Source organism: Phoxinus phoxinus (genome assembly GCF_949152265.1).
Source record: "Phoxinus phoxinus genome assembly, chromosome: 13".
Taxonomy (NCBI): Eukaryota; Metazoa; Chordata; class Actinopteri; order Cypriniformes; family Leuciscidae; genus Phoxinus; species Phoxinus phoxinus.
This window is the reverse complement of record NC_136888.1, coordinates 7,212,229-7,356,407: the sequence shown is the minus strand read 5'-3', so window position 1 is coordinate 7,356,407 and position 144,179 is coordinate 7,212,229. Positions and strand designations below refer to the sequence as shown.

Sequence of the window (144,179 nt, the reverse complement as noted above, 5' to 3'; positions counted from 1 at the left end):
AAAGCAAGCCCATCAGGGAGAACTTCACTGACAACGATACGGCTGTTTTTGAGGTTGTCTACATAGCCTGTAACAGCAAACCCTTGAGGAAAAGAAAAAAAAAAACTGTGAGAAACGGCATGCATCATGAAGTGCCATCAGTCCCAGATGAGCTTAAAAACAGCCACTTAAATTTCCCCTTTGCAATGACTTGCTTACCAAAGTCACCAGTTAGACTGGGTCTAGACATGTGCAGAGTGTAGACGCTCAGTTGGCAGACCTCCAGCTCATCATAAGACTAGGGTGACAAAGACGTCTCAGTAAGTGCACAAGTCACCAACTTTAACTTTTATAAGCCGAGACATTATCCATTGAACATGTTAAGCTTTGGCATTATCAATATCTTACCAAGTTCTGCAGAAGCTCAACAGCTGATGGTGTTGATACCTCCATTACGTCTCCTTCACACCTTCTCAGCCGTAAACAGTGCATGCTGGGGTCCAGGCCTATGAGCTACGAGAGGGAAATCTATCTTAAGATTCAGCCCTTTCCACATACAACAAATAAAAGGTATAGCATCAAGACTGTGTGCACCAATTTGTGTGAGCATGGCACTAGCAACTGGTCATGGGTTCAATTCCCATGGAAAGCAAGAACTGATAAGATGTGTATCTTGAATGCAATGTTTTGGGCATCTGCCAAATATGTAAACGTTAAGTAGAGGGCAACATTTTAAGTCAATAACAACTAAATCATGTGACTTCAGGATAGTTGGAATATGGTGCTGAAATGAAGGTCACTGTATGTTTTTGTTGTAAGATAAAGAGCAGTGTGAACTCTTCAAAACATCTACATTTCTGTTCCACAGAAGGTCATTTTAGAGTGGAATGAGATAAGGTTTAGTAAATGCTGACTATATTTATTTTGGGTGAATTATTTGTATATGTAAAATGTCATGATTCTGCCATCATGTCTTTGTTTTTCCTGGTCTTGTGGCAGGATCATGGCAGACCCATGTTTCATGTGCAAACACATGGCCTTTTGTTGGGCCATGTGCTTGTGTTGTCTCGTCCTCTAGCCCCGCCCTCCTTGTTATCCTCGTTTTGTCATTATTGCTTTACCTGTGTCACCTGTTTTGTTATCATTAGTCTCCCTATTTAATCCCCTTGTGTTTGCTGTCCTGTGTCGGTTCATTGTTAATCCATGTCAAGTTTGTGAGTAACCTTGTTGAGCTATTTCTAGTATCAGTTGTTTGTCTTCTAGTATTTTGTCAGTGTCTTTGTCTAGTTAGTCACCTTAGTCCTGTCCTGTTTTGCCCCCTCGTGGGCTTTGTTTTCCCTGTTTTTTGTATAATAAATCGTGTTGCCTTGACTACTGTCTGCGATTGGGTTCGTCCTTCCTCACCTTCGTAACAGAATGAACCGACCAAAGAGGAACCCAGCAGACAGCATGTCCTCCCGGCTACAACCGGAACAATGGTGGTTGTCGGCCCCCACCGACAGAGAGAGGGTCAACTGTCCGATCCCGTCCGAGGGTGAGTGGATCCTGAGGAACTATGCCCGACTCTGGGATCATTTCTCCCAGGAGGATCAACACACTACTTCCTTGGGATCTCCACCCTCTGCCCGTCTGCCTGTGATCCAGGAGAGTCGCATCTTAGGCGTTGTTACGCAGGAGGAACAGGGGTGCCCCACTTCGACTCCTAAAGCGTCATCCGGCCCTGTAAGTCTCCGCGGCAAGCGAGGGAGACGGATCTCGTGGGAGTCTGCTTCGGAGTCTTCAGCGACGGAGTCAACCCTGCCAGAGTCTGTCCTCCCAGCACCAGTTACGGTCCCTGCTGAGATTCCCCTACCGGTCACAAGCCTGGTTTTGGTCTCTGCTCCGCGGCCAAGGAGAAAGAAGAGGAAGAAGGGAGCTTTCTGTCCTCCATCTCTGTCTCCCCTTGAGTCCGCGATGGCTCTTCCAGTCAACGCTGTTCCAGAGCCCGCTTCAGTCAACGCTGTTCCAGAGCCCGCTTCAGTCAACGCTGTTCCAGAGCCCGCTTCAGTCAACGCTGTTCCAGAGCCCGCTTCAGTCAACGCTGTTCCAGAGCCCGCTTCAGTCAACGCTGTTCCAGAGCCCGCTTCAGTCAACGCTGTTCCAGAGCCCGCTTCAGTCAACGCTGTTCCAGAGCCCGCTTCAGTCAACGCTGTTCCAGAGCCCGCTTCAGTCAACGCTGTTCCAGAGCCCGCTTCAGTCAACGCTGTTCCAGAGCCCGCTTCAGTCAACGCTGTTCCAGAGCCCGCTTCAGTCAACGCTGTTCAAGTGCCCGCTTCAGTCAACGCTGTTCCAGTGCCGGCAGCAGAGAGGGTTGCTCATGAGTCTGCAGTCGTGAGAGCTGAAGAGAGAGCCGCGGCCGATTCTGCTGCTAAAGCAGTGTTACAGTCAGTTTCAGCTAGTCAGGAGATGCCTGTCGTCATTGCTGCCAAGACCCTGTCTGATTATTTGTCACGTCTCGTCCAAATCCTAGAAGTCCCTGTCAAGCCTGTCTTGTCCCCAGACCCCGTGCCTAGAGCTGCAGAGAACGCTGTTCCTGAGTCGGTTGCAGAGAACGCTGTTCCTGAGTCGGTTGCAGTGAATGCGAATCCTGAATCAGACATGAGAAGCGCGTCTTCCGAGTCTGATGTGAGGAGCGCTGGTTCTGATTCGTCTGCAGAGTTCTATGACCCGGTTCCAGCTCCGCAGCCTGCTGCTGCATTGCCTCTCTCCACTGCCCAGCCACCTACTACATCCCCTGTCTTGAGTCCTGCTTCATCTCCTACTGTTTCCCCCATCAAGATTCGTCCCGTATCGTCTCCCCCTGTTGTCCCTATCAAGTCGCCTTGTGTTTCCCCGGTCAGCCCTGTCTGCACTCAGCCCCGAATTGTTTCCCCCAAGACTGTTCCTCGTGTGTCTCCAACCAAGTCCCCCCGGATTCCCCGTCCTCAGCCCTCGTCCCAAGGACACAAGACCCCCAGTCCTCCCAGCCACCCTGGACTGCCCCCTAAGGACTTTGTGTTTCCCCCACCTCCTCTGCCTTGTTTATTGTTTTTGATTTTGCACCCCAACCCTGTAATTGTTTATTCATGTTTGCCGTTGTTGTTATTTGTCATGTTTTGTTGGTTCATGTCTATGTCAGTCTTGTCCCGTGTTTGATGTCTCCTTGTGGAGCGTCTGGTAGCCGCTCCTTAAGGTGGGGGTTCTGTCATGATTCTGCCATCATGTCTTTGTTTTTCCTGGTCTTGTGGCAGGATCATGGCAGACCCATGTTTCATGTGCAAACACATGGCCTTTTGTTGGGCCATGTGCTTGTGTTGTCTCGTCCTCTAGCCCCGCCCTCCTTGTTATCCTCGTTTTGTCATTATTGCTTTACCTGTGTCACCTGTTTTGTTATCATTAGTCTCCCTATTGAATCCCCTTGTGTTTGCTGTCCTGTGTCGGTTCATTGTTAATCCATGTCAAGTTTGTGAGTAACCTTGTTGAGCTATTTCTAGTATCAGTTGTTTGTCTTCTAGTATTTTGTCAGTGTCTTTGTCTAGTTAGTCACCTTAGTCCTGTCCTGTTTTGCCCCCTCGTGGGCTTTGTTTTCCCTGTTTTTTGTATAATAAATCGTGTTGCCTTGACTACTGTCTGCGATTGGGTTCGTCCTTCCTCACCTTCGTAACATAAAATTCTTTGACAACACAATATAAGCTACTGTACATCAATGTAGCTGAGATTTGCCATTCAAGACATTTTCAGGACTTTCTTTCTTTAGCACAAACTTGACAATGGTCAGTCACTGGCATATCAGTGAACGGGTAAACTACACTACCGTTCAGAAGTTTGATTTAAGTAAAGTAAGATTTAAAATAATAATAATACTTTTATTTTGTAAGGATGCATTCATTTGATCAAACGTACAGTAAAGTTACAAAAAAGACAAAAACGTGTCATGGATTCCACCAAAATATTGTGTAGTTTTTGAAAAAGTTTTCAATATTCATAAGAAATGTAATAAGACATTTTTCTTGAGCACCAAATCAGATATTAGAATGATTTCTGAAGGATCATGTGTCACTAAAGACTGGAGTAATGATACGGAAAATTAAGCTTTGCCATCACAGGAATAAATAAAAAAGCTATTTTAAAAGGTCACACTTTATATTAGGCGTCTTTAACTATTATGTACTTGCGTCAAAAAAAAAAGAGTTAAGTACAATGAACTTATTGTGTTGATGTTGTATTGAAAAACCTGTGCTGCTATTGAGGTGGATACGGGTAAGGTTAGGATAAGATGTAATTACAGAAATTCTTTTAAACTGAAACAATATTTCACAATATTACTGTTTCTGTATATTTGATCAAATAAGTCTTGAGGAGTATAAGATACTTTTTTTCAAAGAAAAGGTCAAAAATCTTACTGACACTTTTGAACGGTAGTGTATGGTAGTGAAGGTAGTGTATGGTAGTGTATGGTAGTGAAGGTAGTGTATGGTAGTGAAGGTAGTGTATGTGGTAGTGTATGGTAGTGAAGGTAGTGTATGGTAGTGAAGGTAGTGTATGGTAGTGAAGGTAGTGAAGGTAGTGTATGGTAATGAAGGTAGTGAAGGTAGTGTATGGTAGTGAAGGTAGTGTATGGTAGTGAAGGTAGTGAAGGTAGTGTATGGTAGTGAAGGTAGTGTATGGTAGTGAAGGTAGTGTATGGTAGTGAAGGTAGTGAAGGTAGTGTATGGTAGTGAAGGTAATGAAGGTAGTGTATGGTAGTGAAGGTAGTGGAAGACTGTGTGAAATTGATTTGTGTGGGAAAAGCCAGTAGCTGAAGCAATGTCAGCCTGCCGTCACAGATATCAGACTAAGACAGCTGTCATGCAGAAAGCATAATGTCATCTATTAATGAATTTCCCCAGATGCTGTCTTTTATAATGTCACCCATAGCCTCAGGTAAAGGGGTGATACAATAGTGTGTCTGTATACGCTGACTCAGACAAATCTAAATGTGTGTGTTGGTAAATCAGAGGTAATTAATCTGAACGCTATGTTGAACGCACTGATCTTACCCTGCAGGTCTCAGCCAAGACATCCATGACAGTGTGATGACTTTTCAGATAAACCGTAACCGTCTGGTAATCTGGCATATAGACGCATGTTGTGTTTTCCTGGCTGCAATCCCACTGGCTGCCTTCAGGTGGCATGACTGAGTAAACATTAGCCAAACTACCCAACCGCTGTGAAAGAGGATGAGGATGACAAAGATTAAACATTTTACAAAGACTTTTTGAATATTACTTTACTCCCTGGTTAGTTAGTTACCAATTAATAACACAGTTTATCATGCCTTCTTATTTATTATTTGTATTTAAGACAGAGTTACATGTACATTTAAAGATTTTTAGAAACGAAAGGATTTATAGGCAAGTATAAGCACTTCTAAATTAATCTAAAACTAAAGCATATGACACTGACTTGTTCCATGACTCATAGCATGGCGTTCAGTGGCATCGATCTATGCTTGTTTAAGGATGTGTCACTAAAAAACAAAATACACCATGGTTCTTTCATTGGGGATTACGTCTTTGGTGTCGGAAACAAACATTCACACACCAGAGAAAACACGTCTTGTCTCAGTTCCACAGGTACAGACTGTCCACACATCCCACTCAATGAAGTAATGGCCTTTTTTAGCCAGGGAAAGAGAGTTACCTAAGAGCAGCTGTATAACCCTCTGTTTGTCCAGTGAGTGGTGTGAATGAAGCCCTGACCAGCAGCAGAATGAGTGTGCATTCATTTAACACAGTAACGGTCAACTTTCCAAAAGAGCAGCCAAGGGCAACCGCCCAGTATACAGTCCTCAGTGTGTGTGTGTGTGTGTGTGTGTGTGTGTGTGTGTGTGTGTGTGGCACTCAGCACCAGAGCCTTCAGACTTTCCTCTGCAAAGTGGGAAAAATCATTCATGGAGGCTAACCTCCACCCGGAACAAACTAAAGATGGAATGATGATGAAGAAAAGACTTGCTGTCGAGAATAACTCTTAGGTCTCTCAGCAACATGGGTGTGTTGGTCACCGTGGATTACTGAAGTGGCGTCCAGTGAGGAACCATAGACAAGAAATCACAAATTATACACGTTTCTCATTCCATAGAACGTGTTTGTTTGAAACGAGACCGGAAACTATATAAATCTGATGTGTACAAAATCAGACACATTTTCTCCTCATGAGACACAAAAGTTCTCAGTTCTGGACAAGTGTCCTCATAACCAGCAACACAACAAAATACCCATCAAAATGTGACCATCTATCAGCTACAATAAAATGTTTGTGACATACTGTACGGTGAACAAAAAAACATTACTAATGTAAGTAAAGTAAATTATAACTGAAGACTTCAGAAGCAAAAAACATCTGTAATTAAGTGCCATCTGAAATTTTCTTCTAAAATGAGCATTTTTATCAAGCTTGTTATATTTAGGTTCAGTAATTTAAATTTAATGACAATTAATAGGTCATTTTCATTGCCATTAAAGTGAAACATAAACACTGAACATAAGCATACAAGCTTGATAAAAATGATCATTCTAGAAGAAAATTTCAGATGGCATTTAGAGGCTTTTGCTTCTGAAGTCTTCAACTGTAAAACAGAGCTTTTTCTAGTTGGCAGGACTTAAAAGTACACAGTAACGTACCTTAAAACTACAAGGAGGAATGGTGTTTGGATGTCCTCCAACATCACTGTCAAAGACCTAAAACAAGAAGGAAGAAAACGTATCACTGCATAGTCATTAAACTCTTAGTCATATTTGGTCAGACAGAACAGAGCCATGGTTACAAACACTGCAGCAGACAAACTATAATTTCGTTGCTAAAAAAAAAAACTCTGCAAGCAAATTTCCTGTAGTGAATCTATTTTGATCTTAAACAAAAGCTTGAAGGCTTCACTGGAAGTAAAGGGTATTAGAATGGTTAGTAGGACAGTAGGTTCAGGTCATTGTTTTATAGGCTTTTTTTAAATATTCACCATCATTGTTTCTTTGCATTGGAACAGTCCGCCAACCTCCATTAATCTAACATATACTATTGTGGACTCAAATATTGTAAGTGTTTATAATAGATCGCTTCTGATTTTCTTCATTTAAGTCGCTTTGGATAATAGCGTCCCTCCCTGACATGTGGTCAAAAACATTTTTGATATTTTCCCTGAGACCCATTTATAATGTTAGTTTTTACTGATATTTTTCCTCACTTTGAGCCTCAGAAACAGAGAGGGTGTTTTTTCGCTGATTTGCCTTGAAGAGCTGTAAATGACCTCTTTGCATGTGAAATGAGACATTTTTGAGGCTCTTTCACATCAGGAGTGATGCAAATGTAAAAATGTTGGAGCAAATTAATGTGTGAAGAGAAGAGAGGATAATCTGACATCTCACATGGGACCATAATCTTAAAATACCAAGGAAAATTGTATTACTCATGATATACACAACAGTTAAAAATGTAATGATGGGAAGTGGATAACTCGATTCTGAATAGCCCTAGAGTAGGGACTGACTCTAGCACAGGAATTGAGCCTCGTTCTTGACCCTGTTGCGGTTTCCGAAATTGCGAAATTCCCGAGAATTCAACACAAATGGTTTATTAAAAATAGCACGCAGGAGTAAACTACGTAGAAACACATCCGCAACAACATAAACGACACAGAACAAGCAACAGAAGGAACTATTGTCTTAAATATACAGGGATAATATCAAGCTAACATGGAACAGGTGTGCAACTTAATTAGCAAACATGGAAACAAACAAGCAGAATTCAGGCTAACAGAAAACAGGGAAAACTGAACTAAACAACATGATTGATCGTTACAAACGCACTGTCAGACAGCAAGGAGTGAACGAAGCGAAGCGAGGAATTTCGACACTGACATTAGACCGTGCATAAGAGCTGTCGCAGAAACAACTGTCATATATGCTGCTTTTATTTTTGTAGCTTACACCGTGTGTCGCAGAAACAACTGTTATTTTTGTAGCTTACTTAAAAAAATAAAATAAAAAGAGTCATGGTAACTTTACATTATAATTATACATACTTCTGTCTCAGCTTTGTAGTTTTACTGATGTTATATTAATGCATTTATTATTGTTTTTCCATGGTTTCCGGTAACCTAATTTGTTCATAATCATTAATCGTAAAAAAATCACATCAATAATTAAAAATAAACATTATTTGATTTACTTTTGTATTTTGAACTCTCCCACCCAGACAGCTTATTATGCCTAAAGCAAGAGATGATCGTGAGCATCTAGCACCATCACCCGACCATTATAATGGGATTAATCAAGGCATACATTGTATCGTGTTTATTTAATATTCAACCAAAAAATATTCAACAATGTTTACCTTTGTAAAATAGGTATTGGCAACAATGATGCTGATAGGCTACTCATAATTTCAAGGTAATCTTATGTCTAAATTGGAATAAAGGGAAAGATAATTTTATCAATTTATTCTGTAATAAAGACTGCAAATCTTGGGGAAATATTGGACAAAAATTCTATTGACTGAAAAACCTGGAAAAAACATCTCTAATGCTCACTAAAGGCTTATTATTTTATAAAAAATATAATAAGGACAGTTATATTGTGCTACAATACATAAAACAGTTACCGTAATTTAAAATGTATTATTTTAATACGTTTTTAAAAATGTAATTTATTCCTACGATCAAAACTGAATTTTAAGCATCATTCCTGCAGTCTTCAGTGTCACATGATCCTCCAGAAATCATTCTAAGATTCTGATTCGCTGCTCAGGAAACAATTCTTACTATCATCCATGTTGAAAACAGTTGTGCTGCTAATTTTTCCCAGGATTCAAAGAAAAGCCTTTATTTGAAATATAATTTTTTTTGTAAAATTGTCTTTATTGTTTTTTGATCAACTTAATCCATCATTGCTAAATGAAGGTATAATTTATTTCTTTTTCAAAAAAATAAATAAATAAACTTACTGACCAAACTTTTGACATTAGAGTATACATATAAATATATAATTGTCAAACCCAAGGCTAAACGGGATTAATGTCAAGGACGAGTAACTAATGATTAGCTAATTAGTGAAAACAAACATGGGCTAAAAGATTGATTGATGTTCTCAAAACTAAGTGGAAGACAAAGAGGGAGAAAGAGACACAAAAGACACTTTGACTTGATGGCTACCGCAGCATCCTTAGCAAAAGGTTGGCCTGTTTAATATTTAGCAACTATCATAGGGCTCTTATAGCAACCATCTGTGTCCCTGCGGGGTAGAGTATAGCAGGCTGCAATTTACCACATATGGCTTTTAATAATTCATACATTTCTCCCTCTGTCTGTCTCCACACCTCTGCCTTCTGTGGTGTGAAATGAAAATGGGGTTTGTTAGCCAAGCTGGCTGGATCTCCCATTACACGACGTGTCAGGGAGGGACAGGGACTTCATCTCAGTGATTGGATGCTTTTCGCTACTGGATGCTAGCAAGATGCTACCGGATTAATTTAGTGACAGAAATTAAGAATTTTACATTTCTTTATTAAGGGCAGAAATTTGGCCCCTGGAATTGGTTTTCAGAGGCATTTTATACTGTAAGTTCGAACATATAACAACATGTGTCGATTACTTCAGTGTAAAACATTTTTAAATGGTCACTGCAGTGTGTCAAACTAATGTGTCAGTATATAGGCATATAATAATATGTTCAAATTATTAATAAATCTGGCAGTTTGGAGTGGAAGATCTTTACTTCTGAAAACGTTTTAGTGGTATGCAATACAATCTGTGAATTAGATCAATCTGCATATAATCATTTGATGATTTTGATTTCTAGAGGTTGTAGCAATATTATCCCAGACAACCTTCCATTTATTATCTTTATGGACATTCCAGGTCATTACTCTATAAAAAGCAATTTAGACATTTATAAAGGTTTATATTATAATATTTTAGCATACTATTTGGAGATCTAGTCGATGCAAGAGCCAGTTTGGTTCACCAATGTACTCCTAATGCATTTTTATTCGATTATTTTCAATGGATATTTTTTTTGTATTGATTGTTGTTTTCGGATGAAAAAAAATCACCACTATTGCAATATATTCTGGAATTGCTTGATCTGAGAAGCATACAGTATAGGCGATTTTGCTTTAGAAGTTGGCCAAAATGAGGTGAAAAAAAGAAAGAAAGAAAAGCTCTAGAATCGCATCAATGACGCCTTAAAATGTTTTCTAGCTAGGTAGCAAGGACGCTCCAATCAGAAAATGTTGGTCCAATCACAGATTATGATCACTGGAAGCAGTATTGGCCGATATGATGATCACAATAATAAATAATACTATTCTTAAAAAATTAGTTAACTTTAAAAAAAAATTCTGATAATTTACTCACCCCCATGCCATCCAAGATATCCATGTCTTTCTTTCTTCAGTCGAAATTAAATTAAGGTTTTTGAGGAAAATATTCCAGGATTTTTCTCCATATAATGGACTTCAATGGCAGCCAACTATTCAAATGTTCAAAGAAGGTTCAAATGTCCGTCTCAATGCAGCTTCAAAGTCTCGACACGATCCCAGTTGAGAAATAAGGGTCTTATCTAGCGAAACAATCGGTCATTTTCACACAAAACATTTTTTATATACTTTTTAACCACAAATGCCCGTCGTGTACCATCTCTGAGATGCGCCACGCATTGCGTCATCACGTTGGAAAGGTCACGCGTCACGTCATCTGTTATGAGTACTTCGGTTCATCAAGTTATGTGTACTCCGGTTCAAAAAGGTAGGGAAGGGCGAAAAACTCATCTCATTTTCTCCTCCAACTTCAAAATCGTCCGACATCTTTGTTTGAATTTATTATTATTATTATTATTATTATTTTTTAAATTGTGACCTTCCCAACGTGATGACCGTAATATGTAGCGCATCGCATTTGAACATTTGAATAGTTGGTTGCCATTGAAGTCCATTAAATGGAGAAAAATCCATGGAATGTTTTCCTCAAAAACCTTAATTTATTTTCGACTGAAGAAAGAAAGACATGGACATCTTGGATGGCATGGCGGTGAGTAAATTATCAGGACATTTTTATTTGAAAGTGAACTAATCCTTTAACAACAATGTATTTTAAGTATAAAAATAAAAAAACGATGAGAAAGTATCATGAATTGCCAACTCTTTATTTATTGGCAAGCAACATGTGCAACATTCCCTCTCTTAGATGATTAGGAACAGCTTAGAGTTTAAAAAATATAGCATTGCTGTGAAATAAATAATATAAATTAAAAACAGAACAGTCTTTATCAACGGAAAGTGAGCAAATGTAAAAACACTGCGTAGTCTTCTCTAATATAAAATATAGATTATTCCCACTACATCTACTAAAGGCAATGAGTGTTTCCTGTTTGTCTTGTGTTGTTTGATTAACATTAATGACACAGACTGCAGCAGGACTGTTAGGCTTTAAGAGCTAATGTACGGATCCAAATATACTGTTATACATGCAACTTATTTCACAACTGTTAAAGCGAATACTCACCAAGTTGGGCATTTTGACATATTTCTGTGTGTATTTGACCGTTCACTTTGCTTGTCTGTCTCCAACTAAGTCTCGGAGCGCACGCACACAAAGCCACTCGAGATCACGGATTTCACGGATTAATGTAGTTTAAATAACTCTTTATTTTTATTTTTTAAATGGAGCACGTCCTGCAGTTTAGCAACAGTAGACTGTATTTCATGACAATCACTGATCTAGCTGATTTGGACATGTTTGGACATTTTTAATGGACTTCAATGGCAACCAGGAATGAAAGCGCACCGCTGTGAAGGAAAAACATGCACTTATATATCACAGCTCTAGTTTCTTGCTGTCATTGGTGTAGGGTTGCTGTTGTTGTAATGTCTCCAAAGACGTTGCAAATGTATTGTCCTTTCAAACACCTGGCAGAACTGCCAGACCGGTGAATGTTGTGAAGCAAGTTTAGCTGCGCATAGAGAAAATGTCTAGCGAGTCTTGCGTAATCTGGCTCTTCTGATCGGCCTTTATAGAGACCACTGATCAAAATACAGAAAGCTATTATCGGCCAATAACGACCGGCGCCTGATCAATCGGAGCACCCTTAGTAGGTAGCTCACTAGCTATTTTTTGCAGGTCAACAAGGGGTCAAACTTCAGAAGCATCTATAGTTCTACAAGGAGCCATGCTATACTAGCTGTGATCCAGCAAACCAGCATCCCTTACCTGAGGAAGACCACTGTAAGAACAGCAGCTCAAATCACTGAAATCCTTTTCACAGGGACAAAGCCAAAAGAAAACAATTAGGGATTCTCCATTTTGTATACAGACCAAGGTAGTTCACTGGGAGGCAAAGAAGTGCAACAGACTCAACAAAACAAGCATTAGTTACTTATTTAGCTGCCACTTTTTATTCTGAACAACACAGTGCTCTAATTGTAGAGACAGTCCCCCTGCACAACCTGCTATTAAATGCCTTGCTCAAGGGCACGGTCATGACAGGAAATCTATAAACTTCTGCGGCTCATGGGTCACCCCTCTCTGGGTTTAAACAAACGGCCCAGCGCAGATCCTTAACTGCCGATTTACCACCATTATTAGCACAGTGCAGAAACACCTCAACAGGGAGGACACATCATGAGCTCCATCAAAGTCGCAAGGCTTTACACTTGATAACCAGAAATGAAACCGTACATCCTAAAATAGCCCGTTTATTATCTTGGTGCATTTCTGAGAAAGGAGGTGGATATGGGAGAAAGAACAACATTTTTAATCCTGACAGCTCTGTAATTACTACCTTTAGACAGTCTTTATTTATCAAAGTCCTGTTATTTGCACCTGTGGAAGGAATTTCCCACCAGCATGACGCTGAGTTTTCAAAACATAAAAGGTAGGAAAATTGATATGCAAATGTGTTTTCCGAGCATTGGTGTAACGGCACACAGTCACGACTGTTTAAGTCAGACAGAGTGAGTGCAGTACCTGAGAGACAGAAGCCTTCTTTTCATGACCTCGCTTGGTAAGAGTATCCAGGCCCTTCAGGGATGAAAAGACCCCTTTCTTACTGCGACCTCGATGGGAGAGAGACAGAGAACGCTTTCGCATTGTGGCCTCGTCTCTGGAACAGATCTGTAGAGCAACAGAGAGAGATTGGTGTTGATGGTAACTAGGCAAGGATTTCAGTTTTGGAAATGAAAATGTTACAAATTAAATGGAGGATATGGCATCCGCTTGCAGTCATTTCAGGTGAAGAGAATTTCAGTAGAGCACAACAGTTTATTATCTCCATTAATTGTTGAATTTTTAACAATAATGGTCACAACTTAATAAAAATAAAAAATAAAAAGTGTATAATAGCTGAATTCCCTATGATAAACTAGAATACCCACAGTCCTGATCCATCAATCAGAGTAGTCACTGTCGCCATGGAAATGAGAATCATGCCAAAAAAGCTCAGCAGCAAATACGGACTCCCATGAAGCATTGCAAATTACGCGATTGAAGCAAAACAACTAAAATATTTTAGTGCAGGGCAATGATTAATCGTAATTTATCGCATCCAAAATAAAAGTTTGTCTTTACATAATATTACACAAAAACTCTATGTGTGTGTACTGTGTATAATTATTTTGTATATATATATACATTTAAGATTTTTTCTTTTATATATATATATATATATAAAAGAAAAAATAAATATATATATATAAATAAAATATTTATATATAATTTAAATGACGTATAATTATACAGTATATAAATGCAAATATTTCTATATACATGCATATGTGTGGATTTATATATATATACAAAATAATTATACACAGTACATACACATATATTATGTAAACACAAACTTATATTTTGGATGCGATTAATCGCGATTAATTCAGATTAATCGTTGCCCAGCACTGTTATATTGTACTGTTGGTTTGCTTCAATCGTGTAATTTACAATGCTTCATGGGATGAGTAGTTAAATGCTTAGTAGTTTATAACTTATGTACCTTTGCAAACTTTGTTTTAAAGCACTGTCATTGGAAGTGATTTTCTGTGATTTTTAGATCTTCATGGAGAAAATTAATTAGAAATAATATTTCCAGAACCACTAAAAAAAGTGGGCTGTAACTGTAGCGTTCAAGGATACTAACCAGTGCGTGGAAGGAGGAGACGGAGAAGATTCCCAGTCGGGCCAGTGCAGCTTTGGTTGGGCGGCTGGCCGTGGCCAGGAGGCTCTTGGGATTGGGTAACTCGCTGCCCTGCAGACTGGCCAGGTAGCAGCGCATGCGGAAAAGGTCCATGTTGAAGCGCTCAAGATTCTGTTCCCACTGTTGGATCTGTCCGCAAATTTAAAAAAAAAAAATGTTGGTGAGGAAGAGCATCGTATCCACCAGCTAACAAACTTCCTTTCACAAGAATCATCTGTGATCTATGGTGGCAGAAACAGTGAGTAATGGATCTCTGCGGCTGTAATTGCTCTCAGATGTGAGTGGGGCATAAAGGGAGTTTTTTCCTCCAATCTTCAATTGCCAAAATCTCACTGGGGAAACAATTGGATTGAATGCTTTGATTTTTTGACAAAACAGATGAAGGAAAAGGAACATGCCAGGGCCTTTAGTCACAGCTCTATGAACATTATCAGTTTTCAGATGAAAAACACTCATCTCACAAAGCTAGACATTCAACTAGACTTGTCAATATTGCAGACAAGAACCTCCCACTTAAACAGGAAGAGATTGTCTGTCTGACATGTAACATGACAAGTGTTTGTTTTGTTTTAATGTATCATAGGCCCTTTCTACACCATCTGAGGCCACAATTAATAAAAGTCTATCTACACCAATAACGTAATTGTATATTGTTCACTCATTATTTTTATGAAAAATAAATACAAAAATGTAATTTAGCAATAGATAAAAAATAAATCACACAGCTAATCAGGGCTTGACATGAACACATGAGTATTTCAGCAGCGGCGTGTCAAGCAGTCATTCATACTAGCCACTTTGGATTTTTTTTATTTGATAGAATATACATTTTTTAAATGTAGTCTTTTAAAGAGGCATCTGAAATGATAAAGTGCAATGTAGTGCTGTCAAAAAATAGATTTTTTATTACATATCAATGCTGAAATATCTGAAAGGGTCCAATACTCATTTTCAGCAGAATAGATTCAAAACACCAGCTGCGCTTTCTCGTTCTCTCATCTCACCGGCAGCAAGTGACACACAAACAAACCCCCTCTCCTCAGTCACTCCTTTCATTTGCTCCAGATGAATATTGTTGGTGTTACAGGGTTGTTGGTTGAATTTTGGCGTGGGATTGCATATAATGTTACTAACTCCCGCAGATGTTGTGCTCAAACCCACAGCACATAAAGCCGCCTCTCAATACTAAATTAAGTTCTTTTTGCTGCTTATTGTGTATAAATGGTCAAATAGACACAAAACAATGTCAAAATGCCAGTCAGTTATATTTTAAGTGAATGTAAACAGTTGAGAAAGAAAACGCATGTAATTAAAATGCTGAGTGGCTAGAAACTTTGGAAAACCACTAGCCACAGGGGGTCGAGCAAAAAAGTGTATGTCAAACACTGCAGATAATCAATTACGGCACTTTGGCATTGATGTTACTTTTGTGTGTAGCCTGTATGCTTTGATTTAGGCTTTCAGCATCATACCACTGGCAATGAGTCTAGAGACACTGTGCCATTACGGTTTCTTGACTTTTGGTTTTATAAATCCTACCAACTCAAACCCACACTGCTTGTTAAAACAAGTATAATGAGGCTGGATAGACACTGTGCTGTTAATCATGGGTCATGGGAATAAGTAACCATAAGTCATGGGAACTTACCCTAACACAGTAGTGCAGTTTTAGGAGTGTGACACTGGATACCAGCATCCTCCCATTACTACAAAAAGAGAGGCCTGTTCGCTGCAGCTCAGAGCCCATTAGGAACACACTAGCTTGCCTAAGTCTTGGAACCGGTTTGAGAAATTTGTTCTAATTGTGTCCCAGGGTATTTGATACAGCATTAACTGATAGATACCGGTGTTGATTAGGTGAAGATATAAAAGTTGAAAGTTCTCACACAGTCTGTTCATTGACTGTCTGATGCACATAGGCTTCATTTGCGGGTGGGACATGTCCCCACCACTTTTTGCCAGGGTCGATTCTGTCCCCACCACTTTTTTTTTAGCATCTCACGGCATGGATGTACCTAATGCAAAGGAAACATCTCCAGTTGTCTAGTGGAGTACTCATTTAGTTAGTTTGTGTTCAATAAGAGGCAATCTGGCGCTGAAATGTGTTGTTTTTGAAAAGTGTTGCCTCGCGGGTCAGCACAGTCTTCACATATAGACGAGCGCTTCAATCTAGCGCTGTTGCGGGGAGCAGAGTCTCTCTAATCGTTACGGTGAAATCACAAAACAAGATGCACACAAATGTGTCCATGCTCTTGATATGCAATCACTGATGAACATTTTTGGTTTAAGAACATTTACAAAAAGCTATACGAAGACAGATTAGTTGTTTAATGTTCAGATTAATGTTCCCACCAGGCCATTAGGACACACAAACATCAAATGTGTACATATACTCACTGACATAAAGTCAGTGAAAACTTCTGAGACTTGAAACAAAGTTGCAATTAAGAGTTACCAGGATGATAATGAGCTTATAATGAAGATTGATACTTTTTATGATTTTTTATATTGTCATTCAATGCTTCGTGTCACTGAGTTTCTGAAAGATGCTGAATTTGACACTTAATAAGTAAACTAGATTATGCATGAGTTTGGCCAAATTTCGTTTTGCCTTCTGATGTATATGTATTTGAAATAAATAAGCAATGCTTACTACTTCTGGATGGGAAACATTTCTGATTGTAGTTCTAAATGTGTAGTTCTACAGATTTCCCTTTCATTCGTTTATCTGACCTTTTCCCTGATTCATATACAAGGCATATGTTTAGTTAAGTTGCAGTGGATGCGAGACATGAGCAAGACTTGAGTTTGGGAGGAAGGGTGAGGGGAGGTCAGTGGACACTTTAAACTGCCCAGCTGGCACTGACGTGTGGAGTCAGACAAGACTTCAAAGTAGTCCAGTTTCTCAGGCCATACTATCCTCTTCCCCTTCTCCAAATCCCTCATCCAGCCTGGCACCCCTCTGACTCGCCCTTTGACCTTTGCATCAACTTCAGAGGTTCCCATGAAGCATTACCTTGATTGTTATCAGGCAGTGGGAGAAAAATACTAATACCATTGATCAACTAAAGCTATGTGGGTCATGCAACCTCTAAAGCGGTATATGGCAGTAAGATTAACATGCCTTCTGTTAACATGACTAAGCTCTCGATGATTAATCCCAATGTTTCAGACAAAACGGGGAACTTAGTAAATTCTTAACCTTGTCAACACACATCTCGCCACAAAGCCTCAAACATAATGACATGGTAAAAGCACTAAACTTCAAATCTTCACACTTTTCTGTCTTTCCTTGTGCCACATATCTCACTTATTAGCACGTATCAAGCAAAAGAACAATTCAATTATTTAATTTCTAATTAATTCAAACAACACAAAAGGACTACATAACGGTGTTACACCAAATTAACTTGATTGGTTTCTTACCTGGTTTTCAATAGCCTTTCTATTTTTGGGATCACCAACGATGGACAACTGCAGCTCTGCCATTTTCCTCATCTTGCCATCCATGTCGATCTTCTGGAGGAGACCGCGGATCTGCCCACGTAACAAACGCAGCGTGTCCTCCTTCCCGTAGCGTTTCGCAAACAGAGACGCACTAGCCGAATGAATGGCAGTTACCCAGTTCTCCAGGTCAGTTTGGGTGGAGGCCTAGAGTGGGACAAAAACATACAAGAAAAGAAATTTGACATTTTATACATAGAAATTACTCAGTATATGTTGAATAATAGTATCACAAATAAGGTTATTTTATTAGTGACCTAGAAATCTTTGCAGAATTTTGCATCACTTCATTTGATATAATAACAACATTCCTTTGTTTGACCTTTTTTCAAATTCCTAAAAATGTATGTATTTTCAAATCTATTATGAGGCCTAGATTGCCAGTGTCTCAGACTTTTGGACCCCACTTTGTATTTGTCTACAAAACAGATTTCAAGCATTTAAGTTTATTCTTGATATTATAAGGTCTTTAATACCACCAGAAACATTACTGACAGGTAATGTGTGTGCAATGTTTTTAATTACACACTGCACTAATCAGCATTTGGAAAAGCAAGAGATTGTCTGGCTGGCTAAGCCAGAAAATTTTGCATAATATAAAAATGCCAGAACTTACACAGAGAAAAAAGTCCTATCCATTAATTTTCATAAAAAATGATCAGTCATTCTTACAACAACAAGCAAGTGGCTGGTACTCAGCGACATAATGGCCTGACACTACACTGGAATCTACTCTCACTTCAGTTAGTAACATCAAAAAAACTAAAACACACTGATCCCAGTTGAGTTGCAAACACAAAGAGCATGCTAAAACAATTTAAAGTAAAAGTATTTTCATCATATTAATTGCAATACACAGCATGTCATATGGTTTAACATGTTCTGGCTATATGGGGTGAGTGTGTGGGAGAAAGGGACATATGCTGTGATTAGAGGACTGCACCTTCAGCTCCACTTGCACTCTAGAAACATTGCCAGTGTAAAACACAATTGCGGCACATTGCTTCCGCTCTGCAAACACACAGCTTCTGCACTGCTTCCAATCTGCTAACCCGTCCAGTGTGAAATGAACGTAGGTTTGTAAGCTCAGGTTTTTAACTGACCTGAAAAAGGTAGACATCACCATAGGTGTTACTGAGGCAGAACACATTCTCCTTCTTGGGGTGCTCAGGAACAGTCTGGACTACACCGTCCTCTGCTAACAAGGCATAGCATGGAGACTCTGGCTCTGAGGAGGCTTTTCCATAGGTCTCATAGAACAGCAATGTGCAACCTGCAGAAAAAAAAAAAACCTTGCCATGATCGATCAGTTCAAGCAGTTTCTTTACTGCACAAACGTGAGTGGCACTGTAAATCACAGTGGTCGTTACAGCAATCATGGCATACTTGCCTTTTAGAGTGACCCAGAATTGCTTCCATTTTCGACGGCCCACTAGCTCTAGTTTGTGGTCCTTGTGTACAGTGAGCAAGGGCTTGAAGGAGAGCCATCCGGCCCGCCTCACTACACCTTGTTCTTTCTCAAACAGCAAGTCCAGCTGCTCTAGAGACCCTAGGATTCCCTGACTACTGCTCTCTGTCTCCTCTGAGGAGCTCTCACACCAGTCTTCTGGAGGCCGACCAGTCTTCAACTCCCTCATGAAGTTCTTGTAGATGTTCTGCCGCAAAACATCAGTCCCCGAATGAAGGGCACCAGCAGAGCCGCTGCAGGTGTTCAGTGTCAGAGAGTGAGAGCGGGTTTGAGACATGCCGTTGGGGAGAGTCTTAAAGCTGGAGACCTGCGAGGGAGAGCTGGTGTCCGCAGTGAGGACATCCACACCGCTATCAAAGCAATCGACGGACTCGCTATATCTGGGCTCCTACAACAAACAGTACAGGGGAAATATTATGAGAATGAGGTTATATTTATGCTGAAATGTGAGGTGAAATCCTGTATACTTTATCGAATTATCAGCTTTTAAAACAATTAATGAACATAAACTTGTACATAGCACAAAATTCAACATCGATTTTGAAGTCTGGTCATTTCAGACCAATTTTTTTTCTTGTGTGGTTCAAATGTTTATGCAAATGTTTTGCCACAGCATTTTAATAGTGTTGCTATTCATTTCTTAATGTTCAGAGTGGTTTTTAAGCAGAAAACCATAGAAACACAAATTACATCAATTTGAGGTATCATTCAGGTAGGTGGCAACAATTATGAGAAACAATAAGATAAGATCACACTTTATATTAGGTGGCCTAACTACTATAGCTATGCACTCAACCATTTGATATAGTTTACTTACTATGTGCATAAATGTTGGTGCATTGTAATTCAATTTAAAGTACTTGCATTTAATTACCAATTTTAAGTTTAGCCCTAACCGTAACCCAAACTTTTACCCCAAAACCTAAAACTTTAAAACCTAATCCAACACTTACTCCTAAACTTAACCATACCTCAAACTCATTATGAATAAATGTGGGAATTGTGTAGTTACAGAGTAAATACATAATCTTGTAGTTAATTAATATTAGTATATAGTAGTTAAGGCTACTGAAAGTGTGACCCAAGGTACTTTAAAACAGCAATAGTAAAACTAAGCAACAACCACTAATAAAAAAACAAACCCAGAATAACAGAGAAGTCAGTTATGGCCCATGTATGAGAGTAAGCTCAAGCGCAGATTTTTATAATGTTACACAAATTTATGAAAAATAAAAGCCCATTCCTCCTTCACAGTATTGTTTAAAGGGGTGTCATTTGAAAATCCCACTAATAAGATCATCAGTTCCCTTCCCTTACGAGGAGCGCACTTCAAAAGAAATCTGGGCAGGATCCTTCTCGAGCATCCTTCAAATTCAACACATCTCCAGCAGCTGACACTGATTACACAAGGGTTCAGACGTGCCAACAGCACTGCGTAAAACTTTACACTACAGCGGAGCGCTGGCATTCATTCACGTGGGATTATGAATTTTTAAGGACAGACAAGTAATTTGGTGAGGTCAATTTGTAAAGAGACTACGCACCTGCGCACATATATATTCAAAAGCGCATACCTATAGACTAAACACGTAATGCGCATGTGCACGCTGCCTTTATTCGTCTTTATTATTATTTTATTTTATTCATCTTTATAACTTTATTCTAGAGCTGCTGTAAAACCAAAACAATCTCTGTTACTTTAATTTCCTATTATCACTGTAAAGCTACTTTGAAAGCTATATTGTTAAAATTGCTATATAAATGAAGGTGACTTGACGTGGAAATTTAAGAGCGAATGGAAACTTATTTTGAAAATATTGTTTAACATGGATTCCTAAAGTTAAATAAATGAACAAGCTGACATGACATACCACAGATTATGCATCTATAGCGATGATCTTACCAGGCAGTCTGGCAGATTTGAGTTCTGGCAAATGGTCTTTGACGCTGCCAAATTGTAAAACTGACTGAGAGTGTTTCTTGGCTGAAGTGTTTAGACTGGTTCATATTAATACAATTGCTTTACATAGTTACGGTTATGATTATCTCGATATCTGCAAACACATTTTTTTTACTAAAGTTGTCCAGAGCCAAGTCTTTATTCAGCACACATTCCAGGTCACACTATCTTCTATCCCCTATAATGTAATTTCATCAGTTTCTGATCTTAGTAATCTACATGAAAAAGCTGCATTATAATATATTACAAAGTTGGCATGAAATTTGACATTGACACTAGATCTTATTCATAGCAGCAGTTTGATTTTTAACAGGAATGAAAGTGAGGCTTGTGAGGGAGTCACACATCTCTTCAGTGGTTTGTACAGTTTTAGGATTGTTCTGCTGATGAAACACTGCAAAAATATATTTCCAAGGAATTTCAGTAGACAAAATCACCCAGACAATATGAGTAGTGGAAAATGAAAAGTGATCTAGGAGCTTTATACATTGGATGCCATTAAAAACACGATAAGTCCCTCAAAGACTCGCTCTCATACCTGTCATGGCGGCGCTCTGAATAAGGTCTTGACTACTCAGCAGCTAATCCATACTAAGTTGCTAAAATTACATTAAAACCAAGTTTCTTCGCTGTATATCTGTTTTAGTCAAGATTACTACGCTTAAAATGCCTTTAGTTAAAAAAATTATTCACTCAGTAAGTGAATGACTGATTAAAGAAAAACTAGACTGTATCATATCATATAACAAGTCTGAAGTGACTAATACCAAAGTAATGGCTGTTTGTAAAAAAAAAAAAAAAAAACTTCTACAGACACAGACTCCACAGAAAATATCAAAGAGCTTTTCTACTCTTACTCATCAAACGCAGCATAAAAGCCACAGAACAGGAATATCTCACTACTGACGGTAAAACCCCCCCAAACATATAAAATGATGGCTATGAGTATTACAGTATGGCAGAATGAAAAAGACATTGCAATTTACATACACATTCAGCCAATAAAATGCATATAAGATCTAATCAGAATTAATATAGACTATAAATTAGGCCTACATGTTACAAAGTAAATGTAAGACTTATTTTATGAAATTATGTACTCATGATTTTGGTCTCCAATTCAATCTACAATCCAATTCATAAACAGAAATTCTCCCTTACTTCGTTTTTGTACTCACCAAACGCCAAGCACTGCTTTTGCGATGAGTACCCATCATCTTCAGAACACTAAACCTAAACTTGGGTTCCCGGTCTTATTGAACTGGCATGTTGTAGCTTTCAATATTGTGCCCTACATACATGTGCTCCTGGCAAAGCAACAATGCCAGCAGTGGCACCTGGCACAAGTAACAGTCAAGACTTGGGAACAAAACTTAAAAACTGCTGATCTCATTATAATCAAGTGTCTGTCAGTTCACGTTAAAGGAATCGCCCGGATTCATTGCTAGACTTGGTTTCTTGCAACTGTACGATTGAGATATCCAATTTAGGCTTTTTTAAAGTATCAACTAATAGATATTAGCTTCGCTATTTTCAAATTTAACTCCACAAACCCGTAATTCATACCATTACAAGTTTTACAACCTTGCATTGTGGGCGGGGCTAACATAAACTGACAAATCATATTTAACGTTTCATTTTGACAAGTGTGCACCTATAGGGATGAAGGAAACCGCCTGAAATTGACCATTGACCTTAAAACTTGCATTTAATTATTATTTTACCAAAATAAAATAAAAGGTTTAAGCGTGATAAGACATTTATTACAATTATTATTGTTTATTAAATTATTTTATATATTTGGAAAATGACCAACTTTTGATTGGGTGGGTCACAATTTTAATGTGTCTTCGCCACTGCTTCATGTTCACTTGTGGTCTTGCTGATTTACAATTTTTAAGTTTGTGCTAATGTGAATGACGTGACATGAATGATTCCTGAAATTGTGTGGCTTGTTGAGGAGTTGTAGTACAAACAATCTTATTTGCGATTTTCACCTGGCCAACAACATTTTTTTAAGGGGAGACGCAACCCCTAACCCCGAGAGTGAGCAATAGTAATGGTTTGCATTAACAAGCACCACGAACAATATAGAACTGACTTTAACTCTGAAATGCAGACTGAGGCTGGCATTGGATTTAAATCGTATTACATCATTCACTTTACTAAATAAAACCAAGTACACAAAACAGTCCTACGAGGTAAAATTTTTCCATGTTTAAAAGTAAAGGATTGTTCTTACCTGAAACTTCTTTTTCCTGGTCAAACTTCCGGTCCAGTCACTGATGCGCCTAAATCTGTTCCTAATGGACACTTTCTTTCCATTATTGTCCAGAAAATCCTGAGGTTTACGACAAGGTAAGGTGAAGGAGGAATATTGCTCTTCCTCTGGGCCTCCTTCTGAACAGTGTTCCTCCATCACAGACACATAGGATGATCTGTGCTTTAAATGGCTGTCATTTGAAAACTGCAAATCCTTAACCGTAGAGAAGGTGGCAGCAATTCTGGGATCCCTGTAGAGGATGGTTGCAGCATTGGCAGCCAACGGCTCATCCAAAAAACCCACGTTTGATGAAATGATTTGTCTTTGGCTGTTAGGGGATGCACTGTCTGAATCGTTAAGTTCAACACTGGTCCCCCAGGGCAAGTCGTACAAGGAGCCATCTGAGCTTAGAGAGCTACCTTTACTGCTCTTGAAGCTGGAAACAGCCTGAGCAGCTCCAAGATGGCCTTCTAATGAGGGACATACACCAGATAAGCTAGAATTGGACTCTAAAGTAGGGGAAAACTTGAGGAGCTGAACTGGTCCAGCGCAATCATCCAAAGTAAGGGCACTGTTTGAACTGCTGTTAAATTCTACTCGTACACTACCATCTTTCTTGATAACAACCCTGGGGCTGCTCTGGTCCTCAATATCCTCAAACCTGGGACTTTTCTCAAGCATCTTCATTGTGTTAATAGCATAATTATTACAGGGTTTTCTCATCTCCTTGTGACCGCCATACAAGCAGCCATTTTCAGAAGGCAATGTCAAGCAGCCATCAGGCAACAAGTCCTCTGAAACCCCATTCCACTGACTATTTGCCCCACTCTTTAGTTTATGTGTGATGTAATCATAATGGCGGGACATAAAGGTGCGGCTGCTCTTCGACGGGGAGGAACCACGATCTACATTTCTGGACTTCAATGCAGAAAATCCTGAACCAGCACTCCAAAAGCCAAGAGGGGATAAAGCGTCTTCTTTGGCAGAGTGGACCTTGAATGAGTAGGGTTTGGGTCTGCCAGGGATGATGAAGCTATTGTTTCTAGAGCCCTGGATGCTATACTGGCTCTCAGAGTTTCCCATCCTGGATCTAGAAGAGCGAGAGAAAGATTCTGTCAGTGACATTCTTTACATTGTTTTCAAAAAGTCAAAGCTATGCTAAAGTCTGTTATGGGTTACGACTACTGTGTGTTTTGAGATTCTGATTTAGTGTTTTGTTTGTTTGTGAATTTTAAGTGATATAAAAGTCTGCAACAAGTTACTGAGATTTTCCAGTAAAGTAAGCAATCCACGGGGCACATGGCAGTGATATGCCGTAGTAGTATACAGACTTACCAGGGCAGTTAGGCCTCTTATGGCCTTGTCGCCTGCACAGTCACCATTCTGTCCGTGGTTATCTGTGGTACAAAAAAAAAAAAACATACGGGTCTTAGAATGCATTAGTTTAAAAAGGTGAAAAATGTTCACACTACAGCACAAATATCAATGGAGTGGTCCAACATTTCTACCTTCTCAGGGAAATGTAGTTGACATGTTAAGATTCAATATGTAACCCTGGAACACCTTTGATTAACAGGATAAGAGTAATTAGCTGGGATTTACATATCCTCTTTAAACTTTTCATCCTTGAGCTTTCCACATTACATCTTGCCCTGACAGTTGGTAACGGTTTTGGTTTTGAAGGGGGGGGGGAACACACAAGTTTTTTGACACACAAGTTCCAGCAACCTTTTTTTGTCTTCACTGCTAAAAAAAGCTTTGAGCTAGATACCAAATAAAGCTGTGGTCAGAACATGCTCTCAATAGGCCTACTATGCACAGGACCACAGGCTACACATCCCTGCACTCTTAAAAACACTGGGCTATTTTTCTACCCAAACGCTGGATTAATTTTTTTGGGTTCTCTTTTTTTCATGGTTGGGTTTGGTCGTTTTTATGTTACCGCTGGGTTAGCGGATGGGTCAATCTCACTAACAGTTGAAACAATACACGTCTGCCCAGCCCACCCTCCGATGCAACAACCCAGTGGCGGCCTTACTACAACAACCCAGCTGTTGAGTTACACAGAGCGTGGGCTTTTTGCATCCACATCAGGAAAAAACGGCACAGAATTGGTGTATTTCTTCGGTAAAATAAAGGTTTGTATACATTTTATTTGATCTATAGTCTTTACTGTGCTGTAAATCATTTTATTTTATGCAACGCAACATATAGGGATGAGATGTCAGTCAGCATCAGTCATTTTGTACGATGGAAATTTGGATGTTAAAATATGTCCACAGAACTCTCAACTGTTTGTTTATGTGCATGCTTATAGGTTATAAGGAGCATCCACAATGTCTTTCGGCTATGAAAAACACGGAACGGCGATCTGAGGTTTGTTTTCCCAGCAAACAGCAGCTCATCATCAACGCAGATTTTGCCAACACACACCACTGTGCTTACCGGTATACATAAAGTAATTTTAAATTACTACCGGTAATTGGATAAAATAAAACAGTTGGGTCAAACACCTAGTGCTGGGTTTGTCCATTTTTGACCCAGCGCTGGGTTGCCAAAATAACCCAAATAGTTTTTTTAGAGTGTATCCTTCAATCTGTAACGCCCCATCACACAGTACAAACGTTTGTGGAGTCTTGAACATTAAAGGTTGGGTAGGTAAGAATTGTCTAAATAGCTTTTTTTTCAAATTGGCTTAAACTGTCTTTATATACCAATACATAATTAAAATGTAAGTACTTTGAAAAAGAGAGTATGACTATAGTGTATTTAATCTTCAAAAAAAACAGCTCATTAATTCCTACCGGGACGAAACAAGTGATTGGCTTGCGCGACTGTCACTCTCCGTCGCCATGACTACCACGTGCGCGCAGTCGCGCACCCGTTTTTAGGTGGGAGTGAATGGAATTAATGAGCTGTGTTTATTGAAGATTAAATACACTAGAGTCACTCAGTTTTTTTATACTCTCTATTTCAGAGTACTTGCATTTTAATTATGTATTGGTATATAAAGACAGTTTAAACAAATGTGAATAAAAGTTTTTTTTAGACAATTCTGACCTACTCTACCTTTAAACTGATAGTTCACCCGGAAAATTCTGTCGTTTTCTAGTTGTTCCAAACTTGAATGGCTTTCACTCTTCTGCTGAACACAAAATAAGATATTCTGAAGAACGTCTGTAACCAGACAGTTGATGGACCCCATTGACTTTCATAGTAGGAAAAATTATTATGAAAGTCAATGTCAACAACAGCTGTCTGGTTACCGACATTCTTTTGTGTTCAGCAGAAGCAAGAAATTCACACAGGTTTGAAACAACTTCAGGGTGATTAAATTAGATAAAATATAAGAATAAAAATAGATTTTGAAGAATGCTGATGTAGCTAAACAATTATGGTGATCATTGACTTCTATTGTATAGACAAATCTGTATCTGAAAATATGTTCCACAGAAGAAGAAAAAAAGTCATACTAGTTTAAGACAACATAAGGGTGAGTAAATAACAGATTTTTCATTTTTGGGTTAACGATCCCTTTAAGAAAACAGTGTCCCACACATTTCTAAGAACACATCTATAAAAGCCAAGAGATGTCGTAACCGTTATTAAGAGAGGTTAAATCCTCATTAGCTTTAGCGGAAGGAGAGATTAGGAATCAAGTGAATTTCAGAGATCACTATAGCAAATTCCAGAGAGAGTTAGGTTTGTAGTAGTTAATTTCATTCAAACTATATAAGGACGCATTATACTGACCAAAGGTCACAGTTACAAAAAATTGTATTACAATTGAATTTTTGAACTTTATTTATCAAAGAATCCTGAAAAAAAAAAAAGATAATTTAGCAGGACAGCCGTTTTAAACTGTGATAAGAAAAAATGTTTCTTGATCACCAAATCATTTTCACAATATCCAAATGTTTTTACTGTATTTTTTATCAAATAAATGCAGTCTTGCAGGGCATAATTAAAAAATCGTACCGACCCCATGCTTTTGAACAGTAGTCTGTTTTCTGTTTGTTCAAAACTAACGATTGAACCTAAAAGTCATGCTATACTATAACATTCACTAATGAATATAACACACAGATGAATTCATGTAACTCAAGGCAATAATGCAGTGGTTGTAGAAAGTTGTGAAAGTATTTCAGTTTAACCTAGACATTGTGAAAATAATCCAATTAACTACAACAAAACTGTTTCATTTGTGAAGTTTTTCTCAGTTTTTTAGGTAGTCAACAAAACACATTTTGCAGTATATGGCAGGATTGCAAGAGGAAACCACTGCTCTCAAAGAAGAACGTTGCTGCCCGTCTAAACTAAAGTTTGCCAATGAACATGTGGATGGATGAGGCCGAAGACTGTAAGAAGAATGTCCTGTGGTCTCATGGGTCCAGATAACTTCTTGGTTTTAAATAAGAAGTGTTACATTTGGAGAAAACCACATACTGCGTACAATAATAGGAACCTGATCCCAACTGTAAAGCACAGTGGTGGCAGTAAAATTATTTGAACCAGAATTAAACTGAAAAAGTCTACAGGACAATATAAAGCTGTCAGTCTGGGAACTGACACATAAAACACTGACACTGCAGCAAGACAATGGCCCTAAACATATAAGGTCTACCATATTTAAAGCACCAAAAATGTTTTAGCGTGGCTAGACATGAGTGTAACCCAATAGAAGTGTTGTGGAAAGATCTAAAGATAACAGTTCACACACACACACACACACACACACACACACACACACACACACACACACACACACACGTTGGAAACACAACAAAAATCACTAAGTGGAAGAACTGTTATATGGAGAAATTGGCAAAAAAAACTCTCCAATGCACTTTCTAGACAGGACTGATCCCCCATTACCAGAAAAGGTTGGTGGTGTTGTTACTCAAGGGGGTAAAGACAATCACACTGTGGTATCATTTTGCACACAAGCTAAAATATACAATGTTTTTGGTATCATTTGGTTCTTTAAAACATCGAGCTGAAACAAAGCTCAAACGTCATAGGAACTTTGATTCAAAAACAGCCTGAGAAAGCAAAGCATGTGTTGTATTACGATTGCTGAGGCTTACTGGAAGAAAGCTATAGATGCAGATCGAAGGCCAGAATTATTTGAACATCTGTCTTTGCCTAAAACTCCCCTCTTTTACCTCCCAATTCACTGCTTAACATCAATGCCAATAAGAGTGTTTACTACAACACAGCGCAGGAAGGAATATGCTCAGTGCTTTTTCTTTTTAAATAAAAGAGGAAACCACTCAGTGGAAGAGTTCAGTGTTAACGCCCACTGTTATGATTGGCTAACGTCAGTGCCTATGCATCAATTATTAACGCCCCCAGCCAGAGGATTTGCGAATTCAGCGTATTTAAAAAGTAGTTTAAAGTTTTAAATACATTACTTACAGTTTGCGTCGTCGTTGTTGAGCCCAGAATAGTCGGCACGGACTTATCTTTGAGCAACAGTTTTCTGGTAAAGCCAGCATCATTTTGGGATTTGTTCTCAAAACAGTCATCCTTCAAATGTATAGAACAAACGTTTAAACTAACACTGCCGTGACTGGGACGTCTACAAAAAATAAAGTGCATCCATTTTTCCCTGACGTCTGGATCTTTCACAGCGTATTCAAAGATGTTGTTTGTCCACAGCCAGGAACAGCACATCTGCGGCATCGTAATTTCCCTGTACACAGACCCACTCGCTGTCCGTCGACTGAACACTTGTGAGGCGCGCGGCGTGCGGCTCGCAACGATACGAAATGAGCGTAGTTGTCTTGCGCTTTAAGCGTAGTTGTCTTTTGCCGGAGGCGGTCATATGCAAACGCTGGTACGTCACTTCGTACCGTGACATCACTTCTTACCATGGATCCAGAACGAGCTGTATTTAGAGCTTGATTAAATAAATGATTCGTTTATAATGGGGAGGACGTCTTAAGCTATGAAACTTGCAGGACGTTTTAATGGTACAAAGACCTCTTATATACCAAAAGATCAAGGCAAATTTGGTTTCTCATGTCATGACCCCTTTAAATGATTGCTTTTACAATTTGGTGGTTAAAGCTGACAGAAACTCAAGCAGACATGTAAATAACAGTATTTTAGTGGCAGAATGTGGCTTACAATCAATAATGAAAAATTTGAAAAAAAGTTAAGAAGGCATCTCAAGAACTTTACATGCCAAAAGGTTCTTGTGAGAGAAATCACACAACTTTGAACACACAGTTGATGGAACATTCTCTAATGTCAAGTTGACACCAAAAGCGCGGCCACGCAAAAGGCACATAAGTAGCATGCAGAACATAACAGAAGCAAAAGAGCCTCCAACACTTTCTCTGTCATAGCTAGTGTCCTGCCGTTACATAAGAGAACTCTTTATTATTAGACATGCAGCCCCCAGATCACTTTCTCCCTCATCATGTTACCATCCCGAGACTTGACAGCGGCAGCTGAGAACAGTGTTTAGATATAGGCATAGCATTTCACTTTTGTCCTTAGAGGGGAAAAACAGGGTTGGTTGGGAGTAGGGCTGCATGATGAATCGAAGTTAAACCGCACGCGATTTGGCAAAGGCTGCATTTAATGCTTGTCAGTGAAGCACGGCTCTGTGATCAGTAGGAAATGCTTCTCCATCCGAAAGCTAGAGGGCGCTCTTGCGCAGAAACCCCAAAAATAAACGATCGTCGTTCTAGGAAATCCCTATGGGCATCATACTATTGCTGTAGCTGAATAAACAGAAGATTGAAATGCTTTGATTGATTAAACATGACTAATAAACAAACAACTACAACAATATCTGTTCTATCCGAGTTCTTTAAGCCTTCTCGGGTATTTTCATAATAATAAAGTATAGTTCAATGTTAATCGACATAGCCTTTATCACTGTATAGAATACTATAAAATAATAATGTTGTGTGCATGCCTTATTCTGTGTAAGAAGTCACATCAGCTCATAAAAGGATGTTTTCAAACACCCAACTGACATTATGAAGTGAGTTTGGGGTAAAAACAAGTTATTAAATTCTTTTGTTAAATGCTTCTCATGTTTGGAAAGATGTTTGACACGTGTTGCTTTTTCAAATGCACATTATAAGTGACTCAAACTCGCAGTGCTTTACGTCACTGACAAGTTGCGCATAAAAAATACAGTTGTGGTCAGAATTATTGGCATCCCTGGTAAATATGATCAAAGATGGCTGTAAAAATAAATCTGCATTGTTTATCCTGTTGATCTGTCATTCAACATTTATTCTAAAATCTAACCTTTCATTGAAGTAAAATAATTGAAAGTGGGAGGTAAATCACATTATGAAATAAATGTTTTTCTCCAAAACATGTTGACCATAATTTTTGGCACCCTTTTATTAAATACTTTTTGCAACCTCCTTTTCCCAAGATCACAGCTCTGTGTCTTCTCCTATAATGCCTGATGAGTTTGGAGAACAACTGACAAGAGATCAGACACCATTCCTCCATACAGAGTCTCTCCAGATCCTTCAGATTCACAAGTTCATGTTGGTGCTTCTTCTCTTCAGTTCAGCAGCCCACTTATTTTCTATATGGTTCAGTTTAGGGAACTGGGACGGTCATGGCAGAAGCTTCATTTTGTGCTCAGTGACAAATTTTTTGTGTTGATTTTTTTGATGTTTGTTTTGGATCGTTGCCTTGATGAAATCATTATGAGATTTCTAGCAGAGGCAGTCAGATTTAAATTTTTTATCTGTTGGTATTTGCTCAAATCCATAATACCATGTATCTAAACAAGAAGTCCAGGACCTCCAGCAAAAAAATAAGCCCACAACATATAAGAACCAGCAGTATATTTAACCGTATGCATGGGGTACTTTTTATCCCTGTTTGCATCAAAATCATATAGTGCGTTTGCTGCCAAAAAGTTTTGTTTTGTTTTATTTTTTAGTTTCATCTGACCACAGAATCCGGTCCCTTTTGAAGATCCAGTCGTGTCTGACGACTGAAAAAGCTGGAGTTTATTTTTGGATGAGCAAGGAGGATTTTTCTTGAAACCCTCCCAAACAACATGTAGGGGTTGCTTGAATATTTTTTTAGGCTTTCTGACCCCAAGACTCAACTAATCTCTGCAATTCTCCAGCTTTGATCATATTTATACTCCTGTGAGTCATAGATAGACAATTTCATGTTCCTAGTCACCCTCGTGTGCTAATAAAATGTAAATATTAATGGGAATATACTTCAGAGATATTTTACTCATAAAAAAATGCGATTAATCGTGCAGCCCTAGTTGGGAGAAATATTCTGAAGTGGTTCTTAGTTTAAAGTTTTTTTTTTTTAATTAAGGAATGATTTGATCAAATTCACAATGAGACTGATTCAATTCGATTTGATTTTGATTAATGATTAAATTCTATTTAGTTTATTGCATTCATAGTATTATGTAAATGCTTCTTCTAATGTGTCTCAAACAAATGAGTCACGATTCAAATAATCCATGTTTCAAGATCGATGCATTTGCATTGGCAGAATTTGGGATCAATGCATGGAGAAAACCAGTGAATCGTTACACCCCTAGGACTAATAGATCATATAAGTTCACCACTCTACACGCTTTCAGAAAGATCAGAAGTTGTACGAAATGTGTATAGAAACAAACGCTTCCATCGTTATCACACAGTCACTTTGGTACAGCACTTGCATATCTGACTTTATTTGCTCATGTCAATTATCTGCAATAAATGGAAGACTGAAAGAAAGATAAATATTAAAAAGAAAATTAAAAAAGGGATTAAATTAAGACTAAATGTAACCTTCACCGAAACCTATATGAAGTGAAACATGAAAAGGAGTCACATGTTTTAGATCCAATGTTTTTAGCAGGTATAATACTGTTGAGCTTTATTTTACATTATGGCCAAAACAAGCGAGTGACGGATCAATCAGATTCTTCTGAATCAGTTTATCTTACTCTCAGTGTAGATTTAATGTCCTAGCAAAGTCTCAATGCACATTTTATGTCTCTGTACTCAAGACATTCCTGTCAAATATCAACTGATAGGATATTTCAACATCATAGCAGAAATATTGACAGTCTTTGTAAGTCTCAGTAAATCACAGACCTGTCCTGAGAAGGAGTCTTCAGTTTAAAAAGAACTGAAGGCAAATGAAGTTTCAATGAACAGTCAATGATTCAGACAGCAATAAGCTAAAGTCAACCAACAGCAACAGTCCGCCACTAAGCCTACACCTGCAGCCTGCTTTTAATCCAGTTAGAGGCAACAAAGGCAAGGATGAAAAACACAGACAAAAACACCTTTCCCTTACCTTTGGGAAAAAGCTTTAATCTACAATGCTTTGAAAAGGAAGATGAATCCAGTCTGTCTGATCTCAACATCAGCTCTCAAAGAAAAAGACACACACACTTAAGAGACAAAATGACTCACACAAAAGCACATGTGCACACGTGGAAACTCCCTCCCAGACGGAGAGTGACTCCTGCTCCGGACAGCACTGCTCCGGCGTGAGGGGAAAATCTGATGTCTGTCAAGCCAGTGCTTCTTGTTTCTCTGGTATAGCATAAAGTCCTTAAGAAATCCACCTGAAGTTACATCTCTGTTGTTCTTTACTCAAAGCTGAGGACAGAAGCTGAACCCCCGCAGTTTCCCATGGAGGGTTAACGCTAACCGAATGCTCCCGTGTCCACAGTGTTATCTGACCCTGCATAGCACCATCACCCCCACATTGAGAGGCGGGACGGCGGGGAGGGCAGCCAGAGAAATGGGGGAAATGGACGGGTAAAAGAGGAGGGGTTAAAGATGGATTCATTTTCAACTCTATGGGGAACCAAATCCCAAAATTTGATTACAGTGAGGTTGGATCAATGGCACTGACAAGTCTACATATTTTTATTTTCTAGGTATATCCTTATAAACAAGTAAAAGGAATGTTGTCTTTTCCTGGCAGCCCTCAACTCCACCATGCTCCCTAAAATCTCAGTTTCAATCAAACAAAAAGTTCATTCAAACTGGCTAATTCATAAAACAGGATCACAGCGTATTAGACAAGTTTGAACACAGGCAAATAAATAAATAAATTAGTGCTGTCAAATAGATAAATCGTGATTAATCGCATCTAACATAAAAGTTTATGAACATAATATGTGTGTGTGTCTGTGTGTGTGTATGTATATATATATATATTGTATCTGTGTGTATATACTGTATACACACACACACACACACACAAACACACACATAATATATAAAAAAATAACAATATATATATACACGCATATATTATGTAAACAAACTTTTATGTTAGATGCGATTAATCGATTTGACAGCTCTAAAATAAATACATGAATACACAAACAAAACATATCCCTAGCAAGTATTTGTATAAGTATAAGTAGCAAGTATAAGTGTTTAAATCTGGTTTCTTATGGCTGAAAGTATGAAGTAACGCTATTAGCAAAAGATTTGAATTTATTTGGGTCTATATTCCTCTTGGTTTAAAGACTTTATATGAATTGAGACATGGAATACTTTACATTAAAAAAATCATGTCACACTTTGCATGAAGACAAAAGGCTGATTTAAAACTGTGATAAGATGGTGACCAGTTCCAGAACCTAAGGACATATGCTTTCCCCTACATTAAAAATCCTTTTTAAAAGTACACTTATTTCAAACTTTTTTTGGGTTCAAAATAAACAACATTTTAAAAATCCAAAATACAACATCAGTTCTTCTTGCGGAATGGTTTTCATGGGGAAAATGCATACGTACGTCACTCGTCCGTGCATGACTGTCTCGTCATATCCGTAAATAGATTAAAGTTGCTCTGGCTACTTTGACGCGTGTGTATGGTGTGGGAGTGGCGTAGGTTAGTTGTCACAACAAGCGAGAAAGCTTGACATGGAGCAGCTAAGTCTTGAACCACTGGGAAATCACCCTTTTAAACAAATGACAAACAGAGGAGAGTCTGCTGGGAAAAGGAGAACGCGACAGAGCTTGCAATAAAACAAGAATCAACATTGGCTTGGCTTTTCGAAGATGGCAAGAACTGAGGGATTTGAAATGTTGTAAAAGCGACGCAGAGATGGCGTTTTCGTTTTTATTACTCAGCTGTAGTACGGTATTTTGGGTTTTATGAGTATGGTATTTTATTGAGCAGATACATTGTCATATGTAGCTCTCTAACAGAGTTCATTGTAAAGTATTATCCATTGTGAAGGGTCATACTCATCCACACAGTCACGCAGAACCAAAGCACAACCAAAACAATGTTCGTCCACAAAATGCATGCAGTTTTTTACAGTTACATAGTGTACCTTTAAGGTTTTCCTTGCAGAACTTAAGCAATCAGTCTCTCTTAGGTTTGTGTATGCTTGATTTTGAAGTTTGAGGTTTCAATGCGAGCAGAGCTACCCAGCACGATCCTGCAGAAAACAAATAACTGACAAAATGTACTGTCTCTAATCACTTGACACTATTATGGCTGGTGAACTAAAATGAATTTAGCTTTATAATGCCTGGTTACGACACAGTGTATACTTCATTATGAAAGTCAACCATATTTAGAGAGTGTGCAAACTCCTTCGACTTGTATTGCGATTCAAAATTATAGTGTAATGGCAAGCTCAGTAAGAATTTTTATTGAAAAGCATGCAGGACAGAAATGACTTTTCTCACTTCTATTGCAGATAAGATATAAACATCTACTTTTCTGTAGAGCCTCTACAATTGACTATTTATATAAAGATAAGCATTCAGTGGATGATCCCAATTAGAAGATGATGCTTTAAAGGATTTCATGCAGTGACTGGTGATTAGCTCAACAACAAAAGAGCAGAATGAGTAAAGAGGATCAGGGTGACAATGAGAGTCTCCATTATAAATTGTTTAAAGGAGCTGGTGCCTTTGAAATGGGAAATGTCTTTGTGGGGATTAGGGACACAAGGTCATACATATTCACTAATGCTAATTACACTCAGAACAATAGATTTTGGCCTTTACTGGGCTGCGCACAAAGCTCATTAACAGCATCTGTTGGCATAATCAAAAGTGCACTAGCCAATATTAAAGAGAGCAAGAACTCACAAGTAGTTTTCTGTAGTGCTGTATGTTTCAATGCCCATTTCACATTAGTTTGGCAAACACAAGCTTCATAGACCAATTAATCTTATCAGTATGTGTAACCTTAAATGCAACAAATGGTCTAGCCATCCTGACCGTCTTTAATGTTAATGGGTGAAACACTGTACATAAGCACACAGTCGGTGGTCTGTCAACAAACCAGAGTACAGAGTACAAAAACAAAAAGCTGTGTAAAATGAATGCATACGATTTAGGCTTCGGACTGTCTTTGACCGTTCCAATATGGCGGACAGCTTACGTATAGTGGCCCATAGAAGCAGCCGTCAATGAGGTATCTATGCATGTATACTGTAGCTATGAGCGCCATCTTCAGGTAAGACGAGATAATCAATTCAGCTTGACCCTCACAGTGCATTATGGGTATTCTCTAGCCGTTGAGCGTACATCAGTTGTACACTTGTTATCGCGGTGCATTATGGTATTGAAAGAGTGCACTCAATAATGTTCACTGTGGTTTCGGACACCACTACAAATGGCTCTCAAACAGTGCCCTATTTAAGGGTATAGAGGGCGATAATGAGGCAACTCAAGGAACAACAGGTGAAGAATATCATGCAGGAAGTTAAGTCATTTTTATAAAACATGCCCAAACGTCATATAAGGGCTTTCAGCACAACCTTTCCTTTACAGCAGACGCGCTCTCGCCAGATCCTCGAGCAATGCCAAGTGTGCCATTCTCAAAGCCAGTTCAAACACAAACACTTTTTATACAGACCTTATAAACTCTGATTAGCCAACTGTACATATGCCTATATCTGCTGCTTTATTCAGAGAAACCTGAAGCTATAAGGCAGATTTTTGAAATACTCTTTCATTGAAATACATTTAAGATTAAATGCAATTGTATTATTAAAGCTGCAGTCCGTCGTTTTTCCTCTTTGTCGCCATCTCTGTTCGAAATCTGCAATTGCAGTTATTCGCGGAATTATTAACTGTGCGTGGGTAGTAAATCGGCATGAAACAGCGCGAATGAACACAATGTATTGAGGCTGCCGCGTCGCTGTGGATACTGTACTGTCATCAGCAATCTCAGAGTATACTTTTTGAAAGTGTCAACATTATAATTTTCATCGGAAAATGTCATCTGAACAAGTAAGTAACATTCACTTTTGTTCTGACCAAATTCGGGGGGTGGGGGGAAGCATTGCTGTAGGCTATTTCATGCTGATTAAATCTAACGATTGCTTCACGTCAAAATGTGAAAAATATATTTTTTCTGTAGCCACTCTGAAGTCCGAAGTCTTTGGGTTTTACAACTGGTGAATCTCCAGTTGTCACTGGTGATTGTCGCTTTAAACTTTCGGGATCCGCCATACCAAGTGCTAAGCTAAATCTCCACCTCCATCATCCACACACGCTAGCCGGGGACTCCTTCTCTATGTGTACAGAAGTGACGTAATGACGCAAAGACATGCTCGAAATTCCCGCGGAAATCCACCAGTACCACGGGAATTCAATTTATTATTACAAGCTTACCGTTTTGAATCGAGGTAAGGCAAGCAGATCGTTTTGAACACTGGCTGGTTACGTTTTTTTTCCAAAATGTCTTTTTTGATATTTTTAAACCCAAAAAAGTGCCGGACTGCAGCTTTAATATTATTAATTTATAATATACAGTCGTGATAAGGTGAACTTTTTAACACGATTCTAAGGCTTTTTCCGTAGGTGTGGTTTCAGTTGTTCCAATTTTTTGTCAATTTAGAATACATTTTAGTATGAAAATTTTGGCAAATCATCATTTGTTCTTGAAAATGTTGTACACAGATTTCACACACAAATCTGTGCAAAGAAGCGCATGCTTAGAGAATAAGACCCACTGAAACTAAACAGAACCAAAGCATACAACTGAAAAATAACTAGAAGAATAACAAAGTGCAGTAAATAGCAAAACTATCTGTGCTACAAACCTGTGTGTTTATAATTACAAGAATACATTAATACAATACGGTAAGTATAAGTAATACCAGTTTGCATTATCAAGCAGCATAACAAGCTGTTTTTTGTACAGCTAAAAATAACTGGAAGCTGATGACACCAGAAGCCAGACATTTACAAATGGCTACGTTCACTCTTGCGTTAAAAGTGAAGTTTAATGCGTTGACGTAAGCAGTCTGTCAGAAAGCTGTCAGAAAGCTCTGTCGGAGTGGTTTACGGTAAGTTTTCTGCTGCTAGACGGACATCTGACTGCTGTCACTCAAGTAAAAAAAATAATGTAGTCAAATTGGACTAAATGAAACTAAAACGCCACCCCTCATCTAGTTGGATGAAGAAAACGGCTCAGCATTTGAAGGCCATTTCTGATGGTTAACATCACAGAGTTTACCGGTATGTTGGTACTGGTGTGTGAATGGTATCTTACCGGTCAAGAGACAGAACGCCGTTGCTTGTGTGACCAGCACATGTGTGGAACGGAAAAGTCGTTCCGGTTTTACAGTAATTTACCGGGATTGCTGTATGTGAAAGGGACTATTGATTCATCAACTGAGGTCGTGTAGATTACCATCATGTTCGTTTTGACCAATCCACTTGCACTTCTACTTTCCACTTGACCTATCCGCTAAAAGTGTATTCACTACTGTCACTGCATTTCCTTTTCCAAGTTCTTTGTTTCAATCAACTTGTGTTCTTGTCAGTCTGTATAGTTCATGAGAGCGGTCAAACACACACTGGAGATCAGCAGAGACAAATCACCCTCTTGACTAGACTCTGTAGCTGGAAGGAACTTGCTCTTTAAAAATCTTGTATAGAAGACCTAAATGTCAGCAGTGATCCCTAGAGCAATCATGTACTTCCAGTAAGTCACAGACAAAGGCAACATTGCCAAAATTGACAACAGTTGTAAACATCAGTGCACATCAGGCCATATCATTAAACCTCTGCTAAACCTCTTATGATTGTTGGTGACGGTTCATAAGGGACAAAGCAATACGAGTAAACTGGAATAAAATTGTGCATTTCTAATTAATCTCGCTGCCAGACATTCTGGTCTCTGGAGCCAAACAGAGTATGAGAAGCAACGAGTGCCACAAAGGCAAATCTGTTACAGATATGACCACTCAGATCACTTGAACCAAAAGATGAATCTGTGATGGTTCAGTGATAAAACCGAGTGCTGGAAGACCAAATGCTGACAAATGAAGAGGAAGAGACAAGAACACGCATGGATACTTATAAAGGGAACCATATTTTGATATTAAAGGGGTGTAAAAAACCTTGTGCCCATATCTATTAACCCTGTCCACACGGCCTACACCTGCTGCCATCTATCTCCACTGACATGCACGCTACACATGGAGGGAACCGAAATCGTATTACTTAAACCACTAAATTGAATAAGGTTGACCCGACTCGCTCGGTGTCCTTTGGCGAGCAATCTGTCATGTCAAGGTGCTGGAGTTCATTAAAATCAATGGTGAGTCTGATGTGGTCTGGGCGCTGGGAGATTTTGCCAGTGTCTCAGAAGATTTTTCATTCACTTTTCAAGCCTCATTTACACAGCCGGTGGGGAACCAGAGGGAGTCGCTGAGCAAGGAAATAGGAGACTTAACATCTGCGGCTTCTTCCTAATGGTTAAATTCAGTGGTATAGCAACCATTACAACTGGAGAGGACATGTCCTCCTTACTAAAAAATTACTTAATTTGCTATTTATGTGGTATTTGCGCTTTACGTGACAGGGAATCAGAGAAAAATAAAAGTCAGAGGCAATCATTTATTCTGCTCTGCCATTCTTAATGTGTGATAGACCACTGACTAAAGAGAACGAGAACCATCAACACAAGTTGGAAGTAGACGTGCTGATATTTGGTACAATGTATCCCAGTAATGAACATGCATAATGTTATCGTGGATTCTAGATAACCTCATTACGACTTGTTTTGATTTTTGAATGCTTCTTTATCATTAACCAGTTAAATCTAACAACACTGTGTGTATGCTGCGTAAAGGAGTCATGCACGCTCTGATGTAAACAACCCCAACATGGACGAGATGCACGACGGAAAGACTGAAGGAGAACGAATGAGAATACAAATGTCCTCTCTGACAGTAGGTAGCGCTTCGGGAAAGGCAGAAACAATGCAGTTACCCGTCAACAAAACGGTTCTGCAGCTTTCCGTATCTGACACCAGCTTGTCATGGAGAAAAAGTACATTTCCATGTTCTAAAAAAGTGTTTATATTTTCTTTATTCACTACGGTGAAAATAAAATGACACAGCTTTAATATTTATTTTACATTTTAATCTGGACTAAAACATGCCTTATTCTTTATTATTGTTCTTTATAGTTTAAAGGGGTAGTTCACTTCAGAATAAAAATGTCCTTATAATTTACTCACCCCGGCCCCACATCATCCAAGATGTTCATGTCTTTCTTTCTTCAGTCGAAAAGAAATTCATGTTTTGGAGGAAAACATAAAAAAAAAGGAAACCATTCCAGGATTTTTCTCCATGTAGTGGACTTCAATGGTAACCAACTCATTGTCCAAATTGCGGTTTCAATGCAGCTTCAAAGGGCTCTACACGATCCCACCGAAGAACAAGGGTCTTATCTAGCCAAACGATCGGTCATTTTCTAAAAACTGTTAAAATATATATACTTTTTAACCACAAATGCTCGTCTTGTACGTCCACGACTTCACGCATTAAGTAATCATCACGTTGGAAAGGTCAGTTGGAAAGGTAGGATGTAGGATAGGCCGAAAAACTCCATCTCATTTTCTCCTCCAAACTTTAAAATTGTCCGACATTGATATTGTTTGACCTTTTATGTATTCATTTGTTTTGTAAAGGGCGTTTGACTTAGTCTTTGCACTTTCGCTTTGTAAACACTAGGTCGGTACTTCCGCCTATGTCACACATGACCTTTCAACGTGATTACGTAATGTGTGGTGCATCACAGCTAGTGCAAGACGAGCATTTGTGATTAAAAAGTATATAAATGTTTTTTTGTTGTTGAAAAAATGACAGATCGTTTCACTAGATAAGACCTTTATTCCTCGACTGGGATCGTGTAGAGCCCTTTGAAGCCGCATTGACACTGCAATTTGGACTTTCAAACCATTGGTTACCATTGAAGTCACTATATGGAGAAAAATCCTGAATTGGTTTCCTTTTTTTAAAAATGTTTTCCTCCAAAACAATTTATTTTCGACTGAAGAAAGAAAGACATAGGGATGTCCTCTGTCACCACTTTTTTCTCTCCTGGTAATCGAACCACAATAACACACAGATGATGTTTTATAATTTCTTACAGAGCTGAGCCAATCTATTCCATCTTTACTCAATCTTATTCAAAGGTTCGGGAAAGGTTTTCTGGCCATAAGATAAATCAGTCTAAATCCTCTATTTTATTTCTTAATCAAGAGGAAAAGTCAAAATGATCATACTAAACTTACAGTCTTAACGTTACAGATTAATTTACATACTTAGGACTCCAGATTGTGGCATATAGAAAAAATAACCGCATTGAACTACAATGCCCTAACAAATTCAACGACTAAGTCTGTAGATAAATGGTCAGGTTTACAAATCTCATTAATTGGTCGCTTAATATATTAAAGATACACTACCCAAAGTAATTTATTATTTACAAAATATCCCTTTGCCCCCCACTACTTCATTTTCACCATCCTACGAAGAATTTTTATCCAGTTTATTTGAAATAATAAACACCCAAGAGTCCGGACCTCTTTGCTTTACCTGCAGTACCATACGATAGAGGAGGATTGAAACTCCCAGTCCCAAATTCAATCATACTATTGGGCATCCCAGTTAAGAGTGATAATATAAACATTTTTGGCAAGTGCTTCTCCTAAATGGCTAGAAATAGAAAATTCATTTGTGAAATCTAAGATTCCTTTTAACTTGTATCCTTATTCAGCCAAAACAAAAATGTAAAATTTTTGAGAGTTATCATATAATTTGAGTGGAATATAATTTTAATCAAATAGTACTGAACATAATACATGTCTGGGGGAAAGTATGAATTAATCTAAAGGAAAAATATTCTTTATCTGTATATAGCCCAATATGGAGGAATGATAATTTTATACCTGGTCGAAAGGATTTAGGCTTTCGACTCTGGGCTGAAAACGGTGTGTGGAAAGTTAAAGCTCTACAAAGATGGCGTCCTAATGTAATTTACTGATATTACTGACAAGTTCAAAATCCCCCCAAAAAACATTAATATAAATATTTGCAAATTAGGAATTTTATACATACTGCCCGGGGACAAGGACTTAAGGAGCTAACTAATCTGGAGAAATGTGAATCTAAACCAAGCCAGGGTAGAGGACACATATCTTGTTTATACAACATGTTATTGTTAGGTTCTCAGGAGTCATCTACATCCAGATTAGCCATGTGGGAACAAGACCTTGTATTGAAGATAGACAAGCAAAAATGTGTAAATGCCCAAACACACACAGTTAACAGCAGACTAAAACTGTACAATTGGCTTATGTTATGCATACTTACCGGTATATAACTCCGGTAAAACTAAACAAAATGTATAGCAACATACAGTACCAGATACTTGTTTTAAATGTAACAATGCAAAATGCACATTAATTCATTGTATGTGAGAATGTGATCAAATAAAAGAGTTTTGATAAGAAATGAATAATATTATATGGCATAGTCTCAGAGATTGCCACTGGATCTTGGGTTTTTTATTATTGGTATTCATCCAGATAACTGGAATATTAAAAAGGACACTCAAGTGTTGATAGACGTGTCTACATGCCAAACGGCTCATAGACATTTATTGGAAAAGACAGAAAGGCCTACTATAACTCGGTGGTTAAGAGAAATATCTTCATGCTTTGCAATGGAAAAGATAACCTAATATATTCTTAAGGGTAAATAAGACCAATTTAAGAGGATCTGGAGACCCTTTTAATAATTGATTGAACGTGGGGATATTAACAATATAATAGAGGAGGAACAAAATGCTTGATTATGTATTATATTCATATGAAAATATATTTTAATTTGCACTATATTAACCCTATTTTATTGCTTATATCTGTGGCTATTATTGATTGCAGTGTATTGTTAACTTTGACTACCAAAGTACATACTGTATTATCCAATGTTGGTTTGTGCTATTGCACTTTTCATGTAATATGAGCCCCGGTGTTTGTTTGTTTTTGTTTTTGTACACTATGTGTTGTAACAGACATGTGATGTACATTGTTGTGTAAGTGTTCAAGAAAATGCAATAAAAAAAAAGTATTACAAAAAAAAAGAAAGACAGGAAATTATCAGGAAATTTTCATTCTGAAGTGAACTAATCCTTTAACTTTAATCTGTTTGAAAAATTAGTTACTTTATACATTTTGTTTCTTGTTGTATTGCATTTAAATGTTCCCAGTATTTTTTTCTTTATGAAAAAATAGTTATTAAAACTTACTCAGAGGACAACATGTGATAATACCATTGACAATTTTCATGATATGAAAATGTGATACGGTCACATGCCTAGCAGGCACAAACCATTTGTTGTTGACTTCAGCCATCCTGACCGCTAGAAGCGTTAACGGGCGAAACATGCTGTACGTAAGCATATAGCCGGTGTTGTGTTAATCTGGCATGTGGGATGCTGCCTTTAGTCACCTATCAGAAATATTGACAAGAGGAGACTGGTCTACAACTGACAGGAGAGGTCAGACACAAAGCAGGACTCTCTCCTCCTCACAGATCACGATTCATTCTTAGCTGATACTGTCTAAAGTAATACAGATGGCTTTCAAGCTTATGGTGGCAGTGTGGCAGTTTATAGCTTTTAGAAACCAGCTGTTATTTCTTGATTGAATGTGTAGCCCTTTTCATTCAGAGATTCTTTCTGGAAAACGTTCTGAAGTTACGGTAATTGTTCTGGCATTGAGGGACTTTGTTCATTCTCAATGAACAAAACCAGGGTCTGATACTGGTCTGAATTTTCCAGCATTCCAACTGAGTGATTCATTGTCTTTTCTTTTTTCTTTTTTGAGAGCACAGGCACCCTAGAGTCTAAAAGATCAGGCTTTTTACCAAGTTCGAAATATCTTCTCTGCTGTCAAATTGTCCTTTTTACACAAGAGAGTCTTTGTGTAATTGTTTGGGGCGTTACAATATTTAATCCAGTTTATGTGCAGAGGCAACTGTAAGCTATTTGTTGGTATAAGAGTGTAACCAGTGTGATTTTAAACCTTGGAAAATGTTTGTTTGAGCGTTTCAACATGTTAACTTGTAGATCAACCGATGGTTTGGAGCAGAACTATCTGTTTTTCCAAACAATGGTGGAAGGGAGTGTAGCATGGAAACACTTACATTTGTGTTTCACATTGAACTCGCTTACAGCCAAATTGAGTTTGGGTTAATTACTGGGTCCACACGAACAAACACAAACACAAACACACACGCACAAAGAAGCAGTGATGAGAACAGCCAGTAACGTGACCTCATAGCCCAGAGCCAAAAAGGTTAGATGTTATACTAACACTGCAAGACAGACAACTGCATGGCTCATCTCTAAAGACTGCTGGATCTATTTGTAAAGAGCCTTTAGAGCTTTCTTCTTCCAGCTCGGCATACCTTTAAAACATCTCCTCACAGGCTGAATCCATCATTCAGTTCAGCACAGCCATAACACTTCACTAGAGGCCAGGCTAATACAAATAAAATCAACTGTCATGATACATTTTGAATTAGCTTCTTAAAGCCAGATCACATATTAATCTTGGACTGCAAAAGATTTCCCTCAAAGGATGAACATTCCTATATAAACAAATGTAGTTAAGTCAAATCCAGGTCCTAAAGTAGGCTATCTGAAAACTGCCTTCAGATGTTTATAGTGGCTTGTGACTTTATCTCTGTAAAGCTGCTTTGAAACAATCTACATTGTTAAAAGCGCTATATAAATGAAGATGACTTGACTTGACTTGTCTTTGTTCTTCCATCTTGTTAATGGAGATGAAATCTGAAGCAGTGGTGAAAAGGGATTTTTTTTAAATTGTTTTAGCCTGATCAATTACGGGGGGTGCAGTGTAAGATAGCGGAAGACAGACGACAATAACACCTCTCCTCTTCCGAGTTTAGCTCCAACCCCGATAAAAACTCACCTGCCGGTATCTTTCTAATCCTAAAGACATTGATTAGTTTACTCAGGTGTGGTTGATTAGGGTTGAAGCAAAACTCTGCATCCCTGCACTGGACAAATGTGGTTTATTTTTGTGGATGTTTTTCTAAGAATAAACAACTTTCTTGAATAACTGTTTGCTTGTGGTCTAAACACATGTGGTGATCATTTAAAGCTTAATATACAGCAGTTAGGCCTGTAAGCATGTTTGACAGGTTCAAGCTGTAATTCGGAGTCTAGTGGGATCAGATTTGACTATGTGAGAAATGAAACCTAAGCCAGCAGTACTGTAGATTTATTATCTTGTTTCAATCAAATTGGATTGGGGTTAATATAGGAGAAACCCAATGGTTTCTTTGTGACTGAGATCATTCATGGCTTTTCACACTTGACATAGTTAATCCTGGGTCATTCAAAACACTGGGTAAATTTAATCCTGGGTTATCTTGCTTCACGTTTCACACTGGTGATCATTTTCCTGGGCTAACAATTATTCATTACCTGGCGTTTCACACTGGGTTCACCCAATCAGTGTTGAGTTAAGATTTAAGTCAATCTTAAATGAACGCAAACAGTTGGGCGAAAACTGGACGCGTCATTATTTTCCGTCCGTGCATTCGGTCTTAAAGTGACAGAAGTCTAATATACCTGCTGCCATCTGTGACATTAATGTTTCTCAAACAACAAAAGACAAAGAGAAAATCACTCACTGTTCTTGACTGAATAACTTTTGTATCTTTAATAAGAATCAATTTAAATTTAATTCTTACAGAGATTTTTTATATTTCATTATTTAATTTCTGTAGTATTTCTTACATGTTAAAACCTACTGCACCTGAAAGTTTAATTTAAATCTTTGTTCTATTGTATTTATCCTATTGTTTGTATTATTTGCATCATTGTTCTTATTTAAAAATAAACAAAAATAAAACAAAAATAACTTCTGTATATCATTTTATATATTTATTATGGTGAAATTAAATTAATCATATTGTAAAATACGATTTTGTTCATAAAACTCACCCTACTAATTGCTAAAAATTAATATTGTACCAGTCTGAAACTTGACAAAGTTTGTAATGAGCCATTGCATACTGGTCTTTTGGGAACGGGGAGGACGTTTTGAACTCTGAAAGCTACAGTATGTTTTCATTGTGCATCAAAATCTTTGTTGCATCCACTCATGCTGACATGCACAGCAAAGACTGAGAGGGGTAACAACGCCAAAACAAGCACATTTAATTTACACAAAAGATAGCGCTGGACTTGGGCAGCAGTACAAAATATTATAAAATATTGAGAAATGATGAGTAAAATACTTACTTGTACTTGGAAAAGGCACGACTACATAGAGAGAACTGTTGCAAGGTTGTACAAATGAGTAGTGATTTTAACAGAATGTTTCATGCCTGATGTTCAACTTGATAATATACTCTGTTACAAGGGGAATGTAATGTATTGATCCCCAGGGTATCAGCCTCAAAAACTGAGCAGTAAAATGAGACCAATTTTGAATGCAAACACATCCAGACTGCTCTGAGTCAGTGAGTTATAAATGACTGCGGATCAGAGCCAAACTGCAGGAGCCGGGACAGGTTTCACACCAAAGAGACAGAGAGGGAGATTGTTGTGACAAATTGGGAACATACACAGAACAATATAACAGATATTTCTAAAAAAAAAAAAGAAAAGAAAAAAAGAAGAAGAAAAAAAGCACTACCTAGAGCTGCAACAATTATAGATAAATTGATAGTAACTTTTTTTTATTCACCAATAAGATTGCATGGGTGTTTAAATCAAGATCACAAGAATCTTTGAATGAGTAATCGTGCAGCTACGTATTAAGACTTCAACACAAAAGAAAAACACATTTCCGTGATATAAACACATGCCCTGTTCCAAAACCTTGCTGCCTTCAAAGGAACCTCACAAGGTGTCATTCGTAGACAGCGTGACACAAACATCTCTCCACAAAGACAGCACATGGCGCTACCAGACTGTAAAAAAAGATGTACGACGCACCTTCACTCTCTTCCATTGTAGAAAAAGTGAAGCCGCCAATGTCTCAATATTGCGTTGATTCGGGACCCGCTAACAGCGCAATACTACACAAACACTAGCATACAAAATAAATAACACACACAGATACTAGGTTAAACAGATACATTTTTATTTAAAACTTTTATAGATGCACCTACGATATCTACTGTTGGTGAGTTTTGTAAAATAGTTATGGAGTGCCTTCATTTCTCATGGCCATCTATCTTCCTCCAGCAGGACAGGACATCTGATGCTGTTCTCAGTTCTGGACGGGAACTGAGCAGACAAACAGATGACTGAGCGCTGAGAGGTTAGCACAGGTCAAACTGTTCTTTCACAGAGAAGACAAGAAAGTGTTTGCTCCATGTACCATTTGTTCACGCTTGAAGATGCCTTGACCAGAAGTCAACCTTGACTATTGTTACAATGCTGCATTTTCTTCTTGGTTTGGTTTGCTTTCTTTCTTATAGAATGAGAATCAAGGGAAGAAGCACTCTTAGGTTTTTAACTGCCATAACAAATGTGCACACCCACAGAGACAGACACTGCTACTTTTTAAAGTAATGCATTTCCCAATATGAATTATGATTATGAATTATTGATTCATTGCTCCATTGGGTAAGATTGCTTTCTAACCACAAACGAAATGCTCCAGAGTTCATTTTCGGGCTGAGGCAACCTCATACAGGCAATCTGTGACTGATTATGTTGGTGTGGATCTGAGCACGATTGCCATGTTCAAATATGCCCAAATGAACCAAGCTAAGGAAGAAAACACGGCAGGTTACGAAACAAATGCTACAAACGAGCCAGTTGTGAATATGCCTACGTGTGAATGAAGTAACAAGTCCTGTGGTGAACAGTCAAAAAAGACACTATTCATGAGCAAAGGGGATGGAAATGTCTTGTTAATGAAGACCACACCTGCTCACAGCCACTTTGACATAAATAAATAGTAAAAAATGCAGTCATCCAGCAGATTTTTAACAGAATCACAGAATAAATTATATGATTAGAAAACTTAAATTTAGCCAAGAAGTGCAAAGTTGAAAACAAGATGGCACAAACCAGTTCATGGCTATACATAAAGGCATCATTAGGAACCAGTGAATCAGTTTTAAACCAAAATAATAACAACTGAGCCCAAAGTTTCCAGACTGGCACAAGTCTCCAGTGCCATTAGACCACAGGGTTACAGCACTTTTTAACAGGACAAATAAATCTTTCACTAAATTACTAATTTTCCTGTCAGGAGCCATATGGGGGTTAACCCAAAATGTGAAGAACGGAGTTTGCTTCCAGTCAGATTATTCTTTACAATACAGGGTGTGTTTGGCTCAACACTGTTCTACTTAAAGGACGTGGTGCTGGGCTGACCCGAGTAACAATCATTGAGTCCTTTGAGAAGGCAGATCTATTAGTTGCAATCCTTTGCTAGAAAGCTCTAATGAAACCAATAATACTTATAAGCGGAGAAACAAGTGCACAGATATATGGCAGAAACAAATGGTGGCAGTATATGCAGTGAAACACCACAACCCCCTCACATTTTGGAGGGTCCATCTGGAGAGTGCAACAAAAGGCTTGTTGAGTCTGAGGCATGGTGGGATTGTGATGACCCTCAGAATCTAATCCCTCAGGGCAAATCACACACTCAAACCCAGTCCCGGACGCGAGGAATTACAATCACCGCTACTTAAGCAGCTAGAGGAGGGGCGAATCCTACTGAACACCCTATGGTTTGCCATCTCTCTCTGTAACCTGTGCATCTAAGGCTTTGTTCTCCTGGCACGTCTTAAGGCAATAGAGGCTGAGCTGACATGGATTAGGAGAAAGCTTCTCAAATGACAAATGAATGTCGGCCTCCCATAGCCACAAACATGCTCCCAAATCACAATCACAAGTAGTGTTGTGTCACGATACTAACATTTCAGTAGAGTACCAATAACATTTCATGGTTCTTCTCTGTACCAATTTCAGTACCATAGCAAAAACTTTTGGAACTACCATTTTATTGAACTATTTTACATTACAGTCCGTCTGAAGCTCAGTGGTCACCACCAAGTCCACAAGAGCTTGATCCACTGGCTGCCTCTGTTATTTTCAAACATAACAGAAGTTAAGTTGCTGAGGCCATTATTAAAGCTACCTGCCGAGAGTCGTGTCTGCAATGCATCGCATTAAATTGTCTGTTCTTCACTGCTGTGAGTCTCTTGGCACAGCATGGGTTACATGGGTTCATTCATTCAATGCTGCACTCAGTGCTCCTGCAAAATTGAAGAAGAATGTAATGAAATAAGAGGGGGTTGTCGCAATGAAATCTGAACACAAATGGTCATAGCAGGGGATGCATTTGAAATGAGTGTTAATACCAGGTAGTAACAGTAATGCACTTTGATTGACCACTGTGATCAGATCACTGAAAATGCATCTAATTACCAGCGGAAAATGGTTAAATAAGGTCTAACCTAGAAAGTCTTCATGCACACAGGCTCCCCTACCAAGACCAGACGTTTGCTCCATTCAAGGGAACTGTTTTGAAGGGGTTCTCAAGCTTGCAGTCAGTCAAGGCAATATAATCAGTTAATATAGTTTGATTTAGACAAAAGACAAGAAAAGGGATTTAAAGGGATGAACCTCTGGCTTGTGGCTTTACTTCACATATCCATCACTGAGAACAATAGAGGCTGTCCTAGAAATGCAGCACTTTATTTCAGAGCTTCCTGACCCAGCTGTGTTTACTCTTATGATTAGTGTTGAAAGAACGGCTGCAGAACCAAATGTCAGCTGGATGCACATTGAACAGATCAATCACTTTCTCATTCCCTGCCTCCTTCCCTCACACACACACACTACAAAATCTATGACCACAGCATTTTAACATAGTTACCAACCAAGCAAACAAATTCATTTAAGACAGCTTTCATTAAAAAAAAAGATCTAAAAAAACAAAACAACTCATCACCATACACAATAGGGTTGTTCACATTGAAATAGTTAACACTGGAGTTGAATCCGAAATCGCCCCCTAAAACCCCATTCAGTATTCCCTACATTAGTCCACTAGTACTGTTCACTTCACATGAAATAGTGAATGTAAAGGAGTGAGTGAATTCGGACAGCCGTTGAGCGTACATCGGTCGTACACTCATTATTGCAGTGCAATGTGGGAATGAATAAGTGCACTCAATAACGTCCACTAGGGTAACACCACTATAAATGGCTGTCCCTTCAAATAACGCCCTATTTAAGGGTATAGGGGGCGATTTCGGATTCAGCCATTTCTAAACCCTGGGTAAACAGAGTCCTGGGTTATCTTAATTCACATTACTGATTGTGTCACTGTGTAAAGCACATGACTATGAGGCACACGATTGGCTGTGTGTTACTAAGCATCTAGCATAACATTCTAACACTGTATCTCTGCCAAGTTTCTGGAGAGAAAAACATTTAAAGTGCGTGATTGAATTGGAAACTGCAGTGATTGACAGTGATAATGAATGGACGAGGGCAACATTTTTTAGTACCCAATTCAACAGTTTTTTGCTATAGCACTGAAATTGGTACTGAGAGCCGCAAAATTTTACCATGTTAATTGTACCGTGACAACCCGAACTACTTCCAATAGAGTTCCTTTTCTTATTGTTTAACATTAAAGGGATAGGCTAAGCTAATGTCGTCATCTTTTACCATTATGTTGTTTCCAAACTGTTTTACTTTGTTTCTTCTTTGAAAAAAAAGAAGATATTATGAGAAATATTTAGTGTTTGTTTGCTCAAACAATGGAAGCCAATTGGCACCAAAACTGTTTGGTTACCAACATTCTTCAAAATATATTTTCCTTTCTGTTTTCCTGAAGAAAGATGGCCATGCAGGTTTGGGACAAATTTTTTTGGTGAAGTATTCCTTTAACCCTCTGGGGTCGGCAATCGCGCCGGCGCAATTTGCACGGTTTTTTTCACATAGCAGCAAAATAGGCTTAAAATACTAATTTATGGTCATACAGGCTTAAGAAATATGAAAAAAGAATCCGTGAGATGTCTACTTTTGTATGTGTCCAGTCTGTCCTCTTAAAATCAAAACAAAACGTTGTGCTTTTGAAAACAAAACAGCTACTTCTGTTCTGCACACCTCACAATACCAACCAGTGTCCAGTGACATTAATAATCTCTAATAACTCATTTAAAGGCCAATACACACTGCACCAACAGAAATTGTTTTATAAATCATGCTGACAAACCCCTGAGATGTAACATGAAAAATGTATTTAGTTTGAATAGCCGTTAATATTCCTAAAACTTTCATTTAGTCCCCATTTACTATGTTGACCTAATGTTCAGCTAGGTTAGTCTCTCTCTGGTGAATCACAAAACAGAATTTATAAAGGGATTTGTTTCCTTCAAGATGATGTCAGGGGACAATCTGCTGAAGCAAAAAAAAGAAAATGTTTCTTGTCAGACAAACATGACTGTGATCTGGCAGTCTGTCCTCGGACAGCCTGGAAAGATGGTTAGGAGAAAACCGTTGACTGGACTCTAGACAGTGGCTCACTGGCAGTGGCTCCAGGACACATTCAACACCCGTCTTACCTCACCTGCTTTTTATAGCCAGCTCTAAACACACTGGCCACGTGCACAGAGGCTTCCCTTGTGCAAATACTTCTGAACCCAAAAATAATTTCCAGGAGACAGAAACACATCATCAAAATGACCAAGATTACCCGCTAATGACTCAAAACATAAAAGACTCAAGTTTCACTAAATAACCAAAGCCTTCTCATTTTAAACAGGCTTGTTAACAGGACTAAAAGCATTCGAAAAGAAATTCATAATGACTGTCCCGCAGAATCTACACACACCCACTGTACAATAGAGATTTTACAGCACACACCACCTTATATGGGGAAATGTGTAAAGGGTGGACATGATATATGGTTTTCCAAAGAGCGGTTTGCTTCACAGAATTAGGGCCAGGAACTTTGAGGGCGAGTTGTAAAAATAGGTTTGAAATGTTCCTTAGGGCAGTGAATTGAACTAGTGTTTTAAAACGGCAGCTCAAGATGTAACATTGAAGACTTCTATAAACTACACAATTTAAATAGGTATTGCATAGTCCAAATATCACACGAGAACTGTAACAACACAAGAAAAAAGGAGATCTTTCTTCAATTTGGTTCAGTGAGGTCCTAAATACCAGTAACCGCTAACACACTATTGAGGTTGTAAACTATTATTTTACAATCTCAAATTCATCACGACACCCTTCCACTAGACTAGATCTTCCCATTCCACCACAGGTGAACTTTAATGATGCTAGCATGCAAGACTGACTGTCCACCTTTCCTGCAATAAAAAAAGTCACATTTCTCACGTGGTAAAACAAGAAAGACTAGTAAATAAACTAACAAATAAGGTTGTGTATTGCAACCTAGATATGTAACCTAAAGAGAACACGAGCAACACACACCTGCCATCCAGTTATTTCACAGCCAAATACAAATTGCAGTTTGAATATTACAGTTTGCTAATCATTTGCTTCAGAACAGAAGTAGGTCACTATATCATTTAGTATACTACCATTTCTCTGTTTATCACTTTATTTGCATATGCAATAGGCATAACACATAATATACTACGACTATTCTCCATGTCATCATTATTTCCTTAAACAAGATTAATCCAGTATTTTATCCACAGAGCAGTGAAGACACACATAAGGGTTACTGGATGGTTTTAATAATTTTCAACAGCCAACCTATCAGAAAATATTAGACAACATGGTAACACTTTGCAATAAGGTTTATTAGTTAACATTAGTTAACCTTAGTTAACATGAACTAAGAGAATGAACAATACTTCTTCAGCATTTATTAATCTTAGTTACAAATAATTTCAACATTTACTAATACGCTATTAAAATCAAAGGTTGTAGGCTATTTGTTAACATTAATGCACTGTGAACTAACATGAACAAACAATGAACAGCAGTATTTTTAATAACAAATATTAATAAATAGCCTACTGTAACAAATGTATTGCTCATTGTTAGTTCATGTTAGTTGTTAATACATTAACTAATGTTAACTAATTAACCTTATTGTAAAGGGTTACCAACAACATAATAAATATTATATCAACTGACACATTTTTGTTCTCTTTAAGTGACATTTTGCTGAGCAAATACAAAATCTTACTTTTACGGACATCTTTAAAAATATATATATATATTAGATTATATTGCTGGTGATTGCATGTCTGTTTGCTTTTTTTTTAATATAACAAATTATATTGTATTTAACGGGGAAAAAACGTTTTATTCCGTTTGTTGCAAGATGACAAAAACAATTCACTGAGCTAGAAGAACTGTTTCTGTGTTCACTTCTATTAAAATGTGCTAATTTTAGATAATATAAATATATAAAACATTTAGCACTTCATATAGGACATTTAAACCATGTAAGTAACCATGTGATGAAAAGGAAATGAAAGAAAAGGAAAAAAAAATCTCGCTTGACGTTAGTTTCTCAAGTTAAACAAAATACCCGCTCGAGATAAAGCCACATGTAATACACACATAAAATAGCCTACTGTAAACAAAGACACAGATAACTTTTACTTACCATATAAAACACAGCGACTGGATGGGTTTGGAACATATGCGCTTCTATGTGCTATTTCTGAGAGCAACGACTCAAAGTTTTAATCCAGTTCTCCTCTGTAAAGATTGAGCACGCAAACTCCAGCTCCTCAACTCTCACTACGCCTCGTGAACAGATTGCCACGCCCCTAAACTTAACAGACAGCACAAGTCTACCAATCAGATTGAAGCTGTCGCAAACCTAACCAGATTCTGTCCTGAAAAGACCCAATCACATTTCAGGAGGCGTGGAGTTCACGATGTTTATCCGAGTAACGCGTGTTTGGTTGCTGGGTTACATTATCAAGGTGATTTAAATGTCTGTTTGGTGACAGGTAGCTACTGACTCCTGTTAAACTGACTCTTTGTTTTAAAATTTTAGGTTTGTGGCTGTGCAGTTTTATTATATTTTTGAGAGAAGGTTTTGAGGTTACCCAGTGGTGTAAGGCCTATTTCAAAATCCTCCTTCAGTTATTGCACATGAAACATTAATTATGTTTGCTCCCATATATCTGTTGATTCACTCACATGGTAACCGCTTCAGTTTATCACCACAGAGTGGTTTATGAGGAAATTCCTTGTCAATCATGCACTGTACACTGTAAATTGCAGATTAAAAAATGATTGTGCTTTGCCAGTACATGTAAAACTGAATAAAGTTGCCATTTGATCAATTGTTTATGCAATAAACAATAAGTGAGGACAATCACATACCCGTCTGGGAGTTCCAGGTCAAGAGTGCATCCAATTATTGGTTATGAAATCCTCTCTAGATATCACTATTAATTCTGGGTCAGATGCTCATCACATGCATGTGTGCATTGTTTATTAGATCAGACCTGAAACAAAAGGTCTATGTCTGAGCTACAGTTATCTTCAGTTATCTTCAAGCTTGCAGTTGAAAGATGTTACTGTTTCAAGACCGTTTGACACAAGTCTGCACTTTCTTCACACAAATATAGAGTGAAAGCAGACGTGTTTATAAGGTTTTTTTTAGTCATACTGTGTTCAACTTGTGTACAAGAGAATCTGATTTATACAAAATAGTACACAAATTGACATGATAAATAGAGCTCAGGTTTTCTCTGCCTCCTCAGTGCTGGCGCTTAGAAAACCTCAAACCCCTTTCTAATCCAAACATCTGAACAGCCATAAAAGTAGAGGTCATAAATTATGTAAAAACATTTCATAATACTGCTCAAATTTAATTAGCATGTTTAAAATGCATCTATATTTCAGACCTAATCAAAGCTACATTCTATTAATTGATTTTTTTTTTACCCAAATGTGAGGGAGTAGAATTAAAATGATCCTTTATTAGTTGGGAAGTTTGGTGTCTTTAATGAGGATTTTATGAGCAGCACCGGTTCACTTGTTTTAAGTATTTCACTAATTGCTAACAGACAACATATAAACACTTGGGTCTGTGGCTAGTGGAATAGCATCATTATTGTTGCAGTGTACCGGTATAATATATTGTGCACATAGTATGCAAACTTTGTGAGTGCATGCAATACCCTCGTGACATACCGACAACATTAGCCAAACCGAGCAGTATGATAAAGCTTATATGGACATCCCACCATGTAATGCAGTTAATTTGACCATTTCCAGAACAACATGAGAGTGAGTAAATAACAGAATTTAAATTTTTGGGTGAATTGTCCTTTTAAGACATTTTAATAAAAAACTGGATTAAAACACAGGTATATCAAGATGGTAAAACACATCAAGAGTCCGCGCACACTACCAAAGAAGAAGTCCTCATATGCGAGATAAAAAGAAGATTTAAAAAAAAGGGATGATACCTTTTGGTCACATGTGACCGTTGTCAATGCCAAGCTTACAATGCTTAGTGCAGGAGCCATCTTAATTTAAGGAGTCACATGGTTACATAGATAACATAGAGAGAAGGAAAAAAAGTGTAAACATACTAAATCACAAAGTTTATCAATAAATATAAACCCATAAAAATATGTATACAAAAGTTATATCTCACAATATATAAATGTTATAATCATCATGAAATAAATGGTTTACATTAAATTAGACAAAAATAACTATTAAGGATTAACAAGAAGATATAATTCATAAGAAACATGACAATTGAAGTTCTTCATTCAATCCCTTTGGATATACACATTCCATATAATAAATCCACTTAGCTTGTAACCGTTTTTTGTTAAAATCACCACCTCTTCTTAAACTAGTCAGTCTCTGAATGAATGTCCATGTGGTCTACAATATATTGGTAAGACTAACTACCAATTAAAAAACCCCGCATTAATGAGCACAGGAGTTAAGAAGGACAGACACTCATTCTCCTGTGGCGAGACATTTTGCGGATGCTGAACACAAGCTAACCGACATGAGATTTTGTGGCATTCAGAGACTGACTATAGTTAGAGGTGGTGATTCTGAAAAAAAAAAAAAAACCTGTTACAATATGAGGTTAAATGGATTTATTATATGGATTGTGTATTTCCAAAAATAATTGAATGAAGACCTTCAATTGTCATGTTTCTTATGAATTATATATTCTTGTTAATCCTAAATACAGTTATTGTTCTCTAATTTTTATGGGTTTATATTTATTGATAAACTTTTTGATTTTTTCTCACTTTTTTTTTCAGGTAGCATGCTGTACAATATTTTGTTTGGATTATTTGTTATAAGGCTTGTTCGTCTTGACCCGGCACTGCACAGACCGATCGGTGGATGACATCAAAGTACCGCGAGGAGCGACTGAAAAGTATACAGAGCCGTCTGCTCTCTAATCACTCTTGCGGTATTTTAATGTCATTCACCGATCGGTCTGTGCAGCGCCAAGTCGAACAAGCATATAGTCTGGCTTGGTTGATCATGTGATCTGTGTAACCATGTGATTCCTTAAATTAAGATGGCTCCTGCACAAAGCCGGCGTGACTCCGATCTTCAACCAGATGGAACTGGATAATATTCTGAATGATCCGATCTGACTTCTGACCTGTAATGCTGCCGAATCATAATCATACACTGTTCGTTTGTTGGCCAGAGGAGAACTGCCCCCCCCCGCCCCCGCCCCCCAGATCAACTAAATTAATCACTTTTTTTACAACAAAAATGAACCATCACTGAACCTACTTAAACTGGACTATGATGCTATTTTCTTCTGGAAACAAACTTTGTTGCATTTAAAACAATCTGTATTGTAAAAAGCGCTATATAAATAAAGGTGACTTGACTTGTTTGACTTGACTTTATTCCAATATGCTGTGCAGAATGATTGGTGGCGGACTTGAAGCAGTGCATGCTGGTTAAAAATCGTGTCCGACTTGAGACAGCGGCGACACCACGTGACTGTGACGTATGCCATCAAAGTACGGCGAGAGCGATTCGAGAGCAGCCGGAGGACTCAGCTTCTCCACAGCGAGTCACGAGCTCTGATGATGACGACACAGCTGTCTCACGATTGGCCGGATCCACCGCGCTTCGTGTTTATTCTCACACCTTCAGTACCACTAATGCTCACAAATCTGTTTTTTTATAACAGTAAAATCTCTTTTCATGTAGTCACAATGTTATATTGTCATGTTTATCCAAATAAAATTCATAAAAATCATAGACCCCACCTCATTGATAGTATAGGCTAATGTTGAACTTAATTCTTGAACAAACAGATGCTGTATTAAGCAGTACATAAAGTATTGAATGGAAATGTCTCCGAAACATCTGTGTATTTGCCAAATATTGCATTTATTTAACTTTAGCTGTGGTAAAGTATGAAAACACTGTGCAAGCGTCACTACGGGAAGCAGAAAGTGTACGACTTCACGTCTCAGTTTTCAGCTCCTCCCGCCGATCGGTTACATCCAGCCGCAGCCGATGCCCAACACACCTATTGTAAGATTGGCATTGACAAAGGTCACATCTGACCGAAATGTTTGCCCTTTTTTTCAGTAAAATATTGTTTTTATCTTTCATTTGATGACTTCTTCTTTGGTAGTGTGTGGACTCTCTTGATGTGTTTTACTATGTGGGATTTTTTGTCTATGGACCTCATTTGGACTAGTTTGATGGTGCGGTGAGTTCCTGACTATTCTCATATATCAAGCGGGTCACAGATTTTGTGTTGGACTAGTTCTGTGCCATCAGTTCCCCTGGAATAAGGACATGCTAAAGATATGTTTTTGGAGTGGGCTCGACGACCACCTCCTGCAGTCCATGCCTATCAGGAACTCCAGTTGCTCCCTTCTCCAGTACATCGAGTATGCTTTGTGGTTGGCTGGTTCCCCCTTAATTATATAGGTCTATGAGAACGTCTACTCAACATGCCCATTCCCCTCATTCCATGCCAAATCCTCCAGAAAACACCCCAAGCCTAGAGGTAACACCAGCCCCCACAACATACCCTGAGTCTGAGCGAGGGGCTGCAAACAACACCAAGCCCACCATTGACCCTATCTCAGAGCAAGAGATTGCCAACGAGTCCCTCACGGAGCCAAAGCCTAGTGTCCGTCCCAGAACTGGTAGGAGAGGAATTGCTTATAGACTTGTGGACTACAGATTTAGTACCCACACTAGTGTGCCTTTCTGATCCACTGGCTCTGCCCATTTCCCTGGCTCTCCTCTAGTCAACCCTCCAGCTCCACCATTAGGGGCTTTCAGACCGGAGGAACCTTTTCATAGTTCCCAGAACTATTGGCGTAAGTACCCGGATCTTGGCATGTTCGCACTGCAGGAACTAGGAACGATTTTAGTTCTAGGAACTCCTTTTGGAGGAACTAATTTAGCTCAAACTAACTCTATGAACATGGAAAACAGGGATAGATGGGCCTCTTAACCGTTGCACTATAATGAGAAAATCCAACGCAACTTTGAGGGGACCAGGCAAAAAATGATTATGTATTTCTGCTCAGCTAGCAACACTGGACATCAACCACACGGCATACGCGAATACCTTTTCATTACTGTCTAATTTCTATATACAAATATAACAGTTCTAGACCGATCGTAAACTAATGAACATGGAGAATGTAAGCACTGTGATCTCAGGCTCTGGCGTTCTTAGCGCCGTCAAAATAAAAGTCACAACAACAAGCATGGCTTACGTCACATCAGAGTTTGTGGTGGTGGTGCGAATGCAACCAGGAAGATGTTCGTAATGGAACCAGTAGTTCTCGGGGAAACCACCCTGGTGGCTAATTCCTAGAACTAAGTTCCTAGAATTACCCGGTGTGAAAGCCCCTATTATGATCACGGTCACCCACAACCACCATGCTCAGCACAATACAGGCCTCAGAGATTGGATACTTTGGCTCTGCCCTGGATTTCACTTCAGCCCTTCAACTCATCGGCTCCACCATGTCCTGTCATCCATCCGGCTCCACCGGGGTCCCTCATCTTACCATCTCTGCCCTGGTTCCTCCTCCCTCTGCTCTGCTGTGGGCTTCCGGGTCTGCAGCTGCATCCATTCCCTCCACTCCTTCAGCTCCACTGTTCTCTTCACTCCCACCGGCTCTGCCTCACCTCCAGCTTCCCCTGGGATCCTCCGGCTCCACCTTGGCCCTCCAGCCCAGTGCCATCACCCTGGTTCTTCAGGCCTCTGGTTCCTCATTGGTCTCTGGCTCCGTCCTGAACTGCAGTTCCCTCATCCCTCCAGCTGTCAGAACATCCCATTCAACCGGTTCCACTGAGGCTTCCTCTGCTCAACCCTGGGTCAAACGTGTCAGTCAAGTCCCCTTCAAGTCAAGTAACCTTCATTTATATAGCGCTTTTAACAATATTGCTTGTTTTAAAGCAGCTTTACAGTGATAATGGTAAATGAATGGAACATAGATTGTTTTGGCTTAACAGCAGCTCTAGAAAAAAAGTTATTGTCCAGCTAAAGTAAGTTTTTGATTGATTCACTTCTGTTGTAAAAATCATTAGTTATTAACTTAGGGACCGCTTACACGACATTTTAACTGAAACCAGAAAACATATAATGCGTTCTGGCCGTTCATCTGCACGACAACGTTGCTTGGTGGCTCGACAACACAAACTTAGAAATAGTCAGTGTCCCAGTTAACCTGGACGTCCTAATTGTAACAAGGCACTTATAAACCATTTACATGAAATGTGCCTAAAGGTTAAGTTGTAAGGTTAGGTAGTAACAGTTAGACATCCACAACTAATAATGATAATGATAAATGGAATATGTCCCTTTTGAAATAAAAGCATCTGCAGTCATTTTCATTATTATTAATCCACATATGGCTTTCATGCTTCACACATTTAGTTGTTAATTCTATTACAATGTGACTGAAAACTTACACTTGTCAATAGAGTACAGCAAACAATATGTCTGTTCTTTGCAGATTAATTTAGAGATATTTCTTGACTGTGTTCCAACCCTCGAAAATGTGACTCCCACTGCCTTCGCAAGGAAAACCAATGTCTCATGTGCTGAAGAGTAAACAGAGTCTGGAGATACGGTCTAGAGAATGACAGAGAAACATGATCTATTCCTTCCACACAAGCAGCACGATCACAGTCAGTACGGCAAACGTTCATGTAACCCAACTGTTATTTGTGATGGAGGAGGGTTTGTCCTGTAAGTGTGAGTGTAGGACAGAAAGGTGGAAGACTAGATTATGTATGCATGAGCTGACGGGACATTCTCCCTTTGTCTTCCCCCGATCAATAAAATAGCCAGCATAGGGACCTGGTCATCACACCCACATGTACCTCTGAAGTGTGTGTGCAGGGTCTTTGTATGTGTAAAGATGTGTTACGCCCCCTGATGTCAGTCATTCTCATTCAATTCTCACGTTCAGATTGGTGTGAGCTGGTTCATTGCTCATGCAGAGTGTTTATGCAAGAAGGATTCCCAAAGGGGGGGGGGGGGGAGAGAGAGAGAGAGAGAGAGAGAGAGAGAGAGAGAGAGAGAGAGAGAGAGAGAGAGAGAGAGAGAGAGAGAGAGAGAGAGAGAGAGAGAGAGAGAGAGAGAGAGAGAGAGAGAGAGAGAGAGAGTTTAGATTTCATGAAACACATGAATCAGTGAATCATGAATCAAAACAACTATATTTTATGAGCAGGCAAAAAGAGAGGGGGGCTATGTGATATTTCTTATGGAAGCAACCCTAAAATCTTGATACACAAATTTCTAAGGCCTCTAAATGATCAACATGATCAAAACTAAAAAAAAAAAAAAAAACTGTTGTACACAATCTTCTTCATGCATTCTGTCTTCTCAATGATAGTTAATACTTTTGTAGCAGGTGCTTTTAACATCATTCTAAAACTGTCCACTGTTTGCTATGAAATCTTGAATTTGATAAAGTAAACACAAGAATACATTTAAAATGGGTTGTACTGATTTAAGATGCAGACTTAGGTTTACTTGATTATCCATACATCACTTTTTATAAAAATCATGTTAAATTATGTCTCAAATATGATCCATCAGGCCTCCCTCAGTAAACACTACTGAGATTTGATCATAAAACAAAGCATTTAAATTGAGAGATCGAAAGTGACTGATATTTATATGCATTTTATGCAATTAGTCTAATATACTGTTCTAAAGATCACAGTGATGTACATTATAAGCGTCCGATCGATTCCATCATTCCGGCCATATAAATATAGGCAACTGCAATATATTTCTGCTCAATTTGGGCCTCTGAATAAAATGAAGATTGTTTTCAAGCATGAGAAAATAAAAAATACATATATATTTTTTTTTTCTTCTTCTAAAGGTTAACTAAATCGTTCCATTAAAAACGGACTTCTTTCAACTTACGCTTGAAGTGCTTGAAGTTAGTTTTTCTAGACAAATATACATAGTTAACATGAATTTAAATGTCAATACTGCTGGAAGAACCTCATGAAGCTTAAACTCTTATTTCTGATAATTGAGGCCCAACATTTTTTTGCTGATAATAGTTTTTTTGTGTTATTATCAGGCATCATGGGGTGCAAATATTTTCCTCAATACATTATAATATGTATGATATGCATTGTAATATTATATTTGAATACTATCATTAAACCTCTATAAATGTCCATTTTATCTTGCACATTTAACACTAATATTAACATCGTTTGCATAGCTGCATCTCTGTCGCTGCATGGTTTGGAAGTGAACAGATAAAGATAATATACAAGTGGAGATATTAGATATTACCCTCCCCGTCTGCCTCATATAGGAACTTTCCTTTGGTTTCATGAAATAGGCATAATCAGCTTGCTTTAAAAAGGAAGAGAACACTTCTCATGAAATGTGATCTTTCTAACAAACTGTTGTTGAAATGTTCACACAAAACTGAGCATTTATTCTGAGTCCTGACCAGGCCAAAGGTCACATGCCAGGTCACAGAAGATCCGGTCCCGGACCACAAGGAGATCAAACAGGAAAAGGGTTCATTTTCTTATTTCACGCTGTGATGAATCCATATCCAGGGTTTTGTTAAATGAGGATGAAACTCGAAGCTCATTCTCTAATCCGAGCGCTTGTTTGGCTCGCTGTGTGAGGGGGGGCACAGGGGAGCACAGATGCTTCTCGCCATTAATAAGCATGATCATGAATAATTAATCTCCATAAGTGAGTGAATACTGACGGGCCAGATTGGAGTAGCCACATGGGAGGCTGTATACTAAGAGATTTAAAATCACGAGAATCTTGCCGTCCAAATGTTGGGCTTGACTTGTTGATGCTCACTCTCAAATCACATGTTGAGTAAGACTAAAGTAGAGGAAATTAAGTACTGGATACTTCTGTTTTTTTGTTGTTATTTTCAGATTGAGTTAATTGTGTTTAATGTGAAATAAATATTGTGTAACATGTTCATCACATTTTGCAATTGTGTAAATATCTTATGCACACTTTATGTCATTCAATTATATTATGTATATGCAAAAGTGCTTCATTTTTAAAAATTCAATGGTAACACTTTACAATAAGGTTCATTAGTTAACATTATAGCTGATGTATTAACTAACATGAACTAACAATGAGCAATACATTTGTTACAGTATTTCTTAATCTTTGTTAATGTTAGTTAATAAAAATCCAGCTGTTCATTGTTTGTTCATGTTAGTTCACAGTGCAGCATTAACTAATGTTAACAAACACAACCTTTGATTTTAATAGCGTATTAGTAAATGTTGAAATTAATATTAAGTAATAAATGCTGAAATATTGTTCTTTCTTAGTTCATGTTAACTAAGGTGTTACGTCCAAGGACGTATTTGTTTTGTTTGTTTCCATTTTTCCAGTTTCTCTCTCGCATAAGCAGGAAATAATGGCTGCCACCTGCAAGCAGCTTGATTCCGTGTGTGTGTGTGTGTGTGTTTGTTTGTGTGTGTGTGTGTGTGGTGTGCTGCATCGTGAGGTTTCATTTCTCAACCCAGGAGTTTTGTTAAATGTTTTATTTGCATTTGGTTGATTGAATTTCTCTTCAGTGTTATTTTGTTAACACTCTTGTGGTAATTGGTGCCTACGACAAGACTTTCTTTTTATTTTGTAAGTTACTATTTGTTATAATATATTCGTGTTATGGTTTGTTCCCTATTATTTATTTATTTTAGTCAATTCTTTGGGTAAGGGATTAGTAGAGAGGTGGGGGCTTTTTTCTTTTTGTATCTTGTTTTCTCCTGTTTTAAGTCAGTTAGGGAGTTTATTGTACTTTTTGTTTTCTTTTCTTGTGTAGTTTTAGTTTCCCCGTAATAGTTAGAGGGTTTATGTTTGTTATTTTGGCCTTGCCCCCTCTTGAAGCCTTGAAATCCTCCCACATTTGTAAGAATAAAACCTCTTGTTTGCTATTGAGCTTGACTTTGGTTTTATAGTTAACTGGGGTTGGGGATTGAACCTTACTGCCTCCACACATCACACCTTCAGCCCTAGACTAAATAGGGACGTAACATAAGGTAATGTTATTTAATGAACCTTCATAGTGTTGGGTCATTAATGAACTTATGATATCATTCATTGAGTGTGTCACATGTAGGGTTGCCACCCGTCCCTTAAAATACGGAATTGTCCCGTATTTACAAGTAAGATGATGCGTCCCGTATCAAATCAATAAGGGACGCGATTTGTCCCGTATTTTACATTAGGCCCACATATAGTTGAATAAAAACATAAGGATTTTGCAGTATGGATAATACTAATAGCAAATATAAAGAAATCAATTTCTTAGTAGAGAAGCTCATTGCGTGATTGCATTTTAGCGTCTTTGTTTCTATAGCGACTGAGTCTCGTGAACATGCTGTAAACCTGCACGTTTTTTAACCCCTTGTGCGCTGGTCGGGTCTCTGACCCCAAATGACGTTTGCTGAAATAAATAAAACATTATATTTGTCCAAATGATGTGAGACTTTGCACGGTTGACAACACTTTCTACATCTACAAAAAAAATTAAATAAATTTGAATAATATCTGTTTTTTATGTTAGTGTGGGGGGGAAAAGTCACACTTGTGTTGTTTCAACAAAATGTCATTTTGAAACATAATAGTTTTTTTTTTAGGATTTATAGTTTTAGGAGGATTTATTATATATTTTTTTACTTTAGGATATATAAATAAATATTTTTTAAACAAAAACAGTAAAAAAAAAAAAGTTAAATTCACTTTATAAAAGACCCACATTTCTAACGTTCATGGATATGGATAATTTGACATGGTTTAGTGAAAGATTTTTGCCCATCTTTTGGAAAATGCTGTTTTAAAAGTAAAGAAATTATCACTTTAGTAGATGGCTGCAGAGCTACACCATTTGCTATTTGACTAAAATACATATTTTCAATATCTTTTAGTTGGGTTCATATCTACATATTATGAAATCACAATTATAGCAATAAAAATGACTTTGTCAAAGTTGAGCATTTGTGGGGGGGATGGGTGTCCCTTATTTTGCCACACTGAAGGTGGCAACCCTAGTCACATGACAAATGAACCAAAGACTAGGAAGGTAAATTAAACATGTTCCCTGTAAATTATCTTTGGCTGCATTATAATGATTTCTCAATTCAAAATATGATCAAGATTGCGTAGGTGGATGTTTTCAGGGAATTTGGCTGTTAAAAGCATAAGATTTAAAAACTTAAATGAACGAAACGACTCGAATAAAGATTCGTTCACTTTAATGAACGAGATCGAACGAGAGAGTCAGTAAAATGATCCGAACTTTCCATCACCTTATTGTAAAGCGTGACCAATTCAACCGCCACATATTCGGCTGTCGATACAGGAGGTTTGGTTCAAACAGGACATCACCGAAGCCCAAGGGCTGCCATCATGTACATCTGTTTTAAACAAACAGAGGAAACAATAAGACTTTTGTCCCAGAGCACAAAACCAGGTGTCAAAGCCTGAGGCGCTGCTTTAGTCAGTCGGCCCGCTGATGGACTGGACCAGTTGGTGTCCTATAAAACCACACAACTGGTGTGTGTCATGGAAACTTTCCACCATGGTGACCCCGTCTTCAAATCATGGAAGGTCACTGAATAGAAGCTAAAGCTAGTTCACTTATTTCTATAAGAACGCTTTTCGAGTCCACCGAGACGTGGTTGATGGCATGATTAGAAAAGTTTGTGTGTATATTTTGTAATGTGTGGCAGAACACATCAGGTTTAATGGTTTAGTGCATGAAGGCCAGTGGGACTGTCCTCGGAAAACCTCCAGGATCTCTGAAGAGGAGTCAGTCTGACCTCTGCTGGTCATGCTCCGCATTACAAGAGGCCTTGATTTGGTGAAACGTTTATTCATCTAGATTGTAATTGATTTTGTTGCTCTGAGGAGGGATTGAGCTCGGATAATAACTGAGGTTATTTGTTTTAGTGAAACATATACAGACATTAAATCCAGATAATCACCAAACGTATTGATTTTGCATCAACAACAGCCCCTAGTTCTGACCAATAGCAAGCTCTGAACTCGCGGTCACAGCGGTCAATGACGCCACAAATGGTTGTGGTTTCCATTTATGAGGCTCCATTTGTTAACATGAACTTACAATGAAAAATACATCTAAAGCATTTATTAATCTTAGGTCATGCACTGATAAACATGATTCTGTGGTGAAGTAAACACTACAGGAAAAAAAACAAATGTAATTTCTACCTAAATAATTGAGTTCAGGCAAGAATTAAAAAAACTAAGTAAATTCTATATTAGAACTCAATTTAAGCTTGGTAAAATTATAGCGTAATATCAACATTATAAAATGAAGTAAAACCTACTCAACTTTCTGATTCTGGTGTTCCCATCATGTTGTCTACACAATATGGGCCATATTAAAGTTACTTATTTTCTTTACTTATGTACATTTGACAATTCCAAATGTGAAATTTATCTAAAATATATGCGTGTCATATGTGTGTCTAATATATATGTTGCAATCTAAAACTTGCAAAAGTTTTAAGTACAAATAATGAGAAAAAAAAAAAAATTAAGTAAAACATTTTGTTTTTCCAGTGTCAATTTCAATGTTTACTAACACATTAAAATAAAAAGCTGTACTTGTTAATATTATTCAATGGACCTTAGCTAACATAACTTGAACAAATGTATTTCTCATTGATAATGTTAGTCGATCCATTAATGTTTGAAACTGAAGAATTTTGGACATAAGTATTAGTATTGTAACTTGAAGTGTAATATTAATATATTATTGTTGTAAATTTAATATTTGATATCTTCAGTTTTATAATTAGTTACAACAATATAATAATAATACAAATAATAATAATACATGCAGCCCTATATACATTTTTTTCAAATAAAAACAATAAAAATAAAACGTACTAAACAAAGATTCACTATTTCATCAGTTTACCTGCATGTAATGTGACCGTTAGCCAACATCAGAAAATCACGAACATGTGAATGTGTTGTTGAATTATTAGTGATACCAGTTTCCCTAACAGTTTATTTCCTGAAAAAAGCACTACTCAAGTGTTGACTACTAAAGCCTTGCCTATAAATGGCTCAGAACTGTCAGATACACATATTACAGGAAGACTTTATTTGAAACAACTCAAACAACACTTAGTGTTATCTTCACAAACAGCAGTAAATGCGCATGCGGAGCGCTATCAACGCTTACAATCCCGAGTGGACAATAAACTATTGTTCTGGATATTATTACTTTTTGGGACAATGGAGACAGTATTTGAGAAAAGGTGTCTTTGCTATTGGACAAAACAAAAAGTTGGCATAAAGAGGAAGTTGCAAACAACCTAACTACTGGTCACAAACGTCTTATTGAGCAAGAAACAAAAAAAACGTAGTAAGAGACTTTTATCCTTAGGTTGGGTTAGGAAAAGTGAGTTGCATATCTGAATGTGACCGACTCGACTCCATATTCCATACGTCAGCAGAGAGCAAGATGACATTTGGACTAAATATTACAAGGTCAAAATAATTATACAGAAATGCATGGAGGAACCATTCATAAGACCAGAACCATGCATCAAGAAAATAAATATCAGTTAAAGTCATGCTGATATTTGATAGTTTTTGTAGCCAATGTCAAAAAAATACTACCATACTTAACAAATATTCAACCATACATTAATACAAGAAATTATACAAAGTTTCTATAAAGAATGTGATTTTTTTTTTTTATAAGAAATTGAATGCCATCTACATCACAGGCAATGTTACTGGCAGGTCAGGAGGTTCACCGCTGAACTCTGTGTTTTACATTGAGATTTTGTAAGAGCATAATCTATAAGAAAATGTACGCACTAGCATATGAAAGCACTGTAAACTAAGCAGAACTGAGCACTGGTCAGAGGACCGTCTGAGCGGAGGAACCGGCGGAGAGCTCAGCGGGTACAGGACTGCCTGAGGAGTTGCTCACATTCCCCCAAAAATGTAATATCGTGCAAAAGTTCGTCTATTTCAGTAGTTCAACTTAAAAGGGGAAACTAATATATATTATATCATTACATACAAGCCTTTATTTGTTATCATTTTAATGATTATGGCTTACAGCTATGAAAACCCCAAATTCAAAATTAGAATATTGTGAAAATGTTTTCATAGCTGTAAGCCATAATCTTCAAAATTATAACAAATAAAGTCTTGAAATATCTCACTTTGTATGTAATGAGTCTATATAATATATTAGTTCCCCCTTTTAAGTTGAATTACTGAAATAGACGAACTTTTGCACGATATTCTATTTTTTCAAGTTTCACCCGTACTTCTCCCGTCCTCAAAACCAGAAGCTTCCAACTGATCGATGCATGTAGGGGTCACTAAAGGCTGGCTTCTTAATGCAGGGATAGACCTCACCAGTCCTGTAGAGTTACACTCCAACCCTGACCAAACACACATCAGTGTCTTCAGGAGAGGCTGTGTTTGAAATCATTCACTATTCCCTACATTAGTCCACTATAGTTCAGTGAACTCGGACACGGAGCGCACCGGAAGGGTGCTTTACTTCTAGAGCTGCCAGTTTGCTAGATAGCATTGGCAATGTGTATCTTGAACTCTGTCATGGAAACTACAGGTGTGTCGTTGCATTCGAACGCAAGTGGACTGTGAAGTGGACTTCACTGGGTATTCCTCCATCGAAAGTGAGATTGCAATCCGAAGGGATGTTCATCAATGTAGGGCACAGGGAACAGCATTAGAAATAAGGGAACGTCATGCATCACTTATTCACGAGTTTAGAAGTGTATGAGTTTAGAGTTTATAAGTTTAAATGAGTCTCAGTGTATAAGTTTAAGTGTAGGAGTTTAAGAGTTCATAAGTGTATGAATTCATGAGTTTATAAGTGTATGAATTCATAAAAGTGTATGAATTCATGAGTTTATAAGTGTATGAATTTATAAAAGTGTATGAATTCATGAGTTTATAAGTGTATGAATTTATAAAAGTGTATGAATTCATGAGTTTATAAGTGTATGAATTTATAAAAGTGTATGAATTCATGAGTTTATAAGTGTATGAATTTATAAAAGTGTATGAATTCATGAGTTTATAAGTGTATGAATTTATAAAAGTGTATGAATTCATGAGTTTATAAGTGTATGAGTTTAGAGTTAGTTTAAATGAGTCTCAGTGGTTTAGAAATAATACATAGAGTAGTTTAATTTAATCTAATGGGCATTCCCCGACCTCCATTGAATACTTCAGTTTGAAGGGCACAGCATTAGGAATAAGGGAACATCGATGCATTTGTGTCTGAAATAACAAACTAGAATATTTATGAATGGTTATGGCGTTTAATTTGACCTTTGCACATTCTGTTGTGTGGATAGTTATGTATGCAAAGTAAAAGAGTTGAGAAGAGGCTCTGTCGTTTTTTATTTCAAATCAATTCATAGTCAATTAATAGCTGCAATAGTTCATTAAATGTACAAGTAGTATTATGTAATAAACATGTTCTAATTATAATTATTAGATACGTAATGTTTGTTTTGGATATGTATGATACTGATATGATAAATTATAAAGTAAATAAATGACAAAATTTATATCATAATCTGCGCGTCTGTGCAACTTTATTTGATGGCGTTTCATGCGTTTCAAATGAGTGATTATTGTCAGCGAAGTCCTTTCAACACATATCCCGTTCCCGTAGTCAGGGAGCAGTGAACTCAGCTTATGTATAAACCTAAAATAAACTATTTAATAATCAATACATGTATAATATTACACTGTGGCCACATTGGCCCAGCGATTTGGAAAACGGACGGATAGATGATTTAGCTGCGGGCGCCACCGTTATTGTGGTGCATTGTGGGATTGAATGAGTGTACTTGATAACATCCACTATGGTTTGGGACACCATTACAAATGGCTGTCCACTCAAACAGTGCCCTATTAAGGGTATGGGGTGATTTGAGACACAGACGAAGTCTACAGGAAGGTGAGCTTTATATTTTCCAGGGTTGGAGCAAAACTGCAGGACAGCGGCTCCACGACTCCTATCCCTGCTCGAATGTATCATATTTGATACGTGAATTACTAAGGCCTATAAAATATCAACATTGTCCAAACTTGTTGTACATATCTTCTACATGCCTTCTGCTGATTGTTAGTTGATGTGTGTGTTTTTTTAGCAAGTAAAGGCCTTTTATTATAATTATAAAATTATCCCCCTTCAGGTCTTTGTACATGTGCCTTTTTGCTGTGAAATACTTACTGGACTAAAGCAGCTTAGGTTTACTTCGTCATAATTTCTTAGAAAATTATGTTAAAATGATACATCAGGCTTTAGAGGAATTTATTTATAACCTCACAATCACTGTTATATTGTATTGCATTGCATTATGTTTTATGAAGTCAAAAATATTTCTGCTGATTAAATATTTTAGCCTGGCAAGAAAGAGCTAATACACCCCCCGTCCAGCACTCGTGCCAGCAGCAGACGCTGTTAAACATGACACACACACGGCCATGTGATCAGCGGTGCGCTGCTGAAGAACTCATGAACCATGGGATGTCATTCAAATTGGCTTATAGCGTTGCCATCAAATCACAATACTGATTGCTGCTTCCAAAATCATAAAGTCATAGTAGATGCTACATTTGACGAGAGACTTGCTTCATAGAACATACTTTTTTAATTGTCACAATATATGCGTGTGATATGAATGCAATTCAGCCATAATGTTGGCATTGTTGTGACTATTGGCGCCAGTGTTGTTTCTTCCCCAGCAGTTTTTAATCGTTTTCAGGGGCCTCATGTATAGTTAGATGTCCATTGGACACACACTTGTTAGTAGCAGGTCATTTGGGTACTTAATGATTTATGAATTCTACAAATTCACACACACTAATTTCACACACTGCTTTTTGTCAACTGTATTGTATAGGAATTGTGGGTATTCATAAGCACAGCTGTTGGATCTGGCAGACAAGGCACATTTAAAGGTCTATCAAAAACAATTAAGCCGAGCTGATGTTTTAAAGAGCTGAAAAAATACACGTTCCTCACATTAAAAAGTTGATATATATACACAAAAGCTTCATTAAATGAATCCATATTAATCAAGCAGTTTAATCAGATTTTTCTGAAGAGACACAATCGCATTGCATGATGATAAGGTTTTTGAATTTAGGTTTTTATTCACATTTAAACTACAAAGATCAACATATAATTATTAATTTGAAGCACAAACATGCTCACTACAGTAGATGCTTAAGAAACAATGAGATTTGTCTTCACTTCAGCTTAGATTAAATCGATCGATTCAAATGGGTTAGTTTTACAATGCTTTTTATTTTTTGAAGCATGATTGCAAAGACTTTTTTTGACAAAAATGATGAGAATATTAAAAAAGATCTTGATTTATGCTCCGAAGAGTCTTCCAGAACCCGAAGTCTTATGAGTTTGGACTGATATTAGGATGAATAAAGGACAATTTTCATTTTTGGGTGAACTATACCTTTCGAATAATGAACATGTTATTTGCATTTGGGCCACCAATTTACCACTGTTTTGATAAAGCATGCATCTATAGTGTGCTTGACACAAAATGGTCATGCTTTACTAAAATACCATATTAATGACACACTATCCTACATTCAGTAATTAGATGAACGTCTCAGAAACTTGAATATTCATTTCAAGTTGCACAATGAAAATGACTTCAATGAGTTTCAATGAGCATGTTGGTTTTAATGACAGACTGTGAATCTGACTGATTGTTAAACTTCAGGAAATTTGTGAATTGGACACTTTAATATATTTATATAAAATTAGGCCTAAGTGCAGTAAACTTGTTGTGAAAGTAGCTTCCTTTTGAACTAATTTAAAGTATGCCTGCTTTCTCCTAAAAAACATTACACAAACTCATTAATTTGCTTTCTAGCTTTTTTTTTTTATTCCTAAAAAACTTCTGATGTGAAGTACACATCTACTTCACAATATTAGAGAAAATAATGCTGGTTAACATCCTATTAAGTTCAGGGACAGCATTTATGTCTGAGTGTTGTGTGTGATTGAACACTAGCAGTGGACTCTTACACACTGAGCTGGTACATGTGGGGTGTGTGCCGAAGCAGCGCTGTATCAAAACTGATGTGTGCATGACATATTTCCAATGCTTTCAAGACATAGATGTTCACCCAAAATGAAATTGGTCATTTACTCATCCTCATGTCGTTCTAAACCCATAAGACTTTCGTTCATCTTCAGAACACTAATGAAGATCTTTTGGATGAAATTGAGAGCTTTCTGTCCCTCCATTGACAGCTACGCAACTACCACTTCAGTAAGTTAATAAAGAGATTGTAAAACTAATCCATTTGACTTGAGCAGTTTAGTCCTAATTTTCTGAAGAGACTCGATATCTTTATTTGATGAACAGATTTAATTAAGGCTTTTATTTACATATAAACATTGATCAGCGAAGATAAAGCTCAATCACGCGAGAACAAACCTCATTGGTTCTTGCAGAAGCTCAAACGTGCCGAGTAACACGAGAAAGAATCTCACTCGCAATCTGTTCATCATATAAAGCAATTGTCTCTCTTCAGAAAACTTGGACCAAACCGCTCGATTCATATGAATCCGTTTTACAATCTCTTTATGAACTTTTTGAAGCGTCAAAGTGGTAGTTGCGTAGATGTCAACGGAGGGACAGAAAGCTCTCAGATTTCATCAAAAAGATCTTCATTTGTGTTCTGAAGATGAACGAAAGTCTTACGGGTTTGGAACGACACGAGCGTGAGTAATTAATGACAGATTTTCATTTTTGGCTGAACTATCTCTTTAATGCGGCATGCAAAGCTGCTCTTCTGGGTAAAAGACGGAGGAGAGATCTAAATGCAAACCTCACAGCACACAGTCAAACATCTGGTGGCCGCCCAAACTTTAGATCAGTTCACAACCAAAAACATTTCATCCCATCCACGACACTGGGGCCATTATCACTTGGCTCGTGGCTTGAATGGTTTTGTGTGCAGATGGTTTCTCTCCACGATACAAAACACAGTCCTAAAGAATGTTTTAACAATCAGAGCATGTTTATTTAAAACCAAAACAGATTGCACCCAACATCCATTTTTCCTTTAAACGCCTTTTCTCAGCACATGTATTTCCATAGAAGTTTGATGAAGGAAAAATCACAGACATTTAATATTGGGATAATACATTGTAGTTTAATTTCTTCTTTTTTTTTGTTTTTTTGTAAGGGTTCCTTTTAAAGCAACTAAAACTTAGTACTGTTCTCACTGTATTTGATGTACGTATATTCTGCTTTAGAGACAAGAAGCACTTGACACCACAGAAGCATTCATTTCAAACTTCGCTGCTGCAGTGTTGAAAAGAAAAGACGAAACAAGCCAGTGCCGTTTTCAAGAATTCTGCAATCAATCCAAAGGAGACAGCCAGAATCCGTACACTCTTCCATAGGAAGGTCAAACCTCTTTCCCCCCTGCATTTACAATTAAGCTACATCATATTTTGGCAAGCAAGTGTCATGAGAGAAAAAAAAAACACACCTAGTTTAAAACAATGGGGTTGCATTAAAAACTAAAAACAGGGAATAAAATAAAATATTAAAATCCCACCTACCATTTAGATCCTCTAGTGTGAGCCGCCTAGAATGCACATACATTTGAAGCTTGAGAGGCAACAATCATTCATTAAGGTGTCTGCTATATTCTAGCGCACTGAGTGGGTCCTGCGAGAGCTTTTAAAACGATTACAGAGATGACTATACAAAATGATCTTTACCTACTGAGTGATGATTATGTTTCCTCAGTGTCAGTTTTCTCTAGCTCAGGTTCAGTCTCAGCGTTCACCTTTGGCCCAGTCTGTTTAGTATCTGCATCCACAGATGAGGAAACACACATTTCTGGGGTCTTCTCTTCTTTCGAGGGCTCGTTCTGGAAGCAGGTGGGCGTGGAGGTCCGGGATGGAGAGGGGCTACGAGAGCGCTCTGTAGCAGCAGCCTGGGACGCAGGCTCCAAAATGTTTAATTGAGGTTTTGAATCTGTTTCCATTCCATTGATAAATGAGGCTTCCTCCTGCTCTTGACTACTTGCCGTCTCTTTAGGGGGGCTGAGGGACTTGGGCTCTGGTTTCTCCTCTGGTTGCAGTTCAGCGTCTGGTTTTGTTGGCTGCAGTTCTGGTTGAGGCTGGTGTTGGGACACTGGCGGAGACGGCGAGTTGATTTGCGCTTGTTCTTGTGCTTGAGGCTGAGCGAGCAGAGGGGTCGGCAGAGGGAGAAGCGGCTGAGACTTGGGTTGAGGAAGCAGCGGTTGAGGCTGAGATTGTGAAGAAAGTGGAGTCCAGCGTTCCCGCTCTTTGTCCTTCTCGTTCTCCCTCTCCTTTTCGCGCTCCCGCTCTCTCTCGCGATTCCGCTCTCTGGCTCGTTCACGGTCCCGATTCCTGTCCCTCTCTCTTTCGCGGTCTCTGTCTCGCTCCCGGTTATGGCGATTGCCGTTCATTTCGGCTCTGAAGTCCATGTCCCTGTCGTCTCTGTCTTTCTGCCTTTCCCAAGGTCTGCGTCGATCGTCGTAGTCCTGGTGCATGTTGGGGTTAAAAGTAGGCCCGGTTCCACGATTCCAAGCTGGCCCTGATGAACTTCCACCGCGGCCTTCGAAACGATTCTGAAAGTTAGGGTTGGAACGCTCCTCCTGGAAACCCTTTGGAGGTGCAGCAGACATCGTCCTCATGTCTCGCTCATCGAAGTCCCCCCTGGGTGGCCCCCAGCGACTTTCTGTTCTGAAAGCTCCTGACATGTTTTCTCTTCTACCCTCTCGACCCTCGACTGCTCTCGGAGGTCGTTCTAGTAAAGGTGGTCTGGCAGGCACAGGCTCAGTACGCATCTCCAAAGGAGGGGTCTTCAACAACCCCGTGCTCTGCTTTTCTGGTGGTGGAAAGCGATAGTCCTGATCTCCCTCTTGTTGGCCCCCTACATCTGATCTGGGTGGGGTCTCATTATTAGCCTTGGCCAGACTGTCAGGCCCAGCGGATGAGGGGTTAGTCGCTCTTGCAAAAGTGCCCTCTGCGCGGTTGAATTGCTCCATATGAGGAAATGGGACACGGACACAGGCTTGGGCTTGGGCTTGAAGAGAAGCATCCAGTATGTTGTTGGCCTGATGTGCGAGACCGGGCTGCATGAGCAGGGGGAAGCGGCCCCCGGGGCCCTGGAGCAGGTTGGGTCGCAGTTCCAGGGGAAGTAGCCCTGCCATCCTCTGACCGGAGAGAGGGTGTGTTAGAGATGCAGTCGGGTGCATTCCTAGCAGACCCATTCCACTGCGCACGGCATTCTGCATTCCTGACAAAGAAACAAGAAATGTTTTACCCAGAGTACAAGGATAAAACACAATGATTCTTGAAAAGTCACCCCTCCAAAAAACAACATAGTACAACTTTTGGTTCTATTCCACGACAGAAGCTTTATAACAGATGTGTGAGACAGAGCAAAGAACATTATTCACGGAGCACGTTTACATGCACATTCTCAAACAGAAGATGCTCATCACTGTAAAGCCGCTTTAAAACAATCTACATTGTTAAAAGCGCTATATAAATGAAGATGTTAAAAGCGCTATATAAATGAAGATGACTTGACTTAAGACGACAACAGGTCTGGTCATGTTAAACTGTTTTCTTTAATCGGCGGAAGGTTATAACCAGCTTAAGCATAAAGGGATTGACAGCTACATTTTTCCAAACTGCCCTGTTTTACCTAGCATGTAAAAACCTTATCCTGTGTGTTCTGTCTGTTTTTTGAAGTGCACGTGTGCTATGTGATAGGAAAGCTTCATTACTGCAGATTTAAGCGCATCCAGCAACATTTTGGAATTAATTGTTTTATTCATTTGTTTAAAAGCTTTATTCAACATAACTCGCATAAATGAAACACGAGTCGAATATACCCGCGATATGAGGTGACAACAGAACAGAGGATTTACCAGATTTTTTATTTTTAAGTTAGTAAATGTGCATTGTTTTTTCTTGAGAAGCTGGTTGTTGCAGTAAGCGGATTTTTGGTAGTTAAATAATCTCCACAATCTCTAAAATATAATTTAGATTCAAAAACTGCATGCAGAAGCATCTCAGCAGGTTAGTAATACAGCACACAAGTCCTATGAACTGTCAATGTATTGCTGACTTGTATTAAACAAGATCCTCTTTTTTGTTCTATAAAATAAAATAACAGCATACCGTGTGCTAGCTGCATATGACTTGTATTCACATTATGTAAAATGTGCTTATAAACCCATTTACCTTGTAGTGTTAGCTCGGCCTCCATACTTTCTGCAGACTGAGGAGTTTTGTCCGCGCTGCTCTGCTGATGCTGTACTCCCACAGGGTTGAAGACTCCTGCCCCAGGCATTGCTGATGGAATAAAACTCCCAGGAATAGTACCGGTGGGAGGAATCATGGCTCCAAACAGAGAATCCTTGTTGTTATCTTGAGTGGTTTGCAACGAAGGCTGCACTAGAGCTATAGAGGTGAGAGTGGGGTAAAAGGCCTGTTTAGGAGCTTGAAAATTCAACCTTAAGGACAGTGCTTTCACAAGAAACATTATACGAAATAAGGATTGCTCATTTCAGAGGCTGTTTAACATACATGTCTGAGCCGAAGCAAGACTGGTTCCAACTGCTGACGGTCCTACTCCTTGCGTGGCCATATAACCTGTGAAAGAAATTTACAGATATATAAATATTTGGTAACACTTTACAATAAGGTTCCATTAGGTTATGTTAATGCATTAACTAACATTAAGCAATATTTTTGTTAATTTTAATTATTCTTTGTAAACATTATTTACGTAATATTCAACAATATTACTGATCTGACTGTACTGACTCTGTTGTATGAGAACTGAACTGAGCTGCTTTATAGATGAAATGAACTCATTTAATAATTGATGATCTTTACATTGGAACTGAATCAACACTGGTTTCCCGTTTATCACTGTAAAGCTGCTTTGAAACAATCTGTATAGTATAAAGTGCAATATAAATAAATCTGTATTGTATAAAACGCTATATAAATAAAGGTCTCTTGACTCTTTTTAGTCACAACTTTTAGTTGTGAAAAATACAACTATTTATTGATAGTTCATGTTGTTATCTCAAGTTCATTAAATCATATTTAAACTTTTGACTTTAAAGGTGCCATGTGTAAAAATTGAGGTAAAAATATCCAAAAAATGAGCTACACGCATCAAAAGAATGAGAAGAAATAAGGGCAATGATGTCATTAAAAAAATGTCAAGTTATAGTGCTGCAGAGATATCAACCTTAATTAGCATTAGCGTTACTAGCCACGGCCCGACAGGTGTCGTAATACCAGTTTCGGCCATGGGAGGTGGTATGCGGGCAACATAACCACCAGCCAACCTGCAATACACGAATAACTCGCACGGCTTGTGGGCGTACTTGAACCTGATGTCAATCGTGTGGAAAGTACAGCCCACTACTTCATTTCAATTCAGGGAAGAGAGCGGAAGGATGGCTGAAGCCTTTGGCAAGAGACCCCTACAACCACCGCGCTCTGAAGCACAAATCAAATCAGATAAGACAAGGACCGCTCGTCACGGTCCGGGCTCGAAAGCGCGGGGGACGGCGAGCGAACTGCAGCGCATAGCCCTGTTTTACAACGTTCAGCACCCATTCTGACACGCCCGGGATCGCTCCCCATGCTTTCGCACGCATAGCTAGGGGCAGAATGGTCTCCGTGTTCTGACCGCCGCACTGCGCGGGTTCGAGAAACTGAAACGGAGGTATCAACGCGGCGCGCGCGCCCTTGTTGTCTGAAGAGTGCTGCTCGCTGACAACAGCAGCCGGCTGTTTCACATTCAATGACTCGGTCGCTAAGGACGGAGAACAATTTGTGGCGCGAACAGGTCATTTGTAGCCTACTGTATCTTTCAACAGTGTTCGTGTTTTTTTTACTATAGTAGAGATGATCGGTTCACGTGCGCTGTCTGATGTTTACTGCATCACTCGACATGGAGAGGTTGGGTAAAGTAATAATTACAAGAGCTTCACGGTTATCAGATACAAGCATTCAACGGCCCTGTAGTATATATATAAATATAGGTTATTTGTGTTTGCGCACGTGATATCAGGAAGCAATGTAATAACGTTACCTGTAATACACACATGATGGCGATACGCAAATCGAGTGTGTGTGTGTCACAAATCATTATTGTTTCTTCAACTTATTAAAATATCTTACTTTACTGCAACTATCTGTTTCTGCTTCTTTATCATATTTATAGTCTGTGATTTATAAAATACCATATCCTACATCACATATTTTGATATGTGAGGTATACTGCCCCCATCTGGTATGGAATGTGGAGTATGACTTGATTTTTTTTGCCAGACAATTACACATGGCACCTTTAATAATGTATTAGTAAATGTTGAAAGTCCACACGGCTCCGAGGGGTTAATAAAGGCTTTCTGAAGCAAAGCGATGAGTTAGTGTAAGAAAAAATATTCATATTTAACACGTTACACAGTAAAATTCTAGTTTCCGGCCAAACACAGTCTACTTGCACCTAATGCGCAACTTATGACGTCAGAAGTAGCGTAGTGCGTTATGGCCTGGAGCCGCGTGGAGTTCACTAATGATGGATGGATGCAATTTTTTGAGCTTCATACTGATGGTTGCAATTCTGTGCTATTATTTACTTCCAAGGTCGGAAGCGTAAAGGGGGTCGCACACGAGAAGCGCAGCGTCTATGACAACTCGAGGTTTCGCACACCGGACGCGCACTTTGTCAGTTTATGGCCAGCAATATCGTTATGTTTAAGGACATTATGGAATTAAGATCATGTCTGTACTATGTTATGATTGTACTGTACAATTAAATACAATCGTTGCTTAGTCTGCAGTCTGAATTCACTTTATCTCAGAGCGTCCGTTAACTGAATGAATTGAGAATATCACCTGAAAATCCGTTAACATCAGCAATTTTCATTCAATTAGCTGATTTCTGTGAATGAATGTAAAACTAAATGTATATTGCAGCAGCACAGGGTGAAGTCAGTATATACATAACGATGATTAGAGACAAATAAATGTAAAAGTAATATAAAACTATGTAAATAGCACTCTGTGGTGCGGCAGGATTTTGAACAAGGTCCTGCGCCTGGGACAGACACCGAATGGCGCCGCCGGTGTGTGTACACTCACTCATAGAGAATAATGTGTTCGAATTTTAAAGATGTGGTGCTTCTCGTCCGGTGTGCGACCCCCTTTAGCGTGTTTATTAATATAACTCCGATTGTATTCGTCTAAAGTCAGTCAGTCATATACACCTAGGATGGCTTGAGGCTGAGTAAATCATGGGGTAATCTTAATTTTAAAGTGAACTACTCCTTTAACAAAGGTTCATAAATGCTTTGGAAGCATTTTTCATTCTTAGTTCAAATGCAGTTAACTAATGTTAACAAATGGAAATATTTAAAAAATCTATCATACAGTTAAAAGCCAAATTACTGAATGTTCAGGTTTGAACCATGTACCTGGGGGAGGCTGTGAGGTGTTGAACCCTGCCCTCAGAAAGGGTGGAGGAGGACCAAAGCCTGGCGGGGGCACTGACATGGTGACAGGGAAGGATGGAGGCACAAGGCCAACAGCAGAGACGGTCTGTGCCACTGGAATCTAAACCAAACAAAGACATCCATGGAGAAGTAAACGGTAATGCATTATTAATTCAGCTTTCTCCACACGCCAAGGTGCAAAATGAAAACAAGAATGCAATGGTAGTATCTCTTATATTACTTTAAGTGGGGTTTGAACCAAAAAACTTCAGTAACAATCTTAAATCTTTAATGGCCGCACCACACCATCCCCAAAATCTAGCAATTTAATCAGATGTTAACCCAAAATGTGTGTTGTTCCATTTGTCAGGGCATTTTCAGGCCTGAATGAGTGCTAAAATCATACCTGCATGGGCATCATAGTGACAGGCTGTGTAAAGGCCTCACTGGGTGTGCTGCTGGATGTACTGGTTTCAGCTGTAACAGCCTGACTCGGAGTCTCTTTGACTGTCTCGGTATTCCTCTGCGATTCCCATTCTGCAACAGAAAAATAAGGTGAAGTTCTGAGTAGAAGTTACATATACACAAGTTACATAAATCTACTATTTTCAGCTCCTAAACAAGGAAATCTTCTTACCATTGTTGACAGTCTCCTGGTCAATCATGCCTCCCTCTGCAAAGTCATCCAGGTCATCCAGTTTGACCTTCTCCCAAGGAATATAAGTGACCCCAAGGTCCACATCCCAGAACTGCTTATACTCTTGCTTCACCCCTTTGTTGAGAGCCCAAGCGATCTGGAAGCAATGCAACATGTTTAAGACATATTCCCATAAGAAATTATAGAACATTACAAAAATGATTAGTCAGAACATTCTTCACACATACTTTAATGACCTTTGAACCAATTTTGTAGGAGCCTGTGCTCAGTTTCTGAAGGGCACGGTATGCATCCTGACGATGGACCATGCAGATATAAGCACAGCCTCTGGGAGGAATCATCTGGGGGAAAAAAAAGTATTAATAATAATAATCTAATAAAAAATAAAAGCATAAAAAAATAAAAAAATAAAAGCTTTAGTTCATACAAGCTTCCCTAAAATACACTCTTAAATAAAGGTTCCAAAAGTTTTTTTTTGTTGTTGTTGTTGCAGCGATGCCACAAAACAATTTCTGTTTTACTAAAGAACCTTTCAATGAACAGTTCTTAAAATAACAATGTTTTCTTTTCTTTTTTTGTGTAACAGAAATGCTGGTTAAAATGGATGTTAAAGGCTGCTCATGGAGCCGCAGATGCCAATAAAGAACCTTTATTTTCAAAAGCGTACTTCAAGTTTAGGGTATTTTTAATTACACTTTAGCAAAAAATATTTTATAGACCCAAAAAATGCCTCTTGGCTAGATGGCACAACTGCTCTAAAATTTTAACTAATCTACGATGCGCTAAAGTGCTCATAGTTACAGTGCTCAAAGTTACAGATATAAATAACTCAACTCACATTGATAGATTCAATCTGGCCAAACTCTTCAAAAAGGTTAGTAAGATCTTGTTGGGTGGCCTTCTTGTCCACTTGGCCAACCCATAGAGTAGTGCTGCAAACTGAAAGAGGAATCAGGAAATGAACACGAGTTACAGATGTGATTTTATGGTAGAAGACATTTGCAAGAAATCTGTAACTCTGTTTAGTGAATGAATTGAGTGTTCTAGCAGGTGTATAGCTATCTAACATTTGTGGATTAATAAATGTAAAATGTTCAGTGCCAAAACATCACTGGCCTGAAAGTGCAAGTAACAGTTCTGTCAACTGGCCTGGCAGAACAATCTATACCGTGTTAATTTCTGGGTGAACCATCTCTTTAAGCTTTCTCTCACAGACCAAAGCAGTAGTCAGTAAACACGGAGGTTTGTGATTTTCCTATGATATGAACATGATTTTATACAAAGCATCCTTAAACTTAATTATTTGTTATGGACGAGACGGTTACGAGAATAGTTCAGCCAAAAATGTTAATTCTGGTGTCATTTACTCTCCCTCAAGTTGTTCCAAACCTGTAAGAATTTCTTTATTTTGCAAAACACAAAAGAATATATTTTGAAGAATATGGTAAACAAACAGGTTGCGCTTTTGAGGTTGAGTAAACGACAGAACTTTCATATAAGTTAATGCTTACCATCAACCAGTTAGTTTGTACAGAGAGTTTAAACTTATTTGCATGAAACTTGACCAATTAAACATCTAAAAGAAAAAAAAAAAAAACATAAATTCAGAAGCATAAGGTGGATCTCTGTAAACTTACCACTGAGAACCCTTGAGCGGATAGGAGGAAGCCCCTTTTTCTGCCGTTCCTTTTCTCTTTCCCGCGCTCGTCGCTCACTAGAATAAGAACGGGAGGACTTCCTCTTTCTGTCCCTCGACCGAGACCGTGATCGCTTCCTGTGTTTGCGCTTCCGAGACCCTGAACGAGATCTTGACCTCCTTCTCTTAGGTGACCTGGGAATAAAGAGGTTTTCACGAGAGAGCTCTTTACCTGTGACTGAAAAATGGAAATGAGGCAAGAGCTATTTAACAACAATGCTACACCAACCTGGACCGAGATCTTGAGCGTGTCCTTGAACGTGTGCTGCTGGTTTTCTTCTCCTCAGCCTCAAAGAGCTCCTCATCTATAGTATCCTGTCCCTCATCAAGATCCATGTCCTGCAAAATACACACATGAAAATGGTGCCCCAACTCTCTGTTTGTCACCTCTCTTCCATCAGTAATTAATCAGTAAGTATGACAAATATGCAAGAGAAGAGGCTATTTCTAAGTCATCTAGTGAGACATCGCCTTTAAATTACTGTCAATGCATGAATAACATGGACTTTTCCTCCCAACTACGGTTTGATATCTGAGCTTGCCTGTTGTTGGTTATCAATGGAGTCATCCATTTTTGCTTCTTGTTCTGGGAGCTGTGATGGGGCACTGCTTTGGCCAGGAGGGGCAGAACTTTCAGGACCAAAGATGGCATCCTGGGCCTCCATGGACATGGACTGTCAGAAGTAAAGTGCATTAATAAGTATCAAGGTAAGAGAAAGAGTTACAGTATCTGCGTTTCCATTACCCTTCAAATTGCGCAAATTGAAATTGAGAATTGAAAATACACCCAATGTAGACATCATTTTCACAAAAACTCCCATTTATCGCAAAAAAAATGTACCCGCTCGCATGAGGTGATTTTTCAGGCAATTCAAAAAAGGAATATTTTGCAGAACTGCAATGGAAACAGTTTTTGCACATTTACAGGTCACCTGAAGTAGATGGCGTGGTATGTTTAGACAGAAGACGAGACAGAGTTCTTTATTAAATTCATAAAAAGACAAAAGAATTATAGGAATACTTGATTCGAAACCTCAAAGAAATGCCACAATCTAGAGCTTAAAGCAGATAGGAGGGAGAAACACCTCATATGTGCCATTCGCAAGTATAAGGGGCTTTCCATGCCATTAATGCTTGGATAACACACCTACGTCTCTTTCGATTAACAATAATGGCTAGTGCGGTGGCTGGGATATATATAAACCATATAAACCTACCAACATCCGTTACCATGATTTTTGGAATGACTTATAGGAAAAAAATTCTGTTTTAGTCGCATAACATCGGTTCATGGAAACGTTGTCATTTCGCAATAGTTTATCGCCATTTCGGGAAAAAAAATTGCAAAAGTTTTGCGCAAATCTGTAATGGAAACGCACCTAGTAATAACACATTATGTAAAGAAAGAATCATGATTTTAAGTACCTTCTGTTGATGCTGCTGGTGCTCCATTAGCTGTTTCTGAAACTGCTCAAGGTTTTGCTGCTGAAGATGCTCGGCCAGCTGATGAAATATCGAGTTGTTGATGGAATCTGACACCACAGGTCTGAGAGAGACAGAAAGAACATGATTTTTAAAAAGTTAACAAAACAGGGAACCGCTTTTTCTTGAAAATGGTATAAAAATAAAAAAACATACAACTGAGACGACGTAGCATCTTTCTTAGTATCCTCGCTGTGTTCCGACTCATTCCCGAAATCGAACTGACCCAACAGCTTCTACAACACCACAGAATAGCCAATAAGAAAAGAGAGTTCAACTTCACAATGGATAGAGTGATGCAAGGATTAAACCTTTTCAGCCAGTAGTGCTCCTAAAAGTCCCTCACCTTGTTAAAGGAGGAGACTCTCTGCTCCAGCGGGTTGAGTGTGTTTGCTGCTGCGGCTGCGGTGAGCTGTGCGGTGAGGGCCTGGAGCTGAACTACCAAACCTGCATCCAGCGCCTGTAGCAGAGAGGGCTGAGGCTTCTGCTGCTGCATCTGCAGGCTCTGGACCAGCTGCTGCAACTACACACACACACACACCTGTCAGAAATACAGCGGTGCAGAGAACACAGTGTTGTCAGTGGATGAGAAATCTGACCTGCTGGCCCTGAGGACTCTGTAAGATCTGGGCGACCGCTGCCACTGTGTCTGTGTTGGAGATCTGAGACGCCCAGTCGGGGAGACTATGTTGCACTATGTTGGCTGGAGTGGCTGGAGTTGCAGGAGTTCCTTTACGAAGTAGGAGAAAATATACAGATTTAAGAATTCTTTCAAATTTGTAGGAATACTTAAATTTTTAGGTGAGGTAGACATGGACCGACATGACAGAAACGAGAGAAAATGGATAGAACAGACTTTTACACCAGTTGTCATGATACATTTTCGCCTCAAGGTGTCAGCATAAACTAGATGCTAACAATTCAATCAGATTTTTGAGTGGTAGGCCAAACTTGTGTGATTGAAAGAAAAAGGAGTTTTGAGTTCCTTAAAGGACAAGTTCCGTATTTTACACTTAAAGCCCCGTTTTCAGATAGTTTCTGATGAAATAGAACGGTTAAGACAAAAATCGCTGCAAAAGATGCTTTCCAACAGGTTTTATCATAGTTTTTGTAATACTGTACCTCACAGCACATCCAAAACAAGTAAATGGATTTGGACAAAAACTACGATAAAACCTGTTGGAATGCATCTTTTGCAGCAATTTTTGTGTGAGCATATCAGTGAACACCCCTGACCACTCGGTGAGTTTCACGTCTTTGTAAACGAAAGTTTACTGCGTTTTAGAAAGGATTATTCCAGTGCACCTATGCAGCCATTGTGGAGGTGGGGGGTGGGCTACCACAGAAAGGGGCGGCAGTGGCTCAGTGGTTCATGTAGGTTGTCTACAAACCGGAAGGTTGGTAGTTCAATCCCCGGTTCCACCTGACCAAGTGTCGAGGTGTTTTTGAGCAAGACACCTAACCCCAGCTGCTCCCGACGAGCTGGATCGCCTTGCATGGCTGACACCGCCGTCGGTGTATGAATGAGTGAGTGAATGGGTGAATGTGAGGCAATATTGTAAAGCGCTTTGGTGGCCATTGGGTCTGTGAAAGCGCTATATAAATGCAGTCCATTTACCATTTTTTTACCAAAACCTTATTTAAAGCAAAAATAACTACAATGTGATATATTATGATAGGAGTACGTTTATTTCACGATAATAATATATATACGATTTTGGACATATAGCCTACCCCTAAAATAATATATTCCAGGTTGCCAGATTTTTATTTATTTTTTGTGTGTATTTTTTGCAACCATTCTCAGACTAATTATTTAGGGTAGTTATAAGTGACTTATAACTTATATAATGTACCCCCGGTTTCACAGACAAAGCTTAAGCCTAGTCCTAGACTAGAATTCATGTTTGAGCTGTTTCAACTGAAAGCAACTTGCACTGGCACATCTTAAAATATGTCAGTGCCATTGTTTTGTCTCAAGATGCACACCAGTAAAGTTTTTTCTAAGGCATGTTTATAAAAGATATGTAAATGTCCTAATTGAACTAAGGCCTAATCCTGGCTTAATCTAAGCCCTGTCTGTGAAACCAGGCCTATAAGTGAGTAGGGAGGGGAGCATTATAAGTACACCAAAGAGTCCCTGCATACTTGGACTGTAGTCGGTGCAAATGATTTCTCCGAGTGTAAAACTTGTTGCCACAACAGTGCATTGTTCCACAGAGGAGAGGAAGCATTACTGTGTCGCATGCATAGAGTATAACTTACCGGGAGTCGTGCTGTTGACGGGTACAGCACTGCTGGCAGAGACGGGCGTAACACTGGGAGGGGGGAGTCCAGCTGCCATGTCCAGGAGAGGCTGGATGATGTCACTCTTAAAGACACTGTTTTTCTGCCATAGATTGAGCACACGGACAATCTTGCTCTGCAATGCAAACATTGAAACTGGGAAATAAGCAAAAGGGAAAATAGTCTAGACAAGAGCTTTACCATTTGATTACAGTGATGCAACAAAAAACACACCTTGTCATCTGTCGGGCAGCGGTAGAGGCTTTGAAACGTGCTGATGATGTTCTTACTAAAACGTGGAGCGAAAACATCTTTCTCTTGACCAAACTGGTGACGAGACTGCCGGACAATGGAGTCGATGACATACAGACCGGGAACTTTGTACTCTGGCTTGCACTACACACACAAAAGTGAAAGAAGTAATAAATAATGAAAAAGGTTGCAAAGGGTCCAGGCTCAAAATACTCACACATTATATCATTTTTACAGCCAGTGATTTCCCATGCAATATGAATTACAACCATTCGCTTTATACACAGCAAGCTCTGGGTTTGGAAGCTCTTTTTGTGAATGAACTCTGTGTGCTTAGGGAATCTGCATCTGAAACAACACAGTGCCTGTGCTTGCAGTGTTGCAAGTAAGAAACTGGATGCGCAAAAGGCATTTTCCACATAAGGCTGACATATACAGGGATTTATAAATATCTTGTTTAAGGCTAGAAGTCTTTGGTGCTCTTTTGTTGGCAAGTTAAATCTCTTTTGTAAGGTACTTTTAGTAAGATCTAGAGATATTCTGGATTCAAAACAGTACATTTCACCAAATGGTGACAAGTTTTCTGCACAAATAATACTTGAAAGCTGCACAAAGAAAATGTTCATGTATGATTAAATAAACGTTTGCATTATCAGGTATTAATGCTATTAATTATCTTTATCTTCCATGTAGGACATTTCATTTTGTATTTTCATAAATATTTTAGGCACACTTGAGCTCCCTCTAAGCATTTTACAAACTCTGTAGAAACTCTGAATATCTATTTATTTATTTATTAAGACAAAAAGAACTGACCTTTTGAACGAATTTCTCCACACTTTGGACCACATGTTTGTAGAACTGAAAGAGATCACAAAAAAGAGAAGCTTAACCTTTAATGTGAAGATTAAGAGACATGTTAACATTAATTGCATGAATTGGAGATGGACATTCAATTTATATTATTCACATCACTTCACATAAACAATTAAATCAAGACCCAGAGCTGGACATGTGAGAAAGGACATTAACAAACATGTTCTTCAGTATCTCTGTGACTGTCACATGTTTTCAACAGAAACAAATGTTCAAACTCTGTTTCCGTAACTCTCCATTGCATATAGGTATAAGTGGAGCATGAAGATAGTTTTTTCTATGTATAGCTATATGCTTCAGGGAAAACATGTTTTAGATGCTTTTACTACTTTTATGCAACATTTTGATATAATTAGTTCATGATAAATGCATTAAAGAAAAAAGAGCAAAACATTCATATTCTCAACTAATAGGTAATGAAAACTATTTAAATACAATTTGATAAATGCTTAATAAAAGTAAAAGTAGTTTTAGGTGAATTCTAACATATCATAACGCAGGACATTTCAAGGTATTAAGATAATGTTTCCAACATATAAGATCTCTGACACTCTCTGAATTTCATTTTTCACACAGTAATTTTGTTGTGCATGAGTTTACACAGCACAAGGACACTTGATTTCAACCTTGAATTGAATTTATAAAAAAGACAAGTAAACAAGAACAAATAAATCAAGCAGAATCACAAATAAATACAATAAAATAAAAAGGTTTTCAGGTACAGAATACTACAGAAATGTAATAAATGTAATGTTTCATTGTATAAATAAACAGATTTATTCTTGTAGTGCTCATTTGTTGTTGGATTAACATTGACAGCAGCAGGTATATTAGGGTGCTGTCACTTTGAGAACGAATGCACGGATCCAATATACTGATACACATGCATTTGTTTTTCTCAGTGGTTTACGTTGACGTCAAGACATCACCAACTGCGTTTATGCATCCATGAAAAAGCACTCAGTTTGTTACTCGCAAGCTGTTTAAGAGGCGGCTTTGTGTGTGTGCGTTCTGGGTGCACAGAAAACTTTGAGTGTGCCAGTACCAAACGGAGTACTTTTCATGGATTATAGTCATGCATATCATAAACTTTAGTAACAATGTAACGCTGGCCCAAATAGGCAAGTGAAAATTCGTCTCGAAACGTGAGAGAAAGTCCTGTATCGCAGCGTGTAGCTGGCTTGTACAGACGATGTGGTGATGTGAAGCAATGTGCGCATTTTGAAAGAGAGAGCGAAGACGCGGTAGTGCTTAATCACTCTCTCGCTCTGTGTGAAATTATGTCTAGTTTTCAAATTACTATTTGATAATCGGTGTGGATTAATTTGCTCATTCAACCAACAAGCTAATTGTTTGCGGGAATTTCCTGCCTTATAAGTGCGAAACCTGTGGGAATGAGTAAAATGATGTGCAATACCCACAATTGCACGCCGAAATTCAATCCATGATTCTGCACACATGTACACTATTCTACATCGTTTTGTAATATAAGGGGAACACTTTATGCACTTAACAGTCGAAGCTTCGAGAGAGGGGAGTTTATTGGGGTTTATATAAGTATATGTAGTAGGCAACTAGTAGCCCTAGTTGCCTTGCCTGCCATCTTGTCCATTTTTTTTTTTTTTTGTCAGTGGTTCTTTAGTCAGTGGTTCTTAAAGTGTGGGGCACTTTTTCATAGATTTTTTTTTTAAAGGTTTTAAAAAAGTTTGAGAACTACTGGGCTAGGCTCTCAACGATATATTGAGATCGTGATCAAATTTATGTTAATGATAAGCTCTGGATATTTTTTATTGATATGGATTACTCTACCAGTCTATCACACAGCAGAAATAAACCCGACCAGCCAGTCTGCAGAGAGCCAGCTAGGGAAAAGAAAGATAAAGCGAAACCGAACTTGCGTTACCCTCCAAAGTTGAAAAAAATAGTTGAAAAAAGGTAACAAATTATATGGAAGCGGTTTGGGGTTCTTCCCATGTTAAATTGTGTAGCATTATGATTTATATTTTGCTCTTTTTACTCAAATTTCTACCTCTAAATCACTTCATAGATGTAAAATTAGTACATATCGTCAATATTTTAACTTTCTTGTAGTTTGTACTAGTTTGGCAGATCTCTGTTCCAGACTTGCACACAAACTGCATTGCAATCATTTCCCAAAAATTTAATTTGCGTGGAAATATTACAAAAGTCTGTAAAAAGGACGTTAAAAGGAGAAGGGATACGCTAAAGACGAAACAAAGAGAAGAAGAGAACACAGAAAATACAGTACCAGGCACAGTAAGCTCACTGTTTGCGATGCTCGAAGAAAAATATAAATATTGAACTGGGGGTGGGGGTTAATATTATTGTACCTCAGAAGGGAACTGACTAAGGCTACGTTCACACTTAGCGTCTTTTTTGATAAAAAAAGTGAACAACGGCATTTTTTTAGCAAAAAAAAAAAAACGCTGCGCGTTCGGTTACAAATAGCAGCCGAGCGCGTCTTTTGTTGCTATAACAACAGCTGCAACAGTAGTGTGCCCACACAGCCTCTTTGTGATGCATGTTATGATAGAGTTGTGTACTCATATCAAACAGCTCCTTGTGCTCCGAAACAAGGACGATTAGTTTTTCTACCGGCACCGTGTCCATTTTTCTTGTTGTTATGGAAACGACAGGTCTCGCTACTCGCTGTCATTGGTCAGCTGTCAAAAAGGCGCTTGACGTAGGGCGTTCTTTTCAGAAAAGTTAAACTTTTTTCAACTTTAAAAGACGCTCTGAGCTGCAGAAAAAGACGCCGGCGGTGGCGTTTAAAAAAGCGCTCAGGACTTTTTTGAAAAAACGGTTTACTCCATAGGGTTCTAATGTAGAACAGACGCTGGCAGTTTGAAAAAAGACGCTAAGTGTGAACATAGCCTAAGCACCACCTACTGACAGAGTGAATTTGCATTTTTATTCAGTCCGTCTGCAGAGTGTGCATTCAAAAGCGACTTCAATACCCTGCATATAGATAGCGGGTCCCTGATGTCACAGAGTACACTTGATCTCAAATTAAAAAGAGAAAGTGAGATAATGTTGATATTGTGGAGGGGCGCCACAAATAAATCAATGTATGAGAAATACTGTATCAGTAATACCGGTGTTGTCGCAAACAGTGTTAGTGATTCAGCGGTACCACGTCTTTTCTTTCTCTCTCTCAAAATGCGCAAATGGCTTCATAGTATCCACATTGATTTTGCTCTGCAAGCGAGCTGCACGGTGCAATACAAGACTTTAGCGCACATTGTTTTATATCATGCCAATTTATAAATTCAAGCGTCAGCTTTCAAACTCTACCGTCTGTATCTGTGTAAGCGCTCTGTGAAGTGTGTCATTGATGTGCATTTACATGTTTTTAAAGCGCTGATCATTGTAGCCAGTCACAGACATATCCGATGAGCGCGCGAGTGCAATGGACAATCAGAGGTAGGGGTGTGCGATATTACGATTTTTGATCGTGGACGATTAAAATGTGTCCACGATCTGCTTTTGAAGAAATATCGTAGGATCGTGCATTTTATCAGTTTGTATTTCTGGCGCCTCCGTCTCAATATACTGTACAGCGCGACGTATATCCACATGAAATGCAGAGGAAGGGGACACTGTAGTTCATAAAAATGTATTATTTGCATGTGCTTTAAAGCCTTGCCGGTTAAACATGTCATTCGCTGCTGATGCGCTGTTCTAACGGGTGCTTTTCTGAGGCAAACACCCGACGCGCGCACATGCACTAAAAGCCTGTCTAACAGCGTCTGATTACTGGGCTAAGTTATCTTTCGAGTCTTATTGCGCTAAAACTGTCAAATACACACAAGGTTTACATAAACAAAGCTGGTTATGTCTAAAGTGAAAGAACAATAGAAAAAAATTAAGAAAAAATCTGCTTGTCAAATGCGTGTAGATTCGTTGCGCGCAGATCTTAAAGTGACAGTAGCCCTAATAGTAAACATGCAGCCGCTTGTCCTTAAAGGGACAGTTACCCAAAAATAAAAATTCTGTCATTATTTACTCACTCTCTAATGTTGTTCCAAACCTGTATTAATTTCTTTCTTGTGCTGAACACAAAAGAAGATATTTTGAGGAGTGTGGCTAACCGGGCGGTTGCTGGTCCTCATTGACTTCCATAGTAGGAAAAAACTATTATGGAAGTCTCTGGGGTACATCAACTGTTTGGTTACCCACATTCCTCCAAATAACTTTTATTTTCAACAGAAGAGGGAGACTTATTCGGGTTTAAAACGGCTTGAGAGAATTTAAATTTTTGGGAGAACTATCCCTGTTAATAAAACAACAAAATACAAAGAGCATCTCACTCACTCTTGACTGAGAACTTTAATAGTAGCTTTAATAAGAATCAATGTAAAATGTATACAGTGAAGTCTATGTTGTGTTTTATTTTCATATTTGTTCATTTAATTACTTTCTTCAATGCTGTTAAATACACCTGTAGCTGAAAAAATAAAGCACTGTTTATTTAATTTGTATATTAAGTTGTGTATGTGTATCTTTGTTCTTAATTTTTAATAACAAAGAAAATGACAAAGATTTTTTATCTTCGCCACTTTGGCCTAAATGTCTGCCATTCTTTTTTTATTTTATATTTTGTTACCTAAGGCTTTGTTTTTAAAATAGGGACATTAGTTTGGCTGTGATGCTCAGTCACTTGGAAAATAGTAAAACCAACATGAAAAGGAATCGTGATAAAATCGTGAATCGTGATTTTCCTGAAAAAAAATGATATTTTTGCCATATCGCCCACCCCTAATCAGAGGTGTTTACGAGTTTGCTCAACAGAGCTTAAAGCGTTACATTTTTCTTCGGTACTTTTTGACAACGCTAGTTACAATAGTGCATAAAACTAACTACATAGTAACCTAAGAAAACATGCTTCAACAGACAGCGTAATGTACTACATGAACACAAAATAGCAATCTGCCATTCAGAAACAATCCACACCTACTCACTAAACATCTACATATTGTTCGTAAAAGCACAGTTTTTGCATTCGAATGTGCAGTTTTTTTTTATTTAACGAATATTCGAAATTCATATTCAAATGGTGTTACTTGTCACTAGGTTATACTGTTTTACTTGCATCCACCGCTAGGTGTCAATGCAACCTACAAATCAGAGACCGGTTACGTTGCTTTCTAGGGCTCTCACTTTTGTGGAAAAATCCTGTTTGATTTTTGAGACATAAGTGTTCATTGAATCGATTGTAAAATCGATTTTCCATGTCTAAAGATGTTTCCATTTTCAACGCCAAATAAAGGGCAAATCCACGGACAACTAACAGGGATTAATACGAATGTAAAGAGGTCGCTTGAGACGCACAAGTCAGCAATATTTCTGATGATTTATTGGCGTGAAGTTTCATTTGCATTTTTTAGATGTATTATGGTGCCCGTATGACTTTGAACGGTGACCGCGAACATTTTATTTACTGCAGCCACCATTACCAGCGCGTAGGGCTGGGTATCGTTGAAAATCTTTCGATCCGGTGCCAATTTCGATACCTCAGTTTCGACACCGGTTCCTAACAATACTTTTTTCGATACCAATTTTATGAAATCCATTTTAACAAGATTACATAACATATTAGTTTAGAAAAACTTTTATTTTTTATTTATTTAGTTAAATTTTTTCAGTTTGACTCATGCTCCTTAGCCAGTGCACAAAGGAACAAAAACATTTTTATAAAGCGCTCATGCTCACCAAAGCTGAATTTTTTTATAAAAAAATACAGTAAAACTTTAGTAATATTGTGAAATAGTATTACAATTGAAAATCGTATCTAATATATTTCAAAATGTAATTTATTCCTGTGATGTCAAAGCTGAATTTTCAAAATCATTAGGCCTACTTCAGTGTCACATGACCCTTCAGAAATATGAAAACAGTTTGCTGCTTAATATTTTGGAAACTATGATTATTTTTTTCATGATTCTTTGATGAATAAAAAATTCAAAAGAAAAGCATTTATAGTTAAAAACAAAAAATATTTTGTAACATTACACGTTTTAATGTCACCTTTGATAACTTTAATGCATCCTTACTAAAAAAAATTCTGACTAACCAACACATTTTTGAACAGCAGTGTACATTCAGTAGGTTATTATTTATTGCAATATAAACACTGTCCGAGTGATCAACAAGGTATCTCTTCATTTACCAGTCGAAGACGGAGCAACTTTCTGCTCTAATGTTTACTCCGTGCACTGTCAAGGTCTTCATCATATTTGTCATGGTACCGGTCTTTGCAGCAATTATTTTACCGCAAATACTGCATCGCGCGCTGTTGGCATCGAGCCTGGAGAAATGTACCCACACTTTTGATCGACTTTTCCACATCTTTAAGGTGTTATGTGCGTGTGCTCGCGTCTCATATGAATTAGGGCTGTCACTTTTTATTCGATATTCGAATATGCATTCGAACATGACGTGAAATATCCGTAATCGAACTACAAATAAACTATCCGGTTTTTAAAGTACCATGTCTAGCTCATTTTTTACAGTCTATGATTAGACCGTTTGTTTTTGAAAGCGTGTTACAGGCTGTATATTATAGTCAGATGTGACGGCGCGCTGCAACACGCATCACCGCAGATGATCTATTCATCAAGCGTCAAGCCAACGTGCAAACTATCGCAAATCAAAGTGATAGTAAGTCGCAGGCGCTTTAACACACAATAATAGCCTAATAATCTTCATTAAAAGTAAAGAAACGAAATTCTTACCAGGGCTGCTGCTCTCTCTTATTGCAGTCTTTGATTTTGAAATGTTAGCTGATGATCAATAAAATGCAGCTCATATCTGTTGCTTTCGGTGACATTAAATCCATATATAGCGCGGGAATTGAAGATCGGATTTATATCCGTTTTGCAAAAACACATTTAGGCCTATGTGACCAGGTGTAAATGGAATCGTTTTGATAAATCAGATAGCTATCCGATCTGAGAAAACGCATGAAGTGGCCAGGTGTAAACAGCCCCAGAAACGCAGCAGACGGCCAGAGCATCGCCAGGCGTCCAACATCGTATGACTGCATACTTTCCTGCACAACTGGTCGGCACCAATTGCCAGATGCACGTGTAAAGGCAAGGTTTATTTGCAAGGATATGAGTCCTATAAGTGTAATTTTGGGAGTCCTGTTCATGTTAGTAAAGTTGTGATTGAATCTCCGTTACGTTTTATTTTTGTTGTTTTTTTCGTGGAGGGGGGGGGGGGTGGACTTGATATTCGAATACATAGCTTGGTATTTGATATCCGTTCGAATTTTATTTTTCTCAAATGTGACAGCCCTAATATGAATATGTGCGCGGAGAGTTTGTGTGTGTGTGCTCGCGTCTCATATGAATATGTGCACGGAGAGTTTGTGTGTGTGTGTGTGCTCGCGTCTCATAAGTATGTGTGTCGAGAGTTTGTGCGTGCGCGCGCGCGTCTCATACGAGTATGTGCGCGGAGAGTTCCGCGCGTCTCGTGTGTGTAGAGTTTGCGTGTATGTGCGTGAGCGACTTTATGTGTGTCGTTGTGCATTTCATATGTATTTGTTTGAGCACTGACGTTGACATGTTAACTCCTTAGGTATCGAAATCTGGAACCGAACAACATGTCATTTTTCGATACTCGATAGTATCGAGGCAATTCGGTCGGTACCTAAAAAGTATCGAGACTCGGTACCCAGCCCTACCAGCGCGAACCATTGACAGTGAATGAAACGAAGCGAACAATTAAAATATTTAATCGCGATTAATCGCATTAATGTCATAGTTAACTCGCGATTAATCGCACATTGTTATCTATTCTAAATGTCTCTTGATTTCTTTTTGTCCCATTATTTTTTTCTCATTTTAACGCTCTTATCAACATGGAAAAGTGGATCGGCTTGCTTTGTGCAAATGTTTTATATTGAAAACAACATTGGCATATACTGTGTTCAATTTCACACCAACATTCTCACTTGGAGCAAATAATCTCTCACACAATGTAACACTGTCCATCAATAAAAGGGTGAAAGAAATACTGACGAGGTAACGTTACTGATATTGATGAGTGGTCGTAGAAACGCATCAGCTGTGTGTGTGCTTGACCATCAAGTGGTATTTCAGACTGGACGTGCTGCGATGATAGCTCAGTTCACAACGACAAAACACACAGATCACTTTGGTCTTGTCAATTGAACCATTTGGCAACTTTTTAAAAGTAAACTTTCCATTCAGAATCTTATTGGCAACCATTTCGGCGTCTCGCGCTCATCATTCATCCACTCAAAACGTAACGTTAAAGGCGGTCGCACACCGGACGAGAAGCGCAGCGCCGGGTCTCGTATTTAAAATTCGAACACATTATTCTCTATGAGTCTACACACACCGGCGCCATTCGGCGTTTTTATTGCTGGCCATAAACTGACAAAGTGCGTGTCCGATGTGCGATACGAGTTGTCCTAGACGCGGCTCGGCGCTGCGCTTCTCGTCCACTCTTTGGCCGGTTCGCAAGATCTAGCTAGATCCGGTGTGGTGTTGTAGTTTTAATAACGTTGCTAGTTGTTGCAAAAGTATGTGAAAAAAAAAAATACAAAGTTTGCTAGGCGTTAATCTCGCGATAAAATTTACGCTGTTAAAATGGGTTTGCGTTAACGCCGTTAATAGCGCGTTTAACGGACAGCCCTAGTGTAAACATAATCATAGATGACGCCACGGGTTTTTATTTAAAAGAAAGAACTTAGCCTACGTTTGTATGTAGGCCTAGGCAATTTATATTCACAATACTTACTAAAATATAATTAATATTATTTAATACTATCAATTATAGTTTAACCTATCCATCTTCACCATCACGCTCAGTATCACATACAGCGGTGCATCACCACAGTGCAACAGTGAAAAGCCTCACAAACAGTGTCGAGCCAATCGTTGTTAAAGCGACATACACCGGTATTGCGGTATATTAAAAATTCATATTATAACAATAATAAACACTGGTACTGGTATGAACCGGTATACCGCCCAGCAGTACCATGGTCATAATTTTTTTAGATTATTAATGGAAAAAAAGACAAGCAAGAATAACACACACACAAAAAACTGCCCTTTTGAGCTGAAATAACTAACTGATTAACCCGTTAATGGGTTTAATTAGCTCACTCATGCATATCACAGATATACAAGATTAATATCCACAACAAACATAGCATTACAACTTTACAGCAGACAGTGAAGATAATCCACAGGTAAAATTGTGAAAGGTTTAGAACTTCTGGAGCATCTCTTCCTTGCTCAAGAACAGCGGTAATGGTCCATGCTAAAAATTTAACCAGCAACTAACCGCACCAACATGTTTTCACATTTAAATTCCTTCAACAGAGATGTGTAATCAGCACAGAAAACCCTAAAACCAAATGTTAAGATAAAAACATTTAAACTATGATAAATCTGAGTTCAGCAAAACCAGTCTTTAACTCAATCTTCTTTTGTCTTGCAAACAAGCTTTTCTGTACAGTGACTAGTCTAGGGTTGGGTACCGAAACCGGCACCGGTACCTATATGACCAGTCTGGGCCACATTGGGAAAACGTACCTATTAAGCTCACGTACCCATTAAGCACACTACCATCTTTGAGCTCAGATTTTTATATATATATATATATATATATATATATATATATATATATATATATATATATATATATATATATATATATACTGCATTCGTAAAAACATATAGTGCTTGTTTGATAAAGCCCTTGGTAAATCTGATAAATTTATCAATTAGAGAAAATAAATTCCCTTCAAATTGGAAAACTAGTATTGTAACTCCAATTTTCAAAGCAGGATCAGCTGGAGGTTCAGAATTATAGACCAATTTCTATTCTTCTTGCAATTTCAAAAATTCTGGAAAAATTGGTAGCTGAACAACTTATCAATTATTTAGAAAAACATGATTTACTTTATTCTAAACAGTTTGGTTTTAGGCCAAAGTATTCAACGGAAATGGCAAACTGCTATCTCACAGAATTTATTAAGGAATCTTTAGATAAAGGTAATGTAGTAGGTGCAGTGTTTTTAGATCTCAAAAAGGTTTTGATATCACATTTGATACTGTGAATCATGAAATTCTCTTACACAAATTAAATGCATTTAACTTCACTCAGCAGGCAATGAATTGGTTTAGATCATATTTAGAATCCCGAGATCAGTGTGTTAAAATTAATAATTCAAGATCAGCTTTACGAAATAATAATATGGGTCTTCCTCAAGGGTCAATATTGGGCCCATTGTTGCTTTCCTTATATGTTAATGATTTTCCAAACTGTTGTAAGCAAACAAAATGTCAGTTATATGCAGATGACACAGCCCTTTATGTATCTGCAAAGACTCTAAGTTTAGCCGCAGAAATATTAACAAATGAAATGATTGGTGTGTCACAGTGGTTACAGAACAGTTATTTGACCCTGAATTGTACAAAAACTGTCTCAATGTGTTTTTCAATCAGAAAGAAGGAAATGAGTGGTTTTATAATTAAGATCAATCAAAAGGAAATTGAAACAATTTAAATAATTTTACATATTTAGGTGTTATTTTAGACTCTCATTTGAAATTTGATATGCATGTTAAGAAACTATGTAGAACAATCAAAACAAATCTGAATTGTTTTTACATGATTAGACCATATATATCCTTGAAAGCAGCCAAGTTATACATGCATGCAATGATTTTATCACACTTATCTTACTGTGTGACTGTCTGGAGTCAGGTTTCTCAACTGACTATTAAACCTGTTAGATCCCTATATAAACAAACACAAAAAATGTTGGATAAGAAACCAACCAGATGGCATCACTGTAGCATTTTACAAAAATACAGTTTGTTGAGTTTTGAAAATTTTATAAATTCATCTGTTATTAAAATGTTTTTTAAATGTTTAAATAATCTTGCGCCAAACGTTATATGCAAATTAATATCAAAACAGAGTAGTACTGGGATCGCTACAAGAGGTGCAACTACACAGAACTGTATAGCACCACAGAGAAAAACTAAATTTGCAAACTAAAAAATAAATCTACATTTACAGTTCAAGGTACATTGTTATGGAACAGCTTGTCAGCTGAATTGAAAATGCAAACACAGTTGATTATCTTTCAAACAAAACTGAAAAAGTGGTTCAAACAAAAGCAGATATGTGAACATTGATGGTTGTACGTAGTCTTAGTTGTTTATTTGATTTTATCTCTTTTTTTTTTTTAGCCTAACCAGGGACTGGGGCTGCAAATTAGCCTTTGGCTAGAAGCCTATATGTAGAGCATCGGCTGCATGAAATTGTAGCAATGTTATACTGCATTGTCCCTGTTAAATAAACTGATGAATGAATGAATAATCCTGTAAAGTAAAATAAATAAGAGGGATTCGGGCCGGAATTTTAGACTGGGCGTGACGTCATGCGCGTTCACGGCACGCTCACATAGCTATGTCTGGCAGGTTTGTGTATTTGCCGGCATTCTCCGTATGAGAAGATCTTAGCAGATCAATAAAACAGGCTAAACCCCTGCAAATCTTCGGCGGATTAGCCTGTTTGGCTTTTATGGTAACGTCATAGTGCCATTTAATTGTTTATTACCTTGAGACAATTGAGTGTACTTTTTTGACCGACTGTGTAGCTTTGAGCTTTTACAAAGTTACAACTTATATTGTTCATGAACGTGTTTCCATAATAATACAATCATAAGTGGATACAGTAAACACATAACACAGTTCAACATGGAGATAGATGGAAATAAAAAACGAAGTTTTCTACTACCCCCGTTTTTCCCTCACACATAAGTGTGTAATTTACTCAATTGCCTTTCCTTTTACATATATTAAAAATGACTTGCAGATTTATAACTTTATTACCTCTGAAGACATTATGATTGTAAACAAAAGATTTGCGTCTGATGCTCCTTTGGTTATGAACAGCTCGTGCAAGCGTGCGTGTGGTCCATGAGCGTGCACATCTCTGGCTGCAGTTTCGCTTGCCGCCAGAGGTGGCATAGTTCTGCAAAAACTCAGAATCTTGCGCTATGCACCTTTAACGTTCGGTTAAAAATGCTTGTGTACCGGTAGTTGTGTCGAATTGTATGCACTAGAGGTCGACCGATTCATCGGTTTTGCCGATTAATCGGCACCGATTGTTGACTGGTGGAACTATCGTTATCGGCAAAAATATATACCGATAGTTTTTCCTGGTTGCGTCCATTGCTGGAGCGGCTGAGAAGCGCACGCTGTCATTCAGTACACAGTGTAAGAGCTGAGAAGGGTCTGCTGGCACGATGCAGTACAAGAGCGGCCTCTAGAGGTGTAATAAAAACTTGTGCCTCGTGTTGTTTATTTCGACACGTGATTCTGTGTGCTGCGCGGAGAGCACATGCTGCGTGGAGAGCGCTGACATCAGATGCGCGTTTAAAGCACCGACAGCTCAAATGTATGTAGCCTATACAGTACATTTTGTCATATCATTATAAAGTGATTAATTTGTTGACTAAATGCTGCATTAGTAGAGACAGTAGGCGTTTGTTTGCCTTCGAGGCTGAGAGGACGCTAACATTAGTAGTACCTCAAGCGGTTAAAACACTGACAAACATAAACGTAAGTCCGACCCGAATGTTTAATGTCACAATTGTTACCTCTATTTGCATTAGTTCATATCCAGCTGGTCACTTTTATGCATTACATATGCAGATAAGTTGCATATTTAAAGCTAGAGACGTAAGCAAAATGATATGTTCATACAGCCGACAGAAACATAAACGAATCAGAAAAGCATTCGATTTCGGTTATTTATTTTTTTCATCTTCACTTTAATACAAATTTAGTTACTTTTTAATTAATGGCTTGAAAAGAACAGTTAAATAGTTACATTTTGAATGTAACTGGTTTTATTTGTTATTTAGAGTATTACTTTTTGTTTCAGTTTGAATGAATGTCTTTTATTGACTTAAATATTTATTCACATTTATATATTTATTTCATTTAGCATGTTTTCATGGTTCAATACAGTTTTTTTTTTTTTATAATAAAGTTCAGCACTGTTTTACTTGGAGTGTTATGTTTGTTTTTATCCAGTATCAATTTTAAAAACTATCGGTTCATTAATCGGTTATCGGCAAGTATGGCCCAACCTAGCTATCGTTATCGGTAAAATCCACTATCGGTCGACCTCTAGTATGCACGTGTGGGAGTTATATGCTACGTTTAAGTTACTTTTGCAGACAGCAAGATGTAGGCTGTAGGCTTCATAATGTTCACAATGGTATTTTATTAGTTGTTGGTTTAACCATGGATGAGGTAATGGCTGTTATGTTATTTTCTTTTCACGTTCCTTGTTTCATTGCTGGATTTATGGGAAAACATCAACCAATATTGCATATCCATAATTATTATAATGGATATAATTAAAAAATACTTGCACTATAAAATACATTAGAAGTGTAACACAATTTTTATTTTTACGCCTATTTAGAATTTTACTCGAATACAAATACAAATACAGATACAAATATCGGCTGCTTTGCACACCCCTAATATATATAAAAATGTATTATCCTACTTGATGTCTAAACTATTTGATGCGTTTGTTACTACAAACCTCCTGTAATTTCAAGCAAATCAGACCATTGCACACTGAGATATGGGTATCCATGTGTTCACACTGTCTGGTGGCTATTTTGAAACCTGTCTGAAAACTTTCTCCAGAAGAGGAGCCCCTTAAATGTGCATTTTTAAAATGCTTACGCCTTTATTTTGGGTTAGTATAACTACTTACTGAAAACTTAAGAGATTAATGTTTAGACTTTTGCATATTATAACCTGGATGTGGGAAATATTTAAGTTAGATCCAAAAGATAGTTTTAGCAACATAGCGCAGATGCTACAGAACATAGTTAGCTTACTAGCTGCATAAGATAGTGTGCTACACTAATATATTACTTCACAGGCATTACTGGCTTGTGCTTTTAACCCTCAGACGGTCCTCGGTCGGTTCTGACCGAAATATTTTCTGTTTTGAATTTTTAAAAATCACAGCTTCATCTGAATGTTATGAAACTTGGTGACTTTTATGGCATTAGGTATGTGAATACAAAAAAAAAATTGAGGTCATGATCCGAGCATGCTAAGTGGTCGTGAAAAAAATAGTCACACTTGTGGTCTTCGGTCAAAAATGACCGACCCATAGGAAATGAATGGGAAATTTACAAAAATTCTAAAATTCTCCGCATTTTTGTGTGTACAATCTACAAAACGGACACAATCCTAAAAAAAAGTACACCGCTGGAAAGGGGGGAAACTCTACAACATCAAGAGTGCAAAACAGACACACCCACCCACACACACACACATACAAACACACTTTTATACACATACACACCAATAAATTCAGATTACAAAAAATATGTTTTGAATTTTTAAAAATCACAGCTCCATCGGAATGTTACGAAACTTGGTGACTTTTATGGCATTATGTATGTGAACACACAAAAAAATTGAGGTCATGATCCGAGCATGCTAAGTGGTCATAAAAAAAATAATCACACTTGTGGTCTTTGGTCAAAAATGACCCCCATAGGAAATGAATGGGAAATTGACAAAAACACAAAAATTCACCCAAAATTTTTTTTTACATTTTTTTTAAAGTACACAGCATTAAAGGGGTGACACTCTAAAACATCTAGAGAAAAAATAAATAAAAAAAAATAAAAAAATAAAATAAAAAAATCATTTTTCATATTTTTTTTAATTTTTTTTATATATATTAAAAAAATATATATTTATATTTATATTAAACATCATTATATCACTAAGCCATGATGACATATTAGGTGGATTGTGTGATTTCCACTCTAGGATAATTTTTCTAGGCTTTCTAACACAATGTTTAGGTTTGACTAATCATAATGCAAAAACTAACACTTTAAATCACTATTTCTAAAAAAAAAATATATAAAACTTGATAAGAAATAGTTTTTGAGATTGTTTAAATATATATTCAAATCCACAAAAAAAAAAAAAAAAGTAAATGTGTCCATTAAACAGCTGGGGAAGTCACATGCCTCTCCATAGAGTGCTGTTTATGCCATCTAGTGGTTACACCATGGTTCTACGCTTTCTCTCCATACTCTCACCAGATGGCGCTAATCTGCTTCAACCATTTTTTTTTTGGAGGCCTAGACTCTATATTAAACTAACATACTGCATAAAAAAAAATAATAATAAATAAATAATAAAAAAAAAAAATTTGTATTTTTTTCAATGGCAAAAATAGACCATAAATATTGCATAAATATTAATAAATTCAATCAAATTCTCTCAAAATACAAAATTAAAAAGAAAAAATATTATAGAACAAAAATAAATTGCATTGGTTTTACTGGGATGGAGGAAATTGAATTTTTAGGTGTCCGGTCACTTCTGACCGGGAAGGCCCAGGAGGTGACTCCGAAACGAAGACCGTCAGAGGGTTAAATGTACAGTTTATTGATGGTCTGTGGTTTTACACTGCTGTAATTTTTAAAGACTTCATATTATAGTAAGGTGAGCTTAAAGGGTGCACTACTGTGAGAATCACAGAGCTTCAGGCAGTGTGACATCAATTAGAAAAAGTATAATTTCATAGATATTGTCAATAGGCTAATAGAAGTTGTTCATATTAAAATATGTATAAACAATATATTACCTAGATTATGTATTTAGCAAAATATTGTCCTTTAAATTTCATGCAATATTCATTCATTAAAAATTGTCGCTGCTCTAATTAAGCTGTGTGCTCCTTTTAAGCTCATTCACATTGAACATCTATGTAATTACTTCATAAACAGACTTTAAATACTAACTGATGGTTGTCACTAAGTTAATCTTTATAAAATAATTGATAACTTATTTTCACAGCCTTAAGATGACAAAATCTAGACTGAACTATAGTTTATGATAGTGTTGTCAAAAGTACAGACTTCGGAGCGCTTGCACAGATTCACACGGGAGTGTTTGAAAGCAGACGTCTATCAGCGGATCGGTTGATCAGTGGATATATTAGTGCTGATAGACACCCGCTTTCACTCCCGTTTGTATCGGTGTAAGCTTTCGGTGAAGAGAAAGTTTTTGAAGCGTTGATCAATGTAGCCAATCACAGACATATCTGTTGAGCGTGTGAACACAATGGCCAATCAGAGGCGTTTAAGAATCCGTTCAACAGCGCTCAAAATGCTAGGGGGAATCCTGATTCCTAATTTCTTCTTTGTGTAGATCCTTTCCCAATGGGGCTGGGGATTTATGTGTTCGAATATCTAACTATAACATCTCTGACTATAACATACAGCCTGTAACACGCTTTCAAAATAACACGCTTTTTAAAATAAAAAACAAACGGTCTAATCATAGACTGTAAAAAATGCGCTACGCACTTTAAAAAACGGATAGTTTATTTGTAGTTCGATTACGGATATTTCACGTTATGGTCGAATGCATATTCGAATATCGAATAAAAAGTGACAGCCCTAAAGCACAGCCAGCCTTTTTGCGTTTAATGATGAATATGATATGATGAATAAATTAATATTTAATTGGAACATAACTTCTTGTACTGAAACCAATATCTTGTGCACTAAAAATGTCTCAATGTAGATTTTGGTGAGCTTAATAGGTAAGTTTCCCCGAACTGCCTGAGCTGTCGAGGTGGCGGCAAGGGACTGTCTTTGAGCGAGTCTTTAAACCGTTCATTCAACTAACAGGTTAAAAAAACACAGATTCAGTCAAAGATTGATGTAATGAAACAAGGTGGCAAAATTATTTTAACTGAGCGCCACATAGTTTGCGGACCAGACAGAGTTGTCAGCGATTCTTCCTAATGTAACGTGCAGTGAGCACGCAGCTCATGCTACTCCAGATCGTCGTGCGCTGTGAAAAGAACATCAGGTCTGACGAGTTTGAAAATTGTGCAGTGTGAACTCGACATTAAAATGATGATACAACAAAGATTTTTGCTCCATTGTCCTTTTGTGGCTCTTTTTTTTTTTAAAGCATCGGTTCAGCCACCATACCGTTTTAAAAGTATAGATTTGGCACCGGTATCGTAAAAAACCCAAATGATACCTAACCCTAGGGCTGTGCAATTAATTGAATTTAGATTTTGGCTCCCAATGATCACCAAAATAGTACAATAGAGTAAAAAAGATTATTTTGCCATATTCTGTTTTGCGAGAACTCTTATTTTGTCTTGTGTTCTGAATGACGCCCGCAAGGTAAAGATTAAGCGCGAGTAAAGATGGCAGAAGGAGGGCAGCCACAGCAGCGTTTGGTGAGCAAAAAAGGCAAAACCAACTCTGTTGGTCTGGGAACAGTTAGGCTTCGAGGAATTCGACAACGAGCAGAAACATGCTACGTGCAAAATTTGCTACATGGTAGTGGCTGCAACTCAAGGGAATACCACGAGTTTGTTTGTTAACCACTTGAAAAAGTTACTATGAGAGCTATGACAATCTAATAAAGAAACAGCAATCCCCAACCCCCTCAACATCCTTCGTTTTTATTTTGTCTTGCATTTTAGTTACCGTATTTGCTGGTAATGCTGGGGCCTGATGGTGGGCTAGCCTTAAATATTCTTGGATTGAGTTAGTAGCTGGAATTTGTTGAATATATTTTGCCAAAATGTTGCCAAAGTTACTTGTTTTCAAGAGATTGTGGAAGCGCACTTTATTGCTGATCTTGTTTATAATTTTTACTTGAATACTTTTATACTTTGATTTGAATATCTGTAATATTTATTTTAATTTAAAACGATTAAAATAAATATTACAGATATTCAAATCAATGTATAAAAGTATTCAAGTAAAAATTATGTTAGTACAATAAATGTTAAAATTTAGATTTTTAAGAATTGTTGAAAGGTGTCTTTTTAATAAATTCAACACGTTCCCAAAGTCATGTCAAAATAATCGTGTTACATAATCGTTATTTCAATACTGACCAAAATAATTGCGATTATTTTATGTAATTTTTTCCATAATAGAGCAGCCCTACCTAACCCTACCAAAGACAAGGGACGCTACGATCAGGATTTTTAAGGCCGATTCGATTACCGATTTTCATGATCGGCCAATATCAATCCCAATCATTCAAGCTTTATACAAGTAATAATTAAACTCTAATGTAATTGAATAATTAATGTCAGTGTTTTTTTTCTTCCATATAAGTAATACCACAGATGTTATTTATAGTAATGCTAAAGATGTTTTAATTGACAATCAAATAAATAAGCACAACAAATATTAATTTTACAATTAACATTTGAATAGGCCTTTAAAAACAGGGCTTATGCAAAACACTATCCATATTAGAATACTCTGGCTTATTAAAGAGTCAGAGTATTCTAATACTGTGTCGATTCATCGGAATTGACATAGAATGATTCGCATCGTTCTAGCCCTAAAACGGTGTTAACGGTGTTAAATCCCCAGATATGGCATACCCAAACTAAAACAGATACAGTTCATGAACCCTTTGCACTAAAAGTATGGTCTCATTTGAAAGCTGACACTTGGCAGTTTATTGTTAATTTAGAATTAATTATTGTCATAATGAAAATAAATTGTTATAAATAGCTTCAAAGTTTTGTAAAGTTAATAGAAATTAATTTTTATGAAATATCTTCATGAAAATAATATTGAAGTTGCCATTGTATCAATCTAGAAATGCACTGCAGCTAAAGCCACATGTCTGACCATGTTATGTTTCAAATCTGAAGATAAGTCTAAAACTCTGTATTTAATTAAATGTTAAAAAGATCATGTCAAATGACTATTTTGATTAGACTAAAATTAGACTAAAACTAAAAAGCAAACTGATGTTTATTGTCATCTTCTAAGCATCTATTCAGTCTATTGTCTCTATTGTTTTGTGGTGCAAATGAGCCCCATTGAGTATCAGTTTTTGTCAAAGTTATCACTTCACATTTGAAACTGTATCAAATGCCCTTCTTGAAAAAAGAAACATTTCATTAAGCATTCCTATTTTATATTTTTCATAAAAAATAACAGCTAGATGGCAGGTGCACCTGAGGGCTAGCTAGTATGTTAGCTTAACACACCATCAATACATGACAATTCGTGAGATTAAAACCATGTTTGTGCTCCAAACTTACTTTATAACGCTAAATAACCTGTGTTATTAAATAAATAATAGTGTTTTAAATAACCTTCTGTGATCTGATTTGGCTTCAAAGAAAAAAATCAGACAGAAAATATATTATTTTATAGTATTCTGCACAATGATAAAGTCTATAACGATTAGCATTACATTACAAATATAATATATTATTATGAAAACACCTGACATGGCTCGGAGAACACCGATAAATCATATATTGTTGCAGTTAGGTCTGTCACTTTTGAGAAAAATCTAATTCGAACGGATATAAAATACCAACCTATGTATTAGAATATCTACACACCACCCACCACTGGTGATACGTGTTGCAGCGCGCCGTCATATCTGACTATAACATATATAGCCTAACACGCTTTCAAAATAACACGCTTTTTTTAAATAAAAAACAAACGGTCTAATCATAGACTGTAAAAAATGCGCTACATGGCACTTTAAAACCGGATTTATTTGAAGTTCGATTACGGATATTTCACGTCATGTTCGAATTAGGGCTGGGCGATATGATGATATTATCGTATATCGACGATGTCTCCCAAGTATCGCGATGTCGATTATAACATTCGTTTCTAGACGATAATCGTCGATATAAAAAAAGAAAGCCTATATTTCACATAGCCCTATAGATATAGGCCTACATATTTATTCACATGCAATAATATGAATGAAATATTTCTTATAGTTAGGATTAGCATTAGGAATAGAAAATCGATTCTTCTTGATAGAATTCTTGATAGAAAGCGCAAGACGAAAGAACACTTCTGCACGCGCAATGTGTTCGAGCTGCGCACTCAAACAACGAGCCGCCTCTCACATAATGCACGGACACATACACACAGAATTATCTCTCACAATTATCCTTAGTTAATTTATAGAATCAAATAAACATGAATAAACATCAGAAGAATAGTTGTTTCAACCACAGAAAGACGTCAGTAGCCTACACACCTTTTTTCAAGTTCAAATATCCCCGTAAAACACAGTCGATTTTGTCTTCGGTGAAGAAAGAAAAATACTCGCTGCCACCATTAATGATGATCAAAAAACAAAGGAAAAAGAAAATAACTCACTGAACTTTTGTAACTTTAACTAACATTTTATATGCCCGTTTTTCGGTGCTGACTGCTCACGGCAACATGTCTGTGTAGCCGAGACCTTGCGTTCCCGGTCATACATTATTCTTACTTTCGTTAGGCTATTTTGTTAAACATTTTTTTCTGGATTTCTTGATGTTTAAATTATTTTTATTTTATTCATATGCTATTCACTTTTATACAATTTTGTTCTGCAGATGAAAAAAAATAAACTATCCTGTTAATTTAGAAAAGCAGAGATATAGCCTACAAAACATGACCATTGTAATTAAAATTACGTTACTTTGCAAAAGGATGAAGAAATTTCGTTGATTTGAATCTCTCATGCACGCATTCGGAGTTTATGTTGGCAGCTCCGTTACAGGCTATTGGAAGCGTTATAGCCTACTTTGCTTTAAATAAAAATAACACAAGAAAATAATATCCACAACTTTTAATGACTTCTGTCTCTAAATAAATAAAGCTATAATTTTTATTTCGTAAACGGCGGTGACATTGGAACTCTATTAGACCAAAAAGGAGGGGGGGAAAAACCTTTTTTCTCATGCAGAACAAAAAAAATCTCTTTTAAGTCCTAATTTTAGACTAATAATAAATATAGTATAGTTTAAATACAAGTTGAAAAAAACAGCGCTACATATTAGGATATTAAACTGATCATCATTAAATCAGGCGATATAGGCGTACCGCCAAAAAAGAAAGAAAGAGAAACATCGGACCTTATGAAAAACAAATAGGCAAGACACTTGCTATAACATCAACATGCATTCACCATTACAATCACCAAATTGTCTTCTGTTCAGTTCAGTTATATTTAATATTTCTCCTCGCGAAACGAAATGCGTTTCAAACACGTGATAGAACAGTGTGGAAATGATTAGCAACACTAACATAACAGCAAAGCTAATGTTTTATGCTTGTTTAAGCTCAAACTAACCAAAGTAAAATCTTTAACGTTTCAATCATTCAATTAAAGGGCACCTATTATGGAATTTTGAAATTTACCTTTCATGTAGTGTGTAACATAGATCTAAGTGAACAAAAACATCCTGCAAAGTTTGAAGTATGAAAGTGCACCGTATATAAAGTTATTGTCTTTCAAAAGTAAGAGTCGACTCCGAGTCATTTTTATGAATCGTTAGAAGACCGAAGCTTTTTCTCTGACTAGATGACGTCAACTTGTCAAGTTATTTGAATATGATACGCCCACTTATTGCGCTCCAAGGCCAGGGAAAATATCAGGGCGACGAGACGCTGTGTTCTGAAGTGCGGCTCAAAAGCAAACTTTTTTCATCTGCCCAAGGAGGAGCATTTGAAGACTAAGTGGCTACAATTCATATATACAACTATACCACAGAAGTATAGTCCGAGCCTTGTGCTTTGTTCGCGCCATTTTGAAGACGATTGCTTTACCAACTTAAATGCAATCAAGCTTGGATTCGCGAGCCCGCTGATATTGAAGGAAGGTTCAGTTCCAAGTGTTTGCATCAGCTTCCTCCTCCGTATCACAACCTGTAAGTGTTATAAATGCTTTTATGTTTTATGTAGCATGCTTAATAATTATTTTGTTTGTTGTGTAAGCACCGTTTAGCTTCTAGGTCTTCAATGACAATTGTATTGAGATATGTGAAGTGTTTGTCGTTGTTTTCGGAGTTGTCTTAAAGAATAGAGTAATACCTCGTACTAGTAACTGCATTTTTATTTTTTATTTTTTTGTAAAAACGTTATGTTTATGCATCGGGCTAACGCAAACAAAGACTGATTGTGCTTTTACAATATGAACTCTGGGCTATGCTCGCTAACATTAAATTCTTTATCTTATTTTTTGTTTTTTTTACTACAAAATAAAGCAGTGGACTATAATCATTATTATAACAAAATTTAATTGATAAAAGCATCATTGTACTCAGTGTTAAAAATAAGTATTATCTCTGTGAACACTGCTGGGTCATCTGACCAATCAACGCAGATTAGCGTCGCGCAAAGGAGGGGTTTGAAAAACGAGTCGTTGAACGATTCATTTGGGAGTCGGTGAGCAAATCAGGTAAAAATAAATGCATATTATACGACAACAAAAGTGTTTTTTGTCATTGCATGCATGTAAAACTGTTGTTGGGGACTCCCTAAACAACATTAGGAACATTTAAAATGTCATAATAGGTGCCCTTTAAACTAATTAAATCGCAGGCTATCATTAGATAAAGTGCAGCCAAACTCAACATGACTTTTTAATGGTGTATGTCGGTAGCGTTGTCTCCGGCGGGGCGTGTTGGGGGCGGGGCTTGGGTAGACGATATTATCGGATATCGCAATATTTTTTAAGGCGATTATCGATAAAATATTTTTTACATATCGCCCAGCCCTAGTTCGAATGCATATTCGAATATCGAATAAAAAGTGACAGCCCTAGTTGCAGTCATGTTTATGGTCTCCAAAACATCTTTATCTGCATGTTACAGCGATCTCTGAAACCTTTGTTTATGTAAAGGAGTTCCTGGAATGTCACATGATATGTCTCTTCTTCATGTGTGCCATATATGGACTAACTGTGCATAGGGCGCCCTCAGGCTGCCAGTGTGTGTATTGAAAACACAGTACATCTGAATATCCAGCACTCATAATGATTACATCGGCACATTTGGGTATAAATTAAATAAATATTATTCCTATCTATTAAAATCTGACATAAACCTATGAGAATCTATCAATATTTCTCCAAATCTGCACATTTTTGAGCTAAAAGCCCTGAGGGAGGTTGTTTGGTCAAGCGCTTTCATGACGACAGCACAGGAGTTTTTTTCTGAATGGGAGCGGCTGACACTCATAATTCATATTTAAGGTATCGACTCAATTTGTGTCAGGAGTTATGTAATAAAAAAATAAGATGTAACTGTCACTATACGTTTCTCAGAATAAATTAGTGGTCAAATACTGAAACCTGAGTCTTATATCTTTTTAATGATGTATGGTTTGTCAAGGTAATAACATTACATATAATAGTAACTTTGAAGTATTTAAACAAAGAACGATTCAGTGCGTCTACGCACTGAAGCTTAACAGGTTAACTATAATGCCTAATCTGTGATCAGTGGTTTCTGATATGTAATGATTCACATACAGAAACTCTAGGGTTGCCAAAAGTACCGGTACTTCGGTACCAAGTCGGTAATGATTTTTTTTTTCAAAAAGTGACGATACCAGCATTTCTGCAGTATTCCCGCTGATAGGCGGATGCTTTCAAATGCTTCCGTGTTTAGCTGTGTGTGTGCTCTGCGAAGTGCTCTGCGAAAAGCGTCAAAGGTTTCTATTTACAATGTGTTTTTGAAGCATTGATCATTGTAGTCAATCACAGACATGCTATATCTGTTGAGCATGTGAACGCAATGGCCAATCACAAAGTGTTTGAAGTTGGTCAGAATCTGCTGGATTTAAAACGCTAGAGTTTTCGTTCACCACGTGAATTCATTATTTCACATACAATTTGAATAAAAGTATTGTTTTCAGCAGTATTTAAATGCACGATTTGACTGTCAAAGTAGATCTGTGCATTAAGTCTTAGAGTGTAAATGCAAACTAATAGACCTGCCGCTTATTCTTTGTAATGTGTATGCGCTTCTTTGTCATTAATTTTTTACTTTATCATTTTATAAACAATGTTTACTTATAAAAATTTGAAGGCTACATGCGGTTTAAATGCATTATTTACTTCCAATTTTTTAAATCATACGAAATAACTTAATATTTTTATTTTCCAATAGCTAAACCACAATAATAAATCCAACAGTTTTTGCTATGGTACCGAATTTGGTACCAAAAACCGTGAAATTTTACTAGTATTGGTATTGACTACTAGAATTTTGGTACCATGGCCAACCCTAAGTGACCGGCTGTACTAAGAGGCACTGTGTGAAGCGTTTAAATAAAACTTCACTCACACATACATAACACTTGCACGCACATGTGTTAATTGCTCATACTTGCGTGTATACTAGTGCTGTGTTGAAAAAATCGATTCACCAATTCTAAATCGATTTTCATATTAAGTTCTAAAGATCGATCCGTAACTCAGAGGATCGATTTAATAACAGGCCTACATTTTCCCCATAAACACACTGAGACACGGCGACCGGCGGCGCTGCTAATGCGGTTTCTCTGAATCCACTTGTTGACAAGAAAGGAGAAATGAATCGTTCACATAGCGCGTTTTTTGCGCGTGCAAATTCGTTTTCCAGGCGCGCCTCTGTTCTTGGTTGCATAGCAACGGCAGACGCAAAGGGAAAGCATGCGCTTGTTGAGAGGAGAAAGCGGTGCAAACTCGTGCAAACTGCGCTCTCCATGATGACGAGGAAGTATCATCAAATAATTAATTGATTTCTAGCCCTTGCATTAGCTTTACTACTAGATATATTCATTGAGATGAGAAATAAAAAGCCGCCCTGTACAGCTATGATCAGCTGTTCGGCCGAGCTTTCCATGTTGTTACGGAAAGGCCGTAACAGGCTTGTTTTTGTCACATGACCTGTTGAGATGCATTGAAGTGCTTCTCACTGAATTTGCACGCGCATAAAACGCGATATGTGAACGGCCCCTAAAGTGGTATCGTGTGCGGTTCGTTGTATCTAGTTTAAAAGGCCTTTTAAATATGAACGCAGTTTTGGATTAAATAAAAGGACAGTCAATTAAGTCAAATAAAACACGTTTTATCTCCTGTTTAGTTGGTAACACTACATTAAGACACCATTCATTAACATTAATGCCTTATCTAACATCAATACATTGAGTGAACAATACATTTTTACAACATTAATGTATGTTTGTGAATGTTATTTAATACAAACACTTGATTGTTCATGAACAGTTAAAACTTTTGATTTTAAAAATATAAGATCGGATCAGATCGGATCGAATCGAATAATGATAATCGATTCAAGATCTTGAGAATCGGAATCGAATCGATTCTTGAAATTTGAATCGATACCCAGCACTAGTGTATACTACTGAATACTTAAACAAATGAAATGCTTACACATTAATGTGAAATGCAGACCAATACATCTAATGTTACTCGCACATTCATACAACCATTCATACAAGCCAGAGTGCATCTCTAAACATCACAGTGGTGTTTTGTTACTGAATGAATTGTGATTTTGAACGAATCAGTTGAATAAGTGATTCAATGACACACTTAAGACTTAGACTACCTCAACCATTAATCTCATAAAATTAAGCAATTGTAATTGTAGTATCAAAGAATTCATGCCACCTCCGAGTTGAATTAAACTGTGTAAATACATCTAGACCTATAAACTGTCTACCCTTTGTATCATAATTTCATAGGTGTGTGTGCATGTGGAGGCCATATGTACATACAAAGGCTTAATAGATGTATATGCACAGAGTTTGTATGTAGATGTACGCATGGTCAGCATTTCACATTGTTTTTAAGCATTTCATAGTATACACGTATGTGTGACTACTTGTACATATGCATGCGTTTCATGTACATATGTATGCTTGAGTGAAGTTGGTTTTAAGCCCTACTTGGTGCCACTGCCACATAATAAACAGTGTGACATGTCGCACTATGGAAAAATCGGTCTATGCAATTAATGAATTTACGATGGCAGCAGACGTGAAACAGTTTTATATGCGTGTGAGACAAGATCTTGACCAAAAACATATGCACCTCTTGATGGAAATAAATGTGTGTGATGTTATTTCCATCAAAATGTTCCTCAATTTTTGGTCATAATCTTGGACTGACAATGCAAGAGCCAAAGACTTTCAATTAATTTAAGGTCTGGACTCAAAGGTGCCAATTCATGTGTGAAAATTATACTTCATGCTCCCTCCCAACCATTTGTTCACAATTTGAGCCTGATGAATCCTGGCTTTGTCATCCTGGAATACGGCCATGATGTGTCTTCCTGCATAGTTGGAAAAGCTACACACTCCATCAATTAGGATTAGAAGAACTGTTGCCAAACATATAACACGCTAGAAACATAATAATCACTGCAATAATGATCCAATCATAGACTAAATCATTTGCCCATTTAAATCCAAACAAAGAATGAATAAACAGAACACCTATTTCTCCCAACTTGCACATGTAAGTCATTCACAAATTGAGTTACATTTTTTTTTTTTTTTGTAAATATGTTACTTGAAAGTGATACAGACCTAAATTGCTAAATAATAAAACATAGCACTCATCTTGAGATGGATGGTGAGGACATTTTTTGAATACAAATTTTTTAATTCAGATGTCAATTAATTTAAAAAAGGCCAATATGAATCCCAAGAATAGGTCTTGTACTAATAATTGCATGGATTATTCGTATTTATACTAGGGGTGTGCACTAATATTCAATCTATAATTATTATTAGAAAAATATAATACTATTCGAATTTTACTACGTTGCTTTGCTGGCTGTTAATGGAATGAATCCATGATAAATCCCAAGCACTAACTCACAGTTATAAGTAAATGCACTGGGTGGCGCTGTGATTGTCCCTGGCGCAAGTTGATTGTATTTGATCACAATGTCGTCCTCTGCCTCGAAGTTTGGAATTACTTAAAAGGATCTTACTAAATTATAATTACAATTTAAAAAAAGTAGTATATTAAATGTATTACTTTTCATTAAATGATTTAATGAAACTGATATCATGATATCACCACCACAAGGAACAATCACATCCAATCACAGAGCCAGTCGAATGAGTTCGACAGCTGTCCATCACTGCATTCACAACGACTGCAGACGCTGTACCCCGAGTGAGCCGAAATAATAACTTATCAGATAGCAAAATGATTGAGACATGCTTCCTTTAAGTTTCGTTGAGGGAGACCGGTTTAAGAACAGAAAACGCAAAGTGCTGTCAGAAACTTCGCTTAACGCGGTTATCTGTGTCTCTGCAACGTCTCTCAGCGTTTTCTCACTCAAGGATGTGGATATTATTTTGTTCTCAACATGAACGTGAAACAATATAAACACGATAACCATTTGCTGACTTGAGTGTAGGCTATAAGTATATTCTGTACGATAATTGGCGCAGTCTGCTTTATTAGCGTTTTTTACGTTCACGTTGCTTGAACTTAAATGCTTTATATTTTTTGTTTACACATTAAGGTTTTCAACTAAGAGAAAACCTTAAGATATAAGCTTGTTGTGCTCGTAAGCTTGTGTATATTGCCTAATCGTAAGCTTGCTCAGAAATGGTGACAAGATTTAATTAAAAAAACGTAAACTTAAAAAAATAACGTCTTTCTCTAACAACAAATTATATTAGTTTTAGCAGTCAAAAAACAAAATGTACACAAAAATATCATATTTATGTCTTATAATATTAAGATAAAAAAGTAAGCATTAATGAAACTCATGAAATTAAAATGCTACAAAATGTGTGCAATGTAAAAGTGTAAACGTAGAACAATCAAGGCGAACTTTGAGGTAGATCAACATCTGTAATAAGTAGGGGTGTAACGGTTCGATACAACACACTGGTGTCACGGTTAGGTACATTTTCGATACAGCAAAAAGAAAGAAATGCCAAAAAAATTCCTTGATAAGAAATTTTATAAATTCCTTTATATAAAAAAAGAAAATTATTAAAAGAAAAATTATTTTTAAGTAAGTGTGAGTTTTCCTACATCTTGAAACTTAGGTTTTATAAATGGGGGTAATCTTTGAAGGATGAACAAATTATGTTTTGGTCATCAAATTAAAAATAACATTTAAATATGATAATATTTGATTTTTGAAGTTCTGGAATAAGATGTGACGTACTTGAAATTATTTTACTATTCCTACCAAACTTCCATGGTTACCTTACAGTTGGTGTTACTACATTAAATCCATGGTGAATGTTGCAGATCTGTGGAATTAAAGCCTATAACTAGTTCATTCACGGCACAATGTGTCTCCTGCTTTCCACGTCAGCGCTGTTTGATCCGTTAACCCCCTGGGGTCGGCAAACGCGCGGGCGCGTTTTGCTCGTTTTTTTTTACATAGCAGCAAAATAGACCAAAAATACTCAGTCAGTTTTGGTCATACAGCCTTAAGAAATATGAGAAAATAAGCTGTTAAATGTCTACTTTTTTATGTGTCCACTTACAATCGAAATAAAACATTGTGCTTTTGTAAAATAAAGAAAGTAAACAGGGAGTGCTTTATGCCTCTCCGTCTCCGTGAACTTTTTTTCTGAAGCACGTTTCTAAATTTAAACAAATCTCAGCGAATACTATTCACTCAGACATGAGCTATATATCTCTATAATCATTTAAGTGTGTAGTTTTAAATTATCTAATTCAAAACTAAAACAAATATTCTCTGTTTATGTAATCTATATAAAAAGAGCGAGAGATCAGCTGTGCTCATTATCTTTCTGGCACCTCATTACTCCGCTAATGTGACACGCCCATCGAGAGCGCGCGCTATTCAAACGCAGATAATCTGAGGCAACACATGCAAACCAGTCAACGCCCACAACAGCTGGACAACACACTCGCTGTGAGGAATAATAATATCGTGATAATCCTGGACATTTTACCTCAAACGTGCTGGAGTAGCCGAACAACGGATCCAGCTGCAGATCATCAGTAAGTGCTTTGTTCTAATCGCGATATGAAATGGTGTCTGTAAACCGCAAAAGACTGTTTAAATTTGAATCGCGTTTCTGTGTTTGAATGAATGAACGGCGCATGCTGTTGTTTACTACAGCTCGCGGAGTTTCGCTTTTAGCAAACTATCTATATTGCCTACTGAGATGAGTAAAAATCGACTGAATACGTTGAAATAAAATGTATTTGTATAAGCAACATATTAAACTGCAAATTAACATTTATTCCCTAATATATATTATAAAAGACCATATGTTACAGACGAAATATGAAAGACAAAATTTCGTTTTGGATAGATTATTTATAAAGCTTTTACTGCCACATCAAAACCTAATTTACAAGGTGCAAACAAAATCTTAAAAGGTCAATATAAGCCTTCTCTATAAATTATTTTTGTGTTTTATTAGTGACAAATTTGGGGAGAGGATAGCCTACATAATCCAAAACTTTCTGAAAATACGAATGAGAATTAACTGCACAATTACTAGAAATGTTTACCTTGGATATTATACAATTTGCAAGCATACAGTTTGTGGAAAAATACACTTTTTTCAAGATGTTTCCAACTCTGAACCAATTCTGTAGTAATATATATATATATATATATATATATATATATATATATATATATATATATATATATATATGTATATATATACCGGTATATATATGTATGTATGTATATATGTATGTATATATGTGTGTGTGTTGTCTTTGCATTTTTTCTTGTAGCCACAGTGACACCTAAGGCTCATTAGTATGCACTGCAGCATTAGCAGGTCTTTGTCTTCAGGTGTGAATGAGGACATTATTCATGACCTTCTTGGATCATTCACGCCCACCTGCATATTGCCTTTCCAAACAAAAAGTGTCTTACAAAATTTAAATCAATCTATTGTTTAATGTGAACGATTAGCCCGGATGATTTTCAGATCATTTTGAAGTAAATACTCTAGCCGACAAGATCCATTAGTCAACAGTATTGTGGGAATATGTGAAGTTGGTCGTTTGTGGTCTTATATCAGAAAATTTAAGTTTGAGTTTTTTGAATAACCACGCATAAATAATATTCTCTCAAAAATGCAAACATGTACATATATGTTGCTCACATATTATGATAGCCATGTTCGTGCTAAATAGAGTGTAATTACACCTTTGCCATTAATATGTTTATAAGCAACTGAAAAAAATACAAATATCAGGGCATTTCAAAACATCTCAAGGACCCCAAAAACACCTTAGACTCCAGAGGGTTAATAACAAAGAAATGTGAATGCTTCACACTAGATCTCGCAGCGATGTTATTACTTCAGTGGCAAATTCAAATGCTTACTTTACTGGATCTCTTAGCGCTGTGTAGTAACAGTGTTGCTTGATCAAGATCGGCTCGCGCTGCACTGATATCGGTCCATACTGATAAATGGTTTGTGAAGAACAAAATAATAGCGCGGTTTCGTTCCGCTTTCATTACGCTTGCAATTTGATGTCGGGCAACGTTGTGGTGGTTGCGCCAGCGCGCACACATTTGAATGGAAATATTGAACGCTATATCGAATATTTTTTATATAGTTACCGACAATGCTGTACCGTCGATAAATACCGATACCGTTTTATCGCCCAGCCCTAAGTATAAGTAAAAGTAATGATGACTTGTAAATAATCTTAAATGTCTGTCTGTACATTGCTATTCTTGTTATGGTGGAGCCATTGCTAACATATTACATCTGCACTTTACTAGAGAACCCTCACTAATTTCATGCATGTTGATGCATAAATGTAAATTTTAACGATAAAAATTAATATACAGACAATGATGCATGTGCAAAAACAATAATGCAGAGCTCTAATCTATTGTCTTAATATAACTATCAAAATATGGTTGGTTTCTATTAACATCGAAGGCTATATGCTTAATATGTAGTTCTGCTTGACATTTTTTATCGATGTCCCTGCTCCATGTTTCTATCACCTAAGGGGTCCTTGCCATGAAAAACGTTGAAGACCCCTGCTGTAAAGTGTAACAATCACCAGGCCGTTGGCGCACTCTGCCAGAATTTGTTATAATGCGTAATGTACATAAGTTGATTATGTTTATATTATGTATATTCCATTATATATTTTAACAGTGTTCTCCAAATACAACCATATGATTATTTGGTTTTGATACTTTATTTGAACCCATTATCATTGCCTCATTGTTATTAAAAAATTTGGCTAATACCGATAATGTTTTATATTTGAAAGCCAATAACTGATATATTGGCCAATATATCTAAATTTATATAATTTTTAAGAGCCCAAAAACGAAAGTCTCATAATTAAAAGCCATGTCCCAAACACTTCAACATAAATCAAACATATACAGTAGACCAACAGTAGCCTAGTTTGAACCAGTGTAAGTTTTCAAATTAATTTTACACTCCTATGGCCAACTTTCTTAATCAAAAAAAGATTGCCTTGCAAATAAATTAAATAATGCCAATAATGCAAACAAGTCTTTGGACAACATCACTTAAAGAATCAAGTGCATGTGCCATGGATAAATAAAATGGCATCTGCACAGACGATAGGCCTAACAAAATTATTTTAACTAGGCCTTAGCCAAATTGCTGATGAAAATAAAAGTGCATCAATGTTTTTGAAAAAGAAACATCTAAAATGAATATTACTGTTCCAAATAACAGCATTGCGATTTGCGCTGCACTGAAGCTGTAGAGTAGTTCACTTTCAAATGAAAATTACCCCATGATTTACTCACCCACAAGCCATCCTAGGTGTATATGACTTTCTTCCTTCAGACAAATATTATAATATCGGAGTTATATATATTTTTTTAAATATCCTGGCTCTTCCAAGCTGGAAGGCAGTGAATTGCAACCAACAGTTTAAAGCTCAAAAAAGTGAATCCATCCATCATAAACGAACTCCACACGGCTCCGGGGGGGGTTAATAAAGGCCTTCTGAATCGAAGCCATGTTTGTAACGTGTTAAATATTAATATTTTTCATACACTAACTCATCGCTTTGATCCAGAAGGCCTTTATTAACCCCCCAGAGCCATGTGGAGCACTTTTATGATGGATGGATGATTGAGCTTTAATCTGATGGTTGCAATTCACTGCCATTATCAAGCTTGGAAGAGCCAGGATATTTTTAATATAACTCCGATTGTATTCGCCTGAAAGAAGAAAGTCATATACACCTAAGATGGCTTGAAGGTGAGTAAATCATGGGGTAATTTTCATTTTAAAGTGAACTACTCCTTTAATGAACTTTAACTTTAATTAAGTCAACCAAACGCATCCTATATGAGATTAATCGGACATTTATGCAACATAAACATAATATTGCATCTTATATCTGCACAAAATGATGCAAATGCACAAGTAAACAAACTAAGTTAAGTGCCATTCAGAATGTGTCACTCCCGTTGTGGATGCGCTCTCTGTTTATAATGTTATGTAATATGATAGTCCCAATCATAGTTATTAATGTCGTGCATTGCTGTTTGAGCTGCATGCACATAAGCTGACCACAGGCGCGTTTACTACCGTGTTAATTCTTAAACAAATGCATCCTATATGATATATATATATATATATATATATATGCACACAAAATAAACAATAATACAACTTACATTTGCACAAAACAAAAGGCTGTGAATGCACACGCAAACTTAAGTCATGAAGATGTAACTCTGCTGTGGATGCGATTATCCTGTAACAATGTGCACTGAAAACAGAGAATTCACGACGTTCTTTTACAGTAGTATTACAGTAGCCTATGACAGACTTGCGGCCAAATGTTCTTATCGGGTCGGTATCGATAACATTAAAATGTATCATATATCGGCTGATACCGATAAGGTGGCCGATATATTGTGCATCCCTAATTGTTATTATATATGCATTATTATTATTACCATAAAAAAATCCTGTATACTTGATTATTCGTCAAAATAATCAACCGGTTACTCGAAAACCAAAAGAATTGTTAGTAACACAGCCATACATTTAAAGATGCATCTTCATCGTTTTGCATTTTGTGCTTTTCAGCCAAATAAAAGACTATTTTTCTAGTCATATTTTGTCATTAAAGATTTCTTAAAAACAGCATTAGTAGTCTCGTCTTGTTGTCGTGCATCATCTCGTCAAGTGAGCTTGATGTTCATTATGACAACAACCAACACATCTTCCTCGGACATCCAACACTCAAGAACTACAACTCACTTGGTCAAATCCTCACTTGGTCAAATCAAACAAAATAGTAGCCTAAACTATCTTAAACGAAAGCGTCAAATCTCTGAATAAACTCAAGTTAAGACCTTTCCAGACTAACTTGTTACACAGAAGTGGTCATAACACCAAGAAGAGACTAAGACTAACACCTGCAGGCATAACACTTAGCACTTCCATTAAAAACACTCTTCAAACCGCATTGGTCTACACGCGCAATACATAAATACAGGTGTGTTGACATCACTGAAGCAGTGAACCCTGGGAACCATAAGGGCCCCCTTACACTCCTGCCTATATTAAAGAGCATTTTGAGTTATTTCTCAAGTGGCTTCTTCCATCCTCCTTTTGAAACAGCCCATCTCCTACCTAAGCTGGTTAGGGGTTCCCTTATCTCTTTGAAACTCTCTCTCGCCCCATCCTCCTGCTTGACTTTCAGTGCTTTGGGGGAGCTGGGAGAGCTGCTGAGGGAAGGGGAAAGATGTGTTATTCACAGAAAAACAAACAATACATTAGGAGTTCAATATACCAAGTATGCAACAACTGCAATGTCCCAGAAACACCAACAAAAAAATACTCAGTTAGAAAACTGATACAGATAACCTGTAAATGGCCTGAGCTTGTGCCATGATTTATACAAAGAATGAGTGGAAAATGTAAAGAAACATTTAAATAAAGTACTTGAGTGGTCTATTCTAGTTTGTATATTGTGTGATCCAAATCGGTGACTCTAGTGCAGTGTTTCTCCACCCTGTTCCTGAAGGACCCCCAACACTGCATGTTCTTTGTCTCCCCAATCAAACACCCCTGATTCAACTCATCAGCTCATTAGAAGAAACTGCAGGACCTGAAATGTGTCAGAAAGAGGGGACTTTCAGGACGTTTTTACACTGTGCCCCCTCCCGCAGCGTTGGTCTGGTTTCACACAAAACAGAACGAGGGTAATTTTTTTTTTTTTTTTTGATTTGGTGCTATTATGTGCAGCAAAGTAAACAAAACTTGGGTTTACTGTATGTGTGTCGCATGAAGGCGGCTTTCGGCTGTTTGCAAACAGGTTCTTTTGAGGAAACGGTGGATTGCTATTAATTTTGTTTCCCTGATTGCACACGCTATTCGCAAATACACTTCAGGCTCACTCTCGCTCGTATCCAAGGTAAATTATCAACACTCATCCCTTACATGTGTTTTATTGTATTACTATCATCCCTTACATGTGTTTTATTGTATTACTATCATCCCTTACAAGCGTTTTATTGTATTACTATCATCCCTTACATGTGTTTTATTGTATTACTATCATCCCTTACATGTGTTTTATTGTATAAATATCATCCCTTGCATGTTTTTTATGGAACTAAATACATTGTAATCGGCTAAAACACATGCGCAGGTTACTTTACTTCCTGAACAAGCGCCCACCTGACTTAGTGTTGCTTTCCCATTCACGCAAATCGCGGCAGTTTAGTCACAGTCTCAGGTTCGGTACCTCGGCGCGCTCCCAGGTCCACATGACCGCTTTCACATTAGCAATTTTTCATGCGAACCATGCCCCGATCTGAACTAACCTGCCAGTGTGAAAACGCCCTAAAATCGTGCAGTGTTGGGGCTCCTCCAGGACCAGTTGTTCCAAGCTGATGGTTTTTATTACTCATGCTTGCCTCTGCTTGTGTCATATATCTCATTTTTTATATTGTGATGTATATCTTTAGAGTGAAATAAAATTACTAAACATTATCGTGACATACAATTTTTCATATTGCCCACCCCAAGGGCCAAGTGTCACACGACTGGACAGAAACACAAGACTAGGCTTTTCATCTCTATTTCTTATCTGCCACAGTCATCAATTTCAATGCATGTTTTGGTATGGTACACTTCCTCATAACACATCCCATAATGATTACATTAGTTGAGTGGGCTGAGTAGGTGGTGCTTCACTGCTGTTTGCATTCCTGACAGATTAGGATTTACAATACAAAGGTGATGCAGTCGCAGTTTTTTCAAGGCACAATATGTAATTTTGCTAGAGGTCGCTTATTCAAAACAAAGACGTAGCTTGATGATGCCACAAATGAGTGTGTGGAGTCATGGAAAGTGTCGTCTTCACCTCCACAGCCGATGGAAAGCAATCCGACTGGAGAAATCATGTTCATGGATGAGCTAATGTATTAATGTTTTATTAATGTTACTGTGGTATGAAGCAGGGAAGGGTCGAGAGCCTGCGATATTTTATGTTTATTGTGCTTATGCCGCAGTCAGGAGACGCCGGTCCTTAGATTTGTTTGTTTTTCTTTTACGATTAAAGTTATGATTAAAGTTACGTGTAATGTCTGCCTCCTCCTTCCCTGAACTTGAACATTGTTACAGTTGCGTTTGATCACCTAAATTAACATTATTTCATTCTAATGAAATATATGCACATCCTGAATTACTACAATTGTTTGACCAATTGTCAAACAATCATAATAAAAAGTGTGTTGCAAGTTATGTTATAATGTCACTCTGTGCGTTTGCTCGGTGGCCGGTATGAGACTTGTTGCACACTGCAGTAAGCTAGGTCAATACTAGAATATCATATTAACAAAAGCTGGATGACTTGTGTTGCTAGATAGCATGCAATTAATTTAAAATATATTATATGATGGAGAAAATGCTCTTACTGTTACTGTGGCTATGTTAGCCACTTAAAAAAATAGCATTGTCTCTGAGGCATGGTACAAACGTGTTATATACTCACTGTAAATCTAGAAAACGAGATTATAACAATAAGACTAACCGGGTTGAATAACAATGATTCGTTTTCTGTCAATAAAGGTCTCCAAATAGTTGCTCATCGGCCTAATAAAACACATAATATATTAAAGCATCTTTGGGGTTCCTTGGTTTTTACGGAAGAAAAATCTGAAATCAAGAGTAGCGTGGATATGATGTTATTGACAGGCGACGCAATGCATGTAAAATTGTGGATTTCTCTGGATTAAAACATTGTTGTAAACATTTGGGATAATGCAAGTCAACAAAACATAAAACTAATACTAATATAATAAATATATAACGAGTGGCTTCAATCCCAAAATCCTACATATTGTGCCTTCAATTAATTTGTATGTGTTTCAGTGGTGTGATCACAAAAGGTTTCCACTTTTATGTAGCGCTGACCACTTGTGATTGAATCACTAAAAACATCTGACCAGGTAGAAATGAGGCCTTTGACTTTTTTTGCACTAAACATTAAACCCATCCTTTCATTATGTCATGTCACAATACACTCAACTACACTGTGTTGCCACAATATATGAAACTCTACAAACAAAAACCTGAAAAACTACTTCACATCACCACTTTATAAACCAGGTTAGTGGCTAAATCAGCTATAAATGCTCTTTTATGCGCCGCCTTGTAACAACTATTATACAAATCATATAACAATCAGTATATATATATAATTCTGTCCAATACTTGATTCAGTAGAGATTTAATACAATATTTTACATCTAAATAAGTCTTTTAAATTATTATTTATATCCCAAAAGACAAAACAACTTCAAAAGTTAACCTTGGTTGTTAATAAGGATGAATTCAAATTCTTTTAAGCAATTAACCAGCATCATTAACCATTTAAAATCGCCTTACTAACAAGCCATAAATAAAATGTGCACTCACAGCCTAAAATGTGACAACAGCACTAAATAATGATCTAAACGGCTACTTTCCTTACAAAGTAAATTTAGCATAATTAGCTAGTTTAGTTATCAGTAAACATATGTTCCTCAACTATGAGAATTAGTGAAGAGGACCGATTTCTAATTTCAGTAGGGTTTAAAAATCATAATTGTAGTGCTAAACAGACTATGACTAGAAAAAAATAAAGGCCTTAATGATCACAGAATGAATAAAGCATAATATACCATACTGCCCTCATCTTGAGAAAGAACATTTTTCAAATTATTAGTAAAGAGATCCATCTTTATCCCAAGTTGTGCATACTGCACATTTATCCTCTACATTTTAGAATCACCAAATATGAAGGATTGTTGCTAAATCTTTGTTTGCTGGAGACTAAACTTATTCGCCTGTTCTTGGGAAAAAGAAGAAAGTCCTGTAGTTTCACAATGGATATATAATATATACAAAATATATAACTGAACTGATAATAAAATAATGAAAGAAAACATTATTTGGTAAACAAATTAAACCAACTAATATGATTCATATTCCTTTGGGTTTTATACTCTTTTTTTTTTTTTTATTACTAATGCAATGAAAATACAGATATCGGTAATCTGCATCAACGAGTACAATAATGAAAGCTTCGTCTCGTACTTTGTTTTTGCAAAAATATCAATACAGCTAACTATCGCAATTTTTTTTCCAATATTGTGTATATAGTGTATCAATATTCCAACCTCTAGCATCGATACTTAAAAAAAAAAAAAAATCATGCTTTTAACTGGTTTAAAACGACAAAATTTCATCAAATCCCTTGTGTGTGTCAAACGACCTCCTCAGATCCTATAGCATAGATCGCAGACTCGCTGTCTACAAAGCTAACAGTTGCCCGTCATATACATTCATGCGGTCAATGTCTCAGAAGTAAGCGGGAGAGCGAGCATGGCGGAAAATATAAGAGCGCCTCCAGCTTGCAGAGCCGACATGTGGGTGCACTTTGGTTTAAAAATAAGTCAGGGAGTAGTAAATTATAATGAATTATAATTAGATAAAACAATTGCTGTTTGTAAGCTTTGCCAGGCTACACTAAAATATTCAAGAAACAACCAACTTGCGCTATCACTTAAGACGAAATGGCAGCACTGCAACCTCAGCCAAAATCTGGATACACAGAATAACACCAACAAGCTTTCCGTCTACTTCAACTCGTGCGAAGAAGATAACGCAGTCAGTGGTGCATTTCATTTGTAAGGATTTGCAGCCGTGTAACTTTTGCACCCAAAAATGAAAATGGGTGTGATGTCAGATATCGATTACCTAGCACCCTATGAAAAAGTGAGACAGCTCTCAGATTTCATCAAAAATATCTTGATTTGTGTTCCGAAGATGAGCGAAAGTCTTACGGGGTTGGAACAACATGAGGGTGAGTAATTACTGACAGAATTTACATTTTTGGGTGAACTAACCCTTTAAGGCATTTGGTGAACACTATGGATGCGTGCGCTGTGATCCCGACTCGCAGATGAGTTATCAAAATATAAAAAAATTATTTACAGCATAGTGGAGATAGTCAAGAAGTCACCTTTGCTTATATAGCGCTTTTCACGAAACAGATTTTTAAAAAGCAGCTTAACTGTGATAACAGGAAAATAATGCAAAATATAGCTGCAAGCAGCGATTACGGGCCCAAGCCGGTGGCACCGCCACCCTGGTGCCTTTAGTTACACTAAAGGCACCGGGCTGGCGCTGCCACCGGCTTGGGCCCTCCATCGCTGCTTGCAGCTATATTTATTTATATATATATATATATATATAAAAAGCCGCCACCCCGTTGCCTTTCGGGTTCCTGTGCACGACGGGCAATAACGTAACCCCGCTTTGACTGTCGAGAAGAAGTCTGCTTTAGAGCTTGCATCAGTGTGAGTCTTTCTGCTCCCCTCCAAACACACACAGAAAAGGGGGGGGCTGTCTGTGTGTGTGCCCTCCCTCCCTCCCTCCCCACACACACACACACACACACACACACACAGAGAATGGCAGGGGGAACTCTGTCAGAGAGAGACAAAACCACATTCAAACCAAAATATCTGACTTCCTGTTGGTCGGAGCTAATGACTGTAAATGAGAAAGTTGTCCGGATCGATAAGCACAATATACAGACCGAGTTTTGTGACTGTAGGTAAAAATAACCCACCCACTTTAGTCAAAAGTATCTTGAAAGTAACACACTTCCTGCTGCCAGTTGGTGGCGCTATAACTTTGACTCACAATAGTCACATCCATGTGATCGCCCTCTTACAACAAACACACTGCTGAAGTTTCATCAAGATCAATAAATGTATGAAGACGTTATAACACATTGTGTTTTTCTTTTCTCGCCATAACTTCGTTTCCTCGCCACGGCCAAACCGTTCGAGATATCAAAAATCCGTCCGCAATTTAGCGTCCTCAATGTCTTGACTTCATGCTGACCGAGTTTGGTGGCGATAGGATAAATTTTCTTGGACGAGTATATCAAATTCCAGGGGCATGCATTTTCATACAGCCCATAATAGCCGACTTCCTGTTGGACTGGCGTAAAACTTAGAACACGAAAGTTGTTCGGCCCGATTAAATCTATATGTGTACCGAGTTTCATATTATTACATGCAAACGTGTTTGATATATGGACCAAGTTTTTCGGACCACGTTCAAGGGGGCGCTGTTGAGCTCCCCTGCCACGCCCGGGTACCAGCTTCAGCCCAGCCCTGATGGCCGCAGGTTCTGACCTGTGTGCAAAGTTTCAAGAGTTTTCGAGCACGTTAAGGGCCCCAAAAGTGCCCGAGAAGTCCCACACAGCAGAGAAAGGGTTAAAATAAAGCCCCCCTCCTCTCTCACTCACACAGACACTGAGAGAGACTGGCAAAATTCCCATCAAATCACATTCAAACCAAAATATCTGACTTCCTGTTGGTCGGAGCTAATGACTGTAAATGAGAAAGTTGTCCGGCTCGGGGAGATAAATATAAATACCGATTTTTGTTACTGTAGGTAAAACTAATACCCCATTTTTGACTAAAGGTGGCGCTACTGAGCCCCTTACCACGCCCGTTTCTGAAACTTCACACATGCCTAGTACCTAATAAATCTGATATGCATGTTGAGTTTCATGCAATTTGAAGCATGTTAAGAGCCTCAAATGCACCCAAAAAGAATATACAAGTTTAAAGCGTTGCCATGGCAACAGTATTTAAGATATCAATAATTCTTTCACAGGTCTACATCTGCCGTGTGTTTACATTATACACATAAAGTTTGAAGCAAATCGGGTAAAAATAAGAGGGTGAATTCAAAGCATTTTGAAAGTGACACACTTCCTGCTGCCAGTTGGTGGCGCTATAACTTTGACTCACAATAGTCACATCCATGTGATCGGCCTCTGACAACGAACACACTGCTGAAGTTTCATCAAGATCAATTAATGTATGAGGATGTTATAACACACTTCCTGTTTCCAATATTCGCCATAAATTCGTTTCCTCGCCACGGCCAAACCGTTCGAGATATCAAAAATCCCCTGGCAATTTTTCATCCTCCATGTCTTGACTTCATGCACACCGAGTTTCGTGGTGATTGGTTGAATCGTCTAGGAGGAGTATTTTAAATTCCATTGCATGTGTTTTTTAAACTACGCCAAATAGCCGACTTCCTGTTGGGCTGGGGTAAAAAGTCAGAGCACGAAGGATATATGAACCGATGAGATCTATAAGTGTACCGAGTTTCATATTATTTCATGCAAGCGTGTTTGATTTATGGACCAAGTTTTCGGACCCCGTTCCAGGGGGCGCTGTCGAGCCCCCCTGCCACGCCCGGGTACCAGCTTCAGTCCGGCTCTAATGGCCGCGGGTTCTGACATTTGTGCAAAGTTTCAAGAGTTTTTGAGCACGTTAAGGCCCCCAAAAGTGCCCAAAAGGTAGTAATATAATAATAATAATAATAAAATATATATATATATATATATATATATATATATAAATAAATATAGCTGCAAGCAGCGATTACGGGCCCAAGCCGGTGGCACCGCCACCCTGGTGCCTTTAGTTACACTAAAGGCACCGGGCTGGCGCTGCCACCGGCTTGGGCCCTCCATCGCTGCTTGCAGCTATATTTATTTATATATATATATATATATATATATATATATATATATATAAAAAACCCGCCACCCCGGTGCCTTTAGGGTTCCTGTGCACGACGGGCAATAACGTAACTCCGCTTTGACTGTCGAGAAGAAGTCTGCTTTTAAGCTTGCATCAGTGTGGGTTCTGCAAAAGTGCGCATCGAGGGCACATATCAACCACAAAGTATGCGTGAGAACCCTTCTGAAACCTAAAATGAAAAATTAGACACCCTACAGTCTCATGGACTTAACGGACACATGAAATCAGCAGCCATTGTAAGTACACAACACCGAAAATTCCTATGAAAGTGGGGTATATATATTCATTGAAATTACTGTACTTTAAAACAATTGTTAAAAAAAAAAAAACACATATACATAGTATAAAACACTAGATGGCACAATATACATATTTTTAATAGAGTCTTTCTGCCCCCCTCCCCACACACACAGACAGGGGGGGCTGTCTGTGTGTGTGCCCTGCCTCCCCTCCCCACACAGACACACACAATGGGGGGGGGGGGCTGTCTGTGTGTGTGCCCTCCCCTCTCCACACACACACACACACTCACTCACACACACAGAATGGCAGGGGGAACTCTGGCAGAGAGAGGCAGAGAGAGACAAAACCACATTCAAACCAAAATATCTGACTTCCTGTTGGTCGGAGCTAATGACTGTAAATTAGAAAGTTGTCCGGCTCGATGTGCACAATATACATACCAAGTTTTGTTACTGTAGGTAAAACTAACCCCCCACTTTTGTCAAAAGCATCTTGAAAGTAACACACTTCTTGCTGCCAGTTGGTGGCGCTCTTAACTTTGACTCACATTGGTTACATCCATGTGATGGGCCTCTTACAGCGAGCACAATGCTGACGTTTCATCAAGATCAATTAATGTATGAAGACGTTATAACACATTGTGTTTCTCTTTTCTCGCCATAAATTTGTTTCCTCGCCACGGCCAAACCGTTCGAGATATCAAAAAGCCATCCGCAATTTAGCATCCTCCATGTCTTGATTTCATGCTGACCGAGTTTGGTGAAGATCAAATTAAATTTCTTGGAGGAGTATATCAAATTCCAGGGGCGTGCGTTTTCATACAACCCATAATAGCCGACTTCCTGTTGGGCTGGCGTAAAACTTAGAGCACGAAAGTTGTTCGGCCCGATGAGATCTATATGTGTACCGAGTTTCATACTAATTCATGCAATATTCAGTTTGATATATGGACCAAGTTTTCGGACCCCGTTAAAGGGGGCGCTGTTGAGCCCCCCTGCCACGCCTGGGTACCAGCTTCAGCCCGGCCCTGATGGCCGCAGGTTCTGACCTGTGTGCAAAGTTTCAAGAGTTTTCGAGCACGTTAAGGGCCCCAAAAGTGCCCGAGAAGTCCCACACAGCAGAGAAAGGGTTAAAATAAAGCCCCCCCTCCTCTCTCACACACACAGACACTGAGAGAGACTGGCAAAATTCCCATCAAATCACATTCAAACAAAAATATCTGACTTCCTGTTGGTCGGAGCTAATGACTGTCAATTAGAAAGTTGTCCGTCTCGGGGAGATAAATATAAATACCGATTTTTGTTACTGTAGGTAAAACTAATACCCCATTTTTGACTAAAGGTGGCGCTACTGAGCCCCTTACCACGCCCGTTTCTGAAACTTTGCACAAGTGTACTAGGCAATAAATGTAAAGTGTCTGTAGAGTTTCATGCAATTTCAAGCATGTTAAGAGTCTCAAAAACTTTAAAAAAGAATATTAAAGTTTAATGCGTTGCCATGGCAACAGTATTTAAGATATCAATAATCCTTTCACAGGTCTACATCTGTCGTGTGTTTACATTATACAGATGAAGTTTGAAGCAAATCGGGTAAAAATAAGAGGGTGATTTTAAAGCATTTTGAAAGTGACACACTTCCTGCTGCCAGTTGGTGGCGCTATAACTTTGACTCACAATAGTCACATCCATGTGATCGGCCTCTTACAACGAACACACTGCTGAAGTTTCATCAAGATCAATTAATGTATGAGGATGTTATAACACACTTCCTGTTTCCAATATTCGCCATAAATTTGTTTCCTCGCCACGGCCAAACCGTTCGAGATATCAAAAATCCCCTCGCAATTTAGCATCCTCCATGTCTTGGCTTCATGCTGACCGAGTTTCGTGGTCATCCGATGAATTCTCTAGGAGAAGTGTTTCAAATGCCAGAACATGCGTTTCCATACAACCCATAATAGCCGACTTCCTGTTGGACTGGCGTAAAACTTAGAGCACGAAAGTTGTTCGGCCCGATGAGATCTATATGTGTACCGAGTTTCATATTATTACATGCAAGCGTGTTTTATATATGGACATGTTTTTGAATCCCATTCCAGGGGGCGCTGGCGAGCCCCCCTGCCACGCCCGGGTACCAGCTTCAGTCGGGCTCTGATGGCCGCGGGTTCTGACATTTGTGCAAAGTTTCAAGAGTTTTTGAGCACGTTAAGGCCCCCAAAAGTGCCCAAAAGGTAGTAAAATAATAATAATAATAAAGAAGAAGAAGAAGAATAATAAATAATAATCCGGAGGAAAACAATAGGGCCTTCGCCTTTTCAAGGCTTGGGCCCTAACAAGTTTGTTTAGGCTTTATAGTTTCATAGTCCATATTAAGTAAGTTCAGTACTTGATTTATTTAGGTTGTAAAAATCATTAGTACATAATTTAGTTAAAGGATAATTCCGGTATTTAACACCTTGAGTCTATATTGTAGTTTGTTTTGGATGAACAAGAGTGGTGGACAAATTTTTTTTGACAATGGTTCCTCTCTCGAGTTTTTGACTATAATAGAATTTTTGACTATAATAGAATATAATAGCCATGGACCCATTTAACATTGGAGTCAATGGCCATGTCCGAAAATGTCATTAAAACAGCCAATAATGTTCGTTTACAAAACTGTTAAACTCACCGAGTGGTTAGTGGTGTTCGTTGATGATTATAAACAATATATCGTTGCAATATATGATTCCAATCCGTTTATTTTGCTATAGTGGAACTATTTTTTCAGACACTTCACAACTGTGTAACTTCCGGTCAATATTTGAATCTGAAGCATTAGCACACTCCCAACCACTTGATGGCGATAACTGATGTTTATGTCTCGCGGGACACTCACGGTCACAGTCGAGTTCAACTTCATATTACAAGTAACAATTAATGAAGGTTTTGTTTGTTTATTTCGCTTACTCTCCCGGAGCACAGTTGCTCTACTCGCTAGCCTTATGAGAAACGGAAGCGAGCAAAAAGACTACATCGACCAAATGTAAACAGCCCCCTTTCTGTTTCCGGTAGCGCATTTATATTAACGAGCACTCAGTCCTTCAACAGAATTCAATGGGATTTTACAAAATGACGAATAAAACACGACAGAAACTGTATTTCGCAACACTTTTTGTTTCTGGAACATCAACTAACATCACTAATCACTCGGTGAGTTTAACAGTTTTGAAAACTAATGTTAAAGGTTGTTTTAATGACATTTTCGGACATGCCCATTGACTCCAATGTTAAATGGGTCCATGGCCAATTCTATTACAGTCAAAAACTCGAGAGAGGAACCATTGTAAAAAAAATTCTGTCCACCACTCTTGTTCATCCAAAACAAACTAAAATATAGACTCAAGGTGTTAAATACCGGAATTATCCTTTAATTTATCTAGATAGCCGCTCTGGAGAAAACAGTGAAGTCATCGTCCAGTTCAGTTCTAATACGATGGTGTCTACGCACGCAGATCAATAATATTGTTGAATATTAAGCATTCTGATCATTTCAGTTGTATGACATTTCAATTTACAACATACTATTTCAGTTTTATAAATGTTGTGGCATCTACATTTTTATTTAAAAGTGTTGTGACAACATAAACTTCATACATTTCAGTGTGTTCACTGTTCAGTGACAATAGCTTTGCTAATAAATCGGAATGGAAGTTTTTATTTTTCTGTTGAGTTACCAATATAATGTGATGCACATACCAGAATACCTCAGAATACCATTTTCAGCTCTATTATTTTTGACAATTTTGATAAAATAAAAAAATTTGCAATATGCATTGTAATATATCGTATCGTGACATGCATCGCGATATGTATCGAATCTTGAGGCCCTTGCCAATACCCAGCCCCAGTCTCGTACTCATTCTGGAAAAAGTGGTATTGGTGCATCCCTACTTTTAAGACAATATATTTATTAAAGTGTTTATTTAGTTGTATTTTCAGTTCTACAAAACATTTACACAATAGTTCATACATACGCACACTTTTAAAAGGTATAAAAACACATAATAATAAAATTAACCAAACTAAAAAGGGCCTAAGGACAACGACTTATGGACTTACAAAATGTTTATTTAAATGTTAACATTATTCCACATACACCAGATATGTTATGATCACATAGCTTATGACAGTAAAAAACTTGTACAAAGTTTTTCCTTCTTTCACTTTAAGTCGACATGAAATCAAAATTGACCCCATTTACTTTGTTAGCGCATATTACTAGTCTTGTGGTGAACAATTAATCCGTGCAAGTTAATACAAAGAAAAAAATTGTTTGCCGTGGTAAGTTTGAATCAAAATCTGAAAAGTTACTTCTGGTCTGGAATGGCCTTTCACTTGGAAATGCGTCACAACACTGGAGAAAAGTCGTTTAACCTGTCAGTTGTTTAAAAGATTAAGGCAAAAATTAAAGTTTGATAAATTATGTTTAATTTTCCAACAAAAGATAATCATATTTTTACATGATTTGTTACATTTAATTACCCCTTAGCAGATTTTGCCTTTTCTGAGAAACAAGTATGTGAACTTAAATATCACATATTCTCTTAAATGTCTGCAAACATATTATGGTATTTTATGCATTATTAGTCAAAAAAATACATACAGCACCTTTAATCAATATGGTTAATTGAACGAGGATGAAAAACAAACTATTATTGCACCTCACCTCTTGAAATAATAATTAGGACTTTTCTTAAAGCTACACTGTGTGATTTTTACCCCCATCTAGCGGTGAAAAGGTACATGACCATCCAGTGAATATTAGTTTCTGTTCCTCTCAATTCCGATTTCGTTTTAACTCCTACGGTGGCCAATGTAGTCCAAGATTAACATGGCTTCCAGTTCGACCTCGTCCATGAGTATTCCTTCAAGTGATGAGGTTACTTTAGAAAACTATTATAATTTGCAGTAATTTAATTTGTCAGTTAACATATAGGTTATGACATCTATGTAAAATTAATAATAGTTTTATGTTTTCGTAATTTTTTTACCATTTCATTGCTAACATCAGCTATCAGGTTCCCAGACGAATGCAAGCTAATCTTAGTAAAGTAACTTTTATCAGTGCTATCGTTATTCTGTATATTGTACGACATCACTAGCGTAAGGCAAAGTTTACATTGTAGGCTATATAATTTTCTCCGTGAGCAGAGATCAGTTGATGTGACGGAGGTGCGAGGGAGAGGTAGAGGTAGAGGGAAAGGAAAAAATAAAAACAGGGCCGGTGCCAGTGAATTGCGGAGACGCGAAAGGCGAAGCTTGAATTAACGGGTATGTCCCTCTTTGGCTAATGTACTTTCAAGATGGAGGGGCAACATGGCGACCGACATTCTAACCCCTCACCCGTATGTATTTTCAATTGCATATTATACACTCACGAGAATACTTTATTACTTGAACAAAGTAAATATACATTAATGAGCACATATATTTTTGAAAGAACTAAGTGTTTTTAGCTAAGAATGAACTAAAAAAAGTTACACAGTGTAGCTTTAAACCATTTCAGATTTTTAAGACTTTATTACCTTAAATTGAATACAACTTATTTTAAGACTTTTACAGGACTGAGCAGCAGAATAACTGCTCACATCGTGTCCTAACCATGCGATAAGATTCCAGCGACAAACAATTTATCCGTTCACAACACGACTAGAGATGCAACAAAATCAATCATAAATCACTCCCAATCAGGCTCTCTTTCCCTCTGCAAACACTCCGTTGATCCTCACTTGCTAAGGAATGGAAAAGTAAGGGCTTGTAAATTTCTACCAATAAATTTCCATGACTTTTAAGGCAAATATTCATGACCTTACGTTCCATGAAATGTCTGTGTATACATGTAAAATAAGAATAAAAATCCATGTTCAAATTTCAAATCACAGCATATCTTAACTAATTAAAGGTAGGGTAGGTAGGATTTATATAAAAACTTTACCAAATTTGATTAAACTTTCTATATATATCAATGCATAATTAAAATGTAAGTACTCTGATAAAAAGAGTATAAAAATCGAGTGACTCTAGACCGTTTAATCTTCATTAAACACAGCTCATTATTTCCATTAGGGACGAATCACAGGATTGGCTTGCGCAACTGTCACTCTCCGTCGCCATGACTACCGCTGCTATTACTGGCTCTGCCCACGTGCGCGCAGTCGCGCACCCGTTTTTAGGCGGGAGTGAATGGAATTAATGAGCTGTGTTTATTGAAGATTAAATACATTAGAGTCACTCAGTTTTTATACTCTCTATTTCAGAGTACTTGCATTTTAATTATGCATTGGTATATAAAGACAGTTTAAACAAATTTGAATAAAAGTTTTTTTTAGACAATTCTGACCTACCCTACCTTTAATGACACGCTATGAGTTAATAAAAAATAAACTCTGACATACCAGCGGTTAGACAATAAAATACTGTCTGCATGCACGAGTATTTGAAATTGTAAGCAGCCTTCTGTCAGTGGGTTTCATATTTTTTATATATACGCCCACTGCATTACAAACAACATAAACAATGCCTTCGTAGAGCACTGAAGGAAAATACCGGCAGGCGAGACCGCGCACTGTACGCGTAACTAGGGATGCGCGGCTCCGATACTGTGGATATACGATATTGTGCGCAAACTTTTCGTGCACTATATAATAAGTGTTCTAAAGCCATTCCATAGTTTAATGTGACGTAGAGATGAATATTGAAGTCGTTAAATTCAAGTAGGCTAAGTGCTTCCCTCCGCTGCGGCTGTCAGTCATTCTCCATTCAGCGCGTCGCGTTCGGTTACGACAGTCAACACGATAAAACTCTCTCCAAGATGATTCAATGTTAATATTATTATACTTGATCTGTAGATAAAGGTCTATGGTTTCACATAAACTTACTTTATCTTTCTGGAGTTTATTGCTATAACTTAATCATGTAACTTTCTCCCGGGTGTCTTTTAGATCACAACACTCGAGTAGAGAACACTATAATTGTTCTTCACATGCACAGTAACCAATATATATTTTGAGCAATGAAAGATTAATTAATAGGCTTCCTTGTTCTGTCCTATCTATAATATGTTGCTGCCTCATTAAAACAGCTGCGCTATACATTTAAAAGAAATGTCTTTTCATTTTATAGTATATATTTCCTTGTTTTTCATGAATGTATTTTACAACAATACAAAGAGCAACATGTAACATTTTAACAGATTGAGTGCTACACTTATTCACTTTTATATGTTCTCCATCTCCCCGCGTGTCACGTGACCAGAGTGTAAACGCAGCCTTTGTGGTTAAATCTCGTTTTATCATATCGGGATATTATAATGCAATTCATCGTTCAGCCCTACTGTATAGCATGGGATTAACATACATCAATGGGAGGCAACAATGTTAAATAAATAAATAAAGTGTCCACTGTCCAGTAACACTGACAGTAACTTTACAAGGTTGCCAGTGGGGCTCTCACTTTTGTGAAAAAATCCTGTTCGATTTTTGAGACATAAGTGTTCATTGAATCGATTGTAAAATCGATTTTCCATGTCTAAAGACGTTTCCATTTTCCAACCAAATATAGGCAAATCCACGGACAACTAACAGGCATTACGACGAGCTTGAGATGCGCACAAGTCAGCAATATTTCTGATGATTTATTGGCGTGAAGTTTCGTGCACAATGACAAACAGGAGTGCAACATTCAGGGATTGAAATTAACACCCGCCAATCCGCCAAATGCGGGTAAAAATGAACTTTGGTGGGTAACGCTGTCAAATCACGAGCAAATTTGGCGTGTTTCTATGTTTACTCACTTTGCTGGGGAAGTTCTTGTAGCCAAATCTGCGCGGATTTAGCGCAAATATGCAACTCGTGAGTCATCATGATATATTAAATACAGCGTATTGCGCAGAATCTGCGCATTTCTGGCTTACTTGAATACACACGTCACTAAGCAACAAACAACGGTGCGCTTGCTCACTTGCATTGAAGTAATAGCGAATATTAAAAAGCATTTGGTTAACAGAAAAGACATTGTTATTTTCCAACATCCTACATGTTCTGTGTATTGTATGATCTGTCCACCTAAAACAACTTTTTTGGTAAAAAAATAAATAAAAGGCTTTTAAAATCGATTCCCTATTTTCCTTTTTGAATCTTGGGTTGGTTGGTCCGATCGATTGTGCAATCGATTTTCAAACGTAAAGTGACAGCCCTAGTTGCCAGTGGGAGACACTTTTGGAACACAAAATGTGTTAACCAAGACGACTTTAAAACAGCTTTGGCTCCTATTTACGATTAATCTCACTGGATAACAGGGTGGGAAATTAACTTTTTTGTCCACCAGCCACAGTGGCTGGTGGATGCCCAATTTTACCAGCCACTTATATTTTTTACCAGCCACTTTTTCCGGAATTCAAATTGCAAGAAAGAAATTGCTTCAATACGTTTTTATTTATTTCAGGGTACCCCCAGGATCCTCCAGCTTAAATTCAAGGCTTTTTAAGACCTTTTTAATACCATTTCAAATGAAATTCAATGCCAACTTCGTACCCATTCCAACATAAGTATGAGGGGAAAATATCAAATCTGTATAAATTTGAAACCCTGGAAAATAATTATGTAGGCTACTATGTAGGCTACTTGAATTAAATAAAACATTTTATTTAAATGATCAGTCATATTTAATACATACGCAACAGCGTTGTAGTGCGCTTGGTGTGTGTAGGCCAGTGTTCATTTTGGCAACCATTTTTGATTCAGTCTTAGTCTTCATCTTCAGACGAAAATGCTTATGAATGCAAACTTTTAGTCATTACTTTTAGTAAACTGCAGTTACTTTAGGTAGCTATTTTATATGTAGTCTTTAGACAGAAAATGTCATAATTATTCTCTCTAGGCCATTCAATTAAGCTTATGATAAATTATTTACATTGCACTCTTTAACAGTAGCACTTGTGCAATTCTACATATCCCTTTTCCTAAGTTCTGTGGTTCTCCAATTTTGTTGAGTGCGGTACCCCCTGGTGCGGTACTCTTCCACTTAGACTGCAGTCACACCTTTTCCATTAAGGGACAATATTCGCCCCCTTTAATACATTTTTTTTTTCATTTATTTTTTAACCTTTATAATACCTTTTAAAAATAAATAATGCTTTAAATAAAACAATGTTCAATAAATATGCAATGTTAAAAAATATTAATAAAAATATTAAATTTAAATAGCCAGTAGGTGGCGGTCATCGAGTCATTCATTCATTGAATTACACGATTCGTTCAAAGCCACAGATTTCGTTGCAAAATAGAGCAATAAGCCTGACTATACTGTTTTAAATGCAGTACATCACTTAAATGTTACCCTTTTTTTACTGTTGTATACAATCAATGTCACATTTGAAATCGTGTGGATTTCAGGGGAACATTGCATTCTTGCTCATATATGATCAACATTAAAAACACTGCTATATATCAGCCTGCATTTTGATCGCAGATTTAGTCGCACAAACAGCGCAAGCGGCTCGTGACAGAACACAGACCGACTGAATGACACTTTAATTTAAGTAGAAAATCTCAAATAAAGATCGCTGAACTCCAGCTTGTCTGTGTTTTCAGATCATCAGCGCTTCTTCAGCAGTGTAGAGAGCGCGCGCGCGCATGGTTGCCAGATAACGTTACTATTGAAAAGACCGTGTAGAAAACATGTTCTTTTAACAGAAAAGCTCTGATTTGGGGTTTAAATTATTAAATTCTGGCATTTGTGGCCACAGCGGATTACGTTAAACCCACACTTTCCCATTTCAGACGAACCTAAGTGCAGTGCATAGACTGGTCGTCGGGAAGATAGGATAACGTTTCTCTCGGTCATCAATGCGCCACTTGTTAGAAAAGTAACGTTACCTTTTCGTTTTCTTTACTTCGCCCTCAGTTTGTAACGTTAGTTGTTAATTTATAACTGCTGATTCCGCTGCGGGCCTCCTAACACCAAGGATATGTCGCCAGATTTTAAAAAAATAATTTCCCTTTCTTCTGCACCAGCTCAGCTCAGCTATACACTTTTTATTATTATTCTCAGCTTAGCTATGTGTATAAATTATACAGTATAACGGTCCCTTTAGCGCCGTGACACACATCGCTGAAAACCAATCAAAAGAGTTACTCGACAAAAGTGTATTATTGTTACTTAGCAACCGCATTCTTTGACAAAGGCTGTTCAATCCGCACAATGAAATCACTCGCAGGATGTGTTTATTGGTTACTACTTAATACATTCAATGTTAAGTCAATGTAAAGTTACGCGCGCTTTTGGTGCGAACGCAGCATTATTATAATCCACCCGCCACTGTGGCTAGTATACACGGCAAAGTGACTTATGGTGCTAATTTCCCACCCTGGGATAACCATCAATCGTTAAGACAACGTCCCTATCTGAATTCCCCAAAAACAGTCAAGTTTATTTTTTCTGCAATTTAGACCAAAGTACAAACTGCAACTACCAGACGTTACCCAATGTCAGGGTCAGAAATTAACTTTTCCATTAAGGGGCCCCATTCTTTATAATCACCTGTGTTGTCTTGCCAAATACTTACATTTACATTTAATTACTTAAATCCATCATACTACATAGACTGCTACCAATAAAATGTTATTAAAAAAAGCCATCTTTATACTGCTACGGTGAAACAGACGCTGTATCTGAAATAGCATAAATGTTTATTTACACAGACTGTTTGATGTTACTCATAAATTATAAAATTAACAGGAACTTTTTACATGGTCATAATTGTCAATGAATGCTCTAGATATTGTAATAATGATTATTAATATTAATTAATAAAAAAAATTGTTTAGGGGAACTGCACGTCATATTCTGGCAACACGGATTACACTAAGAACCATTTATTAATTATTTTAATGATTTTTAAGCATTAGAAAATGAACACAATCTTATAAGCATGATGAATAAATGATTAAGGCCTGGTTTCACAGACAGGGCTTAGATTAAGCCAGGATTAGGCCTTCAATTAGGACATTTACATATATTTTATAAACATGCCTTAGAAAAAACATTACTGGTGTGCATCTTGAGACAAAACAATGGCACTGACATATTTTAAGATGTGCCAGTGCACGTTGCTTTCAGTTGAAACAGCTCAAACATGAATTCTAGTCTGGGACTAGGCTTAAGCCTTGTCTGTGAAAAAGGGGGATAAAGTGGAATAAACTGCGAAGCGCTCCATAACTTGGGTCTCAGCGAGACTTTAAGCTCTCTCAAACACTACCGTTAAAATCACGGGAACGGACTACACTGCGAGATGAAGCTCTTTACATCGAATCTGCACTTTTTTGTTTATGATGATGATGGGAGAATTCACGAGTTTTCGAAGAAAACACTGACTCAGCGAAGACTAATCTGAACACCTCTGATTGACCATCACATTCATAAGCTCAATAGAAACGTGTGCGATTGGTTATAATGCTCAACGCTGCTAAACGAAATCCGATGCAATGCTGCAGTCGGATGGATCGAATGAACGTTAAGTTTTGTAGTTTATTTAACCAATATTATCACAATGGCTAAACATTCTCTTACATAAATATTTTGAAGCTAATTTCCATGACTTTACCAAAACTTTCTGTATTTTTTTTTTTTTTTTTTTTTTTACTTTCCAGGCCTGGAAATTGCTAATGTAAAATTCCATGACTTTCCCAGGTTTTTCATGAGCGTACGAACCCTGGGAAAGGAAACCAAACCAGCTAGAAGCACATACTGCGTGCCAAGCTCATTTTTGCACGTGTGAAGGATTATGTTTTACATGGATATTGGAACACAAGTGAAGTACAAAGCCCAGTCTACATAATAAATAATAGTTAGTGTCCAAATGCACCATGAATATTGAAACATTTGGATTTGTGCTGAATGAGCGAGGTTGTCTCCATGAGCCCAACACCGATTTGTTTCAGTTTCACTTAAAAAAAAATTTTTTGGTCTTGATGTCATTGTCTTTATGTCATTCTTGTTCTGTTCTGAATACCATTAAATTTAATGGATTTGTTGTGGAGTAAAGGGAACTTAAACAGCCTGTAGCTATGGTAATAGTGTTATAAGCATTTTGCTTTATTTACTGGTATTTTACATTAAATGTAATAGAAAAATGCAACTTAAACGGGAATTATCTGGGGGGTATTAACACATGATGCTTTTAATGGTCATGAATAAACGTGTTCTTTGGGATAAATCCAAAATGGGAATAGAGTAGTCAGTTGGGGGACTTGGCCTTAATGTTATGTTACCTTGTTATTAAACTTACCTTTATAGCTTTAATTGCTGATTTTGTAATCTGGGTCATCTTTGCTTTGGAGATAGGTGGCTTGTATTCATTCAGTGAGTACAGCTGAAAAACAAAAACAAAATATGGTGAATTTGTGATTTAACATTCTTTCTTTATAATGCAAGTTATTAATTTAGTCTAATGTGATCTGCTGGATGCATTACATGTATATTAGGGAAGGGATGCACCAATACAGGGCTCTACAGTGCGAGTGTTTCACTCGCATTTGCGCCTAAAAATAGTTATGTGCGAACTTGAAAAATAATTTACGAGCACAGTGTGCGAGTGACGGGCTGTTCTCAATACACTGAACAACAGCGTGATGAAGCAAAGCATCCCATTGATTTCACATGGAACTGAGCAACATAGACAGTATATAAAAGAGCAAGAGGACGTGACAGCGTCGCGACTGCGCGATGTGAACACATAGACAGTATGTGTGAAAATAGCATGATGACGCGCTTAACTTTATGCAAATGAGAGCGACGATTCGCAACCAATGAGCCGATCACTGAAATAGTGTGGGAATGTGCGGGAACTGCTGGATTTTAAGTGAGAGAGTCAAGTGAGGTAAAAACTGGAAAGAAAATATTGGTACAATAGTTAAAAATGAAGAACATAAGTTTTTATTTTAAGCGAAAAAGAGATGAGGAGAAAGAGGAATCAGGTGAGGGGGATATGGAACAGGGTGTCCGCGGGGTCTTAAAAAGTATTAAAAGTTGATAAATCCATTTTAGGAAAATTAAGGCCCTTAAAAGGTATTAAAAAGTCTTAATCCCGATTTTATGAGGTATTACATTTTGTTCAAGCTTTGTCCAAAGAATTTTGACTCCAAAAAGTATGCATGAATATATTTATTTTCCTCCCCATTACTAATAAAAAACAACGGCGCAGTCGGTCAGTGAGATCAGATCGCCGCACACAGGTGATGTCACATATTTTGCGAAACGCGCGGTTAGGTGACGTTAAATAAAAAAACTAAAACTATTAGGTGATGTGTCATCCTCTACATGGCACAAACAACTGTTTATTAAGTTAAAGGTGTGTTGCTGATTAGAACTTGAAGTAGGGCTGTGCGATATCTCTTGATCGTGGATGATAAATGTCTCCACGATCTGCTTTTGAAGAAACATCGTAGGATCGTGCATTCTATCAGTTTGCAGTTCTGGCGCCTCAGTCTCAACATACTGTACAGCGCGACGTATATTCACATGAAATGCAGAGGAACGGGACACTGTAGTTCATAACAATTAATTATTTGCATGTGCTTTAAAGCCTTCCCGGTTAAACATGTCATTTGCTGCTGATGCGCTGTTCTAACGAGCGCTTTTCTGAGCGCAATACACCCGACGCGCAAGGGACAGTTACCCAAAAATAAAAATTCTTTCATTATTTACTCTCACTCTAATGTTGTTAAATACCTGTATTAATGTATTTATTTTGCTGAACACAAAAGAAGATATTTTTAGGAGTGTGGCTAACCAGGCGGTTAACTTTTTTGTACTGTGCTCCTAAATTTCTTTGTGTGCTCCTACATTTTTTCATTTAGGAGCACATGTACTCCTTGGGAAAAAAGTTAGCGTAGAGCCCTGCAATATGAACATTTTGGCCAATACCGTAACCAATAATTCTTTATATTTGAAAGCCGATAACTGAAAATCCAAATTTTTATATAGTTTTTGAGAGCTAGATTACAAGAACAAAAGTCTCAATTAAAAGCCATGTCCCAAGCACACAATTATAATGATGTTCTCATTATAACTTTATGTAGCCTATATGACAGACTTGCATGTTGCACTTAACTGTATTTTCCTTTTTAAAGTTATACCGATCATATTTCAAGCAATTAAAATCCATCATGGCGATCAGTGTGCATCGGAAGTGTAGGTGAAGGAAATAATCCATTATTTATCGGCTTTAATATATCGGCCAAATTTTAATATCGGGCCGATAAGAATAACATTAAAAATTAACATATATCAGCCAATATATCACACAATCCTAATGTATATTTTGTACTATATTTGAATTCAGTAATTCACTGCGGTTTTTTTTATAAAACAACTAAATATATATATATATATATATAATACATTTCGGTTTGTTCATGCTATTATATTGTAACTACAAGATGTATTACAGGGATACTGAAAACTCATATTTACAATAAAATCACATTGTCCTTTTTTGGGGGGGCTCATATATGATTTAGGACTGCTAAACCATAAAACATACAACTCATTGGTTGATTATAATTCCTTATTTTAAATAAGCTAGCCCACGAGAATGAAAATTCACACTGAAACAAGAACTAATAAAAGATAAAGATATGATCTCACTGAACTAGTTCAGAGAAAAGTGAAGTCTATTACATTGAAACAGGTTTAGATGGTGTGTTCACTAGCACGGCTAATCGTCTGCTGCTAACGGTTAGCAATTCAGTTTTAAAAACAAAGGCAGTATCTCAAACCCCATTGAGACGACCTTCAATATCTTTGGGCATCACATGACTTTCCCGGGGTGGCAGCATTTTAGTACTGATTTGAAACAAGCTTGTTATGCCGTAAAAAGCAGTTAAGTTGGAGCGGCCTAACGTTATGATGCCCTGTTGTCTAGATGAGCTCAGCTGCTCTTACACGAAGCGGAAACATCAGCGCTCATATTACCAGCACTTCCTAAATAGGATTAAATATATTTAAGTAAAAAACACTATAGTTAAGAAATTGCATAAAGATTACTTTTAGCAGCCGGACTATTTTTTTAGTTTAATATATTTGGTCAACATGTTTTCGACTAAGATGACGGGAAAAAACGAGCACTGCACTAATCTGAATTTATTGCATTTAACGTTACTTTCAGATTTCAAAATGCACGCAAAGATTCGCACAGACCTATCCAATTTTTAAATATTAAATGTTGAAATTATGTAAGATATATATGGCCTGCACCATGAAACCGGCTTGATGACAACAGAGGCCTACACTCGAGTTTATCGTGTCTACATTCATACAAATAAATATCATACAAACCTCGCCGTTAAACGCCTTGACGGCCTCCATTGTACAGATTTGAAAGTGTTCTTTCAAACAGATAAAAAACAGTTATGCCTCTTCGTGCTTATAACCGGCCTGACGCGTGCATGTCCCTGAAGTTAGCGGTGGTCGAGATGGAGGAGGGCGCCAATATGGCTGACAACGCGAAGACAAACACAGACCGAGTCATCCCGGAGTCGACTCCCCCAGAGAGAGACTCGCGATTCAGTGGGCTGGGGGAATGAACAATGCCCTGTAAATGATCTCAGAGCTGAACCCAGACTCTCTATATGCAATTTTCCTGTGAAAAATCAAGTTATATACTTGTAATTAATAAAGACCAAAAACAAGATGTTAATTAATTTTGATCCTCTAATATTGAAAACCCAAAGGAAATTTAATTCTTGGCTGCAAAGAGATTTAAGAGGAATAATTTTAGTCACTAAAGCTTAAGGATTGTCGGGACGTGCAGCTCTCTCCCTGGAGGTTGATAAAGCAACATTAAAAAAGGTTGAAAGAATGTTAAGTAATTTTGTTTGGAAAAATAAAACCCACTTTATTAGGCTATAGAAAGAATCCAATAAAACAGAGAGGATTTGATTTTTTTAGATTTTTACAACCTTAAACAACACTTTTCAAATTAATTGGCTTAAAAATGTCCTTAATAATCCCTTTGGAATATTATCCCTAATTATATTTTCTCTAATAAAGTTGATGGCCCGAATTTTCTCCAACTTTGTAACTATAGCCTAATGTTACAAAGATCACTATCAAATTTGTAATAAGCAGATGCTCTTGGCCTGGCCCCTAATACAAACACAACTTTTCTTCGCACAGATATTACTTGGAACAAGAGTAAATCACTTTTCTTTGACAACTGTTTCAAAAACATGAATATGTTCTTGTTTTCAATACCATACTGTTGCAAGGGACTACATTTCCATGGCCATGTACTTTTATGAATCTAACTGACACAATGATCGGAAATGTATGCTTTTCTCATAGAGATTAAAGAACAAAAAAATTATAATTCAGAGCTCTCTTCCAGAGATAATAACCATTCCTTATGTAATACCATAGCGTATTTGAATAATATCGTAGAGAATTTACCTTGGGAGAAATGGTCTTTGCCTCAAAAGTATCTGCTTACCAATAAAGTTAAAGAAATCAAAGTTAAATTGATTCACAAATGTTACCCGACCAAAACCTTTCTTAGGAAATGTAAGTACTTGAAGTGAATTGCTATTTTTGTCACTCTTCTGAGGAAGATGTCATTCACACAGATACATGTTGGCCAGGTCTGTTAATGTTATCCAATTTTATGTAATCCAATTTTATTTTGTAAGTGACTTTTCTTTATGTTTTATATGCTTTCTTCAGATTGTTTGACTCAAAAGAGAATATAGGAAATATTACATTATTAATTTGTGTTTCCTACTTTCCTACTAAATTTCACATAGTCTACTACATAATTATTTA

The 144,179-nt window shown here is 37.6% G+C and overlaps 2 protein-coding genes across 7 annotated transcripts in view; both read right to left on the bottom strand.

Moving 5' to 3' along the window:
• Positions 1–53,478, bottom strand: part of tiam2a (TIAM Rac1 associated GEF 2a) — a 97,964-nt gene extending 44,486 nt beyond the window's left edge. The window contains exons 1-14 of one of the 3 annotated variants that reach the window (XM_079632569.1): positions 53,331–53,476; positions 24,747–24,808; positions 23,391–24,501; positions 19,111–19,576; positions 18,824–18,993; positions 17,643–17,867; positions 14,160–14,345; positions 12,992–13,138; positions 12,236–12,280; positions 6,660–6,716; positions 5,037–5,204; positions 388–492; positions 199–277; positions 1–82 (exon numbers count right to left, since the gene is read on the bottom strand). The exon at positions 1–82 is cut by the window's left edge and continues 8 nt beyond it. In XM_079632569.1, coding sequence (XP_079488695.1) covers positions 1–82; positions 199–277; positions 388–492; positions 5,037–5,204; positions 6,660–6,716; positions 12,236–12,280; positions 12,992–13,138; positions 14,160–14,345; positions 17,643–17,867; positions 18,824–18,993; positions 19,111–19,576; positions 23,391–24,494 — 2,834 coding nt within the window. In that variant the 5' untranslated portion in view covers positions 24,495–24,501; positions 24,747–24,808; positions 53,331–53,476. Of the gene's footprint in view, positions 83–198; positions 278–387; positions 493–5,036; positions 5,205–6,659; positions 6,717–12,235; positions 12,281–12,991; positions 13,139–14,159; positions 14,346–17,642; positions 17,868–18,823; positions 18,994–19,110; positions 19,577–23,390; positions 24,502–24,746; positions 24,809–32,836; positions 33,107–53,330 lie in introns of those variants that run through there. The other 2 variants (XM_079632570.1, XM_079632571.1) reach the window with 2 other exon arrangements.
• An 18,803-nt stretch (positions 53,479–72,281) lies between these two features.
• scaf8 (SR-related CTD-associated factor 8) lies at positions 72,282–142,961 on the bottom strand. Of its 4 annotated transcripts, none has more exons than XM_079634017.1 (21): positions 142,698–142,888; positions 139,648–139,731; positions 119,579–119,673; positions 85,985–86,029; positions 85,151–85,312; positions 84,896–85,052; positions 83,230–83,360; positions 82,977–83,153; positions 82,787–82,866; positions 82,574–82,694; positions 81,691–81,822; positions 81,378–81,487; positions 81,090–81,283; positions 80,291–80,391; positions 79,680–79,793; positions 79,432–79,588; positions 79,201–79,331; positions 78,777–78,915; positions 75,862–75,927; positions 75,517–75,735; positions 72,282–74,560 (listed from the first exon to the last, which is right to left on the bottom strand). In XM_079634017.1, the coding sequence occupies exons 6-21, from the start codon at positions 84,972–84,974 to the stop codon at positions 73,026–73,028; spliced, it is 3,486 nt and encodes a 1,161-aa protein (XP_079490143.1). In that variant the 5' UTR covers positions 84,975–85,052; positions 85,151–85,312; positions 85,985–86,029; positions 119,579–119,673; positions 139,648–139,731; positions 142,698–142,888; the 3' UTR covers positions 72,282–73,025. The 4 variants fall into 4 exon arrangements, with proteins under 4 accessions (XP_079490143.1, XP_079490144.1, XP_079490141.1 ...); XM_079634018.1 differs by having other exon boundaries at positions 119,579–119,670; XM_079634015.1 differs by lacking the exon at positions 119,579–119,673 and having other exon boundaries at positions 142,698–142,961.
• Positions 142,962–144,179: the final 1,218 nt, after the last annotated feature.

Bases quoted from the DNA above. Each gene is read 5' to 3' on its own strand.
- scaf8 (XM_079634015.1), bottom strand. From the start codon at position 142,727: ATGGAGGCCGTCAAGGCGTTTAACGGCGAG. The intron at 86,030-139,647 runs GTAAGTTTAATA...GATCTCTTTCAG, and splicing joins CAGCAATTAAAGCTATAAAG to TTCTACAAACATGTGGTCCA. The intron at 83,154-83,229 runs GTCAGATTTCTC...GTGTGTGTGTAG, and splicing joins AGAGTCCTCAGGGCCAGCAG to TTGCAGCAGCTGGTCCAGAG.